General features: G+C 44.4%; 4 protein-coding genes across 11 annotated transcripts in view; 1 reads left to right on the forward strand and 3 right to left on the reverse strand.

The window, feature by feature from the left end:
- Positions 1-1,700: 1,700 nt before the first annotated feature.
- INTS4 (integrator complex subunit 4) lies at positions 1,701-61,824 on the reverse strand. Of its 8 annotated transcripts, XM_073335463.1 has the most exons (25): positions 61,019-61,073; positions 56,427-56,606; positions 52,823-52,991; positions 50,848-50,965; positions 48,929-49,035; positions 46,718-46,903; positions 45,142-45,192; positions 43,970-44,058; positions 43,545-43,665; positions 42,888-42,959; positions 41,684-41,858; positions 38,899-39,104; positions 36,759-36,901; positions 30,089-30,204; positions 28,733-28,866; positions 27,779-27,936; positions 23,537-23,630; positions 19,176-19,256; positions 15,344-15,474; positions 14,040-14,099; positions 7,717-7,876; positions 7,308-7,451; positions 6,329-6,449; positions 4,665-4,854; positions 1,701-1,937 (listed from the first exon to the last, which is right to left on the reverse strand). In XM_073335463.1, the coding sequence occupies exons 4-25, from the start codon at positions 50,879-50,881 to the stop codon at positions 1,925-1,927; spliced, it is 2,586 nt and encodes an 861-aa protein (XP_073191564.1). In that variant the 5' UTR covers positions 50,882-50,965; positions 52,823-52,991; positions 56,427-56,606; positions 61,019-61,073; the 3' UTR covers positions 1,701-1,924. The 8 variants fall into 8 exon arrangements, with proteins under 8 accessions (XP_073191564.1, XP_073191512.1, XP_073191503.1 ...); XM_073335411.1 differs by lacking the exons at positions 52,823-52,991; positions 56,427-56,606 and adding an exon at positions 61,649-61,824 and having other exon boundaries at positions 61,019-61,210; XM_073335402.1 differs by lacking the exons at positions 52,823-52,991; positions 56,427-56,606 and adding an exon at positions 61,649-61,824 and having other exon boundaries at positions 61,019-61,213.
- A 7,852-nt stretch (positions 61,825-69,676) lies between these two features.
- Positions 69,677-74,685, reverse strand: KCTD14 (potassium channel tetramerization domain containing 14). Its single transcript, XM_073316769.2, has 2 exons — positions 74,320-74,685; positions 69,677-71,360 (listed from the first exon to the last, which is right to left on the reverse strand). Exons 1-2 carry the CDS (start codon positions 74,377-74,379, stop codon positions 70,689-70,691), a joined length of 732 nt encoding a protein of 243 aa, XP_073172870.1. The 5' UTR covers positions 74,380-74,685; the 3' UTR covers positions 69,677-70,688.
- An 18,412-nt stretch (positions 74,686-93,097) lies between these two features.
- Positions 93,098-93,512, forward strand: THRSP (thyroid hormone responsive). Its single transcript, XM_073316903.1, has one exon. It carries the CDS (start codon positions 93,120-93,122, stop codon positions 93,510-93,512), a length of 393 nt encoding a protein of 130 aa, XP_073173004.1. The 5' UTR covers positions 93,098-93,119.
- A 5,243-nt stretch (positions 93,513-98,755) lies between these two features.
- NDUFC2 (NADH:ubiquinone oxidoreductase subunit C2) overlaps positions 98,756-102,901 on the reverse strand; it is a 12,063-nt gene continuing 7,917 nt past the window's right edge. Inside the window, exon 3 of the mRNA XM_073335474.2 lies at positions 98,756-98,974. Within this exon, the coding sequence (XP_073191575.1) occupies positions 98,925-98,974 (50 nt within the window). The 3' untranslated portion in view covers positions 98,756-98,924. The remainder of the gene's footprint in view (positions 98,975-102,901) is intronic.

The raw sequence follows: 102,901 nt of genomic DNA on the forward strand, positions 1-102,901 counted from the left end.
AAGAGATCCATCTCTTTTCTTAGCCTGCACCAGGGTAGGGGTCCCTAAACTGAAAGGTCCACAAATAAGGTCGGAGAGCTGACATGACTCCAGAAGTGGTATGGCCAAGTCCCAATGCTTCATGGAAAAGTCTGAATTGTCTCCAGCATATCCCAGGATGAGAGCCTAAATGTCTCAGAGCTGAGGAGAAAAAGGATCCAGAAAAAATTTACCCTGAATAGTATCAAATACAAAAAAAGACATGGAGCCAATATCCTAAAAGAAATAGTTTGATATGTTAAGTAAGTTAGCAGGAGTTAACCCATAAAATGAACACCCATAAAATGAAAGACATAGTAGGAGGACCTGGACAGCTCAGAAATCTGTGCAGAAAAGTGTAAGATAACATCTGGGTGAAAATAATCCTCAGAACAGGTTAACTAAGAGGGAAAAGCCTAGAAAAGCAACAGCACCAAAAGAAAACGAGGTCTGATAGCAAACTATAAAGTGAGTGTGCAGTGCAAACAAGGCAGTAGGAGAGTCAAAAGTAAAATCACAGGCATGCTACAGTCCCTCCCGCTCTATGATAGGCGATACTCAGTTCTATCAGCCTGATGCTAGGAAAGACGTAGATGCTCTTTTCTAAATTCCAATGTAACAAAAGTGTTTGGAGCCACAGCAATTGAGTTGGGTTTTTAAAGGGTGACCTGTGTATAACCAGCCCTAGCTGAGCCAAACAATGACAGAAGGAGATTAGTTGCCATCTGTTTGAATGGCAGAAGACACACAAGAGAGAGAATTCCTTTGGATTTTGCAATGAGGTGGAACTAGGAGTAATGAAATGAAAGAAAAATAGAAGATGAGCACCAGGAAGACTTTAAGGACTAAAAGGAATAATCTCACAAGGACAGGGGAAGCCCCATTGGTCGAATCATTCAGAACTGGAGAACATACAGTGGGAAGCAAGGAAACAAAACTATTGGATCTTAATTCTCCTTCTGAAGTTTTATGATTTTACAGATCCGTAGTTTTGCCAATGTCTTTCAGGGCCAGATTTTCAAAGATATTTAGGTGCTTAAAGAGACATTCGGTGCGTTTTGTATATCCCACTAGGCATCTATCTGCATTACTAAGTGCTTAAATACCTTTGAAAATCTGACCCTTGTTCCTTACCAAGATGGGCAAGGGAGGGAAGGAAAGGACACTTTGGTCTCATATTTTACATACCATGTAGCAGACTGTTAACATTAGCCCAACGTAAGAATAAGGGATTCTCCATCATGTCATTACCTTCCTTGAGTTAATCAGAACATTTTCATTACAATGCTTAGCGATAAGGATGCCCAGCTCTCCATTTACAATATGACATTTCCAGAAGAGAGAACCTGATTAATCAATGGTCCTAAACCAGTTGGCTATCCATAGCTCAGAACTTCTTAGCCCCAGAACAACAAAAGTAACGTTTTTTTCCCCCTTTCTAAATACAGTACTCCTGCAAGGCATCTCACTAACAATGGAACACGATGGTTTATATGAAAGAGGCAGTAGCTGTCAAAAGCTTCCTTCTATTGCCCAACAACAGGTTTCACCCTTACATGGCAGGACAGCTTTTAAGGTTGATCGGGTAGTTCACTCTCCATGGCTCATTCAGTCCTTGGATTCTCAGCTCTGACTGCCAGAGAGGGTATCAATTGTGGTGGCTTTTATAATATGGACATAAATTGAATCCAAATTTTTTATTGGGATGACAAACTATACAAATATTGCCGAAGTGTAAAACAAGTGTAAGAACATCCGTAAGGAGGTAGCTCAATACATCAAGAATTTGCCCAGGATACAGCTTCATAATAAGAGATGTACATCAAACCCTGTCCGCTGGGAACTGAACTTAGGCCGCCATACAGCAGTTAGCTGGTAACTCTGTTGCTACAGACGCAGGCTGTTTTCAAACCAGGGCCCTAAAGGTGAAATATAAAAACAATTTGTAAGAGCAATAATGTTATGAAGTGAGGTTTAATTCAGGAATACCTAATACAGCTGAGTGGTTACAGGCATTTGGCTTCGTGCCTCAACTCCTGAAGCATGCCAATATCTTAGTCTAAACAAGTAGTGACCTCTCATCATTAGCACAAACCCCTACAACAATACATGTTAACTATTATAATAAATAGAAACTGGCTAGGTTGGGGTTTTCAGTTTTATTGTAGAAAAGCACGCTTAAAGGGTATTTTATGCAAAATTATTTATGTTAATTTGTATGCAAGTGAAAAAGCATCTCTTAACAATTCAGTTTACTTGCTACAAATGCACATTTTTACAAATAATTGATGAACACAGGCAACATTTGGCTATTGGGCTAAGTGCTTCCAGTAACTCCTATCCGACACAGCTGGAAATCACAGAAGGCACAGCCCTGTGTTACAGAGCGGTGCAGAGACACCTTCCCAACAGAAGCATCTCTCAGGCAGGTATAGCACCTCCCAGAGCATGGGGCAGTGGACACGAGCCAAGAACAATCCTCCTGCTCCTTGACTGAAGGGTTGCAAAGGGTTGCAAACTGTGCCTGTCCCTTAGGTAAATCTCCTTATGCCTTTGATTCCACCACTTGCGTACCTGCTCAAAGGATAGGCACAACGTAGCTCAATAGCACTTAACTGACTATGACCAGCTACTAAAGCAGATCTTAGAGTTCCTTTGTTGGATCATATTAAAGAAGTTCTGTATTAAAATCACAAATGAGTTTGATTCCCCATAGTTTAAATTCCAGGGTATTACTAATCAAGAGGTCTCTTGGTTTTTGGTACTGTTTCTCTACCTCTATGTGTGAAACTTGCAAGCTCCTAATTGTGTTAGTACATTCTAAGACAAAATCTGTTCTCAAAGCAATTCTTTGAAACAACAACTACTCACACAGAGAGAGACTCAAAGCAATATTCTGTAACAGAAACAGCACCCAGAGACTCCCCGTCCTTTTGTTGTATTCATCTTGCTTTGTTAACAATTGTGATTAAAATAGAGAGAGAGGATGTATGTGGATGGATGCTTGGTGTGGATAATAACTGAATGATCAGGGAGGCACCAGCCTAAGAATCCAGTGTCCATCGGCTGAAGAAGGCGTCAAGTGGAAATAACCAGAGGACCCCCGGAGGGCAGACTGGAATCCACCCAGCAGCCTCAAGAATGGGAGAACCAAAGAACAAGATAACATCTGGCAGCACGGCACCATCAGGAATGTGCCATCTGCTGATTGATTCAGCAACAGCATGATGAAGCAATGCCCATAGACTGGCATAGAAAGAAATTCTTATAAAAATGGACTCTAGAAAGTGAGAACTTTGGGGTCTGATTCTGCAAACCAACTTCCAGGAGCATCAGACAAGGCCCTGCTCCCTCCTCATGTCCAGGCCCCCTGGCCAGGGGCTTGGCATGAGCAACTCTAAGGCTGGTAACTATGATAACAACCTTGCAGAGTGTGTATGTGTGTGTGAGAATAATTATGAAATTGAATGGAATGTTATAGCTATAACTAACTGCTTACTATGATTCTTTCTGTACTTACAATAAATGTGGCATTTTGCCTTTTCCCCTTTAATAAGATCCTGCTGGTTATTATTTTATTCGTATAACACCTTTGACTATCAACACTGATGCAGAGTTGCACAAACTAAAAGGCTAGTTATCTAACCATAGCAAAATAAGCTCAGCACAAGATTCCAGCAACAGTCTGCATTATACTGGAACAAAACAGCTATTAACTCTGAAGCCTGGGCCACTGGCACACATTCTTCATACGGAGAGACGCAAAAAGTTGAGAAGAAGAGTTTAAGTTCACTGGGTAAATATATATTGCCTCCCTGTCATTTTAGGGAAAGGAAAGTAAGTCACTGATTTTACACAGCTGTTGCATTGCTAAGTTAGGTAACCAACCTAAGTATGCAAAATAAAGTCTCATTGTTGGTGACAGATTTTTTGTTTTAAAAACAGACAACACCCCAAACGTGGCATGGATTAATATTCCATGCAATGCCACTAACTTCAATACGGTGCACAATGTTTAAGCCAGCCCAGGTTATATAACTAAGTACCTCCTGCACCAGGATGACAGCTCTTTAGAGAAGGATTTTTACTGGACATACAAGGACCAATGCACAAATACACATTCTAGACATTCCTAAAACTCTGCCTGATTTATCATTGTCATAAGACTGTAATACGCATCTACATCTTTACTATAGATTTGCATAATAAATATTGCCAGCTGTATCTACCACTCACTCAGGAAAAATCTCCCATGGAAGCCACTGGGTGTTTTGCCTAGGTAGGAACTAAGGACTGCAAAATTTGGCCCAGTGAGAATATTAATGGAGGGAATGCCAATCTTAATTAGGAATTGTCTTGTTTTTGTTGCTTTGATTTAGAAATGTCTGTGTATTGAATGTAACCATTTGTGTATTCAATGTAACCATTCACAACCATCTGCAAAATCTGGTACATTTTATAAAAATCAACCAGCTTTTTGATAGGGGCTGCCATTCGTTATTTTGTCTTCTTCTGATGTACCCTTTTTTTTTTATTTATTTAAAAGGTAACACTGTTTTGGTCTGATTCACTATCTTGAACATAGCAATTTGTTTACATATAACCCAACAATCCCGCAAATAAAGTCTATTAGTGATTGACTTCACCGTCTGGCAGGTTTGGGCATTATATACACTTTGACAGGTTTGCTGAATGCTATGGTTCCCTCAATGCCACATTCAGACGGTGGAAGAGCCTCCATGCTGTCAATCCAGGTGGATTTTGAGAGTCTAGTGGACGCCTTGCTCCTACTGGAGTTGTATGCCAGTAGTAACCTCACTTCAATCTGACATGGCTCTGAAAAGAAAAAAACAAACTAACTCATGTAATACACAGTCAGCAGATTACTGGACAACAAAATACCAAACAGAAAGTGAATTTTCATATGATTGATCTTGTATTGGTGTCAGACATTGGACACATCCAACCTCTGTGCTGGTGGTCTAGACACTACAGCCCCATATTGCCAGTTGCTGAAGCACTTTGCAAATGAAAAGCCAAGTAATAGTGAACATTAATATCAAACTCGCAGATCTCATCAGGGATAAATGCCTTTTTATATGGCATAGAGTAGCAGTTCTCAACCAGGATTCTGGGGGCCGCGAGCAGGTTTCAGGGGGTCCACCTAGCAGATCCAGTGTTAGACTCACTGGAGCCCAGGGCAGAAAGCCGAAGCCCCACTGTTCAGAGCTGAATCCCAGGGACCCGAGCCCTGCCACCTGGGGCTGATGTCAAAGTCCTAGCAACTTAGCTTTGTGGGGCCCGCTGTGGCATGGAGCCCCAAGCAATTGCCCTGCTTGTTATCCCCTTACGCCAGCCCTGGCTTTTATATGCAGAAAACCAGTTGTGGCGGCACTGGTGGGCAACGGAGTTTTTAATAGATTGGGGGGTGAGGGAGCTCAGAAAGAAAAAGGTTGAGAACCCCCGGGATAGAAAAGTGTAAACATAAATCAGCCGTACATTTACTATGTAGGGTACACACAGTTCCAGAAGTTGTCTGCCATGACCTCGACCAACGAATTACTAGGATCATTTTAACACAACTGCTTGCATTTAAATTAGAATAGGAGAATCCTAGAACCAAAGGGTGAGAAAGGACCACAAGGATCATCTAGTTTAATCCCCTGCCAAGATGCAGGATTTGTTGTGTCTAAACCATCCAAGACAGATGGCTCCAGCCTCCTTTTGAAAACCTCCAGTGAAGGAGCTTCCACAACTTCCCTAGGTGTCTGTCCTACTGTTCTTACAGTGAGGAGATTTTTCCTGAGATTTAATCTTCCCAGGTACTGAGGTCAGGCTGACTGTCTATAGTTCCCTGGCTCCTCCTTTTCCCCCTTTTACAGGCACTACGTTAGCCCTTCTCCGGTCTTCCAGGATCTCAGTACATTCTGAGGTCTTGGGCCAATGCTCTGTGCTGAGAGGGGTGACCCCAGTTTAGCTTCTGGTGTCCCATTCTAAAGGCTATAAGGTCCGTGAAGGTGTTGTGTCAAACAGCAGCCCCTCTGGTTAATTAACAATAGTATCAGTCACCCAGAGGGGTGCAAGTACCTGCAGGGTCAAGCGGATACGAAGGAGATTCCTCAAGGATGTGGAAGCTCAGTGGGAGGAGGCAATGGCAATTGCAGAATCCACAGAAACCCCCCAGAAAGGTTCTCTCCTGTGTGTGAGCTGCACTCTATGTACCAAACCACTGAGGCAGAACAAGATACATTCCTCTTTATAAAGATACAGCAACATTTAAGCATATGAACTCACACGGATTATTCCTTACCTGTCCAGGCAGTATGAGAAAGGTAAACCTGAGTTATCAATCTGTGCCTTCCAGGACCAGGATTTCGAAAGTCAGCTGGTTTAGGGTGGATTAACTGTGCCTGTCCATCTGGATATAATACCTATGGAAAAAGAGGCAAAACAATCCAACATTTACTGTACTTGGAATTTACACATTATGGGGGTACTTTTTGGCTACCACTAGGAAGGCAGGAATGCATAGCCTACCTTGTTGATGAGATTCCATATCCTCTAGTTTAACTGGCTGTACACCAGCCATTCAGGACCATGGTATACAAAAGATACAGTGAAGGTGGCACTCTCCCTTGCACCAAACACGGGGGTAACCGTCCAGTAGTGAACACTTTGTAGGGCTATATAATCTACTTAGTATCATTCCACACGCATCCTCTTGGTGACATTTAAAAAAATAATTCCCTTCCTGCAGTTTAGTTACTTATCTCAAAGGAGAGCAATGGGCTTATATCTTTATATATACACACTTGAGAAGAGCATCTTCCGCTTCCATAATTTCATTCATCCCACTGGGATGTACAGATTTTTCTATTGGCGTTTATTAGTTGTTTTTGCTAATGTCCACAATGTGCTAGGTGCTTTTTGAGTACAAAAGGTGGCACCATCTGAAGAGTCTGCAATCTGAGAGCGGCATGACAGTGTTCCTGACAGACCAGTGTTGTGATCCGACATATCATACATATTTGTTATGTAAGAAGAGATGGACTCAAACCAAACTCTTACCATCTCTGGGTAAGTGAAGATCTGGACTCTGTGGGTCAGGCCAGTCTCTAAATGTACTGTTGTGTTTAGCTACACAAAAAAATTCCTCACTGCTACTAAAGTACACAATTATTTATAATTTAGAAATACTAATATTGCTATGGTGCGCATCAGGGGAAAATGCAAACGTCTCTTCAAAGACTTTACTTTCTTGTTTCCCTTTAGGAAGGATCAGTCATTACCTGAACTTTAACTGTGCTCTGAGGGTCTTGCACGTGTTCCAGAGTTGCATCGACATCCAATGCCACCACTAGTCCTGACGTAAACCTCAAAGGGTTATCAGATTCGCCAGCAGGTTCAATAATAGCTGCAGTAGCTCTGTGGATCTGGGAGGAAAAGGGAGGAGGGTGGAAAGGACAAGACAAACATCTAAGAAAACACGATGTAAACTTTTAAAAATTCCTGACACTATCTAAAAATTATTCAAGCTCCTTAACTTTTTGAGGACAGTCCTAGAAACACTGTGCAATATCTGAAGAAATATCCCTCATAACTAGCCAGCCGAATAGGCCATAAAAGCCTCCTGCTCCACCAGGACAGGGTTAACTCTAGAACCTGGGGCTGCTCTTCATTCCTCTATGGATTACTGACCTGCTCTGGGAGAGGAAGGTGAAGGAAGGTGCTCTGGCGTAGGGTTGTTTGCAGGATCTTCACCGCTTCTGAAGGTTTGGAGGTCACAAGTCTGGGCATTAAATCCAGCAGCTTATCCACAAAGCTGTCTTGCATATGGGGCAGTTCAGAAATAAAACATCTGTGCGTGTTAAAAATATATTGAACAAAAATCAAATGCTTATTACAGTCATTCAATGAGACTCTGCTGCTCAGTCAAACCACTTATTGCTTCAGCTTTACCTTATTACCTCTATCGTGACAACAGAAACATTCTAAAAATATCAGAATAAATGGACAAGTTTCAAGCTCGGTTTCAGCATTAGAAAAAATTGGTATGCTTCTCAGAGAAGCTGCCTGGGCCCAAGCCCGAGTGGGCTCTAACCTGTCTGTGTGGATCTAATCTAGCTAAGTCATCGCATGACCTAATGCAACTAGATAGTCATTTAAACCAGTCGCTGGGTAGATACTGCCTGACATTTCACCCTATCAGCAAATGCTACAAATCTCTTAGGGGAGCTTCTGTGAATGGTCTTTTCTGTCAAGGTAATAGGAAATAACCCTAACTACATCAAGGGTGAGCAGTTTGGCTTCCCCTTGGTTGGCATGGGGTGTAAGAAAGAACATCTGATTCAAATGAAAAATCAAAGATGATTTTAATAAAAAACCTAGGATGAGGCTTAAGGGTCACTTTGTCTTTTGGACTGGACCAGCCATGAGGGCCTGAATTTCCTCTAGCCTTCAATCTGCTATTACAGCTGCTAAAAAGGCAATTTTCATAAATGGATATTAAACAGAACACATTTCTAGGGGGCTCAAAAGCAGGCTCCATTAACCAAACTAAGACTATATTAAGATTCCACGAAAGGAATGGGGGAGGGCAGGAAGAGACACATGAATATGGTCCTTAAAGAATCTAGTTATTGAAGGGTGGTGGGAAAAAATGGTGTGACTCTGAATAGGAGGATGTGCTGATACTGCTCTAAACGTATCCTTATAGAGTTAATGGATAGCTCTGAATGCTTTCGGGATAGCAAATAAATAGGAATTAGGATTTCTAAAGGAAACAGTGTTGTGCTGCCCAAATAGAGAACCTCTTCTGTTTTCCTGTGCAGGTCAGTTTAGTAGAGTACTTTCTACTACGCGCCAATATGTTCCAGACCTCAGCTGAGCAGCTTCTTTTAATAGTAGTTAACCACGCTATCAGATGCAACAATGCTAGGCCTGGATGTAAGAGCTGATCTCTGTTCTGAGAGATCACATGTGGCAAGACAGGTAATCTTGTTGGGGGCTGAGTTAACAGGTTCATTCAGTCTGAATACTGAAACTGCCAGGGTCAAGTTAGTGGTAGCATGATTATTACTGTTGAATTGTTTGAGTTTCCTTAATCCTCTTGATAGTAACAGGATCTTGGAAGCCACAAGTTATCCCTGGAGTCCACGAGATGAGTAAAGCATCCGACAGGGAGCCTGGGCACAGACCGCACCATGAGCAGAATGTTTGGCATTTCTTGTTCCAGTCTGAAGCAAATGGGTCTACTGTTGGGTATCCCCACCTATGGAAGATGCTCTGCAGGATCAATTATATGATGATCCATTAGCAAGGAAGTTCTGCAAGCCTGGTAGATGCATACCTACTAGCATGATTTGGTGATGAATGCACCAGTTCAAGAGATTAACCAGCTTCTTGGCAAAGCAGAGATGACCATGCTCCTCCTTGGCTGTTCACATAAAGCATTGCTATGTGTTATCTATCATCTGTACTGATTGTCCTTGTAGCATGGGTAGGAATGCCATGCACACTAGACAAATAGCTCTACATTCTGGAACATTTTTGTGCAGATGAGATTCTTTGGCAATCCAGAAGCCCTAGCTCTGAAGGTGGTTTAAGGTGAGCTCCCAAAGACAACACTGAAGCATCTGTAACCAGCATCCTGGTTGGCAGAGTTGGAGAAAATAGTACTCTTTTGCACAGCAGCAGAGAGTGTTTCCATCAACTGAATGAGAGGACTCCTTGGGGGAGTGATCTCTGCTGCGTAAATATAAAGATTTCAACTACCCTTTCATGAGAGGCGTCTAGTATGCTATGTGATGTAAGTGCAGGAAGCCATGTGACACAGGAGTCCGAGGCAAATTCTTACTGACATTTGGGGGTGAGCCTACAGCTGGTTGATGAGATCTTCCTTGGTCCTGAATCTCCCCTGTGACACAGAGAAGCCTTTGCCAATATGGAAACTAGCACTGCCCCCACAAACGCCATTCTCTTGGTCAGCAACAGTGACAACGTTTCTTTGTTGATCCTGAAATTCAGTGTGGTGAAAAGATGTAGGATCAGGTGAAGGGAATCAACCACCTGCTGTGGTGACCTTCCTTGAATGAGACAATTGTCAACGTGCGGATATATCGGGATCCCTTGTCTCCTGAGGTAAGCTGCCATGACTGCCAAGCGCTTGATGAATACCCCGGGTGTTGTTGAAAGACCAAAGGGCAGAACACTGTACTGGTAGTGGAAAGCGTCCACTTGGAATCTCAGGTATTTTCTGTGTGCTGGATGCACTGATATGTGAAAGTATGTGTCTTGTAAATAGAGAGCAGCGAACCAGTCTTGGGGATCCAAGGATGGGATTATGGAAACGACAGTTACTATCCTCAATTTGAAATGATGGACGAACTTGCTGAGACATCTTCAGTGTGGCATGGGATGACAGCCCACCTTCTTTGGGACTAGAAAATAATGTGCATAAAACCCATCTCCCCTCTGAATTCCAGAAGCAACTCTTTCCAGTGCTCTCAGATTTAGAAGGGGTGGCAGGTGGGAAAGGGTACAGATCCTCCAAAGCTCTGTAAAGCTCTTGACAGCAGCATCAATCTTGTTGCTGTAAGGGGGACATGCTGTGTGCAATAGCAGAGGAAGAGGCAGCAGGCCTTCTGCTTCTTCCTCAGTGGCTCTGATGATCTTTGTCAATTATACAGGAGAACCTCAGAATTACGAACACCTTGGGAATGGAAATTGTTCAGAACTCTGAAATGTTCGTAACGCTGAACAAAATATCTTGGTTGTTCTTTCAAAAGTTTATAACTGAACACTGACTTAATACAGCTTTGAACCTTTACTATGCAGAAGAAAAAGGCTGCCTTCCTTTTTTTTTTTTTAAAGTAGTTTCCATTTAACACAGTACTGTACTTGCTTTTTTTGTTTTTGTTTTGGTCTCTTCTGCTGCCTGACTCTGCACTTCCGGTTCCAAATGAGGGGTGCAGTTGATTGGTCAGTTCGTAACTCTGAGGTTCGTAACTCTGAGGTTCTACTGTAACATGCGGAGGGCCTTTGTCTAGAGAAGTTTTGTTACCCAATATGCTTAGAGGATGGCATGCAGACTCAAGGAATGGCTCTCAAATCTTTGAGACTCAGTGGCTCTCAAATCTTTCAGAGACCGCAGGACTTCATCAGTTCTAGCACTGAACAGGTCACAGCCTTCAAATAAGAGGTCCTCAGCTGTTGTCTGGACCTCCCTCAGTATTCTAGAAGACTGTAACCATGAACTCTTGTGCATGGCAATGAAGGTGGCTATTGAGCATGCTGCAGTATCCGAAGTATCTAATGCTGCCTGCAGTGATACATAAGCCACCCGATGTCCCTCAGCTACAAGAGATAACAGTTCCTCCCTATTTTCTTGAGGAAAGTGTTCAGTCAATTGTGATGCCTTGTCCCAATTAATGTAAATCTACTTTTGACAAGAACACCTGGTAATTTGCAGGCTCAATGGGGATTATTTTTTCTACCAGGTAAATCTGATTTTTTCAGATCCTTCTCTTTGAGTCACTTTTGGGGGTCCCTGCTATCTGGATTTTTCATGCACAGCTGCTACTACCAAGTCCCACAAACTGGGTGCACATAAAAATATTCAAGCCCACCTGAAGATATTTTATAGTGCATATCTGCCTTTTTTGAGGAAGGTGCTATAGATGCCAGGGTTTACCATAATTTTTTTTTGCTGGTTCCGACATTAATTGGTAAGGCCAGCCTTCTGGGCATGGAGGAGAGTAGAATGTCAAGAAGCTTATGCTATTTCTCCTGCAATACCTCCACAGGCATTCCTACTCTACCTACCATATGACACACAAGTTTCTGAACCGTTTTGAAACCATCAGGTTGAGTGGAAGTAGAGAGGACTGACTCCTTCATCTGGTGAAGGAAAGGAAACCACTCCTTGGGGCACGTGCTCCTCCACTTGCCGGTGTTCCTCCTAGAGCACTCACAGAGGAAGCCTGTTCAGGCCCAGTAGGCCCTTCTTCTCCATATCTGCAGCGGTGCTTGCTGAGCATCCGGGAGAAAAAGTTAAGATGAGCCTCTCTAACTTTCTGTATCATCTTGAAGGAGCAGCAACAGGAGCAAGTTTTGAACCCAAAAGGCTTGATTGCAGCCATACAGGGAAGTCCATAACACTAATAAGAGGGGTTTTATTCACACTAGTGTAACATAATGTAGTGTCTTCTCCCCTCCCCCCCATTATATGTACTCAGTAAAGTTGCACAGTGTGCAGAGAAGTGGACACTGCAGGGGATCTGTCTTGCAGCCATGGATGGTAACAAGGAACTGAGGGACAGTTGGGCTCATTCTGTTTTTATGCCCATGGGTGTGTGGTGAGCAAGGGCATCCAGGCACAACCCCAAGCTCCAAAAAATCTCATCTGGCACATGCACACCGGAAGTGGAATGCATATGGACAATCACAGATACCACAGTGATAGCCACATTAAAAAGTGGAGAAATCAACTGTCAGCCTATTAGAAGCCAAAAACTGCAGAAGATTTTTAAATCCGTTAGCTAATAATCTGAGATGATTATGATCTTGGGGCATTTGCTACAAGCCATAAGAATCATAGAATATCAGGGTTGGAAAGGACCTCAGGAGGTCATCTAGTCCAACCCCCTGCTCAAAGCAGGACCAATCCCCAATTAAATCATCCCAGCCAGGGCTTTGTCAAGCCTGACCTTAAAAACTTCTAAGGAAGGAGATTCTACCACCTCCCTAGGTAACGCATTCCAGCGTTTCACCACCCTCCTAGTGAAAAAGTTTTTCCTAATATCCAACCTAAACCTCCCACACTGCAACTTGAGTCCATTACTCCTTGTCCTGTCCTCTTCTACCACTGAGAATAGTCTAGAACCATCCTCTTTGGAACCACCTCTCAGGTAGTTGAAAGCAGCTATCAAATCACCCCTCCCCCCCATTCTTCTCTTCTGCAGACTAAACAATCCCAGTTCCCTCAGCCTCTCCTCATAAGTCATATGTTCCAGACCCCTAATCATTTTTGTTGCCCTTCGCTGGACTCTCTCCAATTTATCCATATCCTTCTTGTAGTGTGGGGCCCAAAACTGGACACAGTACTCCAGATGAGGCCTCACCAATGGCGAATAGAGGGGAACGATCACGTCCCTCGATCTGCTGGCTATGCCCCTACTTACACATCCCAAAATGCCATTGGCCTTCTTGGCAACAAGAGCACACTGTTGACTCATATCCAGCTTCTCGTCCACTGTCACCCCTAGGTCCTTTTCCGCAGAACTGCTGCCTAGCCATTCGGTCCCTAGTCTGTAGCGGTGCATTGGGTTCTTCTGTCCTAAGTGCAGGACCCTGCACTTATCCTTGTTGAACCTCATCAGATTTCTTTTGGCCCAATCCTCCAATTTGTCTAGGTCCCTCTGTATCCTATCCCTACCTGCCACCGTATCTACCACTCCTCCTAGTTTAGTATCATCCGCAAATTTGCTGAGAGTGCAATCCACACCATCCTCCAGATCATTTATGAAGATATGAAGAAAAGAATGAAGAAAAGAAGCTTTTCAATAATCTACATGGTGCATTCATTAATGAAAACGGGGGGAAGGAGAGATTCTGTTTTTGGAACTGCCCAGTGATTCTCTCCTTACATGGTTCTTTTCTGTTTTTGCTAAAACCCCAATTCTACACAACTGATCTAATTGAGTTCAATAAGTGCAGGATCAGGCCCTATATGCACAGATCTCATTGGTGGCAATAAGAACTGCAAAGAAAGCCAGATATCAAAGATGAAACCCATTGTGTAGATTGAGAGCAGAATATTTCTATACTATGCAACTTTGGATTTTTTTATTTTTTAGAATTACACATATCTTAAAAGTTTAAGAGTAGTTTGACACAGTCTATTTGAGATTATTAATTACATATAACAAGTTTATTTTCAGCTTTCTTGAGAAAGGATTTTGTATCAATGTTCTTGAGATTATATATTTTAATAGAAAGGGAAAGAGCAATGGGATACTCACCTCTGAAAAGAATCCACTTCCTGTAAAAAATTTTCACACATTCCAAAAAGGGGTTCCACTCTGAAATGAAGATAAAATGTTCCTTTTATTTTTCTCCCCCAATTAAAAAACTGGCTATAATCCTACCAGCATGATAAAAGTATCTAGAGATTTTGGAACATCTTGTGCTTGTGGAAAGCGCAAAATCTTAAAGATGAAAGGCCAGCATGACAGTTTCATAAAATTAATCTTTGCGTTTAAACAGAGTCTTTACCTCTGTGAAGAAAGTATTAACTTCCCATTGTAACATGGGAAACTGAGAAGCAAATAGGTTAAGTGACTTCCCAAGGCAACTCTGTGTTACAGCTGGAAATAAAAACTAAAAACCCAGCCTCCTAATATTGTGCCCTAACCATGACAAACTAAGGCTATGTCTACAGTGCACCTGGAAGGTGTACATGCCAGCTTGAGGAGGCATATCCGCACTAGCTTTTATTGAGTTAGCACACTAAAAATCCAAGTGTAACCATGTCAGCCTGAGCAGTGGGAGGGACTAGCTGCCCAAGTACATAGTTAGCATCTTGAACATGTATGTACTTGGGATGGCTAGTCCCTTCCACCACTCATGCCATGATAGTTACACTTCCATTTTTAGTGCACCAGCTTGATCAGAGCTACTGCAGGTATGTCTCATACACTTCCAGCTCCAGTACAGACATAACATAAGGCTCTGATTCTGCAAACACTTAAACTCGTGTGTAACTTTACTCATTTGAATAATCAAATTGAACTAAACAGGGCCACTCATCTGATCAAAGTTATGCACATGCTTAAGTATTTGCAATACTAGTGCCTAAAACATCCACTGCAAAAATAAATCAGTCAAAAGATTTTTTTTTTCTTTTCTAACAGAAAAGACTCATTAACAAGCTTATAGGGTAAGCCATTAATATAAACATGATGGGTATTTTTTTTTTTAATATGCATCTGACATTTTCCTATTTAAATAAACTCCAGATTTTCAGATCTAAAATGAATGATGCCCCATCAAATTAGAAGTGATTAGATATGTATTTCATATCCTTGTGTCAGAGGTAAAAACCCAAATGATTTGTACACTGCTAGCAAGTTCATAACTTGACTTTATGCTGTGTAGCTCAGCAGGTGCTTTGAAGATAAATGAAGAAACCATCTCATTCTCAACACACCCGTTATTTGCATGTGATTTTATGTAAGTTATCTTTGTCATTTGCAACCAAGCTTGAGAGAACTGGATTTTTACAGTTAACCCAATTCAAGAAGCCTCCCCTGCAGGTAATTCTTACCCTCTAGTAGTACGTGCAGTCACTATAAGTTGTAATGCTTTGGCTTGCAGTCTCATGTGGTGAATAATGACCACTTGTCTATTTTCCACGCCACTGTACATAAACTCCATTTTGTAAGTTTCTTCCATAATCTACAATATAAAAAACATGCGATTAACGGGGTCAGATTTTGTTCAGCTGCTGTGTGGGTGTGGTCACCAGAGTCAGAAACCTTTACTCATGCATCTCAGTCTCATAATTTCACTTGAACCATTCATGGAATAAGGTAGTACCAAACATGTGTAAGGGGGATTAGAATCAAGCCCTAAATAAATTAAAAGAAATACAATGCATGAAACCTTCCAAAAACAAGGATGTTCACAGAAGGTGTCTGTGTGCTGTTTACCCATTCCTCTCTCTTTCTTGATATCATCTCTCCCTGCATCCTATCTCAAACCACCCACAATGTAAGCTTTTTGTGCCCACTAACCCACTCCTGTAATAATTGTCCTGATACCTCTTGTGCTATCCTACTGTAAGCAGGAAACAGCACCCGCAAAGACCCTGTTCAAGTTTAAGATCTAAATGGGCAGTTTCAGGTTTGTCTGGATTTTGATTTTTAAAAAGTGTCCAATCCTCTTGCAATCAACTTTACAGTCAGGAATGCTCCACGTTCAATTTCAAGCTTCAGCTACAAAACCAAATATACATGTCGTTCTGGATTCTCTAAAACATATAGTTCAAAGTTTAGGCAATAAGTTATCCCATTTGCGATGTTCTACGATAATCAAATAATGTAACATATAAAACGTGCACAAATAAATTGGAGAAGTGCTTAGATTATTAAAGAAGGTTGTTAACTTCTCTGCAAGTAGCACTTCATATTGAACTCAAGTACCACCAAGTTACACTATAAGAAAGGTTGCCCTCTCCTCTCATTTTCTGGGAGTGAGCTGCATGTGCAATCAGACCAAGTATCTTAGCCGAGGGGTCTGTGTACTGCTGGGCAGAGCTGCCAGTAAAGTTATTGCCATTAGAAAAGGAGGACTTGTGGCACCTTAGAGACTAACCAATTTGTTTGAGCATAAGCTTTCGTAAGCTACAGCTCACTTCATCGGATGCAACGGATGCTGTAACTCACGAAAGCTTATGCTCAAATAAATTGGTTCGTCTCTAAGGTGCCACAAGTCCTCCTTTTCTTTTTGCGAATACAGACTAACACGGCTGCTACTCTGGAAATTGCAATTAGAGAAAGCTATACAAGCCTAATAGACTTTTGTTTCCATCAGTCTCTGGAGACAGCTGTTTATAGCATAGTGGGCTCTGACAGACAGTGATAGCTGTCTCTTTACTACATTTTAATTAACTGGAGACTCAAATAATCAATATCTTCTCTCAACAGGACTAGACACTTGTTTCCGGCTTAGGTTTGTTTCCAGGTTGCTGAATAGCTCTCTCTCTCCTCTATTTCTATTTGGAGTCTCCGGTTCTGGCTTTTCTGTGCATGCTCTCTGTCATTTTCAGGGTAGCAGCATCATGGGTCTTATCAAAATTAAACATGGGTAAAGCTTAGATTTGTATTTAGATTTTCAGAAAGCCTTTGACAAGCTCCCTCACCAAAGGCTCTTAAGCAAAGTAAGCTGTCATGGGATAAGAGGGAAGGCTCTCTCATAGATTGGTAACTGGTTAAAAGATAGGGAAAAAAGGGTAAGAATAAATGGTCAGTTTTCAGAATGGAGAGAGGTAAATAGTGGTGTCTCCCAGGGGTCTATACTAGGCCCAGTCCTATTCAACAAACTCATAAATGATCTCAATAAAGGGGTACACAGTGAGGCGGCAAAATTTGCAGATGATACAGAACTACACAAGATACTGAAGTACCAGGCAGACTGCAAAGAGCTACAAAGGATCTCTCAAAACTGGGTGACTGGGCAACAAGATGGCAGATGAAATTCAATGTTGAGAAATGCAAAGTAATGCACATTGGAAAACATAATCCCAACTATACATATAAAATGATGCGGTCTGGATCAGCCGTTACCATTGAAGAAAGATCTTGGAGTCATTATCATTAGTTCTCTGAAAACATTCACTCAATGTGCAGTGGCAGTCAAAAAAGTGAACAGAATGTTGGGAATCATTAAGAAAGGGATAGATAATAAAGACAGAAAATATCATCTTGCCTCTATATAAATCCATGGTATGTCCACATCTTGAATACGGAGTGCAGAGGTGGTCACCCCATCTTAAAAAAATATATTGGACTTGGAAAAGGTTCAGAAAAGGGCAACAAAAATTATTGGGGTATGCAATGACTGCCGTATGAGGAGAGATTAGTAAAACTGGGACTTTTCAGCTTGGAAAATAGACGACTAAGGGGGGATATGATAGAGGACTATAAAATCATGACTGGTGTGGATAAAGTAAATAAAGAAGTGTTATTTACTCCTTCTCATAACAGAAGAACTAGGGGCCACCAAATGAAATTAATAGGCAGCGGGTTTAAAACAGTGTTACATATGGCCTATACATATTCAAGGCTATTTGAGCTCGACTTTGCTGACAACATCGCTCTTATCAGTGAAGATGCCAACGGACTACAAAAATGCACAAACCAAGTAAAAGAAGTAATGGAGAAGATAGGTTTGAGATAGACTGCAAAGAAATGTTAAGTCATGTTCATGGGGACTAAAGGGAGAGAAATCAAAATTGAAGAAGAGAAACTGGAGAAGGTGGGCAATTTTACATATCTTGGAAGTACCGTCAGCCAAGATGGTACTAGATCCGAGGAAATAAGAAGACAGCAGGTAATTGCGTTGCTCTATTTGGCACTGGTGAGGCCTCAGCTGGAGTGCTGCGTCCAGTTCTGGGCGCCACGCTTCAGGAAAGATGTGGACAAACTGGAGAAAGTCCAGAGGAGAGCAACAAAAATGATAAAAGGTTTAGAAAAACCTGACCAAAGAGGAATGGTTAAAAAAACTGGTCATGTTTAGTCTTGTAAAAAGACTGAGGGAGGACCTGATAACGGTCTTCAAATATGTTAAGGGCTGTGACAAAAAGGACAGCGATCAATTGTTCTCCATGTCCACGGAAGCTAGGAAAAGCAGTAATCGGCCTAATTTGCAGCAAGGGAAATTTAAGCTAAGTATTAGGAAAATCTTTCTAACTGTAAGGAAAGTAAGCACTGGAATAGGCTTCCAAGAGAGGTTGTGGAATCCCTGTCCTTGGAGCTTTTTAAGAAAAGGTTAGACAAAACACCTGTCAGGGATGGTCTAGGTTTATCTGGTCATGCCTAAGGCAAGGGGGGGCGGGCTCTGAGGACCTCTCAAGGTCCCTTCTAGCCCTACATTTCTATGATTCTAGGGTGACTTCAGCACAGCTGATCTTGTAAGCGACTGTCAGACCAGTTAGTCTCAGACTCAGTTGCAACAAAATCAGCCTACGTAGATCTTCATTTGAAGACGACATGCAGAGAGCTTTTAGTTTCCCACAGGCATTTAAATATGTTGAATGTGGAGTGCTACATAATTATAATATCTTCAATCAGATGGTTGACTCATAATTTAGATATCACCCAATTATCTGCTGTGTGTGTAGTTTTCTCTTTTAAAAAAACAAACAAACAGCATCCAAGCAATCCTGAGTATCTTCGGTACATGTGGAGTTACATACAAGTCAGCCTAGCATTCATCCCACACCTCACACACAATTCACATTGCTTTTGGAATCCAAGATTACTAAAATAGTCTATTTTACTTAAATAGTCAGAGACATATGGCACATCTAAACACATGAGGGAAGGTCCTTGCCCAGAGGACTTGCCCTCATGAAGACATGGATCCTACAATCTCACCTGTTTTGCAGCAGCTGATGCCAAAGCATTCTGTTTCAGGTAGAGAGGAGCTGCCACATTCCAGAGTTTTTCCTGAAGGGCCTACAAAAGAAACCCATGGAATACTGCTACATGTCCAACACGATAATTTGAGAGTGAAAATGAAGTTATATTCCTGTGCTAACAGGGCTTGGGAACAACACAGGAAGAGGGAGTGCTTTATGTCTCCCAGACAACCCCTCCTTGCTGCTCAAAAGACAGCATTCACAGTTTCTTCATTCCTGGTGAACGTGTCAGCCTGATGCAGGGGTGCTTTTAAAAATATGAGCAAAATAGAAAATGGAGGAATCTGAAAACTCCATAAAATAAAATAAAGTAAACACATATGCCTTATCCCCACCATAGGTTTCACATGTAGAAAGCTATACTTCAAGTATGAATTTATTAACTATTTGCCAGAATATCTTTAGTATAAAGTATTCTTTAAAAGATACAGGATATGGATATTGAGAAAACTAGAAACACTCTCCTATCCTGGATGATTACCACTTTCTCAGACCGAGATCAGGAACCATCAGGTTTCAGGCAACCATAACAGCCTGTTCTCAGAAGGCCAGTAATATTCTAGGACACCTCTGTAGGCAGTTCCATCCCCACCAAAAAACAATGGAGAAGATTTGGTGAGTTACTAAGACTACTGGATAATCACAGCTACTGACACTGGAACCAAAGTATCTACTGTTTTCTGATGATTTGTGACAGAATCAACAAGGGAGATCCACTGCCATGCTCCACCCCCTACACTGTCCACCTCTCCCAACCCATCTTCCCTTCCATATGACTGCACAGCAACACTCCAGGAGCCAAAGTTCAGAACATGCAGTGTATCCACTATCTGGACCGGCTCTTAAAATCCTGGCCCACCAGCCCCATGCATGAGGGAACAGCTTTAGTTCTATGTTTGAGACCCCTTGATCCCAGAGAGGCTGAGAAGGGACAGGATTTGTTCCTAAGTGCTTCTATTCTGTCACAGGAAATACTTTAGTCGAGTGTTAATTTCCTAATGAAAGGAGCTGACGTGGCACTGGAAGGGTCACTTTCCAATCTGTTTAGGATTTTAAATTGTATGGTCTTTCCAGGTATTATGAAATCATGAGTAGTTTAGAAAGATCACTGCCTTTTCCATGTTGCTTTGCGATGGATCTTCTCACCTCGGCATGAGCATTTCCCTCACCTGAGACAACCTTCAAGTAGAGTCCATCCACCTCCTACAAAAAGAACTTATTTTTGCGAGGAGGACAAGGTAGCATATCCCCTTCTCCAATTTAAACAGGTTCATGCCAATCAACCCTCTGAAGGAGAGGAACTGTCAAGGTAACTCTCAAGCCCCGATACTCTGCATGGGCAGCACATACTGCTTCTGCAAAAAGCTGCTGTCCCAGCTACTGACTAGTGCATTGAGCTGTATCTGCTTATATGTAATACCGTCTTTGGGTTGCAAATTTACTTGAAGATTTGCCTGGCCTAACATTGAGAGAAGCCAAGTGGAAAATTCACACAGAGCAAAGAATGACATTTTTATAACCATCCTCTATTTTAGTAGGCAATTTAGTTATTTTTCTGGAAGGGAATCATTCAAAAATCATTCATGCTTTGCACTTATACAGTAGATCTTCAAAGCCTGTACAAACACTAAATTAATCTTCACAACATCCCTGGAAGTTAGGTAAGTACAGTAACTCCTCGCTTAACATTGTCGTTATGTTCTTGAAAAATGCTACTTTAAGCAGAACAGTGTTCAGCAAATCCAATTTCCCCATAAGAATTAATGTAAATAGTGGGGGTTAGGTTCCAGGGAAAATTTTATCACCAGATAAAGACTCTATATACACATACATACATATATGTATATATACACACACACAGAGTATAAGTTTTAAACAAACAGTTTAATACTGTACACAGCAACGATGGTTGTGAAGCTTGGTTGAGGTGGTGGAGTCAGAGGGTGGGATATTTCCCAGGGAACGCCTTACTGCTAAATGATGCACTAGCCCTCAGCTGAGCCCTCAAGGGTTAACCCATTGTTGTTAATGTAGCCTCACACTCTACAAGGCAGCAGGCATGGAGAGACAGACACACGCACACTGTGCGAGAGAGAGAGAGAGACACACACACACACAGTGTGTGACAGAGATGGATCCACATTGCCCCTTTAAGTACACTCACCCCATCTAAGTACACTGCCTTTTTAAGTAGATAAGCAAGTTCAGACAGCAGCTGCTGCTAGGAAGCTCCCTCCGTCTTGAGTCCTGTTGTGTCCCCACTCCTCTGTGGAGACGGGGGGCAGGTGTGGGGAGAGGGGGATACCCTGACATTAGCATCCCTCTTTCCCCACCCCTCTGCACAGCAAGCAGGAGGCTCCAGGGAGCAGTTCCAAGGCAGAGGGCAGGAGCAGCACACAGCAGTGCGGGGAGGGACACCGGAACTGCCCAGCAATGTATAGCCTGCTAGGCGGCTGCCGCACAGGAAACAGGGAGCTGATGCGGGGCTGCCAGTCCACCCTGGTTCCAAGCCCCCACCAGCTCGCTCCAACGGGATGCTCTTCCTGCAAGCAGTGGACAAAGCAGTCGGCTGCAAAACATTATAAGGGAGCACTGCGCAACTTTAAAAGAGCATGTTCCCTAATTGATCAGCAACATAACAACGAAACAACATTAACCGAGACAACGTTAAGTGAGGAGTTATTGTATTATTTCTGTTTTATAGATGAAGAAATGAGGCAGAGAATTTAAGTTCCAGTCTATGCTAAGAAACTGACCTTCTGTTGACAACAGTTGTCCTAGTGGGTGAAAAGAGTTTACTTGCTATTGTAAAATGTATGGAACTGTTTTCAATATGATAACAGAGAGCACATCTAAGACTGCTCCAAGTCTTAGGAATCTTTTCTGTATAGTACTGAAAACAGCTTTGTTCCATCAGCAGGCAAACCACTTTCAGCACCAGTTTTGCTAGAACCATTACCAACGACCATCGTCCGCAAAGGGTCCATGATCTTGTCTCCACTGGGATTTCAAGCCAGTGTAGCTGCACTGTGCAAACCCCTTGTGTACACAAAGTTTCCTCTGGTGCATGGTTTATACCAGTGGAGCCACACTGGTGGCTAAAATCACAGTATAAACAAAGTCTAATTGATTTGCCCAAAGGCACAGAGGGGAAGTAGTGTCAGAGCTGGGCTAAAAACCTTAGCCCTTAGGGCCAGCTTAGCATTGATTTTATCTAGCAGTAACACAAGGAACCTACAGGCCTGCATCTTGTAAAACATTGGCTTAAGCAAATTAGCATAAATGAAGCATAGGCCTATGACCTTTTGCATAGATCAAGTGGCCCAACAGTCACCCTAGAGTTTGGGGAACTAGGAATAGCTTGCTTAAGAGAAAAGTTGGCATAAAATGAGACATGGCAATCGCAGGAATACTGAACTGATACTAAGCTTGGATATTTTAGGATAGGATCGTTGATAGATGTTTAACCACAAACTTGCTTTAGCGATATAGTAATGAGCAAATAGGGATTAATATGCTAGCCTACCAGGTAAAGGAATCCCACTATTATGAGGGCGAGGAAGTTGGATATGGACAGAGGAGGCTAGGTACTTGTATGACTATTCATGGTGCTTCCCTGGCTCTATATAAGCAAGAACCCACATGAAGAGGAAGCTAGCCCTTCACCCTTCAATATTTTAGAGCTATTATCTATCACCTATCTTCAAGCATTAGGGATCAGGTCCATCAAACCCATTTGGCATGCCAGAAACAGGGCTGGTCCTTTGTCTCTTACCACTTTCTTGGAGATCTGGTGGTATGCGAATATAAGCCTGTGAATATATGCTATGCAAGAGATAACATTTAAGATCTCTTTAATACTCTATTAATGCTATTGGTTTGGGGCTTCCTTTTCTCTATTAACTGTATTAATAAAGATGGTTAAGGTTGCGTTTTGATTCTGTGTGTGAATGCCCTGGCCATACACCCCAGGGTTCCCTAAAAGATACTGACCTTGTCAATTTTGATTCTGTTGTGTCTGATTCTGGGGCAAGAACCATACTACACTCATCTCATTAAATGAGTTACACTGGCAACCATTATAGGATCAGGGTACAAAACTCAAGAGCCCTTTACTCCCCGTCTTATGCTCAGAGCACCATTGGATCCACGATTTCACCATAAATCACTTTTCCTAAAGCAGACTTTGTAAGTGGTTAGACTCACTAGCACACATGAAATATGGAAAGTGCAAGATCTGCCCAGCACTGTGCTGGCAAACACACACAGCCAATTACAACATAATTCTAGGCCCTAGGAACACAGATGAAGCTTAACCTTGATGAGGAGCAGCTGACACCGAAGGTAAGTTGCGGAGAAGTCTGCCACCCCTGCCAGTTCTGACTGAAGTTCTCCAAGCCTCTGAAGATCACTGGAGCAAATACGAGAAAATGCAAAATTCAGATACACTAAAACACCACCATAAAGCACTGTAAAAAAGAGACAGTCTGTCAATTGACATATGTCAATTTTAACACATTCCAAATCCTGCAGCAGTGGCAAGGCCAAAGATACCTATTTCTGTATTTTACCTCTGTCCACCCCTATAACCACCCCCATTAACAGCAGCAAAACATGCATGTCAGAGCAGCCTGCACCTGGGGACCTGTTAGCTTCTCTCCCCTTCTTGTAGGCTGACATGAGCAGCAGTTAGTCTGTCATCCTGCATTACTCTGCATCCCTATGGGAACCATACAGCATGGTGGCTCCAGATTTAATGCCAACACTCCAGATATTCGTAGAGCAGCAAACAACCAACTTGTATTAAACTGCTGGGAAATCTCTCTTCTGATGCTAGCTAGAAGAGATACCTTGGAACATATTGGATTCATGTAGCCAATTATATTTGGAACATAGCTGCATTTCTGAAATACAACTTATTTTGTAAGTCTGATGTATAGTTTACGAGAGCCGGTTACTTAATGCAACGCACAACAGGTAATCGCTCAAACACCAGTAGAACAATCAGCCACATCCACTGCCTAGATTATGCTGACAGGGCAAACTAAAGGCACATCTACAAACACATTTTGTTTAGATAAGCTGGGGTGTAAATTTACCCCATACAAGCCTGCCATGCATTAAATGTCAGTGTGGACACTGCTAATGTGCATAACAGTTCATTACTGCACATTAATCTACTCCTGTTTCAAAGTGGGATAGATCAAAGCACATGAATGAACTTTCAGAGCGCGTCAGCAGGATCCTCAGGGACACTTAGTGTGTGGCAGATTCACACCCCAGCTTGCTGTGAATTAAATGTTTGTGTAAACAAACCCTAACTGAATATGCAGAGTTTTATTACTCCAGTTTGTGTGGAATTTTAAACAAAATCTGGATTTCTACTAAAAAAGAAACCTTATCTTCAGCTCTGTAGAAATCAGAGATACAAAATGCAGAGTCCACCTTCTCATTTTTCACTCTGCATTTTGCTTTGTGATTTAGTCTTTCCAGTTTTTAAAAAAATCACTGTGTTGTTTTCTTGCATCCCCCTGCTGTAGGTATGCTATAGAAATAAGAAATAACTTATTTGACTAAGAAAGCTTCATCTCTCGTATTTTAGCCAGGCTGCTCCTGTATTTCTGAAGTAGTTCCCAGATTAAAGCTCTACTGAACCTGAAATTTGCCTCAGCAGTCATCAGCCTACAAAGGGTCTGAGAGAATCCCAATCTCTGTACCCAGAGAAGCTACTTCCGAATCAGAGGGGCAGCTTCTTCCTTAGATGCAACTGCAATAAAGCCAGTCAAGTCCCCCCTTCTCCTTGGTAAGAGAGGGGTTATAGGAGAAGAACTGCAGACTCCCTATTGTCCCGTCACCATGTCACACTCAATTTGTCCCCAACATCCTAATGGGAGGGAAGGGAGCTCTTCCCTGGCGAATAGTCAGCCAAATAACTAGAACACCATCTTCAAAGCTTCTGTGGTTGACAATTCTGTACTTATTTCTGTATAAACATTCTTAAGCCTCCACACCCTTGCAAGGTAAGCATAAGCCCCACTGTACACATAAGGAAACTGAGGAACATATCAGAGATGTTAAGTGACTGGCTAAAAAACCTGTGATACCTCCACTCTCAGTCATGTGCTCTAAGCATTAGGGAACACCACCTCACTGGCTTGAAAGGAAAATTACTTTCCCAGCTAAATGCAGTTACAAGAAGGGAGGAAGCCCACTGCCATGAACTCTTTCCACCCCCACCCCACCCAACAGTCAAGGTAGCAGCCTCTTGCCCACCCCAAAAAAACCCATGAACAGAACAAAGTCGTATCCATATATTTTTAAAAAGCACAGAAGTCCCTCCCTCCCTCCGAAAAAAGCCAAAGGGCAAGGAGTTTAGTACAGTCCTAGGATTGCGGTACTGCCTGTAGTCGCAGCAGAAAGGCAGATATGGAGATAATTCCCAATGCTGTCTCCTGATTAAGTTGTCTCTTTGTACAAGCTGCACATGTGGCCCTCTGCCACATACACACCAGAAGTGCATCTCGTCACCAGCTTAGGGAAGCATTCACAGCTCCTATGAGATTTCTATAGCTGTTTTGTGCTTCAGAGATTTCAGATGTTCTGCTAAGAAATCACCTACATACAGCTACAACATTTAATTCCTAAAACATTCCCTAGATAATTTTTATTCTGTGTGCAGTAGCTTCTGAACAGCTGGGGACCAGAAACGCATCATCCACCTTTCACACTCACGTTTTCAATAATGAATACCACTTTGTTTATTCCTTACAATGTGTAGCCGTAAAGGTGATTTATGGCTGCACAGCAAAGATAAGTTGGGAGAGAAAATAAACCTATATGGAATGCTGCATCCACCTTTGAGATCTTTTTCATTGCATTGTCCAGTACTTTCCTGCCTTTCAACTAAGGATCCTTTTCCTGTCCAAGAGACAAGGCACATGGAAAAAAATTCTGAGTCTTTTGTTCATGCAAAACCAACCAACCAATCAGTAGATGAATTGGAAATGGAAAAGGCAGCACAAAACCTTCATTTAAAAGCCATACTGAATCCTTATCTATACCAAGGCAGACCGTGGTGCATAATAATGTTGCCTATTTGGGGAGAAATCTCTCCTGTGAATTTAGTATTGGTGAAAATGACCAAACTATTTGATGATTAGGACTGGTGGGCAGAACCCACCAAGCAGCGGAAATCTGTACCCTCCAGTGAGTGAGGGGCCACAGAACTCAGAAATCAATGGAGTAGAGGGGACAAAAATTGAATAAAAAGGGACAGGTATGCAGGTCACAGGGTTGAAATGAGTGACCCAGAGTGGGCCACTGAGCAGAGAACCCATGGATATTATTGACAGCCCTAGAGACTGAAGTCCTATTTATCCCCTGCCTGCAAGGCTGGATTAACACTCCTGTGGGCCCAGGGCTATTAGATTTTGTGAGACCCCTGGGGATTTAGAGTGGGGGAGTGGGCTCAGGGCTGGGATGCGAGAGGGGTGCTGCTCCAGCTGGGGGGGTGAGCTCGGGATTGGGGCCAGGGATGAGACTGGAGGTTGGGGCGCAGCAGGAGGTTTGGGGTGCGGGATCTGGGTGGGAGTTTGGGTGCAGGATGGGGGCTCAGGGCTGGGACAGGGGGTTGTGGTCAGAAGGTGGCTCCGGGCTGGGTTAGGGGTGCAGGGTGCATGCTCCGGCCAGGAGGCGCTTACCTCAGGCAGCTCCTGGTCGGCGATGCAGCAGGGCTAAGGCAGGATTCCTGCTTGCCCTGGCTCCGCACTGCTCTGCTCCCTGAGGTTGCTGGCATGTCCGGCCCCTAGGCAGAGGGGCCAGGCTGCTCTGCACAGTGCCCGCGCCTGCAGGCGCTGCCCCCCGCAGCTCCCATTGGCTAGCCAAAGGGAGTTGCGGAGCTGGTATTGAGGGCAGTGGGCAGAGATTCCCTGAATGCCCCTTGCCTAGGGGCCGCAGGGGCACATCAGTGAGATGGTGCTTGCGGCTCCAGCCCAGGGTGGTGAGGGGGGCGCGCTGAGGTTCGGGGACTGGTGTCCGGCTCACAGCACAGAGACTTGCTGCAGGACAAAGGAAAAGAAGCAGTGGGCTACATCCGGCACCTCCCTTAGCCCAAGACCCTGGGCTGCAGCCCCTAAAGCCCCTGCATTAATCCAGCCCTGCCTGTCTGTGCTGCTCCTGTTCTGTGAAGTGCAAGTTTCCCCAACGTTATCCTGTCCTGGAAGGACCTCCTCTCTAAATACAAGATGGTAGTTCACTCTACATGCCTGTTAAAGCTATGGCCCCTGTTGAGACTGTCAAAGGAGCCAACCGCATCTGAGCAGAAATAGGTCTGGGACCACACATTTCACTTCATATAGGCCTAATCTTGTTCACAACATTCTCTTCAGAAGGTTCAGTCTAAGAGCCCAAACTGGGAAATTAAACAACATCTAGAACCACAGTAGGCATTTCAGAGAGCTGGGAATTATAACAATTTTCCTGACAATGATTAGTAATAATAATACTTAGCTCTTATTTTCATCACTAGATCTCAAAATGCTTAAAAGTACACAGCCTTACCGAATGGTGAATTCAAGCAGCTCCTGTGTGCTCTGTGGGTCTAGGTGCTGAAGGCTGTAAACTCTCTCAAGACTCTGCTGCAGGAACTGCTGGGAAGGATCTTCATGAGGGGTAACACTGGGGGAAACAGGGGAGGATACTAGTTTTCTACCTGGCAACTGAGCAAAAGGGAAAACAACAAAAAACAAAAAAGCTAAATCCAGATGACAAAATTCACATGGTCACAATTTTGTGTGTCACCATTTAAACAAGAATCTACAAAGTGGGAACTACAACATACTTTTCTAGTTCAGAATTTGCATCAACGCCTTCAGTTTCACATCTTCAATATACAACAATTTGCAGTTCTAGAGACCCCTCCCCATCCAAGGATCTCAATGTACTCTACAATTAAACTTCAACCCCTGAGAGGGTGGCATTCTCCATCTATAAAACAGGGATACTGATGCACAGTGCTTGTTGAAGTGTCTTTGCCAAGTTCGCACACAGTGAAATTCTTCCCCATGTAGAGGGGGCACACTGGGGCATACAGCATGAAGGGGCAATCCTACCCGTAAGTACAGGGCGTAAGTGGAACAGAAGTCAAGCATGGGCCTTGTTGCAGGTCCTCTGCAAAGGGGTGAATTTCACCCAGTTGCTGCAGAGCTGTGAAAAGAACTCAGGAGTCCTGCCTCCTAGTCACCTTTTCTATCCAGTAGATTATACTCTTCTCTTTTATATGGAAAAATAAGTTGATTATTCTCTCAGACACCCCAAAATATTACAAAATCCATACTGTAATGAGTTAATATTTCGTGTACACACACACACTTCACAGATACAGCAGCATTCACCCCACTGACGGAAAGCCAGTCTTCTGAAAACAAAAAGTTATACCAGTGGCAAGTGAACAATGTTCTCACTAAATATTCACAGCAACTGAGAGAATGACTGGTTACCCCAAAAACAACTTACTCTCAATGGAGGGACAAGATGAGAGAGACTGTCACGAAGATAGGCATAGTGTCTGAAAGTATGATCCGAGAACAATGCTGGCATTGTTGGGCAAGTTTTAGCAGCATTAAAAATGAGAACCAGAACAGCAATATCTATTGAAGTGGGATGTTATGGAAAAAATGGTCATTTTCAGTTTCCTCATGGTAGCAAGTTAAAGAAACATTGAACACTTCCTTTTCTGAAGATTTATAAAGTTCTGTACAACAGGAGAAAAATGCTGAGCAAAAAATCAAAACAGCTCTCTGCCTAGATACTAGGTACTATGTTACAGTATGCTCCACTGACAGGCTGGTGCAAGGAGAGTACCAGCATCAACCAGTTATAGTTAGGAAGTAATGTGAAGACGATTTTGTAAATTAACCTATTTTGGACTGCAGTAAGAAACAATTTAACTCAAATGGAGTCCTCTTTACCCAACTTTCTCCAAGCCTTTACTCAAAAGGACAAATGTATTCAATTAATTGCATTAGCCATCTGGTTAGATATAAACCCCTCCTTGCATTCAATTCAGATTCTCTTCAATTCCTAAAAGGGTTATATTTGCACAGGAAACTCTGGTGGATGGCGCACGAGACAGAAACTATACTTTGCAGAAGTAGAGGGGGAGAGAGAAGTTCCAGTTGAACTGTTGTCAGGCATTTTAAACAAAATTTTGTGTGTGTGTGTGTGTGTGTGTGTGATTACAGAGATGAGCAGTGAGGAGAATGAACAGAAGAACAATAGAATTTTATATTTCTATTGCATCTTCCGTTGCCAAGGATGATGATGACGACAACAACACTTAGCACATACAGTGCTTTAGATGTCCCAGTGCAAACATTAACTTATTCAAGATTTATGAGAGAAACCGAAGTGCCCCACAAACTATAAACTTATAGTTCCACTATAATTTAGTCACCTCTGGAGTGAAAGACACCAGTCAACCGGAACTGCAGAACAGTGGAAGAAGGGGAAGTTTTAGTTAAATGCTCCATGGCAAACCCTCCACTTACTGAAAGGGCTGATGGATCTTTAAGGTTCATGCAGACTTTGGTCTTTAAAGGACTGATCTGACAGACCCATACACATCAAATTACAATATACCCAGTTTACTCACCTCAGAAAGTTGGTCCTATAAAAGATATTACTATCATCCATCTTGTCTCTCTAATACACTGAGACCAGCATGGCTACACCAACACTGCATACTGAAATAGCTGTAAGAGTTTACTTTAATCTAAAGCAGTATAATGAATCTGATTATTAGAAAACTATGTATAATTATTCTACCAAGTCGGCAAGGACTTTCTGTCAGATAGCAAAAAAAAAGGATACAGGCTGGGTCATCCATGTCAGGTTCTGGGGTGTCAAAAAACGGATGTGTACTCAGCAGCTCTGGGACCAGTGGAAGCACCAGAGTAGGATGCCTGCATCCCAGGAACTTTAAGCACCTGAAAATGCACACGTTAAGAACATCTCTGAATCAAGGAAGATTTAACAAAACAATGGTGTTATTAATACTATTTCAATAGCCCTGAGAGGCCCCAATCAGAATCAGGGCCCCAGAGAGTTAGGCACTGCGCATACACATCCAAAGACACAGTCTGAAGAACTAACAGTCGTAGTTTTGTTGGACCCCAAGTGTTCATGAAACAAAATATAACGAAAAACATAACTAGAAAAAAGAGGGAGCAACAATTAACATGGTCTGCTTAAATTGTAATCACTTTGGGAGTAGGAACGTGTCTTGCTACATGTCTGCAAAATACCAAACACTTTGGGGTGCTATGTTACAAAAATTAATAACCATGCCACCTTTACCAATCCTTTCCTTTTTTTCGTTAAATATTCAGAATATACTATAAGAGGCTTTTAGAAAAAGCCATTTAAAATAAATGCTTCTAAGGATAAAAATAGTTAAATTTGAATCCACATTTTCTATAGTATTAACTTGCTTGTTGCTTCCATTTTAAAAAGTGCAAAGCAACTCTCTTGTGTATTGTACATGAAAATCAATGTTTGCTATGGAACTCAAATAGAACCCTCCCCACGCCCAAAAGCAAAGTGTGCCCATAAACAATATAGCTGTCAACTGGTATAATAGGATCCAAAAACCAAGGTAACAAAGCCAATATTTAGTGGAATCTTTTAACTAACCAGAAACATATGGTTTAGTAGAGGTTAGTTTTTAGGTTGAACTAAACTGTACTGGAAACCACGTGAATACGTTAAAGTGGCTGTTTATAATTTGGTCACTAGGATGGTCCTTAGTGAGGTTCTCCTTTATGCAAGCAGACAAGCACATATGCAGATAGAAAAAACGGCTACTCACCTTCTTGTAATTGTTGTTCTTTGAGATGTGGTGTTCACGTCCATTCCCATCAGGTGTGTGCACGCCACATGCATAGTCATCAGAAAGTTTTCCCTTAGCAGCTCCCGTTGGGTCGGCTGTGAAGCCCCCTGGAGTGGCTCCTTCATGGCGCTCAATATATGACCCTGCTGACCCGGCCCCTCCTCATTTTCTTCTTGCCGGCTACTCCGACAGCGGGGTAGGAGGGTGGATACTGGAATGGACACGAACAACACAACTCGAAGAACAGTTACGAGAAGCTGAGTAACCGTTTTTTCTTCTTCGAGTGCTTGCTTATGTCAATTCCAATCAGGTGACTCCCAAGCTCCACCCCAGAGATGGGGTCAGAGTTAAGGAAACGCTGATTGAAGCACTGCTCTGCCAAATGCTGCATCATTGCTGGCGTCTGGGTAACAGCATAATGAGAGGTGAATGTATGCACCGAAGACCACGTTGCTGCCCTGCAAATTTCTTGTATCAGGACTTAAGCCAGGAATGCTGCTGCTGAGGCCTGTGCCCTCGTGGAATGAGCCGTGAGTGCCAGGGCTGGGACCTTGGCCAGCTCATAGCATGTGCGGATGCAGGACTTGATCCAGGAAGATATTCTTTGAGATGAGACTGGGAGTCCTTTCATCCAGTCTGCTACTGCTACCAACAGCTGGTTTGACTTCCTGAACAGCTTAGTGTGTTTGATGTAGAAGGCTAGCGCCCGCCAAGCATCCAGAAAGTACAGCCTCTGCTCATGGTTACTGGCATGAGGCTTAGGATAGAAGACCGGTAGAAAAAGGTCTTGGCTAGTATGAAAGAGTGACACTACCTTGGGAAGAAAGGCTGGGTGAGGCCTGAGTTGCACCTTTCCTTGTGGAAGATTGTGTAGGGTGGACTGGAGGTAAGGGCCTTTAGCTCTGACACCCTCCTAGCTGATGTGATGGCCACCAGGATGGTAGATAGAGAAGGGAGCAAGTCGCTATTGGCTTAAAAGGGGGCCCCATTAATTTGGAGAGGACCAGATTGAAGTCCCACGCTGGGACAGGCTGTCTGGTCTGAGGATGTAGGCATTCCAAACCCTTAAGGAAACTGCCTACCACGGGGTTAGCAAATACGGATCTGCCAGACGCTCCCGGGTGGAAGGCTGAGATAACAGCGATGTGTACTTTGATGGATGACACTGCCAGTCCTTGTTGTTTCAGGTACAGAAGGTGCTCTAGAATGAGAGGTATAGACACCTGTAGTGGAGGTGTACGCTGCTGGGCACACCAGCAAGTGAATCTTTTCCACTTAGCTAGATAGATATAGGATAGAAGTCCTACTTGCCAAGAGGAAACTCTTACTGGTTCTGAGCACAGAAGCTCCATGGGGTTTAACCATGAACCTTCCAGGCCGTGAGATGGAGGGACAGGAAGTCTGGGTAGTGAAGACAGCTGTGGTCCTGAGTGATCAGATTAGGATGATCAGACTTGAGACTCTACCTGGAGTGCCCCCGTAGCAGCCAGGTGTCAAGGTAGGGATATACCGGAGGAAGGCTGCTACAACCGACATGCACTTGGTGAACACTCGGGGGTCTGTTGACAGGCCAAAGGGGAGGACCGTGAACTGATAATGTTTTTGGTTGACGACAAACCATAGAAATCGTCTGCGTGCAGGTCGAATAGCTATGTGAAAGTACGTGTCTTTCATGTTGAGGGTAGCGTACCAGTCTCCCGGATCCAGGGAAGGAATAATTGTATTGAAGGAAAGGAATACTTGTGGCACCTTAGAGACTAACCAATTTATTAGAGCATAAGCTTATGCTCTAATAAATTGGTTAGTCTCTAAGGTGCCACAAGTACTCCTTTTCTTTTTGCGAATACAGACTAACACGGCTGTTACTCTGAAACCTGTACTGAGGGAGACCATGCAGAACTTCAACATCATCATGAATCTGTTGAGTCTAGGATGGGTCTGAGACCCCCCTTGGCTTTGGGGATTAGGAAATAACGGAAATAGAATCCCTTGCCCCTTAGGAACCTCCTCCACTGCCCCTGCTGCGAGAAGCGTCTGCACCTCCTGGATAAGGAGTTGCTCATGAGAAAGGCCCCTGAAGAGGGACGGGGAAGGGAGGTGGGAGGGTAGGGAGGAGCAGCAGAATTGGAGAGAATATCCACTTCTACCATGCAAAGGACCCAGCAGTCCGATGTTATTTCGGACCAAGCACGGTAGAAGTGGGACAGACAATTCATAAAACAGGGGGAAGGATCCAGTGTAATGGCAGGTGCATCGTCCTCGGGCGCACCTTCAAAAGGCCTTTTTAGAGCCTGATGAAGGTTGGTTGGGCCTTGGCCCTGCCCAGAAGGGGGACTGGAAGGTTTGTGCCTGCTCTTCCTGCCCCTACGCCTATAAAAATCCTGCCTCAGCTGAGGAGGATATAGGCGCTGCAGTTGCAGTTGGGGCTTGAAATATTGCCGGGGTGTGCATACCCAATGACTTCATAGTTGCCAGGGAGTCTTTGAGACTGTGCAGCTTGGAGTCTGTTCGCTCCAAAGATAACCCTGTGCCTTCAAATGGTAAGTCCTACAGGGTTTGCTGCAGCTCCGGGGGCAACCCAGACCCCTGTAGCCATGAGCTTCTCCTCATGGCTACTCCTGAGGAAAGGGTGCGGGCAGCTGAGTCCACCGAGTCCAGTGAAGCCTGGAGGGAGGTTCACGCCACTGCCTTCCCTTCATCAATGATCACCGAGAACTCGGCTCTGGAGCCTGGTGGAATCAGCTCCTTAAACTTCAACATGGAGGCCCACAAGTTGAAGTTGTACCTGCTGAGAATAGCTTGCTGGTTAGCTATCCTCAGCTGCAGGCCCCCAGTTGCATAGATTTTCCAGTCAAAAAGGTCCATCCTTTCCAACACCTTGGATTTAGGGGGCCGGCCCTTGCTGCCCTGGTCTCTCTCTCTCTCATTCACCGCTGATACTACGAGAGAACATGATTACAGGTGACAGGAAAATATGCAGGAAATAGCCCGACTTGATTATGTAAAGAGTTGTCACTTTGGATGGGCTAGCACCAGCAGGAGAGTGAATTTGTGGGGGGGGGTGGAGGGTGAGAAAACCTGGATTTGTGCTGGAAATGGCCCACCTGTTGATCACTTTAGATAAGCTATTACCAGCAGGACAGTGGGGTGGGAGGAGGTATTGTTTCATGATTTCTGTGTGTATATAAAGTCTGCTGCAGTTTCCACGGTAAACATCTGATGAAGTGAGCTGTAGCTCACGAAAGCTCATGCTCAAATAAATTGGTTAGTCTCTAAGGTGCCACAAGTACTCCTTTTCTTTTTGGTGACAGAACAGGTATTCATACCCCTTGGAGGGAACAAAGTACTTGCACTCTACCCCCCCGGCGGTGGGCAGGATTGAGGCAGGAGTCTGCCAGAGTCTTAATATTGCTATGGATAGTTTTTATTCGTGGCAGAGCTACCCTGAATGGTCGCTCTGGAGCAAGGCTGTTGACCATGGGGTCTTCGGACTCGACCACCTCCTCTGCCTGCAACCCCATGTTACGGGCAATCCTTTGTAGAAAGTCCTGGTGGGCCATGTGGTCAATTGGGGGAGGGCCCGAGGTTGAAGCTCCCATTACTGCCTCGTCCAGGGACGAAGATGAGGAGGCCAGAGGTGGTCCGGGGTCCTCCTGACCCTCCGGCTCCCTAAACTCCTCCTGTTCAGCATCTGTGGCCTCTGTGGCAACCGTAGCCAAGGTGGCAGTAGCCTGGCCTTGCAATGGGTCATGCCTCGGAGGTGACCTGGGCTGGCTGTGGGGCTTGCGCCAAGGTAGCCTCAGAACCACGGGGCGTAGGCCGGTCCTTGACTATCTGGGGTGGTCGGTGCTTGAGGCCACCAAATGGGAGCCCCTGAAAAGGGAGCCCTGGGCCTGATGGTAAGCCCAGGGGCTCCAAAAGGGCCATTGTGCTGGAGGCTGCCACTGGGCTTGCCATGCCATTGGCACCTCCCTCCGTTGCTTGTTGGATCTATGCCTGCTGCGACGGGAATAGTGCGAGCCACCATCCAAGTCCGAAGACACGGATCTCAGCTGAGATGACCACGGTGGCGCCGCATAGTGCTGCGCTGGAGAACTGCGCCGTGTTGATGATGCAGGGGACAGGTGCCGAGATGTCTGGGCCGGGGACCGAAACTGGGAATCTGGCATCGGGGACCGGTGCCTTAGATCTGGTGCCGAGGACTGGTCCTGGTACGGTGCTGGTCCTCTCTTGGAGCCGGGGATTGCTGCTGCTCCCTCCTTGGTGCCGGGGAACCCTTTGGGGAGTCTGGTGCCGGAGAACGGTGCCTTGAGGATAGTGATCTGGAGTGGTGCTGAGGCAAACAGCACTGGGCCGGAGAGAGTGACTGCGGCATCATGGCCATCTTGCCTCTAGATGGCGTCAATTGCAACAGCACCAAGGGCTTATCTCTGATCACCGAGGGCTGAGGAGCAGTCATCCCTATCAAGTGTCTGGTGGCTCCAAAAAGTGTCTGTGGGGGATGGTAACTCCAACTCCTCCACTTGGCACTGCCCATCCCGGGAGTCGCTGTGCGCCGCACTCAACGGACCCCCGTGGGAACTGAAGTCGACGGTGCCGTCTCTTGTTGCCTAAATGCTGAGGGCTCCCCCACAGGATGCCCTGGTACCGCGCCTGCAGGTCCCACTGTTTTCTGCACGGGGAGCGGCCCCTGTCGGCTTGTCTATGCTGGTTGTACGGCATCAGTGAATGCGAGGGGTGCTGGGTTGTCTGTGCCTCCTGCGGTGCCAGACGTCAGTGCCAAGGGTCTCTTAGACTAGAGTCCTTCCTCAGCACCGTGTCATGTACTAATGCTGGGGAATTCCGTACGGACACAGTCGGTGCAGGGTCCTGACAGTCTGCAGCAGACTGGGGACAAAGTGGATTCCATGAACAACTGCTTCAGCCAGAAATCTTGCTCCTTTTCAGTTCTGGGGAGGAAAGCCCTGCAGATCTTGCACCTGTCTGTCTGGTGCGCCTCGCCCAGACACTTCAGACGCGAGTCGTGGGGGTTGCTCGTTGGCATAGGCTTGCTGCAGTTTCCACAGGGTTTAAAGCCTTGGGCTCACGGCATGCCCTGGGGCCCAAGGGGGAGAGGGGTTGGGAAAACCCCGCTCCCAAACGTCTATATTGTATAGACAATAACTAAGACTAACTACAACTAAACTAGGCTAAGCTAACTATATGAAAGAACGCTAAGGGAAGCATTTGTTAAGCAAGCGACGGCAGTTCCATCGGCCGTCACTGGCGGTAAGAAGGAACTGAGGAGGGGCCGGGTCGGCAGGGTCATATATTGAGTGCCATGAAGGCACCACTCCAGGAGGCTCCACAGCTGACCCGAAGGGAACTGCTATGGGAAAACTTTCCAACAACTATGCATGCAGCGCGCCCACACCTGATTGGAATGGACATGAACAAGCACTCGAAGAAGAACCTCTATTTCAGGTGTCAGTGTGAAATGCTTAGTACCACTTCTGTTCAGAATATTTACAGGATAACAAGAAATCATGCAAGTAGCAACTGTACCCCTCAGCTAAATAAAACATTTACTGGCTTTAAGACTTGGTCATTAGAATAAATATGAAAGCTAAAAAAAGTGGACAAGCAAGAAGCATGTAGAAAAGCAATACTTACTTCCATATCGACTCTCTGTCAGTAGGATATTTGGTTAGGTTTTTCAGCAGCTCCACCAGTGCAAGATGGATGCCTTCTTTAGTCGAGACATTGGTGCAGCACAGTAGTTCATGAAGTGCTTCCCGAATGTCTCGGGAGGAATCCTAAAAACCAAGCACTCTAACTATTAGCATGCATGTGTGTGTGTATATATATACACACACACACGCATATATACATACATACACACACTTTAAAGATTGTAGAATTATTCCCATAGGTTCCCTAAATCCAATGTCTATTTCTAGTAGGTTACAGCAAAACCCAGAGGAACATCAGTCCAGCCCAACTGCTGCAGGCTCTGTCTCTTTTGAACTCAGCCAAGCTGTCTCACTTACACATGCGCTTCCTTTCACGGATGAAAACTTTTCCACTCTTCACTCTCTCAAATGAAAATCACTAGGAGTGATAAATATATCAACTGGTATCCTCAGGCACAAAGGATCTGGTAGATATTTAGAGGTGCTGGGTAACTATTGCATGGCCAAGCAGATGATGGTTGAAAACTACATTTAGCCATTTAGGAAGAAGTGTTCCTTTATTCAGCATTTGAAGCTAGAGCCTGCAGGCCCTTAATCAGGCAAAATTCCCATTCAATTCAGTGGAAGAAGTTATGCCCCAGGCAGCCTTAAATGGGTTTGCAAAGGTGTCACTGAAGGCCATAATCTGGCCTGTAAAATCTATTACTGGAGATGATGTATGGGATGAACAGAGCCCAGCATGACTTAGTTCCTAGGTTGAGTTTGCCAGGCTGGCAGGCAGTGGGGGTATCTTTTTACTTTTGAAGTGCACAAAGCTTGATATTGGAATCCAGTGAGACAATAAATATGGAACCCCACAATGTCATTTTTGCAGTCACCATTTAAGGCAGAAAAACACTTCAAGAGGCACCTTGCTGCCAGAAGTGTCACCTTTCACGTATACTGTAACATGGAGGTCCTATAGCTCTATTTGTACAAGTGTTTACTATGGTGCCATAACTGAACTCCAATTTGAAAAATTACATTCTACCTGCCTAAAATACACTCCGTAGTTTCAAATGCACACATTATTCTTCCTCTTTACCAGTACTTATGTAGTGTTACTGTGTGCTGTTAAAAAGCTTTTGTGTTCTGCTCCAGAGGTAGTTGCATTTCAGTGGCAGATTTTTTTTTTTTTAAATTTACGATTTGCAGAACACCAACACCATGAGAAGAAACAGAAGCCCTGCTGTTAAGAATCTCAGTCTAACTAAACAAATAAGATAGTGCAATGGGTGATCAAAGGGTGAAAGTATCACAGGGCTGTGCAGAATGCTGAGTGTTTTTTTTTTGTTTTTTTTTTAAATAAAAACTGCTGAGTGGACAAATCTTCACAAAGAAAGTGTGTTCTAAGGAGGGACTTGAGAGAGAGACAATGAAAGCATCGCATGCAAGGTCAGACATAGGGATTGCAAGGAAGAAAGCATGGAAACAAAAGTGGGAGAAGATTATAAAGGGCTGGATAGGCGCGTGACTTGAGAAGAGGAAAGTCAAGTGTAAGAAGACATGAGAACCAGAGCAGAGTTGTGCTGAGACTTGAAAGCAAGTACAAGGAGTTTGCGTTTGATAACAAAAGCAACCAGTAGAAGAAGAGACAGACATGGTAGGAGCAGCTGGCGAAAGCAGTGGGGTTAAAAAAGAAAATGGTAAAGGCAAAGGCCAACATTTTCAAACAAGGGTCCCTAAACAAAAGTGGCATGATTTACAGAACACTTATTTTGGTGTCCAAGTAGGCATTTAGTTACCAAGTTAGAAAGTATTAGCCAAAGTGCTCAGAAATCCTTCAGGATCAAAGATGCTATATAAAGCATCAATTATCACGTTTCAGCTGACATAACATGAATGATCAATCATTGTAGAAATACAAACAACACAAAAAGATGTAGGACTAAATTTTCAAACATGATTAGTGATTTTAGGTGCCTTGATTTTTGGGCATCCAACTTCAGCTTTTTTGAAAGTTTAGGCCATACTCTGTATCAGCATATATCTTGACTTTTCATACGAAAAATCACAGGTAATAAATTCTAGGAGATCAAAGACAGTGGCCATGGGAAGCTCTTTCCAAAGAGAACACTTGCCTCTAAGACAGCTAGCACGGTATCGAGCTGGTCCTCTCGCAGCGTTATGTTGTTGGAGATTTTTCTCATCGTGTGTATCGACTGCAATCTTACCTCTTCAATCTCATCATTAAACATGTCTACTAGAAAATCAAGACACTTCTCTGCAAAAGAAGGTGAAGATTGAGCCAGCATACAGAGGGCCTCAACTGCAGCAATCCGAACCTCTGAAAGAAGGAAAAAAGAATCTTATTTAGGGTTATTTTTAATACTAATCAAAAGCTATATCACCTAGTGGCCAGACCTCAAGCTATGCAAGAGTAAGAATTTTGATAGGAGACCCCTAAGGAAAATTTTGAATCACCAGAGCTGTCTCTGTTAGGTATCATTCACTCCAGTTATCAGTTCTGAACAGCACAAGCTACCATTTGAAGTGACACTGGAGGCATTTTCAGGTGAGACAAAAAAAACAAGATTATTATTAGATTATTAGAGAGCCATGGCATATTTTGCAGGAGTAGGAGTTCGATAGTTACATTCTGCCTGCCTGTACACTTCCTGCCATTTCAATTGTCGCGAGTGTTCTTCACATCCTTCCTTCACTTGCTGTGTAGTTCTCTATAAAAGTTACATTTCACCCCAGGGTAATTGTGTTTCAATAGCAGAAGTGAACCCTGCAGCAGTTCTCAAACTGTGGGTAAGGACCCCAAAGTGGGTCAGGACCCCATTTTAATGGGGTCACCAGGGCTGGCTTAAACTTGCTGGGGCCCAGGACCAAAGCTCAAGTCCGAGGGCTCAGGTTACAAGCCCCCTGCCTGGGGCTGAAGCCCTTGGGCTTTGGCCTCCCTGCCTGGGGAAATGGAGCTTTGACTTTGTCCCTCCCGCAGGGTGGTGGGATTTGGGCGGTCTCAGGCTTCGGTCCCCCTCCTGGGGTCATGAAGTAATATTTGTTGTCAGAAGGGGGTTGCGGTGCAATGAAGTTTGAGAGCCCTTAGTTTAGAGCTAAGTATACACATGTATTCATGCTGTAAAAAACACTGTAGGTATTTGAAGTACCTCCACATGTAATCCATTAAATGAAGGCAAAAGACTCTCTCATCCAGTTTCTGCAAGCTTTTGTGAATGGTGATCATAAAAACAACAGAACCAAATCTGGCATGTTATAAGATATTTCTATTTTTCATCCAAAAAAGTTTAGCTTGAAAACAGTGAATTAAAATTTGCAAATGTAGCATGTTAGGCTTATTGTTCTTGAACAACATGGTGTGATTCCAGATGTCTCTGATTAACTTGAAAAAATACAATCACGGTAAGACGTTGCTTATTTAGTTATAGATCCTTTCCCCTCATCCACCAACCTACTCACTCAGTTAAGGCAGCACAGATTAAAACACATTTCAGTGACTGCTCTGACAAGGCAGACTAAGATACAGATTAAAAATTAGTACAAGGGAAGGCTGCAGTGCTGGGTATAAGGTGGAACTGTAGCCAGTAGCATTTAAAGTGCAGTAATGGTCAGAGGGGTGACTGTATAAATAATTTCCACATCAGTTCACCAGATCTGTGTGTATTCCGAGCCAATCATTCTTCATTGATAGAAATGCTACCTTTGGCACTGCACAGCGAAAATTTATGTGACAGCAAGTTGGATATTATGGTATGGAAATCCGAATTGTTTCAAGTGAAAAATCTTTATTATTAAGCCAGAAAGAATCAAGGTTATTTTTCACATCCCAGAAGGATTTTGACAGAAAACACCATGTAATTTTAATTGCAAATTGAGCAAGCCTAATACAGAAGTCATAGAGCAACAAACCAATCTTTACAATGTGATTTTACAGAGCTACTTTTTAGAGCACACCCTGTACTTTCTAATGTTGCTCCATCCACGCTGTAAATTTTAAAAGCAACAATCAGCAATTACAGCTCATAGAAATGTTCATCTTCAAGGCACTTCACTAACATTAACACTCTCAATAGCCCCATGGAGATACAAGGGGTAAGAATTATCCCTATCCACAGATGGGGAAGCTGGGGCATAGAGGTGAAGTGACCTTGGTTAGTCCCATCAACAAGATCAGTGTCATAGCCAAGTTTAGAACTCCAGGGCTTGGGTCCCAATGTTGTGCTCCAAACTACTGCTGGCCAACTCTGTTAAAACTATTTACAGTGAGAGAGGACCAACATGCTTTAAACTGTTGTAAGATGAATGTAGGTTTCCCCTTTCTCTAGGCTCTAGAGAATCTGGCCATTTCCAGCAATAGCAACTAAAGTTTCCAATTTAGGATTCAATCTAGCTTATTGAAGTCAATGAAAACACATCCAGTGGGAGCTGGATCTGATCCTTGAACAGTAGAAGTAGACACTTTTCCCCACACACTTACCTAAATTAACCGTTTTAAAAAATTACTGATTTCCGGGTACCCTAATACAGAATGCTTTGCCTGTCCAAAGTGCTGAGCGAACGTTAATTCAGTCTTGCAAAATCATGAATATTTACCAACCAGGAACAAAATCTACTTGCTCACCCTCACCGAGATGGTAATGAGGAAAAAAAAAAAAAAACCAACCTTGCAATATATTAGTCACTTTTTTTTTTTTTTTCCCCTCATTACCATCTCGGTGAGGGTGAGCAAGTAGATTTTGTTCCTGGTTGGTAAATATTCATGATTTTGCAAGACTGAATTAACAATAACGATCTGTTCCAGGCAACATGAATTTTGGAAAGCTACGTTATCCAGTATGTTAGGGACTTTACATTCAGATCCTCCTTTCTTTGGTTGCCACATACAAAGTTAACACTCACCATACATTTCATCTTCCAGGCCATGAACAAAAGCCCCACAAGCTCCCGATTCAATCAAGTTCACAGCGCCTGTGTCTATTTCTTCTTTGGGTGCATCGTCTCCCCATTTTCTGCCACTTGAAAACTCCCCAGAGCTGTAGAGCTCTTTGGCTCGTTCATGTGCAGTGCGCTTCCTCTGTGAAAATAAATATTATGTATCATAAAGGCTATTAAATTTTAAAGGAACTATTGGTGCATTAACTGACTTGCTCTGGTTCCATAACAAGGTTATCGCGAAAGACTTCAACGGTGATAGGAGGAAGAGATGTAATTGCTGAGAGACATGAAAGCTACCCTCCTCTTACGTGAAAAATCACTCAATAATTATTTTGTGCTTTGTTTTCACTGGGAAAAGAATAATATTTAACATGTTTTAATTAACATATTGTTGAACACGATTCTGTAGTTACCCCTGTTAAACTGGGGTTAAGCCCTACCACTTTAACATGACTGTGTGTCTATATTAGATAATAACTGGCATTAAATCACGTGTTAATCAAAATGTCTCCACATTTCCTAACACACTTCATTTGTCCAGTGCAGACAAAGCCTTACATTCACTTTCCATCCAACCAAGGATCTCAATACACTTTAAAAAAATTAGTGAATTTAGCCCTATCATCCTTGTGAGACACAGACGAGTTATCCCATTTTGTAGATGGAAAAATTGAGCCAAAGAGAAGAAGGATTTTGCCCAAGGTCACTATGTGAATCAACTACAAAATCACGATAAAAAAAAACAAACAAGAGTCCCAATTCTAAGCATTAAGTCATTTGAAATGACTGCCAAGCAGATCCTGTATTATAGCATGTTCCCAAAACTGGAACACAATCTTTCTGTTCACAATAAATAAGAGAGAAGCTCTAAAACAAGATGGTGTCAAGATAGCATGCTAATCCCACTCTCTCCTCAATGAAACCTGAACAGCTTCAGGAGTGATTTATTACAAGAACACAAAAGCTAATGAAGCAGTTTAGCCTTCGTTTTCTGTTAGATTAAAGTCAACCTGTCACGATCAATCAACTCTCAATTGCCCTGAGGCATGGAAAAGATAAAGAAATATGTTAGACATTAACATACCTGTTGTGCAATTATAGTGCTAGGGAGGGGGGGGGAGAGACAGAACGGGAGGGGACAAAATAATAAAAGACAAGGTTTATGTACCCTCAGATCTGACATCAGCTTCTTGTCAAGTGTCTGCTCCAAGAAATGGGAACTAACTTGCTGCATAGATCCCTAAAAAAAAAAAAAAAAAAAACCCACATTAGGTGAAGAACCAAGATGGTTATCAATGTAAGCCAATAGAATCTGCTGAGTGACACACCCCAGCACAGCGACCACTCATTTCTGTATTTCAAGGGGTTTATATAGTGCTCATCACTGCAGTATTTAGGAGCTTTTAAGAGTTTATGAGTGTCCGCATATAAATTCATCACAGCACCCCACTCTCTCCATATAGTTGGTCCTAGCTAGGGATCTAAAAACCTGGCCTTGAAGTTGGGGGCCATAAATGAGATTTTGGTTGTGCTGAGGAGTCCATTCCCCGCAGAGGAGAGAACAGCTGTGAATAGCTGGGAAGCAATTTTCTAATGGATCTGCATATACGCTAGCTCCACCTCTCCCCTCAAAACTGCCTTGAAATTTGGCAGAAATCAATTGATCTGGACACTGATATCATACACAGCATCAACTAGCAAATCCAGTAAACAAAAGTCAGAACATGAATGCTCTCTTCACCTCCTTTCTTCCCAAATATAGGCAAAAAAGGTAGAAGGTCACGGTATGTTGCCAAGAAGACATGAAAACAACAAGGAAACTCACCAACAGCTTAGCAGCTTGCACTCTAACAACCCATGAGCCATCACTGACCATATGACATATTTTTCCAAATGCATCATCAACTAAGCGAATTTCTTCATTGGAAGAAGGAATTGGGACAATGCTGAATAAGACAGAGGCGCACAACGTAAGTCACTGTGCTGAGACTTTGTATAAAACGTGTTCTCCTTCGTGGCAAAGGCCAATGAAATAAACAGTGCTGAGCTACTGCTATAACTCATAAGGCATCTTAGGAACAAACAAACAAAAACATCATCTCGTCCAACATGTCCACTTTTGGCTTCGGCTACAGGCATTTAATATACACAGCCTTTCAAACCACAAGGTTTAAGACAAAAACCTTCAGAACTAGCATGCTTATTCCTATCCTGTATAACTTGTTGAATCAGTCTGCATACAGCACATACCTCTCAGGATACAGCTGACTGAGGACCCAGATCAACTGAACGGCAGCACTGCGTACCTGTTCATAATCATCTGAGAGCAATTTGCAAGCCTGAAATGAAGGTTTCCAAATATTAATCTTAAACCCCTGCACCAGGTTTACATTTAAGCTTCCATTAAACTCTCTTATATGATAAAGTACAGATTCTATACCAGATAGGTGAGATTATGAATCAAAATGTATTTGGTTATCTCAACCTAGTCCTACCAGACCTTTGTCCATTAGACAAACCCAGTGCAGTACTTATCAGATTGGTTAGCCCTGCTCAGGTGAGCTCTAGGACTGGCTGAACTACACAGAGACATGAAGAATGTTGCATAGCACCTTTCCTCGCTACAACTGACTATGATCCATATTATTCTCATTTTCATAGGCCTTGATCCTGAAACCTTATCCATGAAGGTAGACCCCATCCTCATGGGAACATCAATGAGACTATTTAATTCTATTCAGGTTCTTATGCTGCGCTCATCACCACAGTATGAGCACCTTCCAGTAATACATTAAGCAATGCTACTACACACCTGTCACATGATGTTTGTTCACTCACCCTCTCTTCAAAAGGAGAAAGCATGTGCAGTGGAGTATCTTGTTTTGGTAGGGTTTATTTTTTTCCCCCTAATAAATATACCTGTTGCTATGAGTTTACATAATAGAAGGCAGATAAAAAAAATGCACTTTGCACTAGGAGCAGAAAGAGGAGGTGTTGTGATGGTCCTTAGCTCTTGGTGGAGCTCATTCCACAGTCTCAGACCCCAGGAGAAAGTTCTGTCTCCTGCACAGATGAGCTTTACTCTTAAAGTAGAGAGTTTCATTGTGCCAGAGGAGCATAGTTGTCAACCAGGTCTTTGTCCCAGAGCTTTAGACAGTATTTTAGATATCCTGGGCCTAGGCCATGGAATGCTTGGAAGACTCTGCATGTGTGCAAGATTCCACTTGCACAGATTAGATTGCAAGATCAGGGCCATAATTACTAAAATGCCTCACCTTTTCCCCAACCCTCTCCCTCCTCCAGTAAAAGTAAGCAAATTACATCTCCACAGCTTCACTGTCTTGAACATACTTCCTTTCCTATTGAACTACTTTGTCACAGAAACTAAAAAAGAACTTGCACAATATTTAATAAGGCATTACCTGACTGTAAATAGTCTGCTGCAATTTTAATCCTCTTTCATGTAGCTGCAGCTATAAAAGGAGGAAAAAAACAAACAGATGCATCATCACATGGTTTTAAATAAGATAGTCAATTTTCATTACTATTGTCTCTACCATTTGATTACCATTGACATGAATCCCATAATAATTGCTTGCTACAGTAGTTGATTCTCTGCTACATTCAACCATTTCATGGCCTCTGCTGAATTAGATATTCTCATCTTATTATAATAAATAATTATCTAGACTTTGGTATAAAGTTTGTCTCCATCATACTTGGTTTTTACATTAGTGCTACCAATAACACCACCTTTCTCCAGTCTTCTGAAGAGTTGTGCTTCACAACATGAATTCTCAATAAAATCTTGTCCTAAAACATTCTCAACTACTGATCCAGCAAAGCTGTAGACCCTTCTCTAGCAACTACAGACAGTTTCTACACAGAATAATGTAGCTCCATATGAGTTTCCGAAGTATAAATAGTAAGACAGAATTATATATGTTCCCTATACATGGGAAGACTATCCGGTAGGCTGTCATCTGAAAGAAAAGCATTTATCTTTTCTAGACAGACCTCTGCAGACTACAATTTACAAATGAAGAAAAAATATTAAAACAGTAGCAAAGTAGTCATGGGCAAGGTTTTTTGGTGCCTCCAAAGAATGCTTTCTGGTTTCAAACTACAGAACGATGGAGGCTTTTGTGTTGTGATAGTATATTGTCCTGGCAATAAGAGTCTAGGTTTGGACATTCAATTTAACCATAAAAAGTCACATGAACACGTTTAAAAAAAATATCTGTAAAGAGAGTCATTAAAATACAACAGAAGTGGATGGAAAGAGCAGAGGGAGATCCCAACCAGACCCTACTGAAATCCTGTATTAAATGCTGCCTCTTTTTCAGAAGTTTAACGAGCGTTAATTTGAATACCCTCCATCCCAACATGGAAATGGGTTTACCTTACTAGCAGTTGCTGAACACCCAATTAACATGATTACTGAGCCCTGCAGACATGCTATTTTTAAGCATAAACTTTCTCTTGGATTTTTCCAGTTACTGAAGTATTTCTTCTTCCTTCAGCAACTTCCTGATGGATACAGTCCTATCTTAGCTAGTTAGCTGCAGTCCTAACACGAGGGTCCTGATCAATAAAGTGGTCCCCTATTATCTTCTGGACATCTTCCCAACAAGCATTAGTTGGAGTTGTCAGTATTGACCATAACGAAAGCTAAAGCAAGGAAAGCATATTTATTGCTAATTGGAATGTGCCTGATTTTGTTATATATACACACACCAAAAAATCTGAAGTCACTAAAATGATAAACTTCCAAAATATATATTTATCCTCTATTAATCTATTGTACAAGAATCTGGATATTCCCCTCACACTTTTTCAAGGCCAATTTAATTGAAACTTGGGTAACTTTCATTTTGGTAAATGTGAAAATTACTTAATAAATCACCTTCCTGACTGAGTTTTTCTCGCTCAATTTACAACCACTTACAAGTCTTCTTGAGTGACTCCTAATACATTTAAGAGTGCAGCAGCACTTACCATAGCTTTTATAGCTGCAGTCCTAACACGAGGGTCCTGATCAATAAAGTGGTCCCCTATTATCTTCTGGACATCTTTGGTAGCCAGGCTTTCAGCTTCTTTTGTGGCACCTTTTTCCACAGATCCAAGATAACCAATCAGTTGGAGGCACTTGTTTCTGACACCATGGGAGGAGTCCGTCAGATACTGCGTAATGGGATAGAATAAGAAATGTTTTTCTTGGTATTTTATCCTTTCAAGCTGCAGACTGTTTCACATGAGATGAAGCCTCCCAAAAGTTTGTGTTTTGTTTTAAAGTTACAACAGTTTTCAGGGATAAAGTCCAATAGTAGCTTTCCTTCAAATATTTGATGCTTACTTTATTCTATATATTATCAATCCTACAGAACAATAATTTCATGAAGAAGTTTAATCAGAAATTTTACACACACATACATTACAGTTCTCTCCATAGAAAACAGCTTTTTCAGCAAAGAATTAAAATAAGCTTTCTCATGGGGCATAATTTTCAAAAACAGTTGCAGATGTAATGTAGGCAAAATACTGCACAGCCTAAGCAGCATACACAAAATGAGTAACTGCTCATGCAGCAAGGATATTTGGCACTTACAACCATCCTCCCCATTTTGCAATTAAGAATAAAAGTATCCAAGTTGGAATTCAAGAGTTCCAAGTTCCCAGTCTTGTGCTCATACCAAAACTGCCTCAGAGTTTATATGACTTAAAAGATACCCTTAAATTTAGTAATCCTACCAAGGATTCCTATCCTGCAATAGATTGACACTGAAATCTCCTATTGATTTGGTACACACACAGAAAAACAGTTGTGGATACAGCTTGCCTCTTACTACAATTTGTAGAAAGAAAATCCTCCTCTACAGATATATTTTCAAGTGGTGAGTAAAATTAGGTAGCATTTCACCAATCAATGAATTACCAATCTTCTGTATCAATGAAACACACACTATTAAATCCCTCCCAAAAAAACATTTTAAAGATCTTTTAATATAATACAATTTCTTCTTATATATTCTCCAATCCTCTACTAAAGTGTTAGAGGAGATCATAAACCAAGGAAAAGCAGAATATTTTAAAATTAAATTTAAAGAAGGGGAGTGACTCACTGACTCAGATAATTTTTTCATTAAAATACCAAAAAAAAAATAGGTAATTATGGATAATTTATTAACTCACATGGCGATTCATTCTGTGATTTTTATTCAACGCGGCTACTCCATGAACAGAATGTACTTTCGTTACCAACATAATTGTAACAAATTGAGAATGGGCAAAAGACTTATTGGTCAAATCAAGCATTAGAGTCAGTATATTTTCTCCCTTTAACAACAAGATTACCTTAGCTATAAACAGACACTGTTTTCTTGAGACTAGATGGGTGTGGTAATATTGTTTATTGGACCAACTTCTGCTGGTGAAAGAGACAAGCTTTCAAGCTTCCACAGAGCTCTTTATTTCTTTTAATAGGGCTCTTATGTGAGACATAAGTACTGAGGGAAGAGTTAGCAGGTGTGGAAGTCAGATAACATTAATTGCACAAGCTTCAAAAATAATACCCCCTAAATGCTGCAAACTAATGTCAGCTAACATTATCTATGAACTCTGAGCTTCATTTCCTTTGCTTTTTAAATATAAAAGGCAACTGTGGTCTACTGGATTGAGGACAAGCCTACAAATTAGGGAATCTGGATTTACATAGAACTATTGGGATGCTAGGTGAATTGCAGACAGGTAGAAAGACAATATCCATATCCAAATTTAAGATCGTTCTATTCACCTGGCTTCTCCATGCACCAGTAATGCCATCAGGAAAACAGGAACAACTTTTAACACGGCTGCTACTCTGAAACCATTTGTAAATCTGTACATGAACAGGGTTACGTAAGTGGAAAGTATGAAAACTGATATGAATACGATTTTAACAAGTAGGTCATAGCTGCTATTTTGAGGCTGCAAGAGTCTCATTGATTCAGATTTAGAGGGTTTCAGTATACTGGACACTTTTTGTTATGTAGATTTTTTGCATTGATGTTATCAGAATTTTTATGATTGGCATATTTAAAATTTAGAGTGAAACTCTCCTCCCAGATATGTGCAGGCAACTGCCTTTGATTTCAACACAAGCTACACGAGTATCTGGGAGCAGAATTTGGCCTCTAAAGCATATTTACTTCATCAATAAGACTATATTACCTTGCAGGCTACGTCTAGCAGTCTCATTCTGACAGCTGGGTTCTCTGTGAGTTTCGTCCCAATCACCAACAGGGTATCCAGCAGTTGAGCAAGAACTTGGTGGGACTCTGTTAAACAAAACAGTGAAAGGTTTCATATCTCTTTACTAATTTCGTGAGCCTACAGAGATCTCACTGTCTACGTTGCAAGTAAACTGATAAACCACTGTGCGTATTACATAAATGATGTTCTCATGGGATGGAATTTCCAAAAGTGCCTAAGTCCCACTAATTGTCAATTGAACTTATGCTTCTAAATCCCACTGGTGACCTGCATCCCCACCTCCCACGAAATGTTTTTTACATAAAGTGCTTGGAGGGATGAAATTCTTTTAAAATTAAAACAGACTTTGTTACAGCAAGAAATGGGGGATAGTTTGTCCTTCACCCTCTTATGAAAACAGTGCTCGTGGAATGATGTTTTTGTGCAAATTAAAAATAAACTTCTGCCATTATCCTGCAGCTGGGGTGAGGAAAGATTCCATTACAGTGTTCCACTTGCAAACAAGGCTGTCCCCCAACACAGAGCAGTTAAGAAACAATGTCTCTGCCTCTGTGATTTTACAGCAGGAACACACACTCTGTACCGTCTGCTGTTCTACAATGACATTATATAACAGTGATGCTGAAAGATTTTTTTGCCTTGAGAATGTCATGATAGGATTTTACAATGGTCATAAAAATAGAGAATACAGTGGGGGGGAGGAAACAATGTTCCCTCTGAGCAATAATCCCCAATCTTATACTTAGGCTGTTTGTGTTCACATAGGAGTCTTGCCACAGTCCTTAGATCACTGGTCACCAACTCGTCGATGGCAACTGACTGGTTGATCCTGGAGCCTCTGCCAGTCGATCGCAATCTCCGGGGCCGACGGTGCAGCAGGGCTCAGGCAAGCTCCCTGCCTGCCTGCCGTGGCCCCACTCCGCTCCCAGAAGCAGCTGGCTGCTGGCACATCTCTGCGGCCCCTGGGAGGAGGGGAGTCAGGGAGCTCTGTGTGCTGCCCCAGCCCCCAGCACCGCCCCTGCAGCTCCCATTGGCTGGAAACCAGCCAATGGGAGCTCCGGGGGTGGTGCTTACAGGCGCAGGCAACGCGAGGAGACCCACTGCCCCCATCCCACCCAGAGCCGACAGAGACGTGCCAGCAGCCAGCCACTTCTGGGAGCGGCATGGGGCCATGGCAGGCAGGCAGCCTGCTTGAGCCCTGCTGCGCTGCTGACCGGGAGCTGCCTGTGGCAAGCGCCTCCCAGCCAGAACCTGCACCTCGCAACCCCTCTTATACCCCAACCCACAGCCCCCTCCTGCACCAACTCCCTCCCAGAGTCCGCACCCCTCACCCCCTCTCGCACCCCAATCCCCTGCACCAGCCTGGAGCCCCCTCCTGCACCCAAACTCCCTCCCAGAGCTTGCACCCCTCAGTCCTGCACCCCAACCTCCTGCCCCAGGCTCAACCAATACACACCCCACAGTTGAGATTGTTACATTGATTTGTGACAATCCCTGAAGGATTTTGGATCTACAAACCACAAATGAGACTAATACAAAGTACAACTCATGAAATGTCCAGTGGATTCTATGAGATTAGGTGCAGTGCGACCGTATGACCCCTGCACACAAACTCCCTCCCAGAGCTAGCACGCCTCACTCCTGCACTCCAATCCCCTGCCCCAGACTCAGCCTGGAGCCCTTTCCCACACTCCCAGCCAGAGTAGGGAATGGAGTGAGCAGGGCGGGCCTCGGGGAAGGGGGCGGGGTAGATCCTGGGTTGATTTTAAATTCAAAAAGTGATCTTGTGCGTAAAAAGGTTAGAGACCACTGCCTTAGATGTACAAAATCTGGAGGATTCTGCCTTGATTTCAAATTAGATCTGAAGTGTGACTTACTCTCATTTTGAAGTGTGTTAACTGCATCATCCATAATGCAGTCTGGAGAAAATCCTGCCGTCTTCGATAACAAACCTAGCAAGGAAGCAATCTTCAATCTCACAGAGGGATCATTCTCCTAGGGATGAAAGAAATGATGGTCTCCTCTGCTCTCTTTTCGGCTTAAAAGATCATAAAATAGTGAAACACAGGCCAGGACCCACATACAGCACAAAACCATGGACACCAAGACTGCAGCCACCCCCCCACCGGCCCTAATTACTGCAGCACAGCAACGCTAAATTCGATGGCATATTGAGATTCCCGTGGTAGCTCCCAGAACATTTCAAAAGAGTTCTTTCACTGAATATGAAATAAGTAACGCACTGAAAGTATTCCCTGTTATTTTGATACTAAATTCAGATGGCTCAAATGGTTTCAGTTTTACACCGTACATTTTCAGTTTTCAGCATGCAGGAGAGTTTTCTATTGACAACACAAATGTATTGTAACAATTATTGATGAGAAAGATGGAGGATTTTAGAAAGTGAGTAGAGGGAGTTGGGAGTTCTGGCACCCAGAACGTGTCAAAAAGAAGTCTGGGGTTTAGCACAAAGGAAGCAGTTGAGCCTTTTCGCACTGGGAAGGATGTGCGTCTTGTGCGTCTGCCTACAAACAAAGGAGAAAGCTGCCTCACTGCAACCAAAGATAACGGTAAGTGTATTAGCTATGGATTTCTGCCAATTTATGCAATGGTGAAAGTTTCTGGTGATAATCATGTTGCCATCATTAGGCATCAGAATCAACATTCCATTTAAATTAGTCCACATCTCTCAGAGTTACTGATTCAGGCTGTCTGCAGCGTTAGGAAGACAACTATGTCTCAGGTCATACTTGGAAATTTTCCCTACCATAAGGGTGTAGGAGAAATCTAACTAAGGCCTAGTCTACACTGGCAACGTTAAAGCGCTGCTGTGTAACGTGGCTTGTATAGTCGCGGCAGAGCACTGGGAGAAAGTTCTCCCAGAGCTCTAAAAAAACCCCCAGCTTCATGAGGGGAGCAGCTACCAGCGCTGGAGCACTCTCTACCCTGGCGCTTTACAGTGCTGAAACTTGCTGCCCTCAGGGGGTGTTTTTTCACTCCCCTGAGCAAGAAAGTTGCAGCGCTGTAAAGTGCCAGTGTAGACAAGCCCTTAGACTGTGGGGACAAGATCTGTAAGAAATAAGGTCACATTATGTGGCCAAGCAATCATGGGGCCCTGAATATCAGAACTGCAATAATATCACACATTAATGGTGTGACATTCTATACCTTGGGGGAGTGCCCCATATTCATCATTTATATATAATTGTGATTTTTCATATAAAGCACACCATGTGAGGTATCAGGGGAAAGGTTATAATCCACTAAAAGCCATGGTTCTATCTAAATATGTGTATCATTAGGGCATATGAAGTTATGAGAATTATGTTGTATGGCTGTCACTAAAATATGCAGTGGATCTGAGAAATGCCCAGATACTAGCTCTCCAGAGACAATGACAAGGGAGGTAATCAATGCCCAGGTGGGTGCTGAACAGACATCACCAGCCATTGTCCAGCAGAAGAGTTACAATTCAATGACTCACTCACAGGAGACACTATGAACGGCAATATCCAGTAGGGTGAGAACAACTGCTTGATCTAGATGTTTCCCAGTCTAATAGGGTTGAGTTTAGATTGCGTGCTTATTAGGGCTGTCAAATGATTAAAAAAATTAATCGCAATTAATCGCACTGTTAAGCAATAATAGAATACCATTTATTTAAATATTTTTGGATATTTTCTTCCTTTTCAAATATATTGATTTCAGTTGCAACACAGAAAAAGTATACAGTGCTCACTTAATATTTATTTTTGATTACAAGTATTTGCACTGTAAAAAAAAGTAGTATTTTTCAATTCACCTAATACAAATACTGTAGTGCAATCTCTTTATCATGAAAGTTGAACTTACAAGTGTGGAATTGTGTACAAAAAAACTGCATTCAAAAATAAACCAATGTAAAATTTTAGAGCCTGCAAGTCCACTCAGTCCTACTTCTTGTTCAGCCAATCACTCAGACAAACGAGTTTGTTTACATTTGCAGGAGATAATGCTGCCCGTTTCTTGTTTACAATGTCACCTGAAAGCAAAAACAGATGTTCTTATGGCACTGTTATAGCCAGCGTTGCAAGATATTTATGTGCCAGATGCACTAAAGATTTATATTTATATGTAACTAACTCCGACTTTTGGCCTATCACTTAAAATCTATTTTTTGTAGTTAGTAAACTTGTTTAACTGTTTATCTTTACCAGTGAGTTTGCCCAAAGTGTTTGCTAAGGGTGTTTGCTCAGGTTTACAAAGGCTGGTATATATCCACTTTCCATCGATGAAGTGGTCAACCAATTAATAAATTTGCACTGCTCGCCTTGAGCAGTACAAAATGGTATACTCCTGAGGTACAAGGCTAGGAGCTGGGGTGGGGATTTGGCTGGTGCCTTTCTCAGTGTGATTCATAGAATTATAGGACTGGAAGAAGCCTTGAGAGGTTATCTAGTCCAGTCCCCTGCACTCATGGCAGGACTAAATATTATCTAGACCATCCCTGACACGTCTTTGTCTAACCTGCTCTTAAAAATCTCCAATGCTGGAGATTCCACAACCTCCCTAAGCAATTTATTCCAGTGCTTAACCACCCTGACAGTTAGGAATTTTTTCCTAATGTCCAACCTAAATCTCCCTTGCCGCAATTTAAGCCCATTGCTTCTTGTCCTATGCTTAGAGGTTAAAACAACATTTTTTCTCCCTCCTCCTTGTAACAACCTTTTACGTATTTGAAAACGTATTTGATCATGCGTGGCTCTGGGAGCATTCATGCAATCTAGCTGAGTATGGGGCTCCACATGCAGTTGTACTGAGTAATAACAGTGTCTGGAGGGGTTTGCTGCTTGTCACTAGCAAAGCATTATGAGAGAGAGCCCAGGCTGGAGAGTTAAGGGGGCACAGCAGTCCCACGGTCCCAGGCTGCACCCTGGGGATTCCATCACAAATGGTTCACATGGTTTAATGTTCTGCCTGAAACAGTGGCCAATGTCAGAGGCATCCACTCCATAATGCAATAGGCCAATGAAGAGCAATTTCTTCATAATTCTAGCTGGAGAGCAACCTATGCCCTGAAGAATGAAGACTTAGTGCTCTTGCAATATTACTCCTCGGGGAATTCTGCGCTGTTGTGTGCATGCATAATTAATGAGCCATGCATATTTTTAATATTTTGCACTGAAAAAGGCTTCCGCCAAAATGTTGCTGTAGTTCCGCCTTCTGCCCACCAGAGGGCGCTGTGGAGAAAGAACACAGCAGCAACTCCCGGCCAGTAAGGGAAGACAAAGAGCCTGCAGAGCCTTCTTCGCAGCGCCTGTCAGGCCAGGTCAGGAGACAGGGGCTATGGGGAGACAGAGTCTCATAAAGGCTAGTGGGGGAGGCGCTAAATGGGAGTGGAGGCACAGGGCCACGGTGGGAGGGAGGTGCAGGACCACATGGTGATGCAGGAGGGGGTGAAAAGTTACATAGGGACAGAGGGTAGCAGGGCCACATGGGGATGTGGGAGTGGGTGTCTGAGTGGTGGTGGAGGAACACATGGAGACAGGAGCAGATGTGCCTGACTGAATGGGAGAGGCTAGGGGTCAGCCAGGGTCTGCATGGGGGAAGGTTCCTAACAATCCCACCTTGAGCCCCCAAAAAACTTGTTCCATACTTTTCCCACCCACACCCAACAACCTTCCAAGTTCACACCCAGCAATTTACTCCCCTCTCCCTCAGCTCCTCTGTTACCCCTGACTTCCCCAAGCCTTTGCACTGCTTTTGAGGGGTGCGGGAAATAAAGTTGTGTATTGTAGTTTAAATGAATTATTACTCCGAGTTCTATATTAATATGCCTAGTAAGGAACCTATTTGTCAAAAAATGTTTCCTGAATCTTTTTTGTTGTCATCTGTATTGTTACAGACATACTTGCTGACAGGTATTTTGAAATAAATGACCAAAAATAATTGAAACTGGTGTGATTATATTGTGTTATTTTGACAAATAAAATATGCAGAATTTTGCAGAATTTTAAAATATTGTGTGCTGAATTTTTAATTTTTTGTTGCAGAATTCTCCCAGGAGTACTATATACAGTATAACTAAACTATTTACCTGAATAACGTGAGGCACAGATTTCCACAGAATACACTATGTGCTTACACAAATTTCCAATGCCTCTGATGTTCTTATATTAAAAGAATATATTAACCTAGATTTAAATTAAATTAACTATTTCTAATAAAGGTATTTTTTTAATCCTACATGAATGAGTCTTGCAGTTTTATTTTAAACAAGTTTAAAAGATTATTGAGGTGTCTCTCTCTCTCCCACTTCTTGGCCGTGAGCAGTGGATTAGGGAAACTGACCTTAGCTTCCAGGTCTCGTCGTTACCTCATGGACCAGTACAGAGGAGGAACCTCCAGCTCCCTACTCCTGGCCAAGTGGACAAGTCAGGAAAAGGCTCCAAGGATCAGCTCAGCTGCAAATGACTCTGAGTTCTTAAGGACCAAATTTTCTAAAGATTACAACTCCCATTTATGCACTTATTTAAATGACAGGATTCTCAGAAGAGCACAGCATGTTGGGCACTCAGCTCTTTGGAAAATCTGGCCAGAAAATTACAATGGAAGCTGTTGGGTCTGAACACTTTTGAAAATCTGGCCCCAATTGTGGCAGTGGAGCACTTGAAATATGAGGCTTATATGTAGATTTAACCATGTATGTTATCTTGTATTGTCTTCACAGAATTTCATCTCTGTCTTTTTGTTGTCCAATTATAATTAGATGTTGCCTTGTGGCTCCTATCAAGTTGTCAGTATGACCCTCAGTTGGACAATGCATGGGTAAGACCCCTGAAGTATGATATCCAACCCTATTCTAAAGAATGATAATTATTCTTCCCAGACATATTTTCATGCAATTGTTGCCTCTGAGAGATGAGCAAAAGAAATTCACATTATGGGAAATCTGTCCCAACGGCTTTTCTGGGACATGGCCAGGATACATTAGGTTTCTTATGTTACGTAGTCCTTCAGTTTGTTGGAAAGTCATATTTGGAAAAGAAGTTTCCATCAAGATTTTAGTGAAGAGTAAGGAGAAAGCCACCAAATAGTCTCAATTGGCATGGCAATGCAGGAAAAGTGTAGAAATAAATCTATATGTCTTAAAAATCTTAGATTGAGTTCAATATGGGATAGACTCAAAAGATAAAATGTAAGAGAATACAGAAAAAAGCATGTTGAGATTAACCACCTAAGTATTCATGAAGCAGTTACCACCTTGGTACGATTGGTAATGTTTTTGAGGACACTGTAGGAACAAGCTAACTCTCAGCTTGTGCACATACACAAAAAGAGGGCAAGAAATAGTCTTCAACCAAGCACTTTGGAAAGGGAGTAACAGCCATTATAACAGGAAACTCCCACATAATTTGATAAAACAGGATGGGATTCACAAAATTAAATCTCAGAAGGATTGTTCTGAATTTCATACCTTGGCAGATATCAGGTTAGTTGGCTGAAAATGACCAAAGCAATTCCCCTTGTGACTTCATCAACAGGGGAAGTAATGATTACTTAAAAAGAGAACCATCATGTGGATGTTCAGAAGCAAAGTTTCAGTGTGCAGTGCAGATCTATTATTCACAATGAGGTCTGGATGTATAGAACAGACCTGGAAGAGGATTAAGTGGAGGACTATTACCTAGATGCCAAAAAAGTATACATTGTTTCATTATTCATTTATTAGTTAGCTGAGAGCTGGTGACATGGATCAAACTGACAGCCTGGAGTCTAAACTAAAATGTCCACAGACCAGGTACAGCGGGGCAACAGAGCAGCTTTACAGGCTTCCTGCACACTGCCCTGCTTGTATGACACAACCATGACCCTTAAGTAGAGTCCCGTGAACTTGCAGATATCTGCAGACCATGTTTGCGGATGGATGCGGATCCTATTTTACAGCTAAAGCCCTGCAAATCTGCAGATATCCACTTTATATCCACAGACCATGTTTGCGGATTGGATACGGATACCAATTTTGTACCCGCACAGGGCTCTACCCTTAGGGACAATCTGCAGAAACAACATACAGTGGACCCCCGTTTATCCGACCCTCTGTTATCCAACTCTCCATATTAACTGAACAACCAGCACACACAGGTCCAGAAGTAAGCAATCTCATCTGTGGCCACTAGATGGTGCTGCAGCCTCGCACCTTCCCATTCTCCGGATTATCCGAATATTGGATTATCCGATCTGGGCCCGGTCCCAATTAGATCAGATAAACAGGGTTCTGCTGTAGTTCATCCTGCATGCCAACTTGCTCCTTGGCCTGTCTGCTGAAATTGCCAACCAGAGTGCTAATTAACCACAAATCTGGGATGATGGTTTTATGGGGCTTAGATCAGTGGCTCTCAAACTTTCCAGACTACTGTACTTCTTTCAGGAGTTTGATTTGTCTTGCGTACCTCAAGTTTCACCTCACTTAAAAACCACTTGCTTACAAAATCAGACATAAAAATAAAAAAAAAGTGTCACAGCATGCTATTACTTAAAAATTGCTGACTTTCTCATTTCAAATTATTCATATAATTTAAAAAAAATCAAGTGCCGTATAAATATTGTACTTACATTTCGGTGTATAGTATATAGAGCAGTATAAACAAGTCATTGTCTGTATGAAATTGTAGTTTGTACTGACTTCACTAGTGCTTATGTAGCCAGCTGTAAAGCTAGGCAAATATCTAGATGAGTTGGTGTAACCCTGGAAGACTTCTGCGTACCCCTGGTTGAGAACCAGTGGCTTAGACCACCAACTCTTTTCACATAGGACACCGAGCAGCCCAAAGGAGCAGCAAACAGGAGAGTTTTACAAGGGAGTTCTCCAGGTGAAGGAGGAGCAACTACGCGAACCTTGGGGTGATTTTGTTGTCTGTCGTTGTGTGCATGCTTGCTTGCTTGCTGTGTGCCTGATTCATTGAAGTTTATAAGGTGGTGTGTTTGGGGGGCTCTGTGCTGAGCCTAGCTGCCTGCTAGGCCAAGCTGAGAACTTCCTAACAAGGCTCTAGCCTGCCATCCTTTCATCCCTAATCCCTTTAGGATGTCCTGACAAAGGAGTGGGGCTAACGCAGAGACCAGGGGTTTAAAAAGCCAGCTTATAAGTGATCAGAGGAGCTAGCAAACAGGAGGCTTTTGCATGGGAGTTTAGAGAGCAAGCATGGAGAGCCAAATAAACCTAACAAATTCTCTAAATTTAGGCCAATAAACACTCTCCCCCCACCCAACCCTTCCAAAAAACCACACACACAAAACCCCCCAGAAACCATACAAACAATGCAGCCAGAAGTCCAGTAACAGAGTGGGGGCCATCCAGTTTACTGCACTGAATACATCATGTATGAGTACCTGCCTTGTGGGCAGGTGGAATGCACATGCATTTGGTGCAAGCAGCTTATGGCCCTCAGATACAGAGTACAGGGTCTTGAGACCAGAGTGGCTGAACTGGAGGAGCTAAAGGAGACAAAGAGGAATCTAGACAAGACTTTCCAGGACACAATTGAGAGAGATCCCACTCCCATTCAAACAACCTCTGTGCCACTGAGGAGGAGGAGGAAAGTCTCAGGGAAGGAGATCATCAATCTAGAGCAGACAGAAACAATCCCATAGTCGGAACCTTCCTTCCAGATGATGTAATGGCATCCTCGCACACTGAAGATAGCATTCTGGGAGAGGGGACCCCTGTTATTGGGAAGCGACAGGTAATAGTAATGGGGGGGATTTGATTATCAGAAATACCGATAGTTGCGTTTGTGATGACCGAAAGAACTGCACGGTGAATTGCCTGCCAGGTGTGAAGGTTGTGGACCTCTCGAGACATAGACAGAGTGACTTATGTGCAATGCTGGGGAGGAGCCAATGGTCATGGTACATGTAGGTACCCATGGCATGGGGGAAGGGAGGTGAGAGGTCCTGGAGGCCAAATTTAGGCTGCTAAGTAATAGATTAAAGTCCAGAACCTCAATGGTAGCATTCTCTGAAATGCTTCTAGTTACACGCACAGGCCAGTTAGACAGGAAAAACTGCAGGGTCTCAATGTGTGGATGAGCTGATGGTGTTTGGAGGAAAGATTCCATTTATTAGGAATGGGGAAACTTTTGGGAAAGGAAGAACCTATACAGGAGGGATGGGCTCCACCTAAACCAAAACAGAACCAGACTGCTGGCATATAAAATTAAAGAAGTAGTAGAGTGGTTTTTAAACCAAGGGCTAGGGGAAAGTCGACAGGTGCAGAGGAAAAACACGGTTTGGACAACCACATCCATTGGGGAGGATTAAAAGGGATACTCTATAATCTCAGTAAGGAGAAGAGGATAGAAGTTGATAGAGTACAGGTAAGAACTAAAGAGAAACAGTCAAATGAAAAAGAGTTCCATTCAGTTACATCACGTGAAGGCAGACAACTAAATATTGACAGATTTTATAAGTGCTTGTATACAAACACAGGTTTCAGAGTAGCAGCCGTGTTAATCTGTATTCACAAAAAGGAAAGGAGTACTTGTGGCACCTTAGAGACTAACAAATTTATTTGAGCATATGCTTTCGTGAGCTACAGCTCACTTCATCGGATGCATTCAGTGGAAAATACAGTGGGGAGATTTATATACACAGAGAACATGGGTGTTATCATACATGTTGTAAGGAGAGTGATCACTTAAGATGAGCTAATACCAGCAGGAGAGCGGGGGGCGGGACGGGACATCTGATTTGTGTCCATTTATTCTTTTACATAGAGACTGTCCAGTTTGACCAATGTACATGGCAGAGGGGCATTGCTGGCACATGATGGCATATATCACATTGGTAGATGTGCAGGTGAACGAGCCTCTGATAGTGTGGCTGGTGTGATTAGGTAAAAGAATAAATGGACACAAATCAGATGTCAAGAATTATAACATTCAGAAACCAGTCAGAGAACTCTTCAATCTCTCTGGTTACTTGATTACAGACCTAAAAGTTTCAATATTACAACAAAAAGACTTCAAAAACGGACTCCAACGAGAGACTGCTGAATTGGAATTAATTTGCAAATAGAGACTGAGAGTGGATTGGTCATTACACAAAGTAAAACTTTCCTCATGTTTATTCCCCCGGCCTCCCCACTGTTCCTCAGACGTTCTTGTCAACTGCTGGAAATGGCCCACCTTGATTGTCACTAAAAAAGGTTTTCTCCCCGCCCCGCCCCGCTCTCCTGCTGGTAACAGCTCACCTTACCTGATCACTCTCCTTACAGTGTGTAGGATAACACCCATCGTTTCATGTTCTCTGTGTATATAAATCTCCCCACTGTATTTTCCACTGAATGCGTCTGATGAAGTGAGCTGTAGCTCACGAAAACTTAGGCTCAAATAAATTGGTTAGTCTCTAAAGTGCCACAAGTACTCCTTTTCTTTATACCAACACAAGAAGTTTAAATACTACGGTGTGTGTGAGAACTTGAGTGCCTGGTACTAAATGACAGGTTTCAGAGTAACAGCCGTGTTAGTCTGTATTCGCAGAAAGAAAAGGAGTACTTGTAGCACCTTAGAGACTAACCAATTTATTTGAGCATAAGCTTTCGTGAGCTACAGCTCAGCTCTCGAAAGCTTATGCTCAAATAAATTGGTTAGTCTCTAGGGTGCCACAAGTACTCCTTTTCTTTTTGGTACTAAATGAGGATATTGATATAATAGGCATCATAGAAACTTGGTGGATTGACGAGAATCAATGGGACACAGTAGTACCAAGGGTGCTCTAAAGTTCATCCACCTCCCTACACTTCAGATCCCAAGCAGCAACTTCAAAGCACTATCTATACAGTTATTTTATTAGCAGGAGCCCGGCTAACCCAAGTCTGTCAACCCAGCCTGGGGAAGTTCGCTCCAAAACCCTGTGTCCTCTTGGGGACTCCACATGCTATCTTCAAATGCCTGAGCCACACATCCCTCCAACAAGAGCCATGTCAAGAAATACAACGGTACAAATGGGCTTCCACTTCCTGCTGCTTCGCGTGTCATGCAGGTTGCTCCCCAGACCCTATTTCCCTACCTTGTAGTAATGCTCCAGCAAGATCCTGACAACTCCTTCCACGCTTTCCGCCTCCACTGGTTTCCTGGCAAACTGAAGCAGATACTGCAGAGCCTCTGCCGGCGAAGTGGCCTTACACAGATCTACGTGGAGCGCCGCCGATTTACTGGGCTTGGTCAGCCGCAGCTTCTTGGCGGAGATCTCTTCGTGCTGCTGCTGCGGAGCCATGACACGGCGTGAGGCGGGACGCCAGAACAGCGGGGAGCCGCCGGGTCTGTGCGGCTAACCCCAGCCCCCGCCGCCCTTTGCCAGTAGGGCCCACCGCTTGGAGGGGTCCCTTGGGCCCTCCCGGGGGGACCCCCTCACACACACCCACACCCCGAAGGGGTCCCCGGCGGGGCTGGCAGCTGCCCGGCTCCCCTGTGCGGCCCTCCCAGCAAGAGGGGCTCCAGGGGAGCAGTAGCCACCTGCGGGCCCTGAGGCCTCTCCCGGATCCAGGGTTGGGACCGGGAGGCCCTTCAGTGCTAGGCCTCAGGCTTCCAGCGGGCTTTCCTGCAACCCCAGGCCGCCCAGGAGTCGCCCTGCTCGGGCAGGGGCCCGGCCCCCTCCCCCGGGGAGTCCCCCTTCCGTGCTCCAGACTTCGCCCTTTACCTGGACGACCTTAGTGAACTCCTCATACACCCGCTTCTTCAGGTGCGCCGCCATGCTGAGCCCCGCCACCCCCGCCGCCGTTCGCCTTCAGCAGGGCGTGAGCCGCCGCAGCCACCGTACCGTGCCGTGCCCTCCTTCTCCTTCCCCCTCACCCGGAAACGAAACCATAGAGATGCTGAAGATGACGGGGAAGGGAAACTGTCCTTCCTAGACACCTGGAGGTCTCCTCTCTATGGCCAGGGACTCTCAGGCTGGGGAGAGCTCCTCCAGTGGCCTTGGTGGGTGCATCTGAAGAAGTGGGTTTTTCACCCAAGAAAGCTTGTGCCCAAATAAATCTGTTAGTCCTTAAGGTGCCGCCAGACTCCTCGGGGTTACAGTGGCCTTAAGTCAGTGGGGCAGGTTCAGGCCAGCACAAGGAGGCGGTGCCCTGAGCTGGCCCCACCCCGGGGGCTGCCCTTCACTGGGAGTGCCTGGAGCTAGGAAAGCCACCCTGCTAGTGGGAGGGTGCACAGTCCCTGGGCTAAAGCACTGGGCCGGGAGCCAGGAGAGCCGGGAGCCAGGAGAGCCGGGTGCCAGTCCCAGCGCGGCCACGTGCGGCTCACACGCGCGGCTGGATGCGACTCGGAAGCGTGAGCCCCAGGAAAAACAAAGCGACCCCAGCAGGGCTGAATCAGCAGGGGCCGGGGAAGTGGTGACTCCAGCTCAGCGAAGGGAATCATACCAAGCCACCCTTCAATTTCTAAACTAGTAGTTCTCACACTTTTTTTTCCCCGCGGACCACTTGAAAATTGCTGAGGGTCTCGGCAGACCACTTAATGATCTTTCCAAATGTTTGTACCGTGAGATAACTATTGTAAAGTGCTTTCGATAAAAGCACTGTATTAAAAAGAATTAACTTTTTTCTTCTACAAGTAAAAGCACAAAACTCATATTTTAATATCAGTAGTCTTATCTTTCTAATGTGATGGATGTGCCCTCTCCCCCCTGCCATTGCAGCCCCCGAGCTGGGGCTAGGAAGGAGGGCCGTCTCTTCCCGGCAGCCACAGCCCTGGAGCTGGGGAAAGTCATCTCTTTCTCTGGCTGCCACAGCCCTGCACATCCCAAATTCCCCCCACCCTGTCTTCTCACCCCACTGCCCTGTCCCACCTACTCCCTATTCCCCCCAAGGCCACCATCTTACCTTACCTGTGCATCTTTTTCAGGGTCCAAGCATCTAGTTAGTGGAACCCCGCCTGCTCGGCTCCACTACTTAGGTGGGTGACCATTCTTTCATGTGCAGCCTCCCAGGCACACACCTTAGAGGGAACTATCCACGGACCACCTGAATGGAGCTCACAGACCACTGGTGGTGGTCCATGGACCACAGTTTGAGAACCTCTATTCTAGACTATTCGGTGCATCAGTTTTGATAAGTGGCTTCCGTGGGCCCCTGTAGTGCAGATCAGGATCCCATGCCAGATTCTCAGCTGGGGCAAATCAGTAGCACTTAGGATTGGGGGGGGGGGGGGGAATAGCTCAATGGTTAGAGCATTGGTATGCTAAACCCAGGGTTGTGAGTTCAATTCTTGAGGGGGCCATTTAGGGATCTGGGGCAAAAATAAGGGACAGTACTTGGTCCTGCTGTAAAGGCAGGGGACTGGACACAATGACCTTCAAGATTCCTTCTAGCTCTATGAGATAAAAAAAAAATCTAACTTCACATTCACATTTTTAATTTTCTGAAAGATTTTTTTTTTAATTCATTGGGTCTTTTGTTACCACACAAATAGATTTCTATATCTACCCCTTTTAATGTATTGGGTGCTGTGTATGTGTCAGTAACAAATTTATTCCCTTGATGGTCCCAGAGGGGCCCGAATTGTTATTTCCTTCCAGACATTTCCTCAGGCTGTTGCCTTAGTGGCGTGACCACATAAAGCACTGTCCCCAAACTTTTGAGGAAAGGAGTGGGGCTGTGACTCGGGGGGGGGGGGCAGGGAAAGAGGTAAGAGGGCTGAGGCTGGGGCTGCAGTTGGCGGTGAGTCTGGGGCCAGGGAAGAAGCCATGGCCAGGGACCAAGGCTGGGAGTGGGAGCGGGGCCAGGAGCAGAGCTGCAGCAGGGCCACATTCAGGCCATGTGCAGAGCCGTGCCGAGGCTGGGGACAGGGTCAGGCACGGGGTTGGGAGCCAGGGCTGCGACTGGGAACGGGGCTGGAGCAGAGCTGGGGGCTGGGTGGCACTCCCTCCCCACCCCCTGTGGGCACTAGCCCAGCTTTCGCACCACCCCCAAGTGTTCCTCTGTTGCCCCCCAGGGGGTTACACCCCACAGTTTGGGGACCTCTGTCACAGAGTCATAGATTCCAAGGCCAGAAAGGACCATTGTGATCATCTGATCTGACCTCCTGTGTAACACAGGGTGTAGGACATCCCACAAATAATTCCTGTTTGAATTGAGCAGATCTTTTAGAAAAAACATCCAATTGTGATTTAAACTTTGCCAATGATGGAGGATCCACCACAACCTTTGAGAAATTATTCCAGTTGCTGATTATGCTTACTATTAAAAATGACCGGTTTCAGAGGGGTAGCCGTGTTAGTCAGTATCAGCAAAAACAACAAGGTGCCACAAGGACTCCTAGTTGTTTTTACTATTAAAAATGTAAGCCTTATTTCCAGGCTGAATTTCTCTGTGGGGAGAGTATTTCAGTTCAATTTAGTGATATAGAAGGGAAATTCACTCCTGTTATTGTTCTCAATAACATGTTTTCATAAGTACCTGCAAATGTACTCTGAGAGTAGCCAGAAGGTGCAGTTAAAAATGTTAAAATATATAAAAAACTGCCTTGCTTCATGCCAAGACTGGTTTTACTGATTTCTTTATACAATATGCCTTTCAAATTCTAGGATAGCAGTCTATGAGATTTACTATTATACTGTGGCAGGAGAACTATCTTTAATTGTGTTTCTTAAGTATTTGATGTAGGTTAGGTAAATAAGGGTGAAACATATTTGCTTGAGTTGTCCTGGCCTTGCCCATCTGCGAAGGTTCAGGCAGCAATTAGACATACTTAACTATCTGGAGTTTACCCTTTTTTCCCCCAAACGGAAAGATTTGAAGTTATATAAAGTGACCCAAACTTTCCAGAAAAATTCTATCCTGGTCTGAGATGTGGCATGCAAAATGTCATGGGGATGCATTTGGTTTTGCTGAAGTCAGGAGGGGGTGGAAAAAGCTTCCCATTGAAGTTTGATATCTTTAACTGTAGCCTTTTGTGAATACAAGAACTAAAAAGGGACCCAGACTTCAAGTCCCCTGCCTCCCAAAGAAATAGGGGTCAGACATTAGTTCTGGATCTGAGTACGGATTCTGAACCCATTTCTTCCACAAAGTTTGGAGGTGTTCAGTTCTGAGAGGTTGATTCAGGCTCATATCTCTCTCTCTTTCTTTGAAGAGATTAGATTTCTATACACTAGTCATTCCTGTGTGAACCCACTGAAGTCAGTAGAGTTGCACCAGCGATATGTGAATTTGGCCCAATAATGTCTAGAAATAATTTTTCCCCCAAAAAAGCAGTTTTAATTCTGTGTTTGGGATGTGTTATCCCCCAACCTGAGCTGTGTTTTAAGTTTGTAATCAGACCACAAACTGAGTATGTTTCATGTGCTTTTGGCTTTGGTTTGCAAACGTTTTACTAGCACTGAGCTAGAACCAGAACCAGAGAAGGGTTGAGTGCCCTCAACTCCCATTGACTACAGTGGGAGTTGAAGGAGGGTGGTACATCTCAGGATCGGGTTCTTTGACCATTGAAGTCAAGGGAGGCTGTTATTTCAATGGGCATTGGAACAGGCCTTGGGTACGGAACTCCCCGAGAACTAAATGCATAAGGCAGAGCATAGTGGATCAGGGCAGAAATTTTCAAAAGTGACCAGTGATAGTGGGTGCTCAGCACTTTCTGAGAATCAGGCCCCTTTAAGCGATTTTGGGCACACAAAATCATTAGTCACTTTTAAAAATCTTGCCCAAGCCTTCAGAATTTTAGGGGGCTGAAGCTTCTCACACTTACACCAGTTTTACACAGTGTAACTGCACTGACTTCAGTGAAGTCAGCCCTGATTTACACCACTGGAAGAGCAATAACCAGGATGTAGGCCTTTTATACTACATTTCATGAAGATAGATTCTAACCCAGTAGTGTATAAGGAAAGCTTTGTGGGTTTTTAAGGGGATAATAAAGAAGGTAAATTTATACTATGCAAAGAGGCTTTTAAAAGTGTATTTAATTACTATCCCAAAACACATATTGTCCTTTATAGGAGGCAACCCATATTTCAAGAGCAAAAGTAAACATAACCATGATCTAGAATAACCAATATGATTTTCAGATATCCCTGGAGTAGTAAATAATTGAAAATCATCAGCTGTCTTGAGTATAAAAATAAATAAAAAATAAATTTGTGAATATTAAGGTTTTAAAAAACAATAGAGGACCCAATCCAGCACCCCCTACTCAGGCAAAATTTTATGGAAGTTGAAGGGAGTTTTGCTTTAGTAGCGACTGTAGGAACCGGGCTGTAGTTTGTACTATTGGAAGTACCTTATGAGACTCTTCCATCTAATAATCATTGTGGGGTTTCATTATGTCTCCTGATGCATATATTCATTGGTAGCACTCAAAGAGATGTAACTGATGGCACAAAAAATAGCTAAACACTGCTGCATTAAGAAGTAGAACGCCTTCAACTTAAACTGGAAAACCTTTGGGGCAGACACCATCTTTTTGGTCTGTGTTTGTACAACACCTTGCTCAATGGGGACCTGGTTCATGACTGGGGCTCCGAGTGCTACCACAATACAAATAATAATAATAATATTTGCTAGAGAATGGGTTGTCAACCTGGGCATTGACACCCTTTTTCTTTACAGCTAGAGGAGAGGTAGGGGTCCTGAAACCTTATCTGTTTTAACACAAGGTCCTGGTATGGACCAGGTTAAGAACCACTGTCTTAGAGCATTGGTTTTCTCAGCAGAGGGCCAAATTTTGCCTTGGCATGAGCGAGCGCAGCTGCCAGTGGGTTCAGTGGCAACTCATGTATAGAGGGCGTCAGGGCACTGCCCCACCCCCACCAAAGGCTTCAGAGCACTCTGCAGTTATTCAGAGATGGGCAGTGAATTCAGCACCACAAACCCCACTCAAAATCCCCACCACTTGCTTCCTCTCAGATCTTGACTGCACAGTCTGTTGGAGAGGAGAAGCGGCAGGAGAAATTGACAAGGAGCTGTGGGAGGCCCCAGAAAATCAAGAAGAAAGGCAAGAGGCTCAGGAGAAGATCCACTCTGGTGAGTGGGTAAATCTTGTCAGTCACTCCAGGCCTAGGAGGTGAAGAAGCCTCAAGGGCTTGGGACTAATGGGGAAGTGTGGCTGGGGGAGTAAGGAGAAATTCAGGTGAAGGGAGGGAGCAGGGAGGAGACTTAAGAGGCCAGGGCTAAGCAAGGTGGGAATGATGGGGAAGAGAAGAGCACCCAGAGTTCTGGGACTAAGTCGGGGGAGGGGGGCATTGTGGTGTGGGGGAGACCTGGGGGTTTCTGCTATGTCCCACTTGCCCCAAAGTTCACCATCAGTCACTGAGTTACATGTGCTTATATAACTCCTTCAACTGAAGTCATATAATTGATCATATGCAGATGTAGCTGAGAGACCAGTGAGTATGTCTGCCCTGGTAGCTGGGGCTGTGTGATTCCCCCCTCGAGGAGTCATACCTGTGTGAACTCCCACTGAGCTAGTCCACTAAAAACAGAAGGTAGCCATGGCAGGGCAAGCTGCGGGATAGGTTAGCCTCCCTGAGAATGTTTCTAGGGCCTCAGAGGGGCATGTCCTCAGGGCAGTTAGCCCCTTCTGCCACTCTCACTACATTGTACTTTGAGCATGCTAGTTCAATTAGAGCTGGCATGGGTATTCTCCTCGAGCTGGGAATCACACACCCCGTCCCTAGCTCCAAGAGCAGAAGTACCCTTAAGAGTGAAGCTATATTCAGACTAAGGACTTGGTGTACTCCCATATTTATTCCTCTCTCAATGACACTTCCAGACCTGATTTGCTGCTTTACAAAGATGGGTTTCAGAGTAACAGCCGTGTTAGTCTGTATTCGCAAAAAGAAAAGGAGTACTTGTGGTACCTTAGAGACTAACCAATTTATTTGAGCATAAGCTTTCGTGAGCTACAGCTCACTTCATCGGATGCATACTGTGGAAAGTGTAGAAGATCTTTTTATACACATAAAGCATGAAAAAATACCTCCTCCCAACCCACTCTCCTGCTGGTAATAGCTTATCTAAAGTGGGGGGTGAGAAAACCTGGATTTGTGCTGGAAATGGCCCAACTTGATTATCATACACATTGTAAGGAGAGTGATCACGTTAGATAAGCTATTACCAGCAGGAGAGTGAGGTGGGAGGAGGTATTTTTTCATGTTTTGTGTGTATATAAAAAGATCTTCTACACTTTCCACAGTATGCATCCGATGAAGTGAGCTGTAGCTCACGAAAGCTTATGCTCAACCTCAGCCTGGTCCAGTCCACACAAGAGATCCACTTCCTGGACACTACAGTGCAAATAAACAATGGTCACATAAACACCACCCTATACCGGAAACCTACTGACCGCTATTCCTACTTACATGCCTCCAGCTTTCACCCTGACCACACCACACGATCCATCATCTACAGCCAGGCTCTGCGATACAACCGCATTTGCTCCAACCCCTCAGACAGAGACAAACACCTACAAGATCTCTATCAAGCATTCTTACACCTACAATACCCACCTGCGGAAGTGAAGAAACAGATTGATAGAACCAGAAGAGTTCCCAGAAGTCACCTACTACAGGACAGGCCTAAAAAAGAAAATAACAGAACGCCACTAGCCGTCACCTTCAGCCCCCAACTAAAACCCCTCCAACGCATTATTAAGGATCTACAACCTATCCTGAGGGATGACCCAACACTCTCACAAATCTTGGGAGACAGGCCAGTCCTTGCCTACAGACAACCCCCCAACCTGAAGCAAATACTCACCAGCAACCACATACAACACAACAGAACCACTAACCCAGGAACCTATCCTTGCAACAAAGCCCGTTGCCAACTGTGCCCACATATCTATTCAGGGGACACCATCACAGGGCCTAATAACATCAGCCACACTATCAGAGGCTCGTTCACCTGCACATCCACCAATGTGATATATGCCATCATGTGACAGCAATGCCCCTCTGCCATTTACATTGGTCAAACTGGATAGTCTCTACGTAAAAGAATAAATGGACACAAAACAGATGTCAAGAATTATAACATTCATTAACCAGTCAGAGAACACTTCAATCTCTCTGGTCACGCGATTACAGACATGAAAGTTGCTATATTACAACAAAAAAACTTCAAATCCAGACTCCAGCGAGAAACTGTTGAATTGGAATTCATTTGCAAATTGGATACAATTAACTTAGGCTTGAATAGAGACTGGGAGTGGCTAAGTCATTATGCAAGGTAACCTATTTCCCCTTGTTTTTTCCTACCCCCCGCCCCCTCAGACGTTCTTGTTAAACCCTGGATTTGTGCTGGAAATGGCCCACCTTGATTATCATACACATTGTAAGGAGAAAGAAAAGGAGTACTTGTGGCACCTTAGAGACTAACCAATTTATTAGAGCATAAGCTTTCGTGAGCTACAGCTCACTTCATCAGATGCATATCGTGGAAACTGCAGCAGACTTTATATATACACAGAGAATATGAACCAATACCTCCTCCCACCCCACTGTCCTGCTGGTAATAGCTTATCTAAAGTGATCATCAGGTGGGCCATTTCCAGCACAAATCCAGGTTTTCTCACCCTCCACCCCCACACACAAATTCACTCTCCTGCTGGTGATAGCCCATCCAAAGTGACAACTCTTTACACAATGTGCATGACAATCAAGTTGGGCTATTTCCTGCACAAATCCAGGTTTTCCCACATCCCCCCACCCCCATACACACACAAACTCACTCTCCTGCTGGTAATAGCTCATCCAAACTAACCACTCTTCAAGTTTAAATCCAAGTTAAACCAGAACATCTGGGGGGGGAGGAAAAAACAAGAGGAAACAGGCTACCTGTCTTGTAAGGAGAGTGGTCACTTTAGATAAGCTATTACCAGCAGGAGAGTGGGTTTGTGGGGGAGGGGAAGGGGGGCGAGAAAACCTGGATTAGTGCTGGAAATGGCCCAACTTGATTATCATACACATTGTAAGGAGAGTGATCACTTTAGATAAGCTATTACCAGCAGGAGAGTGGGGTGGGAGGAGGTATTTTTTCATGCTTTGTGTGTATATAAAAAGATTTTCTACACTTTCCACAGTGTGCATCCGATGAAGTGAGCTGTAGCTCACGAAAGCTCATGCTCAAATAAATTGGTTAGTCTCTAAGGTGCCACAAGTCCTCCTTTTCTTCTTACAAAGATGATTTCCCCCCAGTACTGCAAACATGACCTGGGATCTGGAAGCCAAGCAAAGTTCGTTCTGCCTATTACTGTATATGTGTAGCAACAGTAAAAATTCTGTACCAGATCCTCCAATGTGGCTACTTTGCACTGCACTGACAGCTGTTTCTGGCTGTAAAACTGGTTAACTCAATCCCAGGACGATTGCCCCACAGCTGGTGTAGAGACTACACTACCTGCAGCTCTGGCTGTTTACACAGAATGAGGTCAGAGTAAAGAGGATGACACCCTCTACTGCTCTGGTCCCCTGAATGTGGTTTCAGCCCCTTGGGGCTGTTAGCAATCAGTCTAAGGCTGCTCTGACTTACACTGGAAGACCAGGCCTGTACACGATAGACTCAGTTTTGGAATAGCATGGGGGCGGGGAGGATTTACACTCCCGTTGCACACACATCTCAACTTGTGAGGTGTGCAGTTTGGCCAGATTCCAGAATCTGATCTCTGAGAGATTTTCTATATTAAAACAACAGAAGTCTATTTATTTTAATAGCCATTTAAAAATCACTGCCAACCCTTCCCTTTTGCTACCACCAGGTGAACAGAAATTTGTAGAAGAAGACGTAGGATTTGATCCGGAAGCCTTTCTCCGTGACGTGGGGCTGGAAGGAAATCTTGTATCCTTTGGCTTCAATGTCCATTTTAATGCAATCCAATAGGTCAGAAATGCTCGGCGTTGCCTTCCAAGGGCCAAACTTCACCACAGATTTCTTATCCATGTCCAAGCTGTTCAGGGTGTCGTGACACTTGGCTGCATCCTCCTCGGTCCTGACCACACACACTGTGACGCTGGACTGGCGGGAGGCTACCGCCTCCGCCCTGCCAATGCGAATCATCAGCTCAATGTTCTCGTTGTAGTTGGGCACGTGGGCCAGAAACTGCTTCCTTGCCACCACCTCCCCAAAAATCTGAGGGGAGTCCTCCAGCTGCTTGACCAGAGGCTCAATGTCATAGAACAATGCCTCTTTATACACATCCTGGATGCACTGGGTGGGCACCTGGTTACTGCGGAGGTATTCCAAGATGTACTTAAAATAGGTGCCTGGCCTGTCAATGAAGAACCTCCCCTCTGAGTCAGTCCTGAGCTTGGGCTGGCCAGTAAACATCTCTGCCAGCTTGGAGCCAGGGTGTTTCTTCAGGGTGCTTAGCGTTGTTGTGTACACCTCCCCGCCAATGTTTAACTCCACGATTGGTGACAGCTGCAATCACAGTGGGAAAATACCACACCCATTACATGTCAGAGCAGTGGGGAATTGGAATTAACTGGCTAGTGTGTCACTGCCCCCAAGTGGATGGGCTCAGAACTGCTCACCTCTGTATCTGAGTTCATATCCTGCTAATAGCTAACCAAGAGTCTGTCTAAGATACTTATATGATTCCCATTGCCATAATATCTAAGCAGCTCACATTCTGTAATGGATTTCTCCACATAACACCCCTGTGAGGTAGGGAAGTGCCATTATCCTCATTTTAGAGTTAGGAAGCTGAGGCACAGAGAGAGTAAGTGACTTGGCCAAGGTCACACAGGGACTTGAACTTGGATTTCAGATGAGTGCCCTAACTGCTGGACCATTCTGTCTCTGCATTTCCCATTAGCTGACGTGATAGAGGCCTATGCCTTGGGAACAGAAAGTGCTGAGGTCGCTCCCTGCTATTGTGAAGTTTCATTGAGGTGATAGCAACAAGCATGAGGACAACCAAGGATTTGTTACAGTATTAATAACTAAAGTTTTATTTTCCTCTCCCCTTAATTTGGGTTTTCCCTTAAGAGCTGGGACAAGAGCTGTGTGAAATTTTAGTAACAAAACCCCAAATTAGTTTTACCTATTTTGGGGCATTGTTATAAATCCCAAAACTGGACCAGATTAGCTGATCATGCACCACTGAAATGCCGCCATTTCTGGGGTGGAAGATAACAGCTGTTTATCAAGGCAGCCTAAACCTTTCCCATAGCGTTTAGGCCATGAAGTGAAGAAGAATATGGCAACCTAACACTACAGGGGAACTTACTCAAATTTGAATTTCTGCAGGCCATAATGTCATCACTTTTGTGAAAAATGCCATGGGATCCTTGAATGCCCAGAGAGGTCACAATCTTAGGCCTGGTCTACACTGGCAAAAACACCCTGAGCGCAGCAAATTTCCGCTCTGTAAAGCACCAGCGTAGACAGTGCACCAGCACGGGGAGCCGTGCCCCTCGGGGAGATGGTTTTTTCAGAGCGCTGGGAGAGCTCTCTCCCGGTGCTGCGCTGCGACCACACACGCCACGTTAAAGTGCTGCCGTGGCAGTCCTTTAGCGTGGCCAGTGTAGACTAGTTACTTCTGATGGCTCCTCCAGCAGCACAATATCCCCAGTGCTGAGTGATGAAAAAGTGACACCTCCCCCCTTTCTGCAGAGCCACTTTATTCAGTGCTCAGTGCAGCAAAGCGTGTGTGGGGGGGGGAAGGATGGTTTTCTTGTTTATTTAAAAGTCAGGAACCAAGCAGGTTTGTGTTCTCTAACACAATTATTGCTGGAATGCAAGTCATGTGCTCTAAACTGCTACAACCACACCTAGCTGCTGGGAAAGCATCAGGCACAAAACTGATTTCCTGTTGTAGCTCATCTGCTCTTTTTCGTCCACATAGGGCTTGATCATGTAAGGATCAACTTCAGCAGAACTAACTGCAAGCTTAAAGTGCTTTGCTAGGTCAGGGCCCAGGTGCTCAGGATTGAGCCTGTAGCCAGAAAATGTAGGGGGAACATGAAGGTTACATATAAGCTTAGGTCCAAGGAACAGTGAAATAAAAAGGGCCTGATTCTCCATTGCCCTGCACCTTGCACAGTCATTTACACCAAAGCAAAGTGGGTGTACAATGGTGTCATTCACATTGGGAATTATTTTCACCCACCTGACAGAGGTGTAAATGACTGTGCCAGGTGCAGGAAAAAGAGACCAAGACCCAACAATACTTATATAGTGGAACCTCACTTAATGTTTTTACACTAGCCCACAAACTCAGTAAGTCCCACCTGAAAACCAGCAATTTCACCCCACTTCCCAGCAAAGATCAAACAGCAGGGCTGGGAAGCGAGGTCTTGTACTGCTGAGCCTTCGCTCTTTTTACAGAAACCTTTACAAAGGGTTGTCATCAATGACTAACAGCAAACTACTCTGTCAAAGGAAATGAACACGTTTTACAACTCACTAATTAGTAACCCTTGGTAATGTGGTCTAGTGGCTAGAGCATTGGCTTTGGACTCAGGAGACCTAGGTTGTAGTCCTGCTTCTGCCACTGGCCTGCTGGTTGGCCTTGGACAAGTCACGTCCCAGCTCCGTGCCTCAGTTTCCTAATCTATAAAATGGGGATTGTGATACTGACTTCCTTTGTAAAGCACTTGGAAATCTCCTGATGACAAGCGTTATATACCAGCTGGGTATTATTATTGGGGACTCTCACTAAGGGCAAGTCTACACTTAAAACACTCCAGCTATGCCACTGTAGCACTTCAGTGAAGAGGCTACCTACGCTGTGCACGTAGGTACTCTGCCTCCCCGAGAGGTGAATTCTCCTGCTGACTTAGCGCTGTCCACACCAGGGGTTAGGTCGATTTAACTGTGTCACTCAAGGATGTGGATTTTTCATACCCTGAGCAATGTAGGTATACCAAGCTAATTTCCTAGTGTAGACCTGACCTAGGTGTCCTTAACATTAGCGTGAATTAGCAAACCTGCTATTCTAGTCTGGTGTCAATGTTCTGCAAATCTAAAATGCTAGGATAACTTCCTTGCAATTGTCAACTATATAATACCCCATCGAGCAAGAAAAGCTTGTGTTTTTGTTTTTTTTTAATTTTCCAACAAATACAAGTTAAACCCTTCAGTTCAGGAGCAGAAATCACTGCCGAGTGCAGGCCGTGTCATTGTCAGAACTCTTGAGTCTAAGTTGGAGGCACCATTATGCTCAGAATGGACAATGTGATCAAACTGGAACTAAAGGCTTTTCATAAAGTCACCTCTGGGTCATATCTCTGGGTGCTGGCTGACCCCTGCGTCTCAGAAATGGCAAGCAGGCTAAAAGCAGCATAACATCCAGAATGGGGCAAAGGAGGATGCTGTTCCCACCCCCAAACTGCAGAGACCCCCCACCAGGCAGAAGATTGCCAAGCCCCCTCACCGTTTGTAGACTGCTCGTGACTTGTTTCCCCAGGGATCGGTGCTCAGATGAAATGCTCATCTCCCCCAGGCCTGCAGGGCAAAGGAAGGGAGCGGGAGGCTCAGAGGTACAAGAGGAACTTGCTGCTTGGCACTCAGATCAGGGCTTCTCTCTGACTCTCCCGGCCTCTGCCAAGGGGTACAGGATAGCTCCAGGCTCCCTTCTCTAATTCTCCCTCAGCTTCTGTGCAGTGGCTCAGGTCTGTTCTCCGCTCCTGTATGTGACTCCAGCCCAGCTGCTGTCCTAAGGGTGCAAGTGTGCTCAGGTGCTGCTGTGCGACAGCTTACAGGTGTGACAGAGCGGGGGGCTGAGCCTGTAAGCGGAAGTGTGTATTCATCAGCCCTCTGGCAAGTCGCACACAACACCTTGTGAGGGGCAGGGTGGACCTGGGCTGAGTGCCCAGTGCATCCGCCTGTGATACAGTGCAGTGACTAAACCCCAGACAATCCCTCCCAATGCACAGAGCCTGTCCGGGAGCACTGCCATGTGTGACAACTCTCTGGCTGAACTGGTTACTCCCTGCTGTCCCTGCCCTTTGGCCTTCTCACTCTGTTTAAAGACACAGTACGTGGGTTAGTCTGAACCTTACAGCCCATAGTTCACATGCGCTTTGGCCAACGTGTCCAGACTCGGATGCCCATATGTGCCTGTGTTTTTCTGGGGTGCTCAGACATTCATTAATTGGTGCAGGTAAAATAAGATCAGAGCCGAAGCTCCATTCAACCCTGAACCTTTTTTGATAGTTCACAAACGTTTGGTTAACATCCTCGCCTCACCGCATTTTTCATACACCTGGATTCACCTGGGATCAAAGGTGGAAAGTACCAGAAATTCCTTGGTTGTGGTATTGCCAGCCTAGCTGGAGTCAGGCAGCATCAGAAAACTCGTGGGGGGAGGGGAGGGGAATCTATGCTAATGAGATTTCCAGCCAGATTTTTAAACCACAGAGGTTCAAATAAGAGTGAATATAAACAGGAACTCTAAAGGAGATAGGGTGACCAGATCTCCTGCTATTATCGGGACTGTCCTACTATTAGGGACTTTGTCTTTTATATGCAACTAGTTGCACTCTATCCTCTGGAAAAAAAAAGTATCCCAATTTTTCCCACTTGCTATCTGGTCACCCTAAAAGGAAAGGAGAGTGCTGAATCCAAGACCTGACCCAAAAACGTTGCTGAAATTCAGATCCATAGCAGAATCTTGCAATACAGCCTCATCTCTGCTCCAGATTTTTTGAGGTTCACCTGTTACGTCAGAGGCCAGTATATCCTCTCCTTAGTCTGTCTGTCTTTCTCTCTTTGCACCTCATTCCCACAGCTGGACTGTGTCAGTTTGCAAATGTTCATGCCAACTCTTTTTTGGTTTTGCTTTGTGTGGGTTTGCATCCCTCTCCCCCGGCAAGAACCAGGCTTTAAGGTTTGATCCAGAAAGAAGCTTGCAGCACAAAGTGAAAGAGATTTGAATTTGACTCGTGTCACTAGTTTTTGAAATTAAACCCATCATCAGCCAAGGCTTGATCAAAGCTAGGCCAAGATTCCACTGAATGACTCATGCACCTGAATGAACCTTTCAGTGAACTTGGCCCAAGTCTTGACTTTATGATGCAACCCAGACCAGATGAGTGTGACATCCTGTTAGGTTATGTTCAGAGCTTCCTGCACAGCTGTAACCATTTCTCCCCAGAGATCCTCACGAATAATCCATGTCTGAGTTACTATGCATTCTTTTTAGTGCAGTGCTTGGATTTTCTCTTGCCAGGCCTAAAGAGTTAACAGAGCTGAGTGCAGTGAAACCTGAGACGTCCTTGGAGGTAGGAGGTTGTGTGAGCCTCTTAACACATAAACAATCAAGACTCACTGGAAAACAGTGAGGGTTGGCAGGTCTGAATTTTCTAGGTCACTGATTTTTGCAAATCCCATTCTTACATGGGGACAACTCACTTATGCCTTTCGAACATCCTGGATTTAATTCACTTGTAAACCTGAAGCTGTTGACTGATATAAATTCAAAGTTCGTTCTGTACAGTGAGTTTTTGTTACTGGAGTCACCAGCCTCTGTTCCTGCAGTTGCAGGATTGGATGGATGGAACCTCACCTCTCTGCCCTTGCAAACTTTTAACTAGAGCAGTGGTTCTCAACCAGGAGTCCGGGAGCCCCAGGAGGGCCTTGAGCAGATTTCAGGGGGTCAATCAAAATAAACCAGAGAGGGGCCGGTGTTAGACTTGCTGGGGCCCAGGGCAGAAAGCCAAAGCCCGAGCCCCACCACAGGGGGCTGAAATCGAAGCCCGAGCAGCTTAGCTTTGTGGGGCCCCCTGTGGCGTGGGGCCCTGGTAGGCAACTGCCCTGCTTGCTACCCCCGAACCCTGGTCCTGGCTTTTAATCTACTGGATATGCAGAAAACATTGTGGCACAGGTGGGGCATGAAATTTTTATAGCATGTTAGGGCCCCCCCCCCCAAAAAAAGGTTGAAAACCCCTGAACTAGAGCATGGCAAATAAAGAGGGGAGAGGTTAGCTTTGTTAAAGCTCATCAATAGGATTTTCCAAAACCAAAATCAGGGGTGCTTATGGCCGCCTCAGGATCTGAACACAGGCCCTTCAACAACACAGCACAGATCTCCCCCACTTAAGCAAAGGTGGTAGCAGTAGTAGGCTATTTCCTCTGGTGGACCAGCCTCTTGAACGGGTTACAGTTCCTGGGTCTCAGCCTCCATTCTCTTACCCCTGCTTTATGCTGGGGTCACTTACACCAGCATGTGACCCTGAAGAATCAAGGCCAGTGTTTGTGAAGCATTTTGAGTTGTCTGACTGAAAGGTGCCATGTCTGTGAGCTGTAGGATCGTTGTTGCTCTGCTGCTGAGCTTGCAGAACCCTGCTGACAGCATGGCTAGTTTTAAGATGCTGTTTCACGGTCCTAGTATATGAGCTTCTCCCAGTTGAATTTTTTTTGTTATGGGTTTTTGATTTCCAACTGCCAAATCACTCCTGTTTGAAATGGGTTTAAGAACCCCTTCCCCCCACCCTTTCTCCCCAGGGGGCACGTCACTGCAGAGTTGTGGGCATTGTACACCTGCCTCTGAAGCTGCTAGAACTGGCCCCGGTAGAGACAGTGGGCCCACTGGTCTGGCCTGTTTGGCTGCAGCCCTCCACCCTGTGGGGCTGCAATTGACTCCTGCAAGTAGCTTTGAACTGTCAGTGTCTGACTCCGGAACAAAGTCCTCTGTACTAGCACTGCATGGAAACAGTTGCTCTTGCAGCCTGGTGCTCTTCTCTTTTCCTCCCCGTCGAAGGGAGGCTACTGGGGAAGGTGTGGGGAGAGCAAACAATGCCCTGGAAGAGCACAGTCAATGATTTGGGGGGGATGAGAGAGGCGGAGCTGAGAGAGGGCTCTCATCCCCCCCCAAAACACTGACTGTGCTCTTCCATAGCTCCCCACAGCCTGCTGGTTTGCGTCTCACTCTCCCTTGGGAAAGGGAAAAAAGGCAGAGAGCTTGAAAGGCTCCATAGTCTAGAGTGACAAGGTTCATGGGTTTCCCACCATCGGCATCTTCATTGTCGCTGCTATTCTATGTGCCCCAGGAAAAGCCACGGCGACCATTGTTAGGGCAGTTAGTTAGGCTCCTCCTTTAGGGGAAGTATAGCCTAGAAGCCTAGATTTTACCTTATATTGGACTGCAACATCAGCCCGGATCTCACTGTTGGGCTGTGCCTTGGCAAGAAGCACTTGGAAAATCATTGAAAGCTGCTCCTGCACTTCCCCAACCGCCCTGTCCACCAGCCTGAAGGAGAGGAGAATTCTTAGAACTGTTAACTGAGCAGGCCCAATCTATGAGGACCACAAAGGTCACAGCCCAAGCCTCGACAATGATAAATGATCTGGAGAAAGGGATAAAGAGTGAGGTGGCAAAGTTTGCAGATGACACTAAACTGCTCAAGATAGTTAAGACCAAAACAGACTGTGAAGAACGTCAGAAAGATCTTACAAAACTAAGGAATTGGGCAACAAAATGGCAAATGCAATTTAATGTGGATAAATGTAAAGTAACGCACTTTGGAAAAAATAACCCCAACTATACATACAATATGTTGGGGGCTAATTTAGCTACAACTGATCATAGAATCATAGAATATCAGGGTTGGAAGGGACCTTGGGAGGTCATCTAGTCCAACCCGCTGCTCAAAGCAGGACCAATCCCCAATTAAATCATCCCAGCCAGGGCTTTGTCAAGCCTGACCTTAAAAACTTCTAAGGAAGGAGATTCTACCACCTCCCTAGGTAACGCATTCCAGTATTTCACCACCCTCCTAGTGAAAAAGTTTTTCCTAATATCCAACCTAAACCTCCCCCACTGCAACTTGAGACCATTACTCCTTGTCCTGTCATCTTACCACTGAGAATAGTCTAGAACCATCCTCTCTGGAACCACCTCTCAGGTAGTTGAAAGCAGCTATCAAATCTCCCCTCATTCTTCTCTTCTGCAGACTAAACAATCCCAGTTGCCTCAGCCTCTCCTCATAAGTCATGTGTTCCAGACCCCTAATCATTTTTGTTGCCCTTCGCTGGACTCTCTCCAATTTATCCACATCCTTCTTGTAGTGTGGGGCCCAAAACTGGACACAGTACTCCAGATGAGGCCTCACCAATGTCGAATAGAAGGGAACGATCACGTCCCTCGATCTGCTGGCTATGCCCCTACTTATACATCCCAAAATGCCATTGGCCTTCTTGGCAACAAGGGCATACTGCTGACTCATATCCAGCTTCTCGTCCACTGTCACCCCAGGTCCTTTTCTGTAGAACTGCTGCCTAACCATTTGGTCCCTAGTCTGTAGCGGTGCATTGGATTCTTCCGTCCTAAGTGCAGGACCCTGCACTTATCCTTGTTGAACCTCATCAGATTTCTTTTGGCCCAATCCTCCAATTTGTCTAGGTCCCTCTGTATCCTATCCCTACCTGCCACCGTATCTACCACTCCTCCTAGTTTAGTATCATCCGCAAATTTGCTGAGAGTGCAATCTACACCATCCTCCAGATCATTTATGAAGATATTGAACAAAACCGGCCCCAGGACCGACCCTTGGGGCACTCCACTTGATACCGGCTGCCATCTAGACATGGAGCCATTGATCACTACCCGTTGAGCCCAACAATCTAGCCAACTTTCTACCCACCTTATAGTGCATTCATCCAGCTCATACTTCTTTAACTTGCTAACAAGAATACTGTGGGAGACCGTGTCAAAAGCTTTGCTAAAGTCAAGAAACAATACATCCACTGCTTTCCCTTCATCCACAGAACCAGTAATCTCATCATAGAAGGCCATTAGATTAGTCAGGCATGACCTTCCCTTGGTGAATCCATGCTGACTGTTCCTGATCATTTTCCTCTCATGTAAGTGCTTCAGGATTGATTCCTTGAGGACCTGCTCCGTGATTTTTCCGGGGACTGAGGTGAGGCGGACTGGCCTGTAGTTCCCAGGATCCTCCTTCTTCTCTTTTTTAAAGATGGGCACTACATTAGCCTTTTTCCAGTCGTCCGGGACTTCCCCCGATCACCATGAGTTTTCAAAGATCATGTCCAATGGCTCTGCAATCACAGCCGCCAACTCCTTTAGCACTCTCGGATGCAACGCATCCGGCTCCATGGACTTGTGCACGTCCAGCTTTTCTAAATAGTCCCTAACCACTTCTTTCTTCACAGAGGGCTGGCCACCTACTCCCTATGCTGTGTTGCCCAGCGCAGCAGTCTGGGAGCTGACCTTGTTCGTGAAGACAGAGGCAAAAAAAGCATTGAGTACGTTAGCTTTTTCCACATCCTCTGTCACTAGGTTGCCTCCCTCATTCAGTAAGGGGCCCACACTTTCCTTGGCTTTCTTCTTGCTGCAAACATACCTGAAGAAACCCTTCTTGTTACTCTTAACATCTCTTGCTAGCGGCAGCTCCAGGTGCGATTTGGCCCTCCTGATTTCATTCCTACATGCCCGAGCAACATTTTTATAAGAGTAGAGTATATTTTTATAATATACTCTTCCTTGGTCATTTGTCCAATCTTCCACATCTTGTAAGCTTCTTTTTTATGTTTAAGATCCGCAAGGATTTCACTGTTAAGCCAAGCTGGTCGCCTGCCATATTTACTACTCTTTCGACACATCGGGATGGTTTGTCCCTGTAACCTCAATAGAGATTCTTTGAAATACAGCCAGCTCTCCTGGACTCCTTTCCCCCTCATGTTATTCTACCCATCAGTTCCCTGAGGGAGTCGAAGTCTGCTTTCCTGAAGTCCAGGGTCTGTATTCTGCTGCTTCCCTTTCTTCCCTGTGTCAGGATCCTGAACTCAACCAACTCATGGTCACTGCCTCCCAGATTCTCATCCACTTTTGCTTCCCCCACTAATTCTTCCCAGTTTGTGAGCAGCAGGTCAAGAAAAGCTCCCTCCCAGTTGGCTCCTCCAGCACTTGCACCAGGAAATTGTCCCCTACATTTTCCAAAACTTCCTGGATTGTCTGTGCACCCCTGTAGTGCTCTCCCAGCAGATATCAGGAAAATTAGTCACCCATGAGAACCAGGGCGTGCGATCTAGTAGCTTCTGCAAGTTGCTGGAAGAAAGCCTCATCCACCTCATCCCCCTGGTCCAGTGGTCTATAGCAGACTCCCACCACGACATCACTCTTGTTGCTCACACTTCTAAACTTAATCCAGAGACACTCAGGTTTTTCTGCAGTTTCGTACTGGAGCTCTGAGCAGTCATACTGCTCCCTTACATACAGTGCTACTCCCCCACCTTTTCTGCCCTGCCTGTCCTTCCTGAACAGTTTATAACCATCCATGACAGTACTCCAGTCATGTGAGTTATCCCACCAAGTCTCTGTTATTCCAATCACGTCATAATTCCTTGCCTTCACCAGGACCTCCAGTTCTCCCTGCTTGTTTCCAAGGCTTTGTGCATTTGTATGTAGGCACTTGAGATAACCTGCTGATCGCCCCTCATTCTCAATATGAGGTAGGAGCCCTCCCCTCACAGACATTCCTGCCTGATCAGGAAAGAGATCTTGGAGTCATCATGGATAGTTCTCTGAAGACGTCCATGCAGTGTGCAGCAGCAGTCAAAAAAGCAAACGGGATGTTAGGAATCATTAAAAAAGGGATAGAGAATAAGATGAAGAATATCTTATTGCCCTTATATAAATCCATGGTACGCCCACATCTTGAATACTGCGTACAGATGTGGTCCCCTCATCTCAAAAAAGATATACTTGCATTAGAAAAGGTTCAGAAAAGGGCAACTAAAATGATTAGGGGTTTGGAACGGGTCCCATATGAGGAGAAATTAAAGAGGCTAGGACTTTTCAGTTTGGAAAATAGGAGACTAAGGGGGGATCTGATAGAGGTCTATAAAATCATGAGTGGTGTGGAGAAAGTGAATAAGGAAAAGTTATTTACTTGTTCCCATAATATATGAACTAGGGGCCACCAAATGAAATTAATGGGGAGCAGGTTTAAAACAAATAAAAGGAAGTTCTTCTTCACTCAGCGCACAGTCAACCTGTGGAACTCCTTGCCTGAGGAGGTTGTGAAGGCTAGGACTATAACAGGGTTTAAAAGAGAACTGGATAAATTCATGGAGGTTAAGTCCATTAATGGCTATTAGCCAGGATGGGTAAGGAATGGTGTTCCTAGCCTCTGTTTGTCAGAGGGTGGAGATAGATGGCAGGAGAGAGATTACTAGATCGTTACCTGTTAGATTCACTCCCTCTGGGGCACCTGGCATTGGCCACTGTTAGTAGACAGGATACTGGGCTGGATGGACCTTTGGTCTGATCCAGTATGGCCATTCTTATGTTCTTATGGGAACCTGAGGATGTGGCCAGCTGTTGATGGGTAAAACTGAGTGATCCTTGATAGAATATTGCTTTTGCCTTCTCCCTCCCACAAACTTATCCCCCTTTGTGCCAGTGTTTGTGTCCTGGCTGGTTCCTTGTCTCTGCACAGAACCATGAGTAATGTGTGCTAGAACTGTTCTCGGCAGCCAGGTGAGGCCCATTGTGTACATGTCCTCAGGAGACCTGATGGTGCCATGCTGACACCACTAGTCAATTAAGCCAATTCCACTTGCTTTTAAACAGATGACGCCACAAACGAGATCAACTCTATCTTGACTTAGGAACGCAGCCCCCACCCCTCCCCCGGACATTCAGCCAGCTTTTTGTAGGGGAGCAGGAGTTACACAGCGCTGCCTTTGTTTTTATGACCATTGTGTATGTAAAAAACCCACATCATCAACTATCTTGGAGAAGAAGTTAGTGTGTAGCCAGATGGGGAGTAGCCAAAGACTTATGAGGGAACTTTGCTGCTCAGGAGGGTCACAGAGCAGTGAGGCGGAGAAGGGCTGAGATCTCTAGGTTGTGCCCCACTTTCCCCATAGCTCCTTGGAATCCATGGTGCTCATGATGCTTGGAATCATCTGCTCCATGGAGCTGTAAACCCCTTCCCTCATGGACTTTTCACTAGTAGCTTTTCTCTTTTCCAAGGCAGAGGAATAGTATTTAGATTGTAAGTTCTTTGGGGCAGGGAATGTCTTTTTGTTCTGTGTTGTACAGTGCCTAGCACAATGGGGGTTCCTTTTATGACTGAGGCTCCTAGGCACTACCGCAATATTAGAGTAGTATGGCCTAGTGGACAGAGCACTAGATTGATACTCGGGAGAGCTGGGTTGCGTTCCTGCCTCTGGTGTGCTGAGTGACCTTTGGCCTGGGTTTCCCCACTCATAAAACAGGGATAATGATATTCACCGCCTTTGTAAAGTGCTTTCAGATCTTCTGATGAAAACAGATGGGATCCTGGTGCCTATCCAGTGATAAATAACTTGGCAATGCCTTTTATTGTGAATAAATAGGTGGTTTTTATATTGTATAAAATATGTACTTAACAATAAACTGGAACAGCTCCAAGCTGTTATTGTGGGTCTGCTAGGAAAATAACATCAGCTGTAAAAGTGTTTTTTTTTTTTTAAAGCAGATGTATTTTTCCAATAGATTGGAACTGCCTCTTCTGTTCCGGATTTTAACATAAACAATACAGTACAGTAGATGAGTATTTTATAGCTCTTTCTAAAAATAAAATAAGACCTGGTAAAAATTAAATACTTACAGAAAGCTGATGCTGTGACACAAAGTGAAATAAGAAAATTAAAGTATAGAAGAGTGGGTAAACTAGAACTAGGGGGAATTCCTCTCTCTCTCTCTGTAACCACCTGTTGTCTCTTATCTTGTACTTAGATTGTCAGCTCTTTGGGGCCAGAGGACTGGCTTTTTGCCCTGCGTGTATAGTGCCTAGCACAATGGAATCCTGATCCATGGCTGAGGCTCTCAGGCCCTACGCAGTAGAAATAATAATAATAATATATAATAAGACAGCAAAGGAAAACTTGTAGACACCGAATACCAGGAAACATCTTCTACCAGGGAGATCTGTTCGGCTGTACACTCCCATGAAAAGCCCAGCAGGAGCCATGTTGCTTGGGTTGTTTTAAGTCGGACTGGACAATAAAATGGACTCTAGGGGAAAAGCAAGGGGACTAGATTACAAGTCTAGCATCCATAATTCTATGGAGGTTATACCTGTTTTTGACTCCTGCTGCTTTGTCTTTTATTTTGACAGGGTGTTCACTAAGACCCCAATTCAGCAGAGCTCCCCAGCTAAACCCAATTCGGATCACAACCCCCCACTTCCTCGGGCCATTTCTAACTTCTTTGAGGCCCCCGCATGTAAATTCAGGGTCAGATTTAAGCCCAGCGGGTCAGAGCGGTGCATACGGCCCCTCCTTGTGTCTGCAGGGGTAGCTGTGCTGGAGTTGGGATTCACCCTGGGGATGGTGGTTTTACATGCTAGCTGGGACTCTGCCCTCAAGACTGCCTGGGAGATCCACTGAATCCGCTTATCTCTGGCTGGGCTGCCACCTCTTGGACTTTTTCTAAGGACTGCAGGATGGAACCTTGTCAGGAGGGCACAGTAGAATCTTATTAGTCTTCACTAATGACTGGAAGATAGCTAATGTAACACCAATATTTAAGAACGGCTCTAGAGGTGATCCCGGCAATTACAGACCGGTAAGTCTAATGTCAGTACCGGGCAAATTAGTTTAAACAACAGTAAAGAATAAAATTGTCAGACACATACAAGAACATAAATTGTTGGGCCAAAGTCAACATGGTTTCTGTAAAGGGAGATCATGTCTTACTAATCTATTAGAGTTCTTTGAGGGGGTCAACAAACATGTGGACAAGGGGGATCCAGTGGACATACTGTACTTAGATTTCCAGAAAGCCTTTGACAAGGTCCCTGACCAAAGGCTCTTACGTAAATTAAGTTGTTATGGGATAAGAGGGAAGATGCTTTTATGGATTCAGATCTGGTTAAAAGACAGGGAACAAAGGGTAGGACTAAATGGTAAATTTTCAGAACAGAGAGAGGTAACTAGTGGTGTTCCGCAAGGGTCAGTCCTAGGACCGATCCTATTCAACTTATTCATAAATGATCTAGAGAAGGGGTAAACAGTGAGGTGGAAAAGTTTGCAGATGATACTAAACTGCTCAAGACAGTTAAGACCAAAGCAGACTGTGAAGAACGTCAAAAAGATCTCACAAAACTTAGTGATTGGGCAACAAAATGGCAAATGAAATTTAATATGGATAAATGTAAAGTAATGCACATTGGAAAAAATAACCCTAATTATACATACAATATGATGGGGGCTAATTTAGCTACAACTAATCAGGAGAAAGATCTTGGAGTCATCATGGACAGTTCTCTGAAGACGTCCACGCAGTGTGCAGCAGCAGTCAAAAAAGCAAACAGGATGTTAGGAATCATTAAAAGAGGGATAGCGAATAAGACGGAGAATGTCTAATTGCCCTTATATAAATCCGTTGTACACCCACATCTTGAATACTGCACACAGATGTGGTCCCCTCATCTCAAAAAAGATATACTGGCATTAGAAAAGGTTCAGAAAAGGGCAACTAAAATGATTAGGGGTTTGGAACAGGTCCCATATGAGGAGAGATTAAAGAGGCTAGGACTTTTCAGTTTGGAAAATAGGAGACTAAGGGGGGATCTGATAGAGGTCTATAAAATCATGAGTGGTGTGGAGAAAGTGAATAAGGAAAAGTTATTTACTTGTTCCCATAATATAAGAATGAGGGGCCACCAAAGGAAATTAATGGGCAGGAGGTTTAAAACAAATAAAAGGAAGTTCTTCACTCAGTGCACAGTCAACCTGTGGAACTCCTTGCCTGAGGAGATTGTGAGGGCTAGGACTATAACAGCATTTAAAAGAGAATGGGATAAATTCATGTAGGTTAGTCCATTAATGGCTATTAGCCAGGATGGGTAAGGAATGGTGTTCCTAGCCTCTGTTTGTCAGAGGGTGGAGATGGATGGCAGAAGAGAGATCACTAGATCATTACCTGTTAGGTTCACTTCCTCTGGGGCACCTGGCATTGGCCACTGTAGGATACTGAGCTGGATGGACCTTTGGTCTGACCCAGTATGGCCATTCTTATGTTCTTAATGCCTGGGAGACCTAGTCCAATTTACTGACATCTGCAAATTTCCAGGGCAGCAATAGCAATAGGAGACCACCCTACACTGACCCCACTGCAGTTAATTGTCTCCTCAATTAAGGGTCATGCCCTGAGCCATCATCAGTCACCACTGGTAGCTCCTAATCACTCCTGCGAGGTGCTGGCCACACTCAACTCCCACTGACTGCAGCAGTTAGTGAAGGATGCTGGATCAGCACCTTGCATGGTCTGATCCTCAGTGAAACACTCCTAAATTAAACAGAAGCTGCCTCAGCCTGCACAAACATTGCTGTGGGTCCCACCCTTTGCTTCCCAGCCATTTATTAGCGCCACCCTGTAGGTACACAAATCCCATTTGAGGAATGCAAATCCACCCCAAGCAGGTTCTGTGATGGATGCCCTGGAATGTAGGGATTTCACTCCCACAATGGAAATTGCTTATCAGCATCTCCTTGCCAGAGATCACTGCTTGGTGACCCTAATACAAAGTGCATTATGGTTTCTGATCACCCTTTCGGAGCCGGCTCACCCAGCACCTCCCTTAGCACTTCCAAAATTCTCACCCTTGCCCTGAAGCCCATGGGAGGGGAAGAGAGCATACAAAACTAACTCCTGAGATCAATTATAAATAGCCCCGCTGAGCTATCAAGATGTTCCTGTGCCTGAGAAAACCAGATGAGTTTATTATTGTCTCCAAGTCCTTTCCTGTACCTGCTTCTCCACATGCCTCCCTCACTTGTGTCACATTAAACGTAGTTTGTAGGTGCAGGGCAGTTTACAGTAGTGGTGCAGGGCCCATATCTTTACAACAGATGTGGGGCATTTAGTGTGTATTATCAGGAGTATGCTCTCCTCTGGATTATCTGCTAGGATCTGATGGGATCCCTGACTAGACAGACCATCAGTCTGTTCTGGTCTTGCATTTTCTAGTCTCCTTTGTTTCAACTTTTCCTTCCTTCCCACGCTCTTTCCATTAGTCTGACATACACCATTTTCTAGCAGCTGTAGCTGTGTGGGTGTCATTATTTATAACTCCCCCTAGCACAGCAGCCCTGTTAACTGTGTTGACATGAGCCAACTCGGCTGCTGAAAGAGATCTGTCTCCCTGCCAGCCTCTTTAGGAAAAGCAGGAGTATTCTAACACCCTGGGCTGCCTCCAGTCCCACATCAGAATCACGTTAATGCTGCCAATCTGGACAGGACTGGGAAAACCCACAGCATAGGGAATAGTGTGCGCCTCAAAATGGTTCAGTCCAAACAGGGGTTCAGCCTGCAGCACAATCCCTGACTCCCTCCAGACCCAATGCAGGCCACTCTGCATTGAATCATAGAATCATAGAATATCAGATTTGGAAGGGACCTCAGGAGGTCATCTAGTCCAACCCGTTGCTCAAAGCAGGACCAATCCCCAATTAAATCATCCCAGCCAGGGCTTTGTCAAGCCTGACCTTAAAAACTTCTAAGGAAGGAGATTCTACCACCTCCCTAGATAACGCATTCCAGTGTTTCACCACCCTCCTAGTGAAAAAGATTTTCCTAATATCCAACCTAAACCTCCCCTACTGCAACTTGAGACCATTACTCCTTGTCTTGTCCTGTCCTCTTCTACCACTGAGAATAGTCTAGAACCATCCTCTCTGGAACCACCTCTCAGGTAGTTGAAAGCAGCTATCAAATCACCCCTCATTCTTCTCTTCTGCAGACTAAACAATCCCAGTTCCCTCAGCCTCTCCTCATAAGTCATGTGTTCCAGACCCCTAATCATTTTTGTTGCCCTTTGCTGTCACCCCTAGGTCCTTTTCCGCAGAACTGCTGCCTAGCCATTCGGTCCCTAGTCTGTAGCTGTGCATTGGGTTCTTCCGTCCTAAGTGCAGGACCCTACACTTATCCTTATTGAACCTCATCAGATTTCTTTTGGCCCAATCCTCCAATTTGTCTAGGTCCCTTTGTATCCTATCCCTGCCCTCCAGCGTATCTACCACTCCTCCCAGTTTAGTATCATCCGCAAATTTGCTGAGAGTGCAATCCACACCATCCTCCAGATCATTTATGAAGATATTGAACAAAACCGGCCCCAGGACCGCCCCCGGGGCACTCCACTTGACACCGGCTGCCAACTAGACATGGAGCCATTGATCACTACCCGTTGAGCCCGACAATCTAGCCAACTTTCTACCCACCTTATAGTGCATTCATCCAGCCCATACTTCTTTAACTTGCTGACAAGAATACTGTGGAAGACCGTGTCAAAAGCTTTGCTAAAGTCAAGAAACAATACATCCACTGCTTTCCCTTCATCCACAGAACCAGTAATCTCATCATAGAAGGCGAATAGATTAGTCAGGCATGACCTTCCCTTGGTGAATCCATGCTGACCGTTCCTGATCACTTTCCTCTTGTGTAAGTGCTTCAGGATTGATTCTTTGAGGACCTGCTCCATGATTTTTCCATTGGCTGGGGTCCATTTTGGAGGAGGGTACTGGAGACTGGGTGGGCCAGAGGATGGGCTGAGAGGAAGGGCCCCATCCAGCCCCATGGCAATGAGGTGGAAAGATAATACAGCTCTTCCTGGAGTCCGGGGGGAGGGAGAAGGGGGCTATTGCAGCCCAAGGGAGACCCTTGTAGAGCTCCAATGGAGCTGTGCCTCTGTGGAGCTAGGGGTTAGAGCTAGCATATAGGCTAGGGCCTTCTCACTGATAGCCCTGGGGTCCTCTGTGGAGCAGAGTATCGCAGGCTGGACCAGCCCCCGCTGTGCTCTCTCACTGACTTATGCAGAAAAATACCCAGAAGGATGAAGCAGCTACCAAACCCCACCCAGTTTATTGTGTATGTTCACTGCTCACCCTGTGTGGGGCTCATTGCTATATGAAGGCTTTACACACCTCAGTCCCATTAGCGCTTAGTCCACAGCAGCACAGACATTCCCTATCTGTGCCCATCATCAGGAGAATGTCTTTATGTAACCCTTCCTTGGCCCTGGGCACCTTACATTACCCTCTAACCAGTAGAATAATCCCATACCAGAATATAGAGTGTTAACACATTCCCATGTTAATCCTGTTCCCTTCAGAACTAAATCTTTAAAGGAGCCAGCTATCCCACATACCTGGGACAGGCTCTGCTGAAGGGAATGAGCAACCCAGATCCGCCTGGGGATAGGTTAACTGCTGAAGCAGCTGGAAGACAGTTAGTTAAGCAAGGAGCACCTGAACCTGATAAAAGGCACAAGAGAGCTTAGGTGGAAGTTCCTGAGGAGAAAGGGGAGCTCCCAGGAGCCTGAACTAGGAAGAAGGGATGCCCCTAAAGGCAGGGAGATAGAAGCACCACTTCCGCCTGGCTCAAGGGCAGAGAGAGAAGGGATTGCAGAGCTCTCCAGGCAGGGAGGCCAGGGAGAGAGCCTGAGCAAGCAGAGGAAACACTACAGAGCTGCCCAGCCCGCAGGGAAGCCTGTGGCCTTACAACAGAAGGAACTGTTGCTGTCACTCAGGGACTTCTGGTTTGGAACTTAAGTTTTATTTGTGCTCTGGCTTAAAAGGGGCTCCTTTCAGAAGGCTTTATTAAAGGGACATCTGTGTAGAGTATTTGACTTCTTGATCAGGCTGTTAAAGGGACCTCATTGTTACCTCATTGACACAGCACCCGAGCTTTGGTTTCTATTGCAAAGCTGCCCTGTTTCCCTTTCCATGTCTGCACCAGACATTAACAGTTGATTTAAAAACTACAGCTGCTCTATGAGTCTTAATGGGCTGCAGAGCAGGCAGCTGAGAGCCGGTTGCTGAGAGCAGGGCTACACTTAACACCCTGTAGCTGTAAGTGCTGCAATAAAGATGCTCCTATACCGGCAGGACAGAACTCGGCCACTGGCACTGCTAATGTACCGCCGTGAGAGGCTGTAACTATATTGAGGGGAGAAGCTCTCTTGCCGACATAACGCTGTCTACACGTGGTGGTAAGGTCAGTATAACTATGTTGCTCAGAGATGTGGATTTTTCACCCCCCCAAGTGACAGTTATCCCATTGTTAAGTCTGTAGTGGAGGCAGACTTGAAAGGCACTGAGGCCCAGATTCCCCCATTGAATTCTGTAGGAGTTAGATGCCGAAACACCTTGGTCCGAGTGCCTCCTTGTGAGTGGTCTACACCCTGCAGGCTTGAGCCATTAGTGCATCAAACTGAAAAGTCACCTTGTTTAGTCATTTGCACCTTTCTTGGGAGGATCTCAAATCACTTGAATATTAGTTATCACCCCACTTTTTCCACAGAAGGACAAATGGAGACACAGAACATCAAGGGGCTTGGCAGTGGCCACACAGCAAAGGAGTGGCAGAGTCAAGAATTGTGCCTCAAAGTCCTGACCCCCCCCCCTTAAGTGTTGCCAACCCCAAATATTCAACAGCTGTGAGTCAGGCCCCTCCACATCATGAGATTTTAAAATAAATACATGGATGTGTGTGTGTGGTATTTGCCTTCTGCTTTTTGAATTATTAGGGAGCACTTGGGTCCTTTTTTCAAGCTTTTCTTCACAGTTTCAAGGACTGGATATTTATTTTTTAAATGAACAATGAGATTGTTCACCTAACACATGACTCCAGGGGCTTTAGAAAAGACACCAAGTATCACAAGACTCAAAGCCACAGGAACTGGGAATGCTGCATTCTTGGGCTCTAACCAGCAGACCACACTCCAACAGATCCAATGACCGAGCCTAAGTTACTAAACCTGTGCTGTAGCCAACACCAGTTCATCGCAGATACGCTTTCCGCAGAGTTCAGTGTGCCTGTGAGGGCCCAGGCCCATCTCTAGTTCCTCTGACAATCAGGATCAGGCCTTCACTTGTCAACAGCTGAGCTTTTAAAATTCTGAGGCTTTAGGGACCCCTAGTGGATGGAGTGAGGCCTCAGAACCTCTTAGAATTAGGCCACTTTTATTTAGGAGCCTAACTAGAGACTATGGGGACAGATTCTCAGCTAGTGTAAATTAACATAGCTCATTGATTTCACGGGAGGGACAGCAATTTACATCAGTTAAAGATTTGGCCCTTAGTTGCCTAACTTTAGGCTCTCAAGTTTGAAACCGTGGGCTAGAGGACAAGCCTGTCCTGGCAAGAAGGAGTGGGTGACTTGGTAGATCTTTGCATTCTTTAACCTCAGTCTATACGACTATTAAAAAATATTTTTTTATGGGATCTACAACTGGATGGATCCTGTTTTTCCTTTTAAACTGGCATATTTTAAAATCTTTGAGTGCTGGTAATCAGTAAGCATATTTATTTACGAATACTGGGCCAGATCTTCAGCGGATATAAATTGGCATAGATAGCACCAGTGAAATCGATGGCATTATGCTGATTTATACTAGCTGAGGATCTGGCCCATGAAGAGCACCTGTGCTAGGAAATCACAGGGAAGATTGCTTTGAGAAGAGCACTGTGTCTTTAAATAACTGAGAAAACATCAAAAGAATGGATGTAATAAAAATTCCAAGACAATCCTTGCAGGAGATATTTTGGGGACTTGCTGGAGTCATTCATGCAGTGGTTTTGTTATTGTCAGTGAGACCAATCCAATCCAATGCACACAATTCATGTTCATCTGTAAAATTCTTTCCCAGATTAGGACTAAATTTATTAGCCCACTCTTAACACCACAAAGAGAAGGGAGTAACTAATGAGTCAAGCGAAAACAGGATACTGGGATACCATAAGTAAAGAAGAGGCTGTCCATTATGAAAAGGATACCCTTCAAATACAGGACACCATAGAATGCCTCCTAGCACTCTTGTGAAGTGTTGTTATTCCCATTTCACAGATGGGGAAATAAAGACAAAGAAATTCAATGACTTGCCCAAGGAAGCACTGAATCAAGAATAGTACATACCCAGCCTTCTCCTCTAAACACTACACAACACTTTATTTTCCATTTGTTTCAGTGGGTTTAATTAATGGAGTCCAGGTGGGGCTCATTTCTCCCATGAATTTGGTATCCATATTTTCAAGTGCGTTAGCTCCACTGGGCTGCTTCCCTTTCATCTGCCACTTAAAGATCATTTGGAGGGTTTTTTGGATAGCAACTTAATCTATTGGCTAAGGCACCGCATTGGGAGTCAGGGGACACAAGTTCTATTCCTGGCTCTGATCACAGGCATTTCACCCCTTTGTGCCTCTGTTTCCTTCCCACCCCTCATCTGCCTGCTCTATTTAGACTGTAACTCTTTAAGGCAGGGATTGTCTGATAGCGTATATTTGAACAGGGGCTAGCACCATAGGGCTCCAATCTCAGCTAGGCCCTCACCACACTACTGTAATACAATCCTCAAAAAGTGAGAGTCTCTTCAAGATGGCTAAAAATAAATCCTCTTCACCAGCTGAAAATATGGTTTGCCAGTGTCTGTTCTAACACAGTGAAGTCTAGGACCATCTGCTAATACAGATTTTGACTAGATATATTATTCTGTCATCTCATCATTCCCCCCCCCCGAATCTAGACAAACTTCCGACTCTCTCTCGGCCTCAGCTTAATAAAATGTATCTGGTTTGCTGATCACTTGTGAGACACATCTTTGTTGAGTCTCAAGTTCTAGATATGCATATGGGTTTCAAGGTTACTCAACTCTGCCGTTGCTGGCAAGCTATGTGCAAATGTAATGAATTAGGACAAAAGGGGAAATCATTACTCTATGCAGCCTTCACGTCTTGCATCAGCTTTTCAGACACCAGCTTTTCCAGTTTTTTTTTTTTTGGGGGGGGGTGGGTGGGGGGGAAGGGGGCAGGAAAACTCAGTTCCAAACAGCAGTTATCCTCATGGCCATTTTCTTATCTGGTCATTGAAAGATAACGTGACCTATGAAATTCCTGCTTTAAGGTCAAGTTCTGAAATTTAGTTAAGGATCATTTTGGGGGAGGTCCAGTTTGCAAATACAGACCCAATGCTGACTCTGAACAGATTACTAAACAGATTTTGAGACCTGCAGAGGCTCAGTGGTGTGATTAGCTGGAAATAGAGGAGTGTCTTTAGCTGGTAATACACACCCCTTCCTTCCACTGTTAAAAACCACCTGTCACCTGTGCTCCTTTCACTCTCATAACAATCAAGCAGCCAAAAAGGCTTCAGCGCCATCAGCCAGCATCCCTGTTAAGACCTGCAGAAGCCAGATTCAGAGCCGGAGAAGCTGTCTGACCACAGCCATGGAAGAGTACTTCTCTGCCATCCACAAGATGGAACAAGCGGTTATGTTTCCCAGCCTCCTCAGAGGCGTCTACATGGAACAGCAGGATGACACATCCACTGGTGATTTTGGCAACAGGGACCTGTATGAGTATTACATCCAACTGAAATCCATCAAACTTACAGTGGAGGGTAGACTGGAGCCTCTAAATGAAAGCAAACACCAAATCACCAGCAGAGAGGAAGTACAAGAGAACGAAGAAGAGGCCGATCTTGAAGGACTGCTTTATCATCACTTTACAGGCTTGTATCGTGTCCTGACCCATCTGACCAGAAAAGCCAATGCCCTGACCAGAAAATACAATGAAATTATAGGACAGATCAACCAGAGTGAAATGACGCATACCTGGTGAAACATCCACCAATAACTTCAAAAGGTGAGACCTCATATATTACATCTCTGTTGAAGTTTTCTGAGATGCCAAATAGTGTCCACTCCCCTTTCTCCAAAATCTAAGTGATTATCAGTCTAGTTTAACTGATAATTATGTGATCAGCACCTAGAAACAGCAGGACCCACAGGTTCAAATCCTAGCAGGGGGGGATTAATCACTTTCTTCCAGGTAGATAAATTGCGCTGAATCCATTTTACTAAATGGGGGTCTTTTACTTGCCTCTTAAAAATCATTTTAAAGAGGGATTTACTTATTTGTTTTAAGGCAGACACCTCACATTGTCCACCAACTTTCAGATGAGACCTTAATAACTACGGTTCTCTCTCTGTGTGCAGAGAAGAGAGCACAGAACACTTGTAGTAAGACTAGTCTTTTGGCTGAGGATCCTTGGGAGTGCCATATATTGGGGACCCTACTGGCTACTGTATAGTGCTGCTATACATCCTGTAGTTGGCAGAGTGCTTTGGGGTGAAAGCTGCTCTATAAAGATGACATTAATTTTTCTGACATTAGAAAAATACAAGTACTTGAAATTCTGCTTCAAGTTTGAAATTAACTGATCAGTGAAAAGTTCAAATGCTTCCTTCAATGACAAGCTCTTGGAGGCAGGGACTGTATTTTGTGCATGTGTGCGCATGCTCTTGTACAGCACTAGTAAAGATTTTGATTCAGGCCTCTAGGGACTCTCACAATGTATGTGGTTAATAGGAACAGAGCTATGCTCCCGGGGGAAACCTCATCTCCTGTACTTCTTGTAATAAATGGAGGGTTAATGGGGGTTAGTATGTGGCAAAGACTTAAGAAAAACAGTACTTTGTACTTTAAAAAGTTAGGTATGATTCAAGCGCTGGAACCTAGAAATGCCCTCCTGTGTTGGCTATTCTGAATGACAATACATGCAGTACCAAAATCAGTACTTCCTCAAACACGTACATCAAAGAGAACATGCCAAAATTGCTAACTATTTTGTGATTATCCCACAGGACAAACTACCACCCCTGTGCTGCATACAGTTGACGTCGTGCGGCAAGTACTGCTGGTGAATTACTTGACTGACACCAAAGAGGCTGGCCATCTGATAGCCAATGGTTTTGTAATAAGCAGAATAAATGTGATCATTCCTTGCTGTAACATGAACTCATTGTCCATCTCAAATACATCACATGCATGTTAATTTTCAACTACCTGGGCAAAAATCATTGTATTATGCTGCTGCTGCTGTGTGAGGTGAAAATCATGGGTAAGGTAACCCTCTTTTCTTACTTGTAACTGTACTTTTAAAAGAGGGCTGCTTCCACCCACTACTTGGTAATAAAACATCACAAACTGAAATGACCTTTTAAGTTTGTTTGCAAAAAGAAAAGGAGTACTTGTGGCACCTTAGAGACTAACCAATTTATTTGGTTAGTCTCTAAGGTGCCACAAGTACTCCTTTTCTTTTTGCGAATACAGACTAACACGGCTGTTCCTCTGAAACCTAAGTTTGTTTGGTTTCTTTAAAAACCTGGCCTAATAAAGCCAATTCTTGAGCAATATCAAACCTATCTTCCGCTTGCTATGCTAGCTGCCCATTGAATACCATGTCAAAGTCAAGATTTTGGTCCTTATCTTCAAGGCATCACTGGTTCAGGCCCAGGATACCTGAAAGATCAGAGAGAGTTCAAAGATGAGGAACTAAGTCCATAGCTCCACTCCTCAGGCACATGTAACTTTGTACCTCAAGCATAAAGGCTGCTGGTGAAGGAGACAGGGTTTTCTCAAGGGCTGGTCCAAGGCTATGGAATGAACTCCCCAAGGAACTAAAAACTTCACCAACCTCACCATGTTCCACTCCAAGCATAAAGGTGCATGTTTTCAATCTGTTTCTCTAACACCCACAGAGCACAGGGGATATAACACATTAAATTACTTATTAAAAAACCCACTCAATTTCTCCTTTTAGAGAAGAGGAGGGAAAGAAAAAATGACATGGGATGGTTGCTAGTCATGACTTCAAGGGGGTCAGCATTTTACTCATGGGAGTTTTTCCTCTCCCTACACCAGTGAAGTCATGGGCAGCCAATAACCCAGCCACTGGGGGAGGCTAGCCCCCGGCCCCTCCCCTTCTACCTGAGGCCTGCCCCTCCTGTACCCCCTCCTCCCACAGGAGCCCAGAGCACCCCACTGTGGCTCCCAGCCCCAGTGCACCGGGCAGCGCAGCAGCAGTGCCCCCAGTCCTGGAGTGCCAGATGGTCGGCGTGACCCCAGTGCCAGCTGCCTCAAGTCCCTGCGGCAGGCTGGCCAGCCCCAGCCCCATCCAGGGCAGAGCACTGGGAACTGCAGGAGGACTCCTGGGGCAGAGCATGGGCAGGACCACGCCAGGCTGTGTAGGGGGGCACAGCCTCCCACATCCTATGATACCTGCCACCCATTAGTGAAGGTCAGGTTGTCTGGGAATGAGGCAGGAGGGGAAACACTTTAGCTCTTGGGAAGGAAGGTGATGACTGCTTCCAGCAGAAAGCACAGTGCTAGTTGATTCAGATAAGTGTTACTGGCAGATCTACTACAGGATATTTGTCCACTCTTCTGGGTGCAGGATAAACCTATTGTTCACTAACAGCTTTAGCTGGCTGCTTGTACAAAACATACCACAACAGACAAATGGGATAGTCAAAGGAAGGGAATAAAAATACGGGGTTTCAATCACTTAACAAAAAGTTATGCCCCCTCCCTTTCCCCTGCCATGTTTTAAACAGAGCCAATGTACGCCTTGCTGATTTCACCATTTGTTACTTGTCAGTTGGTTTGCTTCTATAAACTCCCAAACTACTGTACATTGCACTGTATACCCCGGTTTTTGGGTTGTGCATCATAATTGTCTGATCTCAACACAGCTCTGGGAATGTTGTTTGTTCACTGCTAGGGCAGAGGCACAACAATTGTTGCAGATCACATGGAAGAAAGTGGTTCTGCTTTCCCATTAGGTGGTCACTGCACGGTAGTTATTATACAATAACCCATATTCCTTCTTACCCAGCATATTTATCATTCAAAATATTCCCCCCTCAAAGTAATGTTTAGAAGGTAGAGAAAATGAACAAAGTATTTTAGTCTCAAAATTTAAAGGTCACTTTTAAGCAGAAACAGTGATGGAGGCAACCTGATTAAGGAAGGTTAATCAAGTCTCTGCCACGTGTCCTCTGGAGGCAGGAAAGATTACTGACATGTTACACTGGAGCTAAGCGACAAAAGCAGAGGGCATGCTACCTCAGCAGAGATCAAACTGTAATGGCTCCTCTAGGCAAGAGGCATTCTGAAGATTAATTTCAGACACTGCAGGAAGTAAAGGCAGTGCCTTAGATAAGATTGCTGTACGTTGGGATTTAGTAGCGTTGGAGTAATTTGTTAACAGCACATCTTGGGAAACCAATTTGAGAGATTAGTTTATCAAGTGGTGTTCCCACCAAGTCTTTCCTAGATCAGGCATTATTCAGTATTTTCATTAACTATGTGGCTGATGGAGTGGACAGTACACTTATAAAATCTGCAGGTGACACCACACTGGGAAGGGTTACATGTGCTTTCGAAGACAGGATTAGAATTCAAAATGATCTTGATAAATTGGAGAGTGGGTCTGATATCAATAAGCGGAAAGTCAATAAAGACAAGTGCAAAGTACTACACTTAGGAAGGAAAAATGGGGAATAACGGGCTTTGCAGCAGTACTGCAGAAAAGGATCTGGGGGTTCTAGTGATCACAAATGGAACATGAGTCAACAGTGTGATGCTGTTGAGAAAAAGGCAAATGTCATTCTGGGCTGTATTAACAGGAAGACTTGGGAGGTAACTGTCCCACTGTACTTGGCACTGGTGGGGTCCAGGTGAGAGCAACAAAAATGATAAGAGGTTTAGAAAACATGATCTATGAGGAAAGGCAGAAAGAATTTGGAATGTTTAGTCTAGAGAAGTGAAGGATGAGAGGGGACCTGATAACAGTCTTCAAATATGTAGAAGGTTGTTATAAAGAGGATCGTGACCAATTGCTTTCCACATACAAGGGAAGGACAAGAAGTAATCAGCTTAATTTGCAGAAAGGAAGATTTAGGTTAGATATTAAGATAATCGTTCTAATGATTAGGATAGTTACCTAGGGAGGCTACGAAATCCCCATCTCTGGAGGTTTTAGAGAACAGATTAGACAAACACCTGTCAGGGATGGTGTAGGTATACTTAATCCTGCTTCAGTGTGAGGAGATGGACTAGAACAGACAACCACTTGAGGTCCCTTCCAGTCCAACATTTCCAGGATTCTATACATGGATGAAGAAAAGTTGGAACAGTAACAGCAGAAAAATAAAAGGTTTAAATACAGCAACAAATTCTGCACCAAACAAGGGTCATGAGCTTAAAGCATGGCCCAAAAGTTATAAACCAGGATGTGTGCCAAGGGCATGAGAGAGCAGTTTGTGCAAACTTGGAAAAGCTTATTCAGGAGTTAAACTTTAACTAATTTTTCAGATATTTGTCTTGGATCTCAACTCAATAATGAGGAAAGAGACTGGGTCACACCACCCTATAGGTCAACAACTTTGTTTCAATGTCTAATTTTAGAGACATCTGTATTTAGGCATTTAAATAAGTGGCCTGATCTTCAGAGATGCTGAGCCCCTGCAATTCCCACTGAAGTTGAGGAATTGTGGATACTCAGCATCTCTGGGGAAAAGAAAAAACAACAAACGTTGGTGCCTAGATATGGATTTGTGGGCCTAACTTTAGGCACCAAAGCTGGAAAAATTTGGATCCAAGTAATAACAACAGAGAGAAAGCAAGTGGAGAATAGGATCCTAAAGGGGATCAAGTATGGATGCCTTGTCAATACTGCATTCTCTCTCAGCCAGTATGGAAACCCTTCCTAGCAAGGCTAACTTTGGCCCCAATCCTGCAATGAGCTCCGCATAGGCAAGGCCACAGTGTGACCAAGACTCAAAGAATGCGTTAACAATAACAGAAGGCAGGGATTAAATTTCGCTCTCAGGAAGAAGGGGACCTGTATTTTCCTCTACATCAACAGACTAGTAACTGACCTCCACGATTTTCTTTGGTGCAGCAGTTCTCATTTCACAATAGTTAACAGGCAACTCAAAACTAACATTTAAATAGAATAAAAGAGCTAAATGCATTGCAAAATACTGAGATAAATATTAACAACAAATGGAACACACTAATTATTCATAGTTTTAATTATAAGAATACAGTAAGTGTGGTTTTTTTGTTTTGTTTTTCAACCAGTGGCATTTGAACAATAACTGACATACAGTCTGCTCAAATATATTTGGGAGTGGTCTCACGAAACACGATCTGGTGAACAAGTCTGTAGTTCTTGAGACGTTTTCAGCGAATTGGATGGAAGTCCTCCAGTACCTCAGCTAGGATTTTCTTATCTACAAAAGGTAATCAAGTACAATTACGAAAGCTTATTCAGCATTTAGAGAGGGTTTGTTATTGATCAATAATCAGTAAATCAGAACATTTGCTACAGGCCAGATCCAAAGTCATCTGAAGTTAATGGGATCCTGTCTTTCATTAACTCCAGTGGGTTTTGGATCAGGCTTTACTACAGTAGCACTTTGCTTCACAAACTGAACATTCCTCTCTCCCCTTCCCAGTGAAGGTTTAGTAGCAGAGCCCTGTAAAGAGGTCTCACTATCAAGAACTTCATTACTTCTACAGAATATTTACTGGCACATAATGGAAAAGCATAACTAAACTCCACTTAACCAAATATATTTTGCTAGGCAGTAAACTTGAGTCCCTCTTCCCATCATTGCTAATTTTCTAAAATTCAGTCACCATGGCTCTCTCAGGCAAAGCTAGTTAGCAAGATTCTATTGTACTATGGAGCCATAACGTTTCTACTAAGGCTTATTTCACCTGGCATGTTTGTCGATAAAGTGAACGTTGCAATCTAGGTAAATTGAGGATTACTGCTCCTGGCCAAATGAAGAATGTTGCACTTAATTCAATGGACTTTGAATCAGGCTTTTAATACCCAGAGATTGGGGAGGAAGTAATCAGGCTAAACTCCACTTAATATCTGATTCGGCTGGGAAATGAAGAAACCCTCTGAAGTGGCAGTTTCCCCCTCTGCTTGACAGGCAGGTTTTGGTGAACATGGCTAGCAGAAGATGGGGTTGTGTTAAGTGGGAAGGGAAATAAAACTATGGCAAAAGGTATGTCTTGAAAAAGTTATAGGAGGAGTTAAAACACCCCTATCGTCTCCATGACCCTTCAGAAAGGAGAAAACTCAGAATAGGTCTGTCACTAGCTTGATACCTTTTACTTTTGTCTCACACACACACACAATGGCACCCTAGTGACTAATCAAGAGCTAAGTTTCCATTCTTGCAAACAAATGTAATTCGCCGGGAAAACGGAGAAGTCTGCTGCTTGCCAGGGGCTCAGATTTGCGATGTGACGGAGAGACTGCCGAGACTCATCAAGCCCTCGGATCGCTACCCCTTCCTGCTTCTCCACGTGGGCACCAATGATACTGCCAAGAATGACCTTGAGCGGATCACTGCGGACTACGTGGCTCTGGGAAGAAGGATAAAGGAGTTTGAGGCGCAAGTGGTGTTCTCGTCCATCCTCCCCGTGGAAGGAAAAGGCCTGGGTAGGGACCGTCGAATCGTGGAAGTCAACGAATGGCTACGCAGGTGGTGTCGGAGAGAAGGCTTTGGATTCTCTGACCATGGGATGGTGTTCCATGAAGGAGGAGTGCTGGGCAGAGACGGCCTCCATCTTACGAAGAGAGGGAAAAGCATCTTCGCGAGCAGGCTGGCTAACCTAGTGAGGAGGGCTTTAAACTAGGTTCACCGGGGGAAGGAGACCAAAGCCCTGAGGTAAGTGGGAAAACGGGATACCGGGAGGAAGCACAGGCAGGAACGTCTGTGAGGGGAGGGCTCCTGCCTCATACTGAGAATGAGAGGCGATCAGCAGGTTATCTCAAGTGCGTATATACGAATGCACAAAGCCTTGGAAACAAGCAGGGAGAACTGGAGGTCCTGGTGATGTCAAGGAATTATGACATGATTGGAATAACAGAGACTTGGTGGGATAACTCACATGACTGGAGTACTGTCATGGATGGTTATAAACTGTTCAGGAAGGACAGGCAGGGCAGAAAAGGTGGGGGAGTAGCACTGTATGTAAGGGAGCAGCATGACTGCTCAGAGCTCCGGTACGAAACTGCAGAAAAACCTGAGTGTCTCAAGTTTAGAAGTGTGAGCAACAAGAGTGATGTCGTGGTGGGAGTCTGCTATAGACCACCGGACCAGGGGGATGAGGCGGATGAGGCTTTCTTCCGGCAACTCGCAGAAGCAACTAGATCACATGCCCTGGTTCTCATGGGTGACTTTAATTTTCCTGATATCTGCTGGGAGAGCAATACAGCGGTGCATAGACAATCCAGGAAGCTTTTGGAAAGCGTAGGGGACAATTTCCTGGTGCAAGTGCTAGAGGAGCCAACTAGAGGGGGAGATTTTCTTGACCTGCTGCTCACAAAGTGGGAAGAATTAGTGGGGGAAGCAAAGTGGATGGGAATCTGGGAGGCAGTGACCATGAGTAGGTTGAGTTCAGGATCCTGACACAGGGAAGAAAGGGTAGCAGCAGGATACGGACCCTGGCCTTCAGGAAAGCAAACTTCAGGAAAGCAAACCCTCAGGGAACAGATGGGTAGGATCCCCTGGGGGAATAACATGAGGGGGAAAGGAGTCCAGGAGAGCTGGCTGTATTTCAAGGAATCCCTGTTGAGGTTACAGGCACAAACCATCCCGATGAGTCGAAAGAATAGTAAATATGGCAGGCAACCAACTTGGCTTGACGGTGAAATACTAGCGGATCTTAAACATAAAAAAGAAGCTTACAAGAAGTGGAAGGTTGGACATATGACCAGGGAAGAGTATAAAAATATTGCTCGGGCATGTAGGAATAAAATCAGGAGGGCCAAATCGCACCTGGAGCTGCAGCTAGCAACAGATGTTAAGAGTAACAAGAAGGGTTTCTTCAGGTATGTTGGCAGCAAGAAGAAAGCCAAGGAAAGTGTGGGCCCCTTACTGAATGAGGGAGGCAACCTAGTGAAAGAGGATGTGGAAAAAGCTAACGTACTCAATGCTTTTTTTGCCTCTGTCTTCACGAACAAGGTCAGCTCCCAGACTGCTGCGCTGGGCATCACAGCACGGGGAGTAGATGGCCAGCCCTCTGTGGAGAAAGAGGTGGTTAGGGACTATTTAGAAAAGCTGGACGTGCACAAGTCCATGGGGCTGGACGAGTTGCATCCAAGAGTGCTAAAGGAATTGGCGGCTGTGATTGCAGAGCTGTTGACCATTATCTTTGAAAACTCGTGGCGAATGGGGAAAGTCCCAGATGACTGGAAAAAGGCTAATGTAGTGCCCATCTTTAAAAAAGGGAAGAAGGAGGATCCTGGGAACTACAGGCCAGTCCGCCTCACCTCGTCCCCGGAAAAATCATGGAGCAGGTCCTCAAAGAATCAATCCTGAAGCACTTACATGAGAGGAAAGTGATCAGGAACAGTCAGGATTCACCAAGGGAAAGTCATGCCTGACTAATCTAATCGCCTTCTGTGATGAGATTAATGGTTCTGTGGATGAAGGAAAGCAGTGGATGTATTGTTTCTTGACTTTAGCAAAGCTTTTGACACGGTCTCCCACAGTATTCTTGTCAGCAAGTTAAAGAAATATGGGCTGGATGAATGCACTATAAGGTGGGTAGAAAGTTGGCTAGATTGTCGGGCTCAACGGGTAGTGATCAAGGCTCCATGTCTAGTTGGCAGCCGGTGTCAAGTGGAGTGCCCCAGGGGTTGGTCCTGGGGCCGGTTTTGTTCAATATCTTCATAAATGATCTGGAGGATGGTGTGGATTGCACTCTCAGCAAATTTGCGGATGATACTAAACTAGGAGGAGTGGTAGATACACTGGAGGGCAGGGATAGGATACAGAGGGACCTAGACAAATTGGAGGATTGGGCCAAAAGAAATCTGATGAGGTTCAATAAGGATAAGTGCAGGGTCCTGCACTTAGGATGGAAGAACCCAATGCACAGCTACAGACTAGGGACCGAATGGCTAGGCAGCAGTTCTGCGGAAAAGGACCTAGGGGTGACAGTGGACGAGAAGCTGGATATGAGTCAGCAGTGTGCCCTTGTTGCCAAGAAGGCCAATGGCATTTTGGGATGTATAAGTAGGGGCATAGCCAGCAGATCGAGGGACGTGATCGTTCCCCTCTATTCGACATTGGTGAGGCCTCATCTGGAGTACTGTGTCCAGTTTTGGGCCCCACACTACAAGAAGGATG

This window comes from Lepidochelys kempii, chromosome 1 (assembly GCF_965140285.1).
Source record: "Lepidochelys kempii isolate rLepKem1 chromosome 1, rLepKem1.hap1, whole genome shotgun sequence".
NCBI classification, from domain to species: Eukaryota; Metazoa; Chordata; order Testudines; family Cheloniidae; genus Lepidochelys; species Lepidochelys kempii.

Coding starts and splice junctions, on each gene's coding strand:
- INTS4 (XM_073335402.1), bottom strand. CDS start 61,702: ATGGCGGCGCACCTGAAGAAGCGGGTGTATGAGGAGTTCACTAAGGTC. Junction 41,859..42,887: donor AGCTGATGTCAGATCTGAGG/GTACATAAACCT, acceptor TTATTTTCACAG/AGGAAGCGCACTGCACATGA. Junction 19,257..23,536: donor GTCAGCTGCTCCTCATCAAG/GTTAAGCTTCAT, acceptor TTTCTTTTGTAG/GCCCTTCAGGAAAAACTCTG.
- KCTD14 (XM_073316769.2), bottom strand. CDS start 74,379: ATGAGCATTTCATCTGAGCACCGATCCCTGGGGAAACAAGTCACGAGC. Junction 71,361..74,319: donor TCACGAGCAGTCTACAAACG/GTGAGGGGGCTT, acceptor CTGTGATTGCAG/CTGTCACCAATCGTGGAGTT.
- THRSP (XM_073316903.1), top strand. CDS start 93,120: ATGGAAGAGTACTTCTCTGCCATCCACAAGATGGAACAAGCGGTTATG.